At 34.2% G+C, this 144,179-nt stretch overlaps 1 protein-coding gene across 2 annotated transcripts; it reads right to left on the minus strand.

Moving 5' to 3' along the window:
- Positions 1 to 8,081: 8,081 nt before the first annotated feature.
- Pcdh17 (protocadherin 17) lies at positions 8,082 to 103,931 on the minus strand. 2 transcript variants are annotated; one of them, XM_042685748.1, is made up of 5 exons: positions 101,445 to 103,873; positions 101,235 to 101,318; positions 70,529 to 70,587; positions 70,223 to 70,395; positions 8,082 to 13,000 (listed from the first exon to the last, which is right to left on the minus strand). In XM_042685748.1, the coding sequence occupies exons 1-5, from the start codon at positions 103,806 to 103,808 to the stop codon at positions 12,318 to 12,320; spliced, it is 3,363 nt and encodes a 1,120-aa protein (XP_042541682.1). In that variant the 5' UTR covers positions 103,809 to 103,873; the 3' UTR covers positions 8,082 to 12,317. The 2 variants fall into 2 exon arrangements, with proteins under 2 accessions (XP_042541682.1, XP_042541681.1); XM_042685747.1 differs by having other exon boundaries at positions 101,235 to 103,931.
- Between the last annotated feature and the right edge of the window lie 40,248 nt (positions 103,932 to 144,179).

A 144,179-nucleotide genomic window follows, 5' to 3' on the forward strand; every position in this document is an offset into this window, starting at 1 on the left:
GTATTATTAGCTTTTTTGAATAGAGTAGTTGACAGATGTGTGTATGTTTGAAATGATTACAAGCTGTTGAAATTTTTAACCTGTCATTGTTCCCTGGGACACAAGTCCTATCCATCTCTTTCAGGATTCTGTAAATGACTGTAATGAGTCACCTTTAAAATGGCAGCTGTCACCAAAGGATTTGAGCCTTGAAGAAACAATATATATATATATATATATATATATATATATATATATATATATGCATACACTCCCACAAAAGGGGAATGTGTATCCCCACAGTCCCTTCTCTTGATGATGGAGGAGGTCAGAAAGCAATGTTTTGTAATATTAGGCTGTGATTCTCAGGTTTTGACCTCCATGACTCAGAGCAATAGAAATCAGGTAGGAGGAGTGATATCACTCTATGTCTGCATGTAACTTCTCACTTGTTTTTAATATTTCACAAAGTAAAACACCCTTACAGTGAACTTAGCACCACCTAATATCATCTGTGGAATTTACCTCTGCTGAACTGTAACAATAAAGATAAGAAAGAGGCAGATACAAAGCAAGAGAGACAGAGAGAGAAAGAGAGGGGTCAGAGACAGAGAAACAGAAACAGAAACAGAGAAAGAGAGAAACTTGAAATAGCCTGTGTACTTGTACATGCAGACAGACAACATTAAGGTTTATTATACTCTGTCCTGGCTGTTGAAGTCAGCATTGCCAAATTAAAATGCAAATATTGCATTCTCTTTTCCAACTTTCTATTTTCTTCCTTGGTTTTGGTGTTCTGTCTAATATGGGGCAGGTGGCATCATAACATTTGATGTGAAATAAAAGGCAAATTCTACTATGCAAATAGACCATTAGGAAGTAAATTGGCTTGAACAGTAGTAGTAGTAGTAGTAGTAGTGGTAGTAGCAGTAGTAGTGTGTCACAATTGCATTGCTTTTCAGCATGGGACAATTCAGGGAGGAAAGTCCACTCAAGCATGTGAGCATGAGGGAGCAGAATGTCCACTGTGAAGATCACCTTCAAGGCTGAAGCTATGGTTTCTCTTCTGGCTCTCTGTGACAGCTTCTGCTTTTTAAATAAGTAACATTGGAATAGCTACAACGTGTAATAACTTTTATCTGTTAATGCCTTTGGTGCATATTTAGCCAAATAAAATCCAATCTTAACTGTGGATTGGTTATGGTAATTACTGTTTATATTAATTGGCCTGTCAATGCACAGACTTTCAACTTTGCCACCGGAGTTCTTGTCACCCTTTTAACACATTACCATTATTATTTTAAAACTAGAGTCATTTCAAGTTCAAATTCATAAAATGTGCATTGGAACCGCCTACCCTGCATTACAGATGGGTAAAACAGAATATGTGTCAAGAGAAATAAAACTTTTAAGAAACTGTTTGCACTCACCTTCCCATCACCTCATTTAGAAAGTCAGTCTGACATTTTTTGGCATTTCATGTATTACTTTGGAAGAATTAAGAACAGTATTTATGTGAGAACGATGCCTAAAAAAAACAATAAGAACATGATATCTAGGATTATATAGTTATCTACTTACTTGAACATTGCCATTCCTTGATCTACCACTCCCATATCATCACATCAACTCCCTAGTACAAGCACACATTCCTTAAAGTCCTTCTGTGTGTGTGTGTGTGTGTGTGTGTGTGTGTGTGTGTGTGTGTGTGTGTGTGCGTGCCTGTGCAAGTACTGGGTCTTAAATATTGAGCCTGGATATTGTCCCTTAGCTTTTTCACTCAATGGTAGTGTTCTAACACTTGAGCCACAACTCTACTTCCAGGTTGGGGCTGTTTAACTTTTCTGCCAGACTGGCTGGAAACCTCAACTGTCAGATCTTAGCCTCCTGAATAGATAAGAATACAGTCGTAAGCCAGTTAAATGGCAATGGGAAAATTCTCCTTGTCACGTAGAGACATATTTGACATACATGTTAGGGCCAAATGGCTGGGGAAGGAGTACTGATAGCAATTAGCTTGTAAAGTTGAGTGTTTGAGATAGATCAGAAAGAGATTCTTTTCCATTTCTTTGTGATTAGCTGAGGGATTCTGTTCTACCTGCTTTCTTCATTATATAGACTGTAGATCCTAGCAACAGAGGGAGAAACAGCTCAGGCAACAACTTTACCTTTCATTTGCACAGCATCTTCCCGTATGTAGACAGTTTGGACTATTTGAATCACAAATAATATGCTTATCTGAAGGGTGACACTGGCTCTGCTACTCTCCAGAGAATATGCCCACATATTGAAAAGAAGTACCTAACACCAAAGAATTCAGGGGAAAAACTCCTTTGTACATTTTTCTAAATTCAGGAAGACAATACATAAATCAATTTAATATTTAATATCAAATAGCACCCTTGTTCACTCATTTCCTAACAACATCTTTTCTGTTTAACGTAGGCTTTCTCAACCTGGACATTTAGTACTTCTTTATTTGGTGGAGGAACTGGTATCCTGTGTATTGTAGTATGTTGAGTAATACCTTTAGCTTCTATTTAGATGTCAATAGCAAAAATCAATATGCCACCATGTCTTAAAATCTGTCTACCTGGAGCCATGGTTCAAGTGGTAAAGTGCCTTTCTAACAAGTGTATAACATTCTGAATTTGAAACCCAGCCTCACCAAATAAAGTAAAACTGTCTTGTAGACTGCTAATCTAAAACAATCATCCCCGATATTAATGCCTAAATAATCAATTATTCTTATGCAGAGTATTATGGAAGCTTTAGTTGGGAAAGTCTGAGCAGGCAGGAACAGTGGACAGAAAAATATTCTTAGAATTTTCCCTATCTAACAGACTTTACACACAAGATTCCAAGGGATGCTTGGACAAATGCAAGAATATTGAAAAGCCTAGTGGTTTTTAAAAAATAACTTTAATTCTAACCCCTGTCTTCTGTCTTTTCTTCCCAAAGCTTCAAATAGGATTATAGATTTCATAAAAAAAATAATTGTTTCTGAGAAGTTGGAAACATGCACATGAATAGTCTGTGGATGGCTTGAAGCTGAGAATTTCAGGATCAGCAATGTTGGCATTGACTGTAGATAGTTGGCCCTGACCCAAGAACAAGGTGCTATTAGGCAACATCTTCTAAAGAGTGGATTACGAGGCAATAGCAAGCTGTCCTAGTGTTATTTTCCTGAGTTCACATCAGCCTGGCAAGCCTTCTGTAGAGCTCTCCAAGTTGTTGAGGCTAATTCAGGTATCCTTACATCTTTTTTTTGAGGACAGACATCTGCATGGCATCTCCTAAACTACACATTAGGAACAACCTCTACTTGATTTAACCCACTTTTCCAACCCTGTAAACTTTTTAGTCAGAAAATATCCCGCCTCTATTTAAAATGTCTTTGTACACAATGCCTTCCTCTTCTCCAGAACACATTTCCTGTACAGCTCTGCTGCCAAAATCCTGTCCTACCTTAACATTCAGTTTGAATGCTGCTGTCTTCAAGAGGCTTTTATTGATTCCCTCCAACACCTCTAATTTCCTTAGTGTGGAGCTCTCTCTCACATACACAAGGTCTCTCTCTCTCTCTCTCTCTCTCTCTCTCTCTCTCTCTCTCTCTCTCTCTCTCTCTCTCTCTCTCTCTCTCTCTCTCTTTTTCTCTCCCTCTCTCTGACATTTACTGTGAATTGTACTTCTCTAACAGTACCAACTATGTGCTGTATTTCCCAGTGTATTGTAAATAATATATAAGCAGCAGCAGCTATATTTAGTTAATATCTATCTTCAAAATATCAAAATATACAATGCATGATCCATGAGTTAGTATACCATAGTCTCAGGCACTATAAAAGGCACATTTGACCCATCCATTTATTTTCTTTTCTCCTCTGTATTATGAAGATGCATAGTGGTAAAAGAAATGATGAAGTGCATATGATTTTAATGTTGGCAAGGTTTAAGGAAGCCCAAGTTGAGAAATCATAATAGTCTTATAGGATCATTTCTTATCTTCAATCAAAGCTGAACACTTAGCATGATGAGATCTTAAAATAAGGATTTAATATATAGTAAGATGACTCATTTTTGTAATCAATCTTTTAATAAAGTAGCTAAGTACTCCTATATTAGTTTTTTCTTCTGAAATCTATCATCCTAATGTAATCTAATTTCATATACCACCTGTTACAAATTTTTATACATTTTGTCAATTGTAACACTCCATGTAGGTTGTATCTAAAATCTGTCATTAGTTTTTATGCGGGTTTAAAATTATTTATATTTTTTCTATTTAATATAATAATATGTCCTCACTAACTCTATAATATATAACATGAGAAAGGTATCACAATACTTAGCTGATATTGAAAGGTATGAAATGGACCATCCAAATTAGAGAATAGTTACAGGAAAGACAGTAAATAAATATTATAGGATGTTTGTTTCACTTATAATATAAGAAAATAACTAAAGATAGAAATCAGGTTTTTAAAATACCAAAGTCCAAGGTGTTATCTTAAGGGAAATGACTAGATCTATAGCAGATTTTAAATTATGGTAAAAGGGAGAATATTAATAGACATAATTTAAGATGTAGGGATGTGGTACTAGGGAATTTAGACAATCAATAGAATGAATTAATGAATATCACCTCTCATGTACTTTAACTTAGGTTTATAAATATAATTAGTATTGATGACATATGGATTTTATTGAGCTTCTTATTGAGAATAAGGTTGGGTTTCTGTCATTTGTGGAAGAGATACTAAATAAACTTTCAGTAAGTGAAATTCAGGCTGCAGAACCAGAGCACTTCACATTTGATTAAACACTCTGAAAATGACTTTGATAGCAGCGGTAATATTTCCTTTTCATCTGATCCCCAAAGAAGCCAATACAGGACTTATTCGATGTGTGTAGATGAGGAAAGTCAAAAATTTAAAAATATATTATTCAGCATTTAGCTATATCACTATGGCTTTATGAACTTGATTTTCCATAACATTTCTTTAGTGGTAACAAATAACACAAACTTATGAAACACTTTAAAAGGAGGCAATGGAGACTACAGATAATCTTAAGACAGACACAACTCTTATGTGTTTTCATTTTCTCAGAGACTGAAAGCTTTCTCTTCCACGTTTTCTCATTATTTACTATGAAATACTGAGTCATCAACATAGGGATGATCGGGAAGATACTATGTGGCTGTCAACCTGAAAAATTATCTTAGTTGCATAAATGTAAAAATGGTTTTCAGATGACAAATGGAAGATGCTAGAGAAGGAAACCGAATATTGCAGGATGGCAGAATTCCGAAAATCTACACTATGAAGCAGCATTCAGTATTTAGTTTAAGTCTGGGTATCAGGTGTCCTTGCTATTTGCCTTGAATAAACCCAGTTGTCTTATTGAACATTGGAATGTTTAATCCTTGTCATGCCTTATACATTTGTGAAAGTGATTTGTGAGTTGGAAAGTTCCCTACAGACAAAATAAAGCAGTATCAATTTAAGTTGTATAATTATTCATGATAACATGAATAACACTTTAAATAAACCCTTATGGAAAAACAAAACAAAACAAAACTATACTTTTCACATAAACTGTCCTGAACATCAATTTTAAAAATAAAATGTAGTGGCAGTCTCTATAAAATGAACAAAAAGAGTTCAAAACTTAGAGTATTTTTTTAAAACATTAAAAAATACAATGGAAAAAATTGTCATGGTTATATAATGTGAGAAAGATAGACCTTTATATATGTTATAATCAAAATTTATGTAACTAGAATGACATAAATAATGTAATGGGTTTATAAAAGTAGGTGGAACAAAGAAGAAATTGGTCATCTAAAAGTCACAAGTTAATTTTGCAATACAAAAAATAGATGATCTATTTTGAGCTCATGAGTGATAAGTTAACTTGTGTGATACACAATTTTATTTACCATCTCTTAAAGACGATAATGAATAATTTAAAGGTAATCCAAGAGCTGATACTCTATTTCTGTGTGCCATATTGATAGTTTAGTGGGCTTTGTTATTTTCTTCACATTTTATAACTAATTACCAAATCATTCAATGTTATAGACATTGAAACTACACTATTTTTAAGACTTCAGCACATTGTATTTACATGGACCGTGTTATACATTACATTCAAGATTACTTCCTAATTGTCTCTCATCAGGTAGGACTTATCACCCAAATGAAAATGTACTCACTCATCCCTAGTCATCTGATTCAGATGATAGAAATTATAAGTCTGTGTACTCTGAGTGGCATGATAAGTATATCCTTTATGCTTTCCTTACTACTGCAATCATTTCCCTTATATAATAGTGTCAAATATAAGGAAAGGTCAATTTAGATGTTCATGTACATGCAAGTATTTTGGGACAATATGTAACTGATTTTGTCTTTCTCAATATCATAAATTCTCTTTAACATCCATAGAGGGTATACTCAAGATAAACAAAAAGTCCAGCAAATGAACAACAACAACAAAAAAAAAATTATTAGCTATGCCATTAAATCTTTCCAATAAGACAATACAGTCTTATAGAGTCTTATTGGATATATATATAATATAATGTATGTATTATATTTAATTTTATATATTATATGTAATATAATATGCATTGTATATTATACAATATAATGCATAATATATATTACATATATATAAAATATATAGTATATAATATATAACAAAATATGGTAGTACATACTATATATATTACTATTCTATAATATAGTAATTTATACACTATGTAGTATATGGCATATAGTATATAAAACATATAGTATATATTGGATATTCTATATTTTATACAAATTATATATAATATCATATTATATATATTAGTAAAAAATGAAATGAAAGTGTCAGATTAATTTGAGATCTAGAAGATGTCATTTCCTGGAAGTGAAATAACAGAAATATGGATTCTGTATTAACTGAGGAAAAAATGTAAACAATAAAACCATGTTTATAAACAGTAATGCATAGTATAACATTTTTCACTTGATTGTAACCACACACTACTGTATATTAAGTATTTACCCCTAGAGCAAACTAACCCAAGCCCAATAAACAGTAGGTACTCATAGATGTTTGTTGAAATGGTGCAAATTTATCTATTAAAATTACAGGATAGGGGCTGGGAACAGGAGGCTCATGCCTATAATCCTAGCTACTCAAGAGACTGAGATCTAAGGATTGTGGTTCAAAGCCAGGCCTGGCAGGAAAGTCCATGAGACTCTCATCTCCAATAAACCACCAGAAAACTGGAAGTGGTGCTGTGGCGCAAGTGGTAGAGCACTTGCGTTGGGCTGAAGAACTGAGGGATAGTGCCCAGGCCCAGAATTCAAGCCCCCTGACACACACACACACACACACACACACACACACACACACACACACACACACACACACACACCAAAATACAAAACAAAAATAAAAACAGGATAGGGACTGGGAAGGTGGCTTAATTGTTGAGTGCTTGCCTAGCATTCATGAGGCCCAGGGTTCAATTCCTCAGTAACACATAAACACAGAAATAATAATAAATTGACTTGAAATTACTTTTAAAAAATAATAGGATCAACAAGCATTTTAAAATATGATTTACAAACATGTGCTTTCCATGATCATTTGAGATGATAGGGTTTTTTAATCAAATCCTTTGATATGTTGTACCTAACTACTGTTTCAACACCTGTAAATATTTAAAAGCATAAGAGGGGCTCCTTCAAATTGTAGAGCATTGGCCAGCAAGTGCAAGACTGGGAATCCAAACCTAAGTGCTGTAAAAATACAAAAATTAACATAAAAAATAAATAAGTCTGTTAGGCTATGCATCCATATCAATTACTAATCAACTTATCAAAAATATTGAAACAATTGTTGTCCCATTCCTGTTGAGTGACTAGTAACATTTCATTAAGTTATTTTAATTTCACTTTATTGACAAACAAATAATAAGCAAAAGCGTTGTTATACTTCATGTGCTTTTCCAACATAATTATGACCACTGTTCTTCTGGTATATGTTGTGCTATTCATAAATTCTATGTTAATGAACTCAAGGGAAGGCAACACCACTATTAGTAATAACTTTTTATTCGGAGTCCTCAATTTCCAGATAGGTCACATTAAACACAGCCATTAAACAAGAGCGTTGAGATAAATCCATACAATGTATGCTGCTTTTGTTGTTATGGTCCTTGTTCACCAATCACTTGGTGGAACTAAGAACGTTATGGAGTGATGAGATTGGTAAATGGGAATAGCTAACCTGTAAAACACTGGGACCAGGGAAGTCAGACTTTAATCAGTTCTCATTCAATTATGCTTCGAATCTACAAATCTTGATAGCCAAAATTCTCATTTGAATTAATGCTCTGATAAGTGCTGTCTGTTGTCAAAAGAATGTAATTAGACAATTATGAGTGGGCATATATTATGCCAGACCTCAGTGTATTTGTTGACCTCAGCAACTTCTATTCCATTAAACAACAAACAGCTTTTACCTGGTTCTAATAAAACATACTGCATTATTCCTAGATGACTTTTTTTGATGGTGCCATTTTTTTTAAATTGAGGAGGGTCTAGATCCTTTAAAGTGAAGTCATGATTTACAAGATCTCAGATAATTTGCAAGGGGGGGGGGGAAGAGGAGGAAGTCAATTTCCCAACTAGAGTTTCAATTAATTTATAGAGTAGGGAGTCACTTTTTGAATGTTGCCTGCAGTAAGGGTAAGTGTGTAAGGTTTAGAAACAACATGAAAATATTCCTTGAAATTACATATGATATGTCTCTTTAATGTTTACTTTGGTATAGTATAACTAACACTGATTCTTACTATTTTAGTAATAAAAAATTTATTCATCTGAATATCTCATTAAAAGATTATTTTATTATTGATGTTTTAAAAAATTGTAGTTCATCAGTAAGACAGTTTTAGAACTTTCATTTTCTTATTACTAAGATGCTCATAAACAAATTTATTTTCTGTGCTTAACTTCAGTTATGCAAGGACCTAAGGAGGGGAAACAGAAACAAAAACAAAAACTAGTACCAAACTTTTCATTTTGAGTATTTGGGATTTTCTTGAGGGTTAGTGTTTGAAAAATGTACATTAGAACTTTTTTAAGCATTCTAAATTATGCTGAAACCTCTTCAGATCTCAATGATTATGCATCACCCATTAGAGGAAAGGATCCCCAAAAGTGGAATTTTGGCATCTCATAGGCTTTCTTGGAAGCCAAGCACCAGAGGTCTGTGATAAAGATAGTTGCCAGGGAATGAATGAAAGCATGATTCCCTCAACTACAAAAGCTTAGAGTCCCAATTGCTGAATTACCACCAACTTGTAAATAAATAATCATTACTAAGTACAGATAATGTGTTAAACAGCTAATGCTAGGAAATCACTGGTGATAGAGAGCCTGAAGGTAAGTCCCTCCTACATTGGCACAACTGATTAGAATCTTCTGGTGTTGCAAAGTCTTCAGACACATATAACAAATTAAACTACTGGTTACTTTGTACTAAGCATGTTTTAAAAATAAACCATACTCTATTGATTTCATTTATATCCTGCTTTAGATCTTACTAAGTGATTATGTGTCTAGTAAGAGAGAGGCAACACTTGGTAAAACTAAATAGAAATCAATTTGCCATCATACTTCAACTATCAATCTAAAGCAACCTGTCGTCTCTGGCAAACTGAAAAAAAAAAAAAAAGCCGACAACATCATGTAACAGAGAACAAATTTCAGATACATAAATTGTCCAAAATATAGTCAATTAATTTTCACATGTACAAGTTCCCTTCTTTTCTAATTTAAACATTGATTAATAAAAACAAGGAGTAGAGCTTTGGAAAGGCTGTTAATAGGAACCAAACACAGTTCTCAAGAGAATAAGGCTGATAGGAGTTATCCACTCTTTCCCTCCAAAGCAATTTTGCGAACGAGGTACAGTCCAAAATCTTGATGTCATTTTATGGAAATATTTTCAGTAAAACTTTTTGAGTTTCAAATTATAAAAACTTAATTTAATTCAATGTTTGGTTTTGCTTCTGTTTTGAGTATAAGGACATTATGAAATTTATACTGTTTCTACACTGGCTTGATGGCCAGGAAAGAAGGCACAGAATTCTCCACCAGTTTGCAAATAAGACATTTTTTTTCTGCTCCAGTGCACAAACAGCCTTTATTTAACTCAGCACCACATTTTCTATGATATGGGCTCAAAACTGTTTGCCATGAAGCTGTTATATGCCAAAAAAAAAAAAATGCTGAAGGAAAATGTCAATCAAGGCATTTTCCCATCTGCTACAACTTCTGAAAGTGTTAATTTGACTTTATTTTCCCCAATTCCTGAAATTAAAGGTTTCTTAGCCTCAAATGGAAGTACGTTTGAAACTTGGTAAATGTCATATGAAAAAGTACAACCAAACAATGGAAGAAAAAGTGTATTGTTCTTAAAGGACACCAATAAAAAGAAGTGGAGGGACACTGTAATACAGAAAACAGATTTTTGTTAAGACCCAGATGTCTTGAAATACACTACACACTGCAAATAACCAGTGCTGGTACCAAACATGCATTAAAGCATTTGTCATGTTTTTCTTTCTTTCTTTTTTTCTTTTTTTCTTTTTTTTTTTTTTTGAAATAGAATGGAGACACATATCTGAACCACTGAAGATACTTTTGAGAACCAACTAATGAAAGGATATCTACATAGGCAGAAACTGTATGTTATCAAATATGACATGATAAAGTTTCAGGTATTGGTACAAATGTAATTCTTGTGATTTAGCATGACTTTAATAAAAGCTTCTACAAGGACTTGCACAGAAACATGACTGACAGATGTAATTTTTTGACCTTTCAGTTAGCTCCATCAGCTCACTCAAACACATTCTGAACAGATTATTTACTGTAGTACTTGGTAGACTATACATTAAACGAGAGACTTTGCTCTGAGGCACTGCTTCCCACACTCCATGGGGACAAGGAAGCAGGGAAAAACAAAACTCATAGAGTTCGACAGCTACCGAGGCAACACTTGCCATTTACAATATAAGCCCAAATATTTTTGCAACACAACTATATATTAATTTAATAAAATACACAATATAGCTCTTATACACTCAACAATTTGGCTCATATGCACGGAATCTGCAATAAATCAATAAAAAATATGTCATTTGATGTAAACACATTGAATCTTCTTACATTTGCACATTTAAATGGTCATATGATTTGTGTATGTCTAAGACATTTTCACTTTCCTGAGCTTTTTTAGTGTCCACAAATGAATAAAGCATAATCATCATGTTGATTCTCTCTGAATATTTGCCACTCAATGCTAACCATTTTTTCAGGATGTTTTTCTAAGTCAAATTTAAAACAAACCTATCATAGTTTATCTTTGTTGGACACTAAAATGCTCACTAGGCATTTTTAATTTTCTCCTTTATTTTATTTTACCTTGTCCTAAATTTTCTTCTTTTTAATGAAGTGAATTAGTCTACATGTGTGCTGGACAAAATGGACTATATCTCTTTTTACATTTAACTTTATACGACATGAGGTGTCTTACAAATGACCAGGGAAGGAATTGTTTTTTGTTTTTTTTTTTTGTTTTTGTTTTTGCTTTTTTGTATTGTTTGTTTTTGACTAATGATACGGAATGCTCTTTGTGTTTATATGTGTGGCAGGTAACTTTATACAGAAATGTTTACCACAACTATGTATTAATGTTTGGTGTAGCTTGGACTACTGCAAGGTCTTTTTCGGACTTTCAGTAGAAGCCTGTGATGGTTGCTAGAAATCCACCACAGAGCACAAATTATGACCCTGCTGTTGTTTGTTTGTTTTTTATGGGATTAATAGGTAAACAGATATGTCAGCATAAATCACAGAGGACAGTCTTAGAGTGATGAGAAATACTTCAGTTCACACCAGTGCAAACCTTCCTAACAGATTGTCAAAAGGTTTTACATGTCTCCTCATCCTCCTCTTTCTTTTCTCTTCATTTTCTTCTCTCTCTCTTTTTCTTTCCTCATTAAGCATCATTCATTCTGTCCTAAATATAAGTTTTGTCAAAATGAAACCATTGTTATTTCTGAAAAAAGAAACAGCAGTGAAAAGAACGTACTTGTGGGCACCTCAGATGTTCACTAAAAGCCTGAAGCAGCATTGGTCTTCGTCCATCCCTTATAAAAGGGGTTGTCACCAGGAGCAATCACTTTTATTTATTTATTTATTTTTAGCTCAACAGAAGAGACAAGAAATTGCCAATGCTTGCTTGCTTGCTTGCTTTCCTCATTTTCGCACAGCGACCGGGTCATTCCCTCGGCAGTCCTGCAAAAGCTTATCAATTTCTCTCACAACTTCCTCTGCATCCACAGACTCTCTGCCCAGATCCCTGTTGGGGTGATCAGGTTGCTCCAGGACAGGACCCAACTCTCCAGAATCCCGGCTGGTTCTGGAATGCACATCTGCGAAGACTCTTGCCATCTGGTCGGAAGCCATGAAGGGAGGGTCTCTCGGTTGCTTACTAGGGGACAGGTATTGACTGTCATTGGGCAAGTACTGACTGCTTGCTTCGGCCAGGGCTCCGGGTTTTGCTTCACAACCATCCAGGGAGCCTTTGGTTGCGGTGCAAGGCTCAATGCATGCCTTGGTTGGACTGCTGGAAGCGGAGGGGACCTCCTGGAGGAGAGGGCTCAGGGCACGTTTGGCTTTTAAATAAGGTTTGACATTGGCAATGAGAATAGTGTGCTCTCGCTTGTCTTTTCCAAATGTACAAAAAGTCTTTTTCCCAGTGGGATTCACAGTTTCGTAAGTCTCAGTCTCAACATTAGCTTCCACTGTGGGTACAAAGAGATTTGTGCGATAATCTGCATTTTCAGCCTGATTGGCTGCAGGGAACTGGGGCATCCAACACCTATCAGAATGACCAAGCACTCGGCATTCATCTGTGCAATTAACGCACTCTTCCGGCTCTGTAAAAACAAAAGAGAAGACAGCAAATCCAATCATTAGGGTTTCCTTTCGATTTCTACTACAGCAATGCTCAGCACTCTGTTGGCTTGCTTGACCTCTGGTCTCTTAATTAAAAAGAAAAAGAAAACAATAATTAAAACATTTCAGGATGGTTGCATAAACCTGCTAGTTGAGACAATGGTTTTATTTAAGGCTATTCTCTAGATATTAACGAATTCCCGTAGCCTGGGGAAAAGTAAAAAAAAAAAAAAAAAAAGTGGCCATTGGAGAATCAGGCTCCAGAGAATACAGCAGCACTTAATCCAATCTCCTGGGGCGATCAGTCTTTGTTCTGTATAACCCATCCTAGAAACAGTGAACTTCAAAAAGGATTATCAGGATTAATTTTTCAAATCAAGTAACTGGGCAAAACGTGGATTGCAAACTTCCATAACAAGTCCTAAGCTGCTTTCAGAGAAGTGTTTTATCCTTATTTTACCTGTAATTTTTATTTTGGTGATAGTCATGAAATAAAAGATTTCCTTTCAAAACCTGCTTTTCCTACTGCGAGTGGCAAATGGAATTTTCTATCAGAGTGTTTTATGAATAAGCTTGTCAAAAAGCATTCATTTAAAAAAAAAAACACAAAACAACTTGATATGCTTACGGATCAAGTAATCTGTTTTCTTCACCTTTTTGAGGTTTTCTTTTTTTGTTGGTTGGAAGTAGGTGAAAATGGATTTACTCAATGAGTAACCTACAGGATTAATGCCAAATGATGACTTCCTGTGTTAAATAATAATTCTTTCGGTGAGAATTTTTCGATCTTTTGCTGATTGACATATGAAGCACCTATTTAAAACACACTTTAATGATCCTATTTTAAAGATTCTGATCCAGAAGATATAAAAGAAATTCCTTCATTCTAACAACTGGGGTGTAGTTCCACTGACCTCAATATTTTTAACTATAATTTTGAATGACACTTTTCTACTTGTCCCTTTCCTCTACAGATGGTGCTTTCCATTATGTTTAATGATCCATTTTTACTTTCAGGAGAGGATATTTACAATTTACCTCCATGTGATGGGGATAAGAATTCCCTGCACATTTAACATCCCCCAGGAATATCTTTTAATTGATGCTAGATAATCCCTACAAATATATGATATCCTATGCATGGTAGGAAAAAAAATGCCTGCATTGAAAATATTTTGAATAGAAAATAATCCATTTTAATAGTAGCTTTAAATTCACAGTTTCTACTTTTCCAAGTGATATATAATTTTTAAGTTTACATTTGACGCCTATAAACAAATCACCAAACACATCCACAGACAATTCATCTCAAAAAGACTGAGCAATGAAATGATTTCCTAGAAGACCTAAGTGTGGGATCAAGTATCAGAATAGCATCCTGACAGGATCAAAATACTGTGGTATTTCCTACCATTTAGCATTCACACTTGTGGAATGCTAAAATAAAAGTAGATTATATCTATTTTATTTTGTAATGTTTTAAAGAGTAAATAAAATGTTTATTGTTGAACAAAATTGCTGAACTAATTCTCAAGCTGAATTCTAGACCGTAGGCTCATTCATACATGATCAATGACTTGAAAAGCTATTAGAAGGACATGAATCCAAAATCTTGGTGACCCTAGTCTAGACATATACTACCTTCTGAGAAGCATTCTTTTATATTTAGAGTTGAGATTAATTTAAATAAAAACAGAAAGATGTTAGAAATAATCAGTATCAACTATTGGTTTTCTTGATTCCAAATAAGAATGATTTACATTGCCTTTATAGCTATTAGTGAGTATTTCAAACAATTATATCACTTAATTTAACCTACTGTTTTACCCTTCAAAAACACAACTTTACAGACAGCTTCATTTGTTAGTATTTTTGTACGTTTTAAAGTGAGAGGTATTTTCATAAATTCATTTATAACCAATGCACTCTTTTGAAATAAGCCAATATAGTTTTGTATTCTAATATTGACTGGTCTTCCATTTTGGGTGTTTGGGTAGTCAATGCTGAATAAATTCAATATGAATTTAAGAAGAGGGGCAGAGATAGAGAGAGGCTAACGCAGAGGTAAGAAAATGTAAATCGACCTTGAATTTGAAACTACCAACATAAAATGATTGTTGGCACTTCAGAGGTGAAAATCTGAAGCTTTTTACTTGACTCCTTTATGTCACATCCAGGGGAACAAATTTTGAGCATTGATTATGGTACATTATAATCTGTTCACCTTGTGATTAGATTGTAATTTTGGTGCCAGCAGTTCACAGACATTGAAGAAAATCGAATGTACATTTTTATATAAACAGCAGAAACTATGAGTACAAAACAAACTATAACTGCCCAGAGTCAAGTTGGAGTTTATGAGAGTAGAATCATTTCTGAAAGAACATAAATAAATAGATAAGTAGGTAGGTTAAAAAAAAAGAGAGAGGGCTGGGAAGGTGGCTCAGTGGTAGAGCACTTGCCTTGCATGCCTGAGGCCCTGGGTTCGATTCCTCAGCACCACATAAGCAAAAAGAAAAAAGCCGGAAGTGGCGCTGTGGCTCAAGTGGTAGAGCGCTAGCCTTGAACTGAAGAGCTAAGGGACAGCGCCCAGGCCCAGAGTTCAGGCCCCACAACCGGACCCAAAAAAAAAAAGAGAGAGAGACACCGATAACATAAAGTAAGTTACTAGCTAGACATAGAAATAAATTGGGGGGGAATAAGGGAAAATGATAGAAGAAAGGAAGTAGGGAAAAGCTAAAGAGAAAGAAAAGTAGAGAAAGAGTAAAGTAAGGCAAGTGGGATACACAGAAGAGAAGCAAAGAAAGAATCAAGTCTGGAGGAAAGGTTGCCCATACACACACACATACACACACACACACACACACACACACACACACACACACACACACACACACACACACCATTTCAAACATGATAATTAGACTAGAAATAATTTGGCTATATGTACCTCTTATTATATATTTTAGGTCTTCCCAGAAAACTAAATATATATAATAAAGAATAGCAATATAGGAACATAATAAAGAATAGCAATATAGGAAAATAATAATATAGCATACTTTCTCTCAAGCCTTACATCTATAAAGATAGTTATTCAAATTGTTATTCAAAGAGACAGATTAGATAATAAACATGTGTAATTACAAAACTATAGGAATCATTTTTAAAAGCCTGTTATATAGATTGCTATTAATTGAAAAAGTTTTAATATTTATGTCAGAAAGCCATTTAAAGACCTGAGAACAAATCAAAACAGAAATAATAGATTTAATATTTATTTTTGGTTTTCTTTTGTATTTTGGTCAAATGTGAGATCCTTTCCCTCAATTTATAATATGGAATGTATAATCCAAATAGTAATCAGGTGAGTGAAACAGAACTAAGCATGGATGTCTCATGAAGAAAAGACAAAACAAAACAAAACAATTATTGAGTCTAACTGGCGGAACTTTGGGCATTTTTTTTCTATAGGTAAAGTTCACAGTATCTGATCTCTTCAATGTATAATTCCCAAAAATAACATGAGATAATCACATAATTTTAATGTCTTCCAGTATTTTCTTTTTTTCAGTGCTAATCCTGAGGATCTAACTCTGGTCTGAGTGCTGTCCCTCAGCTCTTCAAAACTAGCGCCCTATCACTTGAGCCACAGAGCTACTTCCCACTTTTTTTCTGCTTATGTGGTGCTGAGGAATCAAACCCAGGGCCTTATGCATACAAAGCAAGCACTCTACCACTGAGCCAACTTCTAGCCCCATCTATAAGCTCTTATACTAAAGGCTCTACTATGTGAGTCACAGTCCTATTTCTAGCTTTTTGACAGTCAATTGGAGTTTGGAGTCTCATGAATATTCTTGCTCAGGCTTGTTTTGCATCCTAATCCTCAGACCTCAGCATTCCAAGTAGCCAGGGTTAAAGGTGTGACTCACTGGCACTGGCTTTGTCTAATTTCAGTGTAAGGATTCATTTTCAGTTTGGTGGTACTGTGCATCTATTATATTGGAACTCATGGAGGCTAAAACAAGAGGATCACAAGTACAAGGCCAGATTGGACTATGAACTATATTTCTGTCTTCAAATATAAATAAATAAATAATAAATAAATAAATAATGTAAAAGTCATTTTCTATGCTCTTATTTTCTTACTATCACATTCTTGGAAAGGGCAGTATTTACAGTAACCATAGTTCTGTTTTGTATCTTAATTTATATAATACTTTTGCAAAAGATGTTATATAATCCAAGTAACTGCAGAATGTGTAGTTTTTGATTTTTGACTGAATCAGAACTCTGCCTGTGTGTAGAGCTTAATTTGTATGATTTAATAAAATTAAGCTTTGTCTAGACATGGTCTATTTTTTTTAAGATTTATAACCAAAAATTCTTGAACATTAATATAAGGAACTTTAATTAAAAAATGCAAGTGAGTAGGAAAGTATTCTGTCTCTATGTAAGAGATAACATAATAAGATAGCTCTGATTTTTTTGAGCAAATACATGTTATATATTTGTTCATATATTGACAAAATTATTGTATATAAATATATATGTGTATGTATAGATATTTTGGGTTAAAATCAATAAAACAGGCATGGTGATATATGCCTATGATATCAGCATTCTAGAATGAGGGAGAAAGATTGTAATTTCAGTGCTTTGCCTGGACTACATAGCAAGACCTTATCTCTAAAAATTAAAGCAAAATAAAGAGTGACATTTTTCCCTGTGTTCCACAGCAATAGATGTAAAATCTGATCAGCTCAAAAGCATTTCAAATTTAGTTTATCATATTATTAAAGCATCTAGGTGTTGGTAGCTCACACTTGACTTAACTACTCAGGAGGATGAAGCATGGATGATTATGGGTGGAGGTCACTTGTGGCAGAAAGGTTTACTCAACTCCCCATCTCCAAAATAACCAGCAAGTAATGGCTGGGAGCATAGCACCAGTGGTAAAATATCAACCAAGTTTAAACTCTAGTAACACCATTAAAACAAAACAAAAAATAATAATCCAAACCAATTAGCTGCTCTTTAGCATTCTTCTGCAGGAGTTACTGTAATTTCATTTTTCAATGTCATGATATCATGAGGAGCAATGCTCTATAAAAAGCAATGCTCCTAATTTAAGATTAAAATCTGGGCTGGGAAGGTGGCTCAGTGGTAGAGTGCTTGCCTTGCATGCATGAGGCCCTGGGTTTTATTCCTCAGCACCACATAAACAGAAAAAAAATCTGGAAATGATGTTGTGGCTCAAGTGCTAGAGCGCTAACCTTGAGCTGAAGAGCTGAGGGAGAGCGCTCAAGCCCAGAGTTCAGGCCCCACGACCAACAAAAAATAAATAAATAAAAATAAATACATAAATCAATAAAATATTAAAATCTGGAGTCAAGATGGTTTTGAAATCAATGAGCAACAAAGATTAAGTAAGGCTCTGCCAAAAGTAGATATTTTGGGAACCTTGAGTGGAATACCTATGTAATTTTGTGGTGTCATCTATGAAAGAAATATCAAAAAGATCAGCCAAAACCAATTCTAACTTCCAAGGGATTCTACATCTTTATTCTTTTCTGTGTTACTCTTGGGTAAGAACTTATCATAAATTGGAACCTTAAACTTATTTTCCTTGAAAAATACTATACAATATCCCTAAGGCAAAAATTACTTGGCAACTCAGTTGTCACCAAACAGGGGAATGTTACAAAACAAAAGGATTTCCTGTCCTGCATTCCAAAATTACCTGTTACCTGTGTAGCTCTCATATTGGTCCATCTGCAAATTTTTGGTTTCCAGCATTGAGTTACATATGTGCTTCTGATTTCCCCTTCTGAACACTTTCTTTTCTTTTTACTGATATTTGTAATAAGTCAGGGCAACCATCAGGAAGGACGTTCTAAAGTGTGGTGGCCGCACGGAACAGATAGAGTATTCTGTGCTTTATGACAACCAACAAAATGGTTTTGTTTCTGTTTTGTAAACAGCTTCTGTGGTGGTTGGCCCTCTTTCTAACAGCATCTTAAAATTAGAATTGTTTCCAAGTAGACAGCTCTAAAAATGGAAACCCACTTTTTATTTGTTCTCATGTTCCTTTTTTATTTTTAATTTACCTTCCTTTCACCAACCTAGGCTTTTATAACACTTAATTAGCTGTTTAAAGAAGTAGAATAGGCACCCATCTCTATTTATGGCTGATAGTGTTCTGTCCATTAGTTCATCAGAATATAAGCTAAATGCTCATCACTGATTCTCTATCTAGCCAAAAACCTTGAGAAGCTAAGACCGTTGGTATCATTGGCAGTAGTTTGTTGTTGTTGTTGTTTTTACTAAAAGGTTTGAGTGCTGTAAACAATAGCTCGATTTTACTCTTTCTTTAGCAGACATACACATGCACGCACACACACACACACACACACACACACAGAGGCACACATGAATGTGCACATATTTCTCTGTAAGCCTAACGAATTGCAGTTAATCGGACAGAGAAAAATTATCAATGCTAAAATAGAAATCATGTCAGAATATATTAAAAAAAATACTAATAAAGCAGGTTTTTCCTTCACTAAGTTGGCATCATTTGCCACATCCTGTGAACTGACACTTCTCTAACATAAACTGCTCTTTCTTTTCTGGGCTATGTTGATTATTATTCACTTACTTCCCTTTGCTATCCTATAAAACCCTGACACTTGGTGTGGTGCTACTGTGAGTCATTCCACATAACTGAGACCTTGGCAATTTATATTCATATAAATTATTTCCAGTTGTGACTTCTGTGCCCCATTTACTAATATGTTTCACAAAAATACACCTCTGGTTTCACTCAGTCTGCCTAGGAGAAAGGAATGAATTTCACTCTCGCAATTTTTAAGGACAGGGCAGCATAGCTAACTTGTCTCAATACTACATCTCCTATGTCTAAATTAAAAAAAAAAAATCTTATAGCACTATTTTATCATAGACAGGGGTTTTTCTTTTTCTAAATGTATTCACATGACTACCTGACTTTATTTCAGTATCATTTTTGGTAGTCTTGCTTTGTCAGTTTTTCAGGGAAGAACAAAGATGAGAAGGGAAAATGCAAATGGGAAAATTAGTCACTTACCCAGCTAAATGCTGTTGCATGACATTTCTTGTTTTTTTTAGTATTAGTGCACTGGACCTGTGCTGGTCTACTTATGAACATCATGAAAGATAAACAGATATATACATATGACATGCACTTTTTCTTCTTCACTGTTTTAATACAAAACAAAGGACAATGTGCTCATATCATGAGAATGCTGTATATACACCAGTGATATAATGAAGAGGACACAACATAGAGGTCTCTGAGAAGTGAAAACATTTTGTCATAGGGGAAAAAATTGAAACTATATATAATAGAGATACTATCAATAGTACATATTTTAGGTGCATGGATTACCAACCTCAAATTCAGATTTTACTTGTGAAATGCCACTCTTTCTGCTTATGATAGGCAGAGAGTACATTTTGAAGGGGAAGTTATTATAATGTCAATAAATAGTCTAACCATGGCAGCAATAAAGTACCAGTCCTCAAGCATGCACCTGCATCGCATAATGCTTTGTCGTGTATTGCCACGGATGAATTCAGATACAAGAAACCACTGGCCTATACAATATCCTATTCAAGTGAATACAATTGAAGTTGGATGTTTGGAGTTGCTCTTGAATCTTGGAGGAGCATTTGTACTTACTACTCAAAACACCTGCACATCTTCAGGTATGGTTTTAAGGGTGACTTTTGGGTGGTAATAAAATGCCTCTCAAAGTGTCATTGTTTTGGTCTAAATCATAGCATAAACAGTCCTATGAGGTGAAAAAAATAAGAAAGATTGAAATAAAATTTATATTCTGGAACCGATGCAAAACAGAAAGCACAACGTATAGACAACAATGAGAATGTAAACTATGAATTGAAGATTTATAGCAAAAATATGTGTGTCCTGTGGCATACTATTCAGAGATTAACATTTAAAATTTAGCTGTGCATCTTCCTCCAGTCCCATGATCATCTTGGATAGTAGTAGGTGCTTAGAACTGAAGGCACAGGAAATAGTCATTTCTTTCCTAACAGATACACTTAAGAGAACTGGTTCTAACTCAGTATTGTGCTAGAAGAACAGAACGTGTTTTCTATGCATGTGTGTGTATGTGTGTTTATATGTGACTCCTATAGAATCTCTCCCAGAAAAACAATAAAAATACACGTCAAACATCCCAAAACAGTGAATTTTGTGCATTAGATGTAAGTAACTCAGCAGTTACACACAAGTTGAGAAATTGCACCTAATAATTCATAAGATAAAAAAGCATAAATATATCATTTGTATCTAGGTACTGGAGGGCTTCAGCAGAGATAGCTTTAGTAGGACGTTGTGGAACACATTTTAAATCAGGCAGAGGTTTATGGTAAATGAACTCAAGTGAATCCTCCTTTAAATTCTCAGGCTTCCAAAAACTATAGCTTTTGGCAAGGAGTTTTAAGTTTTGAGTGGAAAATAGCAACCAGATTTGAAACTACCATAGAGGAAGTAATTCTTGAGCAATTCCATTTTGACCTATGTCATAAGAATGTACATCCACAGAAATCCAGAGAAAAATAATCTAAGATATGATATTGTGAAGGGCCTCATATAAGAGATGATGCTTGGTTTCAAAGGATGATCAAAGTTCAATGGAATGGAATAGAGAATTCACTGTATACAAAGGGATTAGAAAGAGAAACAACCACTACAGAACAATGTGCATTTCACAGGGATTGCCTTCATACATCCAATCATTTATGCTACAATGCCAAAAGAACTAACATACAGGAGAAATTAGCGGACATGTGAAAGAATAAAAACACTGCTGTTTTGGTTTTCAGTATGAGGTATTGAATGCAGAGCCTCACAAATGCGAGGTATATACTCTACCACTGAGCAACACTGCAAACAGAAAAGTTCTAAATAAAAGCCCAAATTCAACTGGAAATGTGGCACAAGATATTTTAGCAGGTCACAGTATGTCTCATAAATCTTGAATTATTTCAGTGCTTCAGCTGGGTAAATATTGGATAACATTTATGACCATACAGAATTGTGATGACATAAGGATAGCTGCATCCAAATCTTCATTATTTATGGAAACATATATCTAGAATGTTGGTATCTACAATTGCTACAATGGAATCTGACATCATTCTCTGATCTCAAAGGTATGAACAAGATTACTCACTCTTCTCCCAAGTTTTGCCTTTTCTATTTGTGCTTTATTCAACTCCTCTCATACTGAAATAAAAAATTCTCCATATGCTGATTTCAACTGACTTCAGTACTAACAGTATAATTCTACATTTTATAATTCTGCATTAGAGTACTTCATCCTATATCAACTTTAGTTCTCTTCTCTCATTCCTTTTCTGTTATTATTAACCAACCATAATAATCAAACATGTGATCACATCCCCCAAAGATTAAAGGGTTCTTTTGAAAGACAAGAAGGCAAAGAGTGTGGAAGAAAAGGGGACCTTAGGTATGTAGGGAAGAAATAAGAAATCAGCAAAAAGAAAGAAGAGTAAAAAATATGGCAGTTTTTGAAACTTAGATATCTTTTATCCTTTATATCAAGAAGAATGAAAAATTAAGTTACTAAAATTTTTTTATCCAAAATGAGCATTGCTATGTCAGATTAAAAAGGTCATTATTTTCCAAATGAATTGTGTATTCTAGCATTGCTGTATAACTTTTATTACTTTCCATCTATCTATCCCACTAAGACATTATGCTCTTTGAGGGTCAAGATTCTTTTTGATGAAACATCCTTTCAAAATACATATTTCTCTAAACGTGAAAAAATACCTTAACTATTGTAAAGGAAAATTTAAGAAGACATTGGAAATTGTTGGTATTCTAAAATATGAACAAATATTTCTAATAGATTATTTAATGCTGAATCATTCATCTGTGAGCTTGCAATGTCTGTTTTCAGAATGACCCCAGGACCCATTGTGCATAATAGCTTTGTATTATTGTGACACATACATGATTTAATATATTGAAATATCTGTCTATTAAGTGTCATGTTATATAATAACCCAAAGTTCTGTGTTACACAGAGAATATCACTTCCAAAGATAAGACAAACCAATCTTACCTAAGATTATTCCACTCAAACTTTGAGGTTGGAATAATTTTTATTTAGAAAATTATTTAACACAAAAATAGAGATTCTAAAGTCAAGGCTTATATATAAAAATTAACTCTTTATGATTTTAAATTAAGGAATCCATGAAGAACCTATACCTAAGCATCTAGGTTTCTTTCATGCTTCATAGTTTTCTTTTTGCTATTTTTCTTTCTAAGGGTGCAATATGTAAAATAATCCAGCATCTTTTTTTAACTGTCTTTGTATTTTATACTTATCCAAGAGCTATAATCAGCATATAACTTAATTAAAACTGATCATGACTTTTGAGTGTTGAAAGAGTTAATTCATCTTTTGAAAAAACTTGATTTATATTCAGTGAGAAACCTATGTTCTGTAGGCAATAGTTAGTAAAAGCTGTTCAGTTCACAAGGACAAATTTAAATTCTAGCAACTTAAATAATTCTGTGAATTTCAGACTCAAGACTGTAAATATGCTACTACTTGTTTTTAGAGAGGATGTTTTTCCTTATGCTTGTATTGCCTCTGCAAGCTAACTCCAACTCTGATGATGACACCATTTTGGAAGACAAGAATGAACACATCTAACATTCAAGTCATTCTCCTAGCAAAATGATAATCCTGTAATGAAGGTCAATAAAAGCATGCCTATTATGCCAAATGCTTTGTAAAAATCAAGCATGACTATGTTATTAAGTGTTTTACTCTCATGCTTGCTATCTGATTTCTTTGGGGAGGTATATGTATTTAACAACTTAAATCCTGCAGTTCATTTTGTTTCTAGCACTTGTTTCTTTAAAATTCTTAGAACAAGTAATCAAAATTGGATTCACTTTTAGCCTTCTTAGGAAAATAATAGGGTTTATACACAAATAGCTAATTTTCTTCTGCTTATTAATAAGTAACAAAAGTTTGTCAATAAGATATGGGAATCCAGGAGAATGAATTTTTTAAATGTTAATACTTTAGTATTTCAAAGATATCCTAGGTTCCAACCACTAAACTCATTAAACTCAAAGAATTCAACTCCAAAGATAAAGTTTCAGTTGTCACCTTGAATTAGATAAAGTGTGGTTCCCAAAGAAGATGGACTCAAATCAGTGTTTTTCAAAATGTAATATGCCTTTGAGGGAAAAAAGCCATTTTCAAATATTTTAATAAGTGAGAAATATATAGGAAACCATTCTTCTACATAAATGGTACCTATAAATGTCCCTTACACTATAATTTTTTTGAAAAATAGAGCTAGATATTCTTCTGTGAATGCTTACAGATGCATGACTCCTTTGTGTGTATGTGTACAAACACACTCACACACACATACAAAAGATAATAATACACAGTTTTACTCTTTTTACTGAAAAGGGCCTCCTAGAAAATGAATTTTTCCAAAATAATATTAAAACTGACAGTATTCAATCGTATACTTCAAATAAACTACAGGTAGTTCAAACCTTAATGATTTGGCCTCTAAAAGCAGACTTTCTTCTCTAAGCTACTGATCCTAAAGTAATTTAATATACTATTATATTAACTATTGACATATAAATAAAGACAAGAAAGGAAAAATAATTGGCATTTTATAAAAATGCTTTGAAACTGCTTCTTTAAAAACATTCCATTCCTAGTACCTGTAAGTGTAGGATGAGATTATTGGAAGCTGATTTCTTTTTATGTGTTATTGGGTCAACCCACACATAATAATTTAAGCAAAATCAATACATTCAATACCCATATTCTAGAGTAAATATACTGAAATGTTTCTTATAATGGGTTTTACTGGCAATGACAAGTCATTTTTCTAGTAACAGCTTTAACATTTTGTAATCACTAAAACTACTGAAGCAATGAAGAATTTACGAAAGAGATAAGGAAATTCATATAAAAAGAGAAGAGGTGTGCTCTCTTGATTATCCTGTTATGGAATCAAATCAAGGATCCAAAGCTATTGAAGATGGCTATATCTGAATCTCAGTGATAAATTATAAATTATGTGCTTAAAAGATATGAGCATTCCTCATGGAATGCATACTGATACCAGAAGGAGTCTACAATGGAGTTTAAATCATTTTCTTATCTTGGAGAATTTTTCAATGCTTTAATTGATATCAGCCATATCCAGAACAAAGCACAGGTGATAAAAGTAAAACACATCCATTCCTGGGAATAGCAGCCAAAAGAAAAAAAAAAAAAAAAAAAAGAACCTAATTTATTTTTAGACTTGTATCCTAAATCTACTCTAAAAACTAATTGACATTAATATCACAGGGAGAATTCATTAAAGCAATCTTTGCTAATTCAGGCATGCCTTATTTGAGCATTTCCCTTAAGCATAGGAAAAAAGTGACTTGTTGCTTTTGTCAAACTATTTTCAAGATGTTGTTTGTTTGTTTGTTTTTTAGAATTTCCATGTTTCTTACAGAAATACAATGTAACATCAACTACTTAGCTTGGTATTCAAATAATTCTACAGTGTGGCCCACATAAACTGTTCAAGCACAGAAAAAAATGACAAATTTTAACAATTCAAAACTATGCATTTGCTTTGTGCAAATCTCTTTTAAGGATGCTTAGGAAAACCACAGAAACCTTCTTAACTCTAAAATTCCTTGAGTAAATATAGCTAAATATATCAATCAGAAAGTGTGGTAAATTATTGGACACAAAATCTCAATCATAAAGTCTCTTCTGAAAGGAGGCAACAACCTGAATATGAATGCCACTTCACCTTGAAGTTTTGTAGGGGACTTATCAGTTCTAGATGACTGAATTTTTTAATCTAAAATTACCTAATATTAGAATCTAAGGTTTACCTAGGAACAGAGTATAATTTAACTACTTGATTTGGAATGTTTCTAGTAAATTAGTAACTGTACATTTGTTGAACTGATAAAAATATATGTCATCACAAAGAAAATATATCTACCTATGTGTAGTATTGCAAAAAAGAAACAAAAACTAGAAATACTTGGTAGCTAGAAATATTCCCTCTTCTTCTTATTATTAAAAACAAATATATTTGCAGACAGCTTTGTGTAAAATTTCTAAAAGAAATGAATTTAGATATTTATTAAGCATTTATTTTTCAAAATATATATTTGAACATAGTAACAATTTCATCTACTTATTATCAATGGAACACGAGTCAAATCCAAGATTCTTTGAATTACTAAAATTGTTAATGTTCAATTTAATCAGTATGAAATCATAGCTACTTAAGAACAACAAGACTTTATATACATTGTGCATGTATAGATAGATAGATAGATTCACAATTTGCATTTTCAAACTTCACCTTTCCATTCAAAAATCAAAGACAGGTATATCTTAACTCATTAAAGTTTTTGCTTAAATTTTGTTTCAATTTGAAATTGTTTCCCTACAAGAATGAAAGCATTTTCTCTCTCTATCATAAGTAAAGCAATACAAATAAATACAATAGTGATTCATAGATTGCTAGAATAGGCAGGAATGTTTTCAACACAGTAACAATCCAATATAAGCATTTTCTCCCACATCTTGACTTTTCCTATGTAAAGATCAAAACACTCAGAAAGCAATTAAATCCTTCAAATATATTCAAGTGATTCAGAAAGCTGGATGTATAAATCCTGACATAGAAAAATATATTACGGTGAGATAAAATTTACCTGTGATTGAAACATTCTTTCTAATTTCCAATTAATCCACCCATTTGTTTTCAATGTTAATAAGCTTTACGAAATCCTCTACATCAATTCTAGAGCATATATGGAGATTAGAATACATTGACGAAAGTTATCTAGTTTAGGGGATTTTAATACTGAGTCTCATCAGTTATTATAAGTTATATAAATTTAGCTCTGTCATGCCTCTAAGACTCTATATCAAGATGATATATAAAGAATTCAGAATAATGTATAAAGCAGACTTGAACACATTTTCAGAAAAGAAACTTATCAAAAATAATCTATCATTGTCCAAGAGGACAGAATGATTTGCTGACCCAGAATTCTTTAGTAGCATAAAGGCTAGAACAGTACTTTAAACCCACAGTCTGCTTTCAACCCATAACTTCACATCATAAGAAAGCAATCTGCCTCCTCTTTCCTGAACAGCCCATTTCCATTTCATCAATTTCTTCCTTAGCATTTGCTATCCTATTTATAAGGTGAAATTAGTATTAGTTTTACAAGTACTTTACTTGAGATAATTAGGAATTTAACCACTAAAACTCAAGAATAATAAACTCAAAAAGTACCTGATTTGAATCAACAGTGCAAATATTGTTTCAAACCTTACTACTATGAAACTTTTTTTTCTGAAATGCTAGTAGCACTAGTGCAGAAGTAACACTAAATTACTTACTACTGTTTCTTTAAAGAAATCAAGTCTACAAGTTCTGCATGATGACTATACAGTCACATGAGTGTCATTATGTAACAGGTAAAATTCTGACCACAGAGAAGAAAGCTAGCAGATGAAGAAATTGCTCACCTGGAGGAAGCAGATCAACAGATTGAAGTCTAGCTGTGATGGTGTGTAGGGTGAGGATAGCAAAGGAAAGCAAAGTCGGGAATGCTTGAAAAATAAAATATTTTTTAGTTAACAAAGAGAAAAAACCAGGTGGGAAAAAGGGGCCAACTGAATCATGAATCCTCCTCTATCGATTTTAATTGTTATATAAAAATTCCTGAGATTGGTCAATCCCTAAGAGATATTGCCATTGACATTTCCCCAGGTACATAAGACTTAGTCTAACTGAAAAAGAAAATACTTTAGGGGTTATTTCAATTTAAGTGAGATGGAAACAATAGGAAGTAATCATATGAATCCTAAGTCTATGGGAAAAACAGCCATGATGATGATGATGCATCCATTTATGTAAATGAAAATAAATACCCATTCCAGAGAGAAGATATCAACAACCAGACCCCTGAAACTAAAGTCAGAAAGTGTCTATTCTGTAATATTCCCAAAGACCAAAGCATTAATAAAAATGTTTACTGCATCTTGAAATTAGTTACACAATGTATGTTGTCTGTAATTCAAAACAATTGACTACACATAATTTGGCTAATATTTAAAAGTGCATTTTATTAATTATCATACATATTGAAATATATATGTATGTATACATATATATGCATACACATATTTACAATCACTTTACAATAATTCCATACATATCTATATATATGCACATATACATACATATTACTTTTAATAGTAGCTCCTATTTTTCATCTGCCTTGAAATGTACATAATAAAAAATTAAGGAAATGCAATGCATATTTTATTTTTTACTTTGTTTTCTTTGTAAGCTTCTGTCTTAGATATGTTATGTATAATTTATATACTTCCTGAGTGAGGAAAAACAAGAAAGAACATTTTGTTTTGCATTACTGTTAGTGAAATGTGCAATGGAGATGAGAAATCAATTTTTGTTTAAATAAAGTTCTTTGGGTAAAATGGCCTGTTTTTCAGGAACAGTAACTTCATCTTTAAAACCGTCTTATTCTTCTAGGTCTTAAGCTTTATTCACCATCTACTGCATGCTCTCCCCTGGAATTTAATTGTTTAGTATTCCAATGTAAAACAGGTTGAGTACCTAATAAAACAAGTAGCTCAAACATTTTTCTCTGTTGGCCAGCAGATGTTTCTTTGTTTTTTCTTTATTCCCTTGGCTTTTTATTTAATTTGTTTATGTTTCCTGCCTGTTCTTAAAGAATACTCCCACAACAGATGGGAAGACCTGGAAATAAGTCTGTGCTATGCATATGCTTAAATTATGCCTATTGTGATATTTATGATAATACAGTGAACACAGAATGTACCCAGTATTTGTTTAGGGGTAAGACAAATAATCAATAGTCAGCTTACTACTATGTTCAGCTTAAAATTCTGTAGTACTTGTCAAAGATACATGAGGTAAAATAGCTGGTACTTTCTCTATTCTGATTGTGTTATTACCAGACACACTGTTTTTTCCACATGTGGCACAGTTCTCTTAAATTTGCAATCCTAACAGTAACTGGACTTTTATTTTACCTGATGACTATTTCACTAAGTAAAAGCTATTTAGCAGCACTTGACAATAATCCAAACTCAATGCCTAATGTATTTTTAGATATATTCAAAATTGTAAATATAATGTAATTAGAGTTATATAAATCACAGAACTGCTTTAATCAGGAAAATACACCTCATCTAACCTGGAAGAAATCAGCTATAGACTGTTCACTGTGTTAAATATAATGTCTCCCAAATTTATGTCCACTTAGAACATCACAATATGAGCTGACTTAAAATCAAGGTCTTTGCATACGTAATTGAGAATGAGGAGGTCATATTGAATTAGAATTGGCCCTAAATCAAAAAATGATGTCAGAAGAGAAAAAGCCAAGCCATAGTGACAGGCAGAGAAAATATCATGGGGCCACGGAGATGCGAAGGTGGTTCTGGGTTTCCTGACAATTACCAGAAAGTGGGAAGAAGCAATGAGCCTTCAGAGCACATGACCTTATTGGTGCTTTGATTTTGCACTTCTAATCTGCAGATGTGTGACAACACTGGTACCTTATGTGTAAAACTTCTAGGTTAGAAGTACTTTGTTACAATCACCATAGGAAACGAATGCAGACTGCCCCAAAAGCAATTTCAAAATATAAACTATCAAAAGAAAATAAATCAGTAGAGATGGCAATAGGACAAATTAAAAAGTACATTCTGTAAAGGTAAAAAAAAATTGAAAGCACAAAAGTAGAATATGATGGTTCATAAACAAATTTGGCTTAGGAACTGAGAACATATGCTAAACTGATATTATTGACTACAAGACCTGATAGACTTCTCCCAGTAAACATGCTTTATATTTTCCCAAATTATACCAAATACTTTTATTACTGACATTCCTCAGCTATGAGATTTCAAATTAAGATCTTTTTTATAAACCCTGAAATTATAAAAATGATATAAAGTCTGTAGAAACCAACTTTTGGGTTTTGATCTTGGCAGTCAACATAGGGTATGATATTCTCTTTAGGAGTCACAATTCCCATGCAGACAGGCAATCAAGAGTACAAAAAATCAGCCACCTATAGCACATTATGTTTTCCAACAATGTTTGATGTTTATGTTAGATGAATTAAATGGGCTTTTGACTTAATATATATTCAAAGTTAGGATAGCTTTATAAAGAGGTTATCTCATTGTAAGTCAAGAAGGACTACAGAATACTTTTTAAAAATACTTGCAAATTAATTGTTCTGTTTGCTTTTTTAAAAAGATTTTTGTGGCTTTTTCAGTTTGTATCAATAATTTTTATATTTAAGTACCATTTGCAGGTCCAGCTTTGCTTAAAATGCTTTCTTATTTACTAATGAATTAGTACTAAAAGCTAATATATATATATATATACATATATATGTGTATATGGGTATTTAAGTTAATAATCAATCACTTCTCAATATTCTATTTGGAATAATCATGTCATACATGCATAACTTCTTAGTGAGAGATTTGATATGGATAGTATAGATTTATAAATAGATGATACTCAATAGTGTATTTTTGTACATATTAATAACTGTTTCATGCCTTGTATTTCATATTTGTACATTGTTGGAAAGTACTTGACTTAATAGAAAAATATATTTTTCCTTAAAATGTAAGATGAAAATTGAAAAAAGTGCTATACACATCACACATCATTAACAGACACATTTTCTTTCATGTTAATACAAACACAGTATTCCTTTTAAACCTTATTTCCAAATATACTGTCATATTTTCATTTCTACAACATTGTACTCCAAGAAAGAAAAATAAATGTTGTAGAAAGGAAGAAGGCTAAATATCAAATGGCTTTAAGGAGAAATTGTGTCAAATCTTTTCAGGTGTGGACTAAAGAAATAAACTAACATTTTATTATTAATATAGATATCGTATTCTGATTATCTTAGCAAATGAAAATTTTAATAATAGCTCTAAATTATGGAATGTCCCTCAAAGTGATTGACTCTAATGTTGTCTACTATGTAAATGTAAAGAAATAAGTCTTATTGATATTTTTCACAGCAGAATGTTTCTGCCATGTTATTTTACTTTCATTAAATGAAAAAATCAATGTATGATTTATTGTAGCATAGCAAATTACACCTTGTCACTCTGCTTCAAGTACTGCCTTCCAAGTACTACACTCACATCTTAGGTTTCAATGGTTAGTGATTTTGAGTAACAGAACCAGGCTTTACAGTAGGGAGCAGCTATTAAATTACAATTATTCCTCACATTTGCCTATCAATCAATCTGATGACCCAGAAGTATAACAGAAAATTCAATTTAAAAATCCAGTTTATATCACCAGAACTATAATCAAAGGGGAAAATGCTCAATAATCTTTGATTTCTACAAAATTTCTGCCTTCTACTAAACTGCTTTCTTGAGCAGATTTTGTTATCTGTAATGCCTACCAAAAAGTCATGAAGACATAATAAGCCATATAATCATCATTATCCTTGACAATGGCCTCAAAGTAGAGAAAATCACTAAAACCTATTCTCTTTGATGTCAAAACAAAATGGCACACTGACAGGTACAGACTGGGTTGTGATTAAATTTCAGAGACTCCAAACCTATATAACTCATGTCTTGAAATCACAGGACACATAGCTAAGAGTACAAAAATATCCACATAAGTCATAGGTGAACAGAATCTGAATATTCTGTGTAAATTTCTCTTAACACAACAATAACAATAACTGCAAAAATAAAAAAGGTAAGTGAACATTCTTATTGTCACAGAACACAAATAGCACTTGCTGACCTAGGCACTCAGAAATACTAAACTTACATGTATTTTACAAGTACAACTGAGTCGTTTCCTGAAAGATTATTGATTATTCTGGCTTTTGACATCTTAACTCTACTATGTAATGAAAATATATTTTACTATATAAGAAAGATCCTAATTAAATAGACTCTTGGGTTAATTTCCACAAACATGATAACCTTCAGACACTACTCAGTGAAGTCTAATACTAAATACGTCATAAAACTAGCTTTATCGAATTAACTCTAATCCTAACAACAGAGAACAATAAAACAACAGAAGTACAGGAGGAAAAAAAAGCTAGTTTGCTCCTTTTAGATTTACACAAGATTCTCTGAAGATAAATGAAATGACTGTTTTATTCCTTTTCTCTCCTTCCTCTTTATCTTTCCTCCAATTAATACTCTTCCTACTTACCCAAATTGATTAAATTTTTACTGGTGTAAAAAATAATAAGCTAGGGGCTGGGAAGGTGGCTCAGTGGTAGAGCGCTTGCCTTGCATGTCTGAGGCCCTAGGTTCGATTCCTCAGCACCACATAAGCAGAAAGAAAAAAGCCGGAAGTGGCGCTGTGGCTCAAGTGGTAGAGCACTAGCCTTGAGCTGAAGGACAACCCCCAGGACCAGAGTTCAGGCCCACAACCGGACGCAAATAATAATAATAATAACAATAATGATAATAATAATCTATTTCCAAAAAATTTCTACTGATGTAAAATAAAAATATTGGGACTAAAATCAAGCTGATTAAATTATATCAGAAGTCATATGACATAATGGATGTATTTGTACAGTGATCTTAATTAGAAGAGAAAAAGAAGGCCCATTTCTTTAAACTTCTAAATTAACTTATTGGACTTAGTATGTGTCCTTAGAAAAGCTGAATATTATAAAAGAAGGATAATTTACTAAGTTGTGAAATTTCAATAAAAGTAAATTGGCCAAATAAACATGCAAACAAAACTGAATACACGTTTGCACATATAAGCATATACTTTATCTATATACACGTCGTACACATATGTGAGCATATACACATAAATCTGTAGAGACAGGCCAAAAGGCTAGTGTCCTAGGAGGGGATGCCTGTGAACATCTCCACCTGTGACATTTCTAATGGTTATTTCCATTCTCTTACTTTTGAACATGTATTGGTTCAGGACACTGGAAAGACAAGGAGAGATGTGTATTTTCCTGTGGGTCCATGTGGAGTGGGTCATTTTCAGTCAGTCTCTGCGGGACATGTACAACCAGAAATTGCTTGTCTTATCATATACAACGTGACTTTTTGTATTTAACAAGACTTCAAAAGAATGAAGTAATACGTTAGCTACCTGCTCTATCTAAACTGAAAATTTTCAACCTTAAGAGCAATGTTTCTACAAATAGTGATCAAATAACATTTGACAGTTAAGTACTAGGGAATGGAGGGTTAAAATTCAGTCTGCCAGGTTTTTGACTGCAGAGGTTTCATATGAAATATCTAAAGCTCTGAAGTCTTACACTTCATTGTCTGTAAAATAAAGATACTCAAAGTTTGTGGGGGAAGGCTAAGTGAATATATATGTGCAAAAACTCAGATTAGTTCACAGAAAGCAATCAGTAAATGCACTGTTAACTTCTAATGCTATAACAGGGTGGACAATTCAAGGAAATTACAATATCAGTCAGACAAAACTCCATTTGAATTGGACAATTTGAAAATGAATGTTATTTATTTTTTGAGTCATTTTAATATCACAGAAAATTTCTTTTACTATTATTTATTTGTTCCATTTGCTTGCCTATAATTGGTGTTCTAGGGCCTAATAATTAATAATTATTTTCTGAATCATAATATAGATTTTCAATAGTGTAACAGTGGAAATACGTAAATATACTGATTGAATAAGAAATAATCTTCTGGGGGAGTATGGGAAGGGATATGAAGGGGAAACAAAGAGGAAGCAACAATACTTGATAAGAAATGAACCCATTATCTTGCCCATGTAATTGTAACCCCTCTGTACGGTATTTTCACAATAAAAATAAAAAAGAAATGATCTTCTATATATATATATATAATATATATATACATATATATATAGAGAGAGAAAAATATGGTAAACTATTCATGTTTTTTTTCCAAGAAATAATTGGTACCATTATGTAAAATTAGGAAGTGTTAAGGAAAGCTATATAACTTATTAAAGCAATCAAATTTTTTAATAAATTAAAGATGATGTAATGAAGCAATAAAACAATGTCTTGCAAAAGTCTAATAAACAAGCTAGGTTGTAAAAAATAGCACATTTCACAAAGAATGAGATTAGATCCAGAATGCAGACATTAAGTATGCAAAGAGATGCTGCAAATTAGTCATATGAAATGAGAAGGAAAATAAAATGTAGGAATTTGATGAAAGGATTTTTATGGCACTCACTGAAAAGTCAAAGAACAACAAATCCATAATTAAAATGACAAATATAGCAGAGTAGTTTCTGAAAAAGCCAGGGTCTTTAAAGAAGCTCGAATTTTTTTTTTGTTTTTTTTTTCCTAATTTAGGAAAGAAAAACAGATATGGATTGTTTAACACACACAAACTTAAAAAACAGAAATCAATGAAACATAACTAAGTATAAACTTTCTAATATCACTTTTGACACAACATCAATGCCTACAAGGAACGGCATAGCCCTCACAACAATATAAGCTGAAGCCATTCTGATATATACCACAGCTAGTAATTATCTAGGACACTAAAAGATTCTGGCAATAGTTAATCTAATAAATCTGCCATTATCTCTAATACTTCAGCTCTGTGCCTTGAGCTAAACAGTTGTCAGAATGGGGCCCTGTTTACATATAACTGAATTGGAGTGGGAGAAAAAGATGTCACGGCTGGCTTAATTACTTTTTTCTCCCTCTTTCCATATTTAACATGACATTTTTAGCTGGTTTTATAATCTTATTTTCTGCATAGAATTAAAGTTCACCTTCCTTTTTTATCCCCTTCTCGTGTACATAGCATGAAGGTGACTGCTCACTTGAGTTTTCCAGTTCTGAAAGCTGGTTTTGGCTGGGTGAGAGGCCATTGTACAAGACATCATATCTGATTTTCATATTTCTTTGACCTGAATGAATCAGCTTCAGGGAAAAACACAATGTGCAGGAATAGTTTCTTAAATTTATTTATTGTTATTTTAAAGGCAATACATAGAGAGGTTATGGTCACATAAGTCTGATAAAATTTGTTTTTTGAACAATGTCACCCCCTTCCCTTGTTCTCTCCCAGTTTTTCCTTTCAACCCCCACCCAAAAGTTGTATAGTTCATTTTTTAAATAGGGTCTATTGAGTATCACTACTGAATTTGTGCACCCTTTGTGCCACATTTCTGTGCCCCACTTAGCTTCCTAAAGACAGGTAAAAGAACAAACAACAAAAAGACATGCAAACAAAAATAGCAACAAAAAAATAAAACCTCTTGTCATTTCCTAGAGTTCATTTCGATAAATATTATTGTATATGGTCAGATGCACATAGATATTGTGCCTATATGATCCTCTCCAAAGAATATCCTCCTTTGGTTTCATCTGTGTGAACACCTAGAGTGGTGTATAATTTATCATATCCCATGTATTCTTTTCCCTTACCATTCAATGTATTTACTTGTAGATTTATAGGCACATTCTTGTAAGTTTTGTTTTGTTTTGTTTATTGGTCTGGCTTACTTCACAACATTATTTTTTCCAAGTCTTTCCATTTCCTTCTGAATAGTAAAAACATCATTCTTTCTGATGGAAGTGTAGAATTCTATTGTGTATGCATACCACATTTTAGTGATCCACTCATCCACTGAGGGGCATTTGAATTGATTTTATATCTTGGCAATGGTAAACAATGCTGCAGTGAACATAGTTGTGCTGGTAGCTCTAGTGTGGCCCTTTTGTGGTCTATTGGATACATGCACAGGTGTGGAATTGCTAGGTCATAGGGAAGATCTGTGGCTATTCTTTTGAGGAACCTTTCCAGAGTAATTGAACATGATTATATTCCCACTGACAGTGTAGCAGCATTCCCTTTGAGACTCATCTCCACCCACAATTGTTATTGTTAGTTTTCTTGATAGTAGGATTCTAACTGCAGTGAAGTGAAATTTCAGTGTTGTTTGATTTGCATTTCTTTTTCAGCTAGAGATGTTGAACATTTTTTTTCATATGTCTAGTACTTACTTAACAAGATAAATAGAAAGCCCCATCAGATGGGAAGAGATTTTTATCAGCTATGACTTAGACCAGGCCCTCATATCTAAAATAAATGCCCTGAAAATAAACTCTCAAAGAAAAAAAAACTCCATTAATATATGGTCTAAAGACTTAATGTGAGACTTCTCAGAAGAAGTAAGAATTGGATATTATTTTTGATTGGATCTTGATGTTTTCAGAATCTCAAGCAAGAACAATTTACAGGCTCTATTATTAATCAAGAGAAAGTACCATGGTTTATGAACTAATGAAAACTAATATCTGAGCTATGATTTTACTTATTTCAACTTATGAACTTAGACAGAATTCCCAGCCTTGATTTTATTGTACAGTTAAAAACGGCAGTATTTTTTTCCTATGAATATTTTCAAGAACTATTACTTGCAATAAACATTTAGGAAAGAAGCTGGGCACACGTGGCTCACATCTGTTATCCTAGCTCCTCAGAAGGCTGATAACTGAGGATCAGGGTTCAAAGCCGGCTGAGGCAGGAAAATCAACGAGATACTTTTCTCCAATTAACCACAAAAAAGTTGAAAGTGAAGCTGTGATTCATGTGGTAGAACACTAGTGTTGATCATAAAAACTCAAGGCCTGTGCCCAGGAGTTCAAGTCCAAGAAAGAACTGGCACAGCCACACACACACACACACACACAACCACAATCTAAGAAAAATAAAAAATTAAAATTTTTTATGATATCTCCATATTTATGAGGAGATATAAAATCAATTCAATCAATTCAGAATATTTTGTAAGTCCATGACACCATAAAATACATCAATGTAAGGTAAACAAATACTTAATAAAATGCATACAGTTACACTGAAATATGCATTCTGTGACTTTACCAAGGGTACATGTGGTCAGGTGCTCCATAAGTGACAAGCTTATCTAATAAAATACAATTATAACCATAATATCTGGACAATAAAGTTAGTTTCAACTAATTTAATATTTAGTAATGCCAGATTAGGAGTTCTAGTTCTGTGCCTTGTTTTTGATCTCTCCAATTAACACCAGTCATTCTTGTTTGAAGCTAAGTCAACATATATACTGTAAAATTTTGTGTCTTGTATCCTCTGGCATTACTGTGTGTTCTATAAATCCACATTAAACTCTGACTCTATATAAGTTACATAAAACAACTATTCTTATCGAGGCTGTGTGATTTGGTAGCATGTGTTTCACAGTTAATGTGGTAGAAAAGTGTTCTTATAAGCCTGAAAAAGCAGATAACATATTAGGACACTATCTGCATAAATAATATAAAAATTCAGCTTTATGCTGTCATTTAACCTAGTTTGCTTATTTGGCAAGATCACGGAATTGTTTCCTATGCAACTTATGCACATTAGTTGTTAAACATATTTTCAGAAATCTAGAAGAATAGCATTTTAAAATCCTCTAAGATCTCTTTGGGACAGAAAGAAAAAAAATCAGAGATCAACATAGAACTCCCATGAAAAATTTTATTTTGCCTCTTCAACAAAAACTGAACAAAAATGATTTATTTAATGGTTAAATAAGACCTACTTCATATAACCATAAACTAGGAAGAATGAAAAACCAGAACGAATTCATGGATTCAGCTATGAAAGTCTATGTAGTGGGGAACACAAACAAAGCTTTGGATGTTGATGGATATAGAATGGGCCTATGATGGACTCCCTAAGACAGCAAATGATCACACTTCAAGTAAGATTTTCCTAACAATTTTTTCAAGCCTTCTTAAAAAATCAAAAATTTTAAGAATTACTTAAAACAAATCAAGTGGGCAATTATCAATTTGTTGGGAATGTCAATCACTGTGGATGTGGGAGGAATTTAAACAGATAAAAAAGCATTGCTCACCTTCATGTTTGACTCCTTTATTCTACTAACAGACAAAAAACTTTAGCAGCAGCTTCCTTGCCATTCAAAAGCAAAAAAAAAAAGCCTTCAATTTATAATTCCTTTCTCATCTCTATTGTTAATACCCAAATGTGTGTAAAATCTTGTATCTGCTCGGAAAAAAAAAGACCATCTTTTCTATCTTTTATCCAGTGTAAATTATAAAACAAATACAATCTCACTGTTAACATTTGGAAATACGTATTTTATTGGATACACATTAAAATTGGCTGAAAAAAGTTAATCATAAGACGTTTTAAACAGCCTGCTATGTACAAAAAGAATGTATCTGTGTTTCTATTACAAGTTCTATTGCATGCTTAATTTTGTTACAATTCTCTACTAAATTAGCAATGCTTTTTAGTAAGATTAAAATAGAATTAGTTCATATGAAATTATTAATTTACTATTTTGAATACTAACAGACTAATTTGGCTGTCTGTAAAACAAAACCAAAAACAATGTTATATCATCTGTAAGTTTTTTTAGCTAATATTTCCAGCCCAATGCAATTTACTCAGATGTAAAAATACAGGTTTGTAAACCAAATAATAGTTACAAATCAAATGCTTTTCTTATTTTTTGCTAAGGACAACTGATATGATAATAATATTATTTACATAGAATTAATTTCTACCTTGTATTCACATATACCACCAGATTTGGATATCTCAGAAGTGATTCCTATTAGCTCTGAATTTCTAAAATGTTCTTGAATTCAAAGAGTTAAAGAGACTCATTCTGCATCTGCAGTATACAAAATTAACCAAAGTGTGTTTGAATTTTTGTTTGTTTGTTTGTTTCACTGTCTACTTCTACCTGAAACAGCAACCTCCACTGTAACAATGGAGACTTTTAAGTTACAAAGAATGACTTCTGAGACATAAATCTCTTTAAAAAAATAAAACTAGTGTGGGAATGACATAAAAATTAGACGTTTTCATCTGTGAGGAACAGAGTGGTATATGTAAAAGCATGGATAGAAAGTACGAACTTATATTGCTCTATATGGCTTAAATTTCCCTAAATTTCCCATACCAATGTTAATGCTTGTTTTTTCTTATTTTGCTTTTGTTTTTGTTTTTGAGGAAAATCTTAACTTTTTTTTCAGGAAAATAATGTCAGAATACAAATTAGAAATTAGTTAATTTCCTTTGAAATAATTAAAGTAAGTATATTAATTTTCAGTGAAGACACAATTTAGTTTTATCCTGTGAGTGTTAAGTAATATCATTCTTAGGCTTTCCTTTTTTTTCCAAGGCTCTATGAAATGTGCTTTGATGTTACTGACTGTATTACTGAGTAAATAACTCACAATTTATCATAAGAAGGCAATCTTTTACCTCTCCTTTTTTTCTTTTTTCCTTCCTTCCTTCCTTCCTTTTCTTCCTTTTTTTTTCTAATCCTTACTTATAGTCTTTCTCAATTTAAGCTTCCTATTGTAGTTGGAATGACATTTGCATGCCAACAATCATAGCTTCTTCTGTCAAGATGAAATCTTACAGACTTTGTTTTGTCCAGAGCTCAGCCTTCTATTACACTGGGATAAGCATAGAGGTTTGGGTTGCAAAGAGGTCAGCCTGAACTTTTCTGTCCAGGCTGCCTCAAACCACAGTCCTGGCTATCTTAGTCTCCTACCTAGCTAAGGTTACAAACATGAGTCACAAGAATCCTATTTCACTTTGTTTTCTTTAATGTCAAATTTACTTTGAGTATCTTTGTAATCTACAAACCATAATTTTGGTAGCATCTCAAAAGCAAATGGTTAAATTACAAGTATGAAATAAGATCTAATAACTTAGAAATAAACAAATTAAAAAATAAAAAGCAATAAGCATGACACTATCTCTCCTTTGGATAATTGCTTATTTTCTAAATTAATGAATCAACAACATACTTGAAGCCATTGGTGTACACCATTTATCTCACAATACACTGAGTAACGACACCTTTCCTTCTCCATATACTGAAATTTCGATTATTTACAAAGAAGACAATTGATTTCATTTCTTTCAGGTACTATGAACTTTTCTAAACCTGCTAGTAAATTGGATGATTAAGCTCTTCTCTCCCTGTAAAAAGTGTTCTATTTAGAGGCACTCTGAGCAGCAATGATCTGATTAATAAACACAAAACACTGAAGTCTATATAGTACAAAAGGCCAATATCCTTCAACTCCTCTTAAGGGAATTACAAAAACATTTTGCCCCAGCTCTTTGGACACATAGGAGTTTCCACCCAGTTCAGGTCCTTGATTAATATACTCAAGAATAATACATGTGTACATCTGGTGGTGGCCTACATAAGATCTCTCTGAGGATTTAGGGCAGGAGAGGTTCCTAAGATGGAACAATTATACTACTACCTACTGTAACTGTTTTTGCACTTAGAAGCAAAATAGAAAAAAAAATAAAGCTAAATGATTTGTTCTAAAGAATAATGAAACACTGTCCCCTGGAAAAGCAATTTCACTGTGGGATGACAAAGAAGAAAGATAAACTTTACCATTTATAACGTATCTCAAAGACTTAAGTAGACTAAATTAATTTCTTTAAGAATTAATGAATTTATGTGGATTGTATTTTGAAGGCTCTAATTTTCCTTTGACTACTGAATTTTGTAGTATAATATGGATGTTCACATTTTTTTTAATGTAATAGCTTCCATTATTTGACGGTGTCAAGGGGGAAGGGGCTCCATCTTACCTTTCCAAACATGGCTGCAATGTATCCCATGCAATCTCACCCACTTTAACACCCTCCCTGTTTCCTTGTCCCTCTCTGGAAATGGTATTTCTATACTTTATACAGAAAAAGACAATCCTTCATTCTCACCAAAATCTTGTGACTAGGTTCTAACCACTGCAGTTTGTGGTAAATATGCAAGATCCTGTGAATACAGTCCTTACAGATAAGAAGATAGGTAGAGGATATTATGCTCAAAAAATTATTGCAAAGATAAACTCTCAGGGCATTCTCAGCAACAAACATTTTTGGCTGAGAAAACAGTTTAAGACTCACACATTAGACTCATCTATCTATTTCTAGCTTCCATATCTTAACAACTGAGACAATTTAGTCAAGTCAGAATTTATTTGGTTTCTAATTTAATTTGACCCTAAAGAAATAGATAGCTTATATCCAGTATGTATGTAGTGTATGTATGTATGAATGTATATATGTATGTATGTAGCGGCACATCACTGTTCTCTCAGCTATTTAAGTTGAAACAGCAGAATTGCTTGAGTCCAGCAGTTAAGGAATAGTTTGTACAATATAGCAAGAACTCATCTTCTCTCTCTTCTCTTTTCTCTCTGTCTCTCTCTCCCTTGTCTCTCTTTGTCTTCCTATTTCTTTCTCTGCATCTGTCTTTGCATATATTCATATACGGAGAGATAGATATATGCATATGTATCTAGATACATATACTTGTATGTAAAGTCAACAACAAATACCCCAGATTTGCTTATACGTAGTTTTTACACACCACTGTTTATATGGTTGGCCTAAAAATAAACTACTTCACTATAACGTACAATGTAGTCTTGGCATTTCAGAGCCCACAATTTATAAATTGGGGGTCTCATTATTTTGCCTTTAATTGGTCCCTGAAGACACAGTTAAATTGTGCACAGGATGAATGACACTCTAAAACTTTAATGCTTTGGAAATTTTGAGAAGAAAATTCATATAAATGAATTGGATATTTCTAAAAAGGCATATTTCTGAGAAGGATATTTCAAAAGGCAACAAAGAGATGATAAATTGTGAGGAAATGTAATTTTAAAAAGCCGTACACATTTAAAGAAATGATTATTTGAAAGGAAAGAAATACTGTGTAATAATTTAAACCTCTCATAAAAATTATTCTTACTGAAAATTTAAAAATATAATAAATTACCATTGTGGCTCTTCCATGATATATGAAATAATGTATCCCATATGAATTTAAGTAGTTTGATTGTATTCACCATTGTTAAATATACATAGCTTACATAGCTACTGAAGCCTACCTATCCAAGCATGAGTATTCCGCTAACACATGAAAACTTTTATAAAATAAGGTGTAACTCTTTGTGATATACTTGATTCTTGAGATTAGAGAACTATTTTAAAAAAGAAATTTGATCTCAGCTTCTACAAAACTCTAAGAACTTCAGTGAAAAGATCAAATTTCTTTTTAAAAAGGTTTTACTTCCTATGTTATTTCATTTCACGACGAGTTACCAAATTGATGTGGAAAAAAAATGTTGCACTATAGGGTGTTACCCTTTCTACTTCAAAGAGCACCGACCTCCTTGGTATTGGAAATATGTGGCAGTGCTGGTAATAGACACAACCCTTGGGCTAAGTAGTCTGGAGCTGTCACCTCCATATATGGTAGAGGCAAGGATGTCTTAAGGGCAATGGAAAAACTGTGAAATGTCTGTCCCTATTTCAACTGAAGAACTCCTAAAGCCTACAAATGTACTTTACTGGGAGATAGCTCATATTTGTGAAAGCAATGGATATAAACTAATGTTACTGTACAACAAGCTCGAATAAATGTAAATTTGAAGATTTATTTTTGCCAAATACATCATCTTATTTTAGGCTTTATGTGTATAGTTGACTAATACATAATTTTACATGAAATGGGTACTTGGAAAATTAAATTTACTTTAAGCTAATGTTGGAAAACTAAACAAGCGATCTATCATCTTCCACTTTAAAGGGAAGGCTTGAAGAAGAGATTGAAAAAGAAAAAAAAAACAGCAATACTTAATCTAAAACAAATAAATCTTTTAAGATACATTCAAGTTAATTTGTGGTTCTGTCTTCTGTTTGGCATTCTATTAATTCACATAATCTCCTCATATTACCACATTCAGAGACATGTTCCATTAAAAAATGATGAAATTATCTAGCATTTAAAAATACCCAGACGTAGCTTTTGTTTATTAAAACATGTAAATTCTACAGAAATAGCTGAACTATATTATACCTTAACTCTTTTAGTATAAATGTTTGCCAAGTCTTATGAATATGATTAAGATCTGTAACTCAAATCTAGTTAACCTTGAAACATACTACAAAAAATAAAATATAAAGTAAATTAATACAGATATTATTAGTGATGAGCCAAGAAATGAACTGACAAAAAATTCAGTTGATGTATAGAAATGAAAATGGGATCATATAATATTATACTTATTGAAATGAACTTCAAGAAATGGAAGTAAAAAGTTTTTTATTATATTTTTTTATCTTTTCTTTTCTCCTTTCCTTTTTTCTTTGGTTTATTCCCTTCTGTCTTTCTTTTTTTTTTTTATTTCTGTACCCTTTGCCTTGTATATAAATCTCATTTGGGAGGGGAAGGAGAAGCACCAAAACGGTGGGACAAAGGTTAAATCAGTTCAGCAGTGAAACCCACTACATACTCTGTTGGAAATGAACTATAAAACTTTGGTGGGAAGAGAAGTCAGGAGGGGAAAAGCTGGGAGAAAACGGGAGGGGAGGGGAGGGGGAGGGGAGTGACACTATTCAAAAGAAAATGTATTCCTTACCTGACTCATGTAACTGTAATCCCTCTGTACATTACCTTTACAATATTTTTTTAAGAAAGGAAATTAGAACTCTATTTCCTGGGCATGGGAGAAAAAAATGAAAGTATCTCATTATTTCATTTATAAAATTGTAAATTATTTAGTTGTAAGCACAAAACTGTTGTTCAAAGTATGTAAAAGTTAATATCAATGTACGGCTACCAAAAAAATAGACAAGAAAAAAGGAACAGTAAGAAAAATGTTATCATCCTGAACTATGAAACATTACCAAGTTAAAATTATCTTCCTGTATTTTATAATCCTTTTAACTTCCTGTTCTCACTGGCATTTATTAAACCATAAGTCACCTTAAATTGGTTTACTTGTATTAAAATTTAATAAGCTCAGCTATATTTTCAAAATAGAAAGGCACAATCTTGCATGCACTCAGACACAGGTTTGTCTTTACTTTAAAGATAAAGTTCCCCTATCAGATGTTATAATATAAATGTTTATTAATTAGGCAAAAGCAAAATGTGTAAGGAAAATATATTTCCCTATTTGTAGCAATTGAAAATTACTGGAGACAAGTCTTTTTATCTCTGAATTTAAATTTACATAATTTTCTTTCTCATAGATTCCATTTTAACATACTCAATTCTCTTTGTAAATACTCAAGGGAAATATATAAAGATATTTGTAAAGCTATTAGACTTTTAATTAATGTTTACACATATTACATCTATGAGTAACAAAAATAGTTTGCTTTCTTTTAAAAATTTAAATATAAATGTTAAAAGCTTTCACATTAAAAAAAATAATTACAAGACAGTTAACAGAACAATTTTGGTTCTACTTTTCTTCTATTTCTCCATTAAGTTTATATTTTAGCTTCCCTGCAAATTTACTATTAATCTCAATATTAAAATATTTCTCTATTAGAAAGACTATAAGCTCAAAATTTCCCTGAAAAACTTGCCATACTGCAAGTATTAAAATAATTCTTTTTACCTTCAAAAAGTTCACTATTTTGAATAATAATCTCACTAAGTGCTACAGAAATGATTATAACTAATAAATAAATGAAAATCATTTCAAATTAAAATAACATGCTTAATTTTCTCTCTATTTCATTTCATTTAAGCATAGGATTTTATTAGAAATAATTAAATATTGGCCCCCATCATTTCACGTTTGATTCCAGGTAACACTTGATTAATATATTGGTAGTAATCATCAAAGAATTACCAGTTTATTGGACTTCAAATAAGCAATAGTATATGAAAAGTACTGGAGATATTTTTCTAAGGATTTAATTTTCAACTCACATGCATATAACTCAAATGTCTGCAAAATGCTCTTTAAAATGTTGATTCTTTCTTTAAAACCACAGGAAACCATTATATGTCAGATCAATGTCATACAATATGGCAAGAGCAATGCAATTAAACATGATATGATTAGGGTATTTTTAAATTGTATCTAGCATAAAGACTAGTGGATTACATACGTAATACATATTACATACATACATACGTAATACATATTACATACGTAATATGACACAATGAAGGATTTGTATTTGGATCAGGTATTTCATCCTTCTTTCCTTCCTTCCCTCCTTCCCTTCTTCCCTCCCTTCCTTCCTTCCTTCCTTCCTTCCTTCCTTCCTTCCTTCCTTCCTTCCTTCCTTCCTTTTTTTCTTTCTTTCTCTCTCTTTCTTTCTCTCTTTCTTTCTTTTCTTTTTTTTTCAGTCATGGGGCCTGAACTCTGGGCCTGGTTGCTGTCCCTCAGCTCTTCAGCTCAAGGCTAGTGCTCTATCACTTCAGCCACAGCACCACTTCAGGCTTTTTCTGCTGATGTGGTGCTGAGGAATCAGACCCAGGGCTTCATGCATGCAAAGCAAGCACTCTACCACTGAGCCACCTTCCAAACCCTCATCCTTCTTTTCTATGCATGAAAATTTGATTTATGTCAAAGGCCTACTCTACAAACTATTACTTCACCTACCAAAACTCAAGATTTTGGTCATTTTCACCTTTCCAAGTCCACTGATATGATTTAATGAAACAAAATATGTTTATTTGTATTATGGTAACAATATTAAACTTTTTCTAAACTGTTGAATATTAAAAACTGACCTCATTAAGTGCTCTCTACATTCTAATTGGATAAAGGACCTTTGATTATAATTCTCTAAACTTTTCATTACTTTAAAATACTATAAAAAATTCTTAAAACTCATTTGTTTTTTTGTTTGTTTTGTTGTTATTGTTGTTGTTGTTTTGTCAGTCGTGGGGCCTGAACTCTGGGCCTGGGCACTGTCCCTTAGCTCTTCAGCTCAAGGCTAGTGTTTTACCCCTTGAGTCACAATGCCACTTCCCGCTTTTTCTGCTTATGTGGTGCTGAGGAATTGAACCCAGGGCCTCATGCATGCAAAGCAAGCACTCTTACACTGAGCCACCTTCCCAGCCCTTAAAACTAATTTGTGAAAGCACTTTAGCCCAGAAATGACAGACAGGATAATAAAATTGTTGCATGAATATAGCTAGGATGCTCATTCAAAATTAAAATATTTATTTTATGTATGATTTCTGAAATTTAATTAAATATATGAAAATCAAAATATTTTTTCTTAATATTTTGTCTTTGCACAATGGACTGGTCTTGTACAAGGAAAATTTAAGAACTCTATAGCTGTTTTTTTCTAGTTGTCGTTCTATTGACTTTTGTCAAGATTATTTAAAATATACTTATATTTTGAGATAGTAAACTTACCCCTAATTCCAAATTTTAAGAAAGAGTTGTTATTATAAGAGATATCTTCAATTGTTTTATCATTGGCAAATGTAATTGGCAAACCACATTGTTTAAAAAGTAATTATACAATATTATTTTTCTCCACCCAAAAAAAAAGCATGACTTAATAAAGAAGATTGCCTTCTTTATTGATTTCTACATTAAGGAAACTGAGATAAAAATTCTTTAACTTAGAATTTAGTAGATTACCCAAGCAAGATATGAGACCAAGAGTTTCAACCTATGTATTTTAAATGACTTTTATATGTGCATATAAAATGCATTACAGGTATGTGAATATTAAATATACTAAATTATTATCTGTTTTCTGTATATTGCATGAACTCAGAACCACTCATTGAGGTGATATAACACCTTACATAGGAAAGTTTCATAAAATCTTTTATTTCCATAAAAGTTTGATAGTTTATAGTGAAAGGATCTCATATAAATGATTCTTTCAAAATAACCACCTTGTGTAATCAGAGTTAATATGAAATTGTTCTGTCTCATTTCTCATTTTCTATAAGATCCTATACAATCCACTTTCTCCTTTTTCCTTTTTTAGTTGACATCTGTCCTACTCAACCTCACTCTCCCAGCTGTGTGGGACTTTGTGTTTTTATTCAACATGCCAGAAAAGTGAGACCACACTGGTCGTTCTTTCTGCCTGGACCTTTCCTGAGAGAGCCAGCTTTGTGGTTCTCTTTGTTCACTTCTTTCAAATGCTGACAAGAATATATTCTCCAATAAGGACTCTTGTCTTATCTACCTTTTTTCAATGTATTTGACATATTATAGCTGCTCAACAAGTTTATTGAATGAATGAATATTACTGTTCAGAAATATTTTTATTATTAACAATGTTCGTATCTGAATGATCAGCATCAGTAGGATTGCTGAAAATTTGGAAAATGACAAATAAATTTTCCAGAAAGAAGTCATACTTAATAGCCATGTAGAATTAATCATTATTAATTTAATGCCAAGAAAATAATTGGTAGGATTTGAATAGAGGTTGTCACAACATTATTCTAATGGCAAACTTTTCAGTTTCTACATCTACAGCTTTGTACAAGTAGAAATTACTTAGATCTTCCCAATTAAGGACAAGAAATTTAAGATACAGCCTTGTAAGTACAGTTCTTAGCCATATATATATATATATATATATATATATATATATATATATATACACATACACACACACACACACACACACACACACACACACACACACACACACACACAAAGCTTGAATTACTGAGAAAGATCAGCCTTAATGGAAACAGCCACAAACCTTACTGATTTTTGCACATAAATTTATAATTGAAAATTAAATGTACTGTGTTAACTATCAAAAGGGAATATTTGGTATCTATACACAAGTACTCTAAAATTTTAGAGAAACAGATTTAGGTTTTCAACTAGGGGAATGATTTCTATGAGTACTATAAGTAATGTGTACTAACAGTTTCTCTCTATGTAGTTATCTTGACTAAATACCTCTATAAGATCTCAACCATACTGATGTGTGTGACTAATGGTGGCAAAGACAATCTGTCATGAGTGAGGATGAACTCCACTATGAGGATTTTCACTGCTGTGTCAGCTTTGAGGATGGGGTCAGTGGTGAGGAAAGGACATTTTATCCTAGGTGAGTGAATGTTATCTTGTGTTGACATAAATTTCATTAGTACTTTTGGCATTCATAGTTAAATTGGTGATTCATTATGTGTCTTGCACCAATTTTAATCACAATATTATACTTTACTGAATCCAGATGAAAGGTCAATAATGAATTTCTTTTTTCATTTTTCTTTTCTTTTCTTTCTTTCTTTTTTTTTTTTTTACATTCTGGTCTCCAGAGAAATGCTATATAGCCTTTTGGATATGGTTGTTAGTTGTTTTGTGTGTGTGTGTGTGTGTTTAGTAATGAAGAGTTGGTTTCTTTAATAAGAATGAGACTATTAAAGTAGTTACTAGAGGTTGGGGAGCTAAAGGAGAAGATAGGTATGTAAAATTGTTTATCGTTGGGTACCAATACACAGTAAGCGAGGGGAAGTAAGCCCTGATATACTACTGAATTAAGGATGATATGAAAGAGCCAGTCAAGTTTACAAATGTACATTTATATCTAATTGAGATTGTATTTAATTTATTATGTATCTCTTCATTGACTGTTTCAAATCTCCACACAAAAATTGGATAAGCCTCCATTGAAATCCAAAGATTCCACACCTCTAGGATTCAATTTTGGCTCTCTCCTTCTTAAATAAACAAAGGCATTTTAGATCACTTTTAAATTCAAATATTTCAACCCTTTTCCTTCTTTAAGGCTTCAGAAGCAATTTTTTAATTCATGTTAAAGAGCATAGTTATATTTAATCATAAAAAGTAGAAATCTAAGTCAGGATAAAATAAAACTTGATGACCTAGAGTGTTACTTTATGAAATCAATTCAAAACTTAAACATATATTAATAAATGCATCTAATTTAGTCTCTATTAACTGGAAAACCTTCCATTTTCCTCCTAACTCTTAATTTATCTGGCATGAGGGATATGGCTCAGTATGTATGCTCAAGAAAATGTTAGTATTTCAACATAATCACAAAAATAATGTGTGAAACAATGACATTCTAGGCAAACAAGTATTCCTTAAAGAGACTTAGCATTATATAATCATAGAATATTGCAGGAGGAAAACTTTAAACTTAGCATTTAGTAATTTGTATTAGCATTAGTAATTCAATGAATCTTCTTTTACCCTATCTTACCACTGGCATGTGAAACTTCTATGTTTAAAACTGTACATTGTTTTGCTATTTCAACTTGTTTATTAAGTCATGAATTTCTTCCCTTAATCATCCAGATATTTTCCTCCTACAGATTTTGCACACTAATAGTTGTCAAATACTGTTAATTAGTTGTAAACATTCTCAAATCTATCTTTCTTCCTACTAACCATCACATCATTTCTGATCTTTGCCATTTTATATATGGGACAACTGACTCAAACTCAACCTTGATATATCCTCTTCTCTCTAATATTCATTTTATTCAATCAGAGAAAATGTTAACCTAATTTTAATTTTATTATATTGCTTCCTGCATGTTTTGTTACCATTCTACTGATAATCACAAATGCTTAAACTCTCAGGTTAAATCCAAAGTTCTGCACAATTTGGTTTCAATGTTTTTACGTTTTCTGGTAATGGTACAATTTCTTTCAGTATACTAACTATAGAAAATTTTAACTTTCAGAAATACTGAGAAGATATTACAGAAATCCCAAATACTTCACACCTAGTTATTAACATCTTTATATTTGAATGACACATTTGTAACAGCTAATGATTCTGTATAATTTTTCATTATGAACTGAAGTCCTTGTGTTATTCAGATTTTCTTATTTATTACTTTAGGTAATTTCTCAGGTTGAGGTTCCCCATCAAGGATCTCAGTCCTCAATATTTTGGTCTATATGAAAGGACTAAAATTCCACTTATAACCTTTCATATTTGTAAATAAGATACATCTTATTCCACCAATTTTTATTGTGAACATGTACATTCACTGACATTCATATAGTATGTCTACAGTGTTTTCTTAGGTAAGTATGTGTCACTAGGACATCAAACTGAAGATTATTCCAAAAGTTTTGAGTAACAAAAGGTCATTAGGGTAAAAGGTGCAGCCAGGAGTCAGGTATCAGGTTTGTTTGGCGAATGATCTTACCCCTTAGTGTTTTATAACGTTTATAACTACTAAATCATAAATTATAGTTGAGTAGGTAGAAAAGAAAGCATAACAACTTGTGGAAATCATTAATACTTCATACACTGATATCATTTTGTTGTATGTGTGCCAGTCCTCAGTCTTGAATTCAGGGTATGGTTGCTGTTCCTGGGCAGTTTTGCTTAAAGCTCACATTTTACACTTGAATCACATCTCCATTTCCAGCTTTTTGGGTAGTTTATTGGAGATTAGAGTCTCACAAACATTTCTGCCTGGGCTGGCTTCAAACCACAATCCTCAGATCCTCAGTCTCCTGATTAGCTAGCATTAAAGTCATGAGCCTCTGGCACCTGACCACTGATAAGATTTTTCCTAGAAAGATTTTTACTCTGTCCACTTCACTTAGTAGATAATACACTAAACATAATTATAAAAAGCCATTTATAGTATTAAGGGAACACATACTTCCAGTCTCCATAAAATAAATTGCAAACAAGTTATAAATACATTGTTGATACCTATTCCCCTGATTATTACAATAAGGATTTATAGGATGACACATTACTGACTCAGTTTGAATTTCAGAATGATACTGAAGCAAAGCAAGTAAAAATCTGACTCCTTGTTAAAGTCACTCATGATACAGATAAATCCCCTCCAAGGTAGAATTAACGACTATGTTGTATCACTAAGTGAATTTGAGTAGTTTGACATTATTGAACTGATATCAGAGAAAAATTGGTTATCTCTGAGGGAAATAATTGCAGTTCATTCTAATGGATGACAGTAACAAATCTATTGAGATTTCAAGTGAAATGGGTTGTATAAGAACAAACATACAGAAATGTATGTATATATAATTATTTGTAACTTCCCAATTCTAAGACTAGTTAAGTAAAGTATTTAATGTTTATTCATAAATGTATAATATATATATACTCATAGCACAACACAAATAACTTGCCCTATGGCTTTAAACTGGTTTATTTCCCTTCTTTTCAACCTTCAATATTTGTGAGGTGGTGATTAATAAAATATTGTTAAATGCATACAATTAAATTGATATATAATAATTTTCAATGATCTTATACTCACATTAGGACAATACTCTGGATGAATTTATGTGAAAATGCATTATTATATATTATTTAGACAAGTACCTTACAACAGCATAGTTTCCAGGCAAAATTATAATACATTTGAGCAATTAAAATATTTTGATGGAAGTAAGCTAAGTGTAATTTTTAAAAATTTAGAAACTTTTGCCATTCAAATCTGATGAATATATGTGATGCAAAAAATTAGGCATAGCCCATGTGCATATGTGTGTATGTGTGTGTTTATATATAAAGACCATGTTCAATAATCAAATACAACAAAATTCTATCTCAGAGAATTGTTTAGTAAGCACTGAGGTTTTAGATACCTAATTTTTAAGTTTTTCAGCATATTAAAGAAGGAATATTTGTGCAGAAATGCAGATGCAGTGCTGGTGTTGTCAACAAAATGAAGGGAAGGAACTTGAAAAATTCTGACCATCTTTGTTTAAAATGTACATTCTTATTCTTCATGGGATCTCATATCATACCTGTAAGAGGTTACCCCTCTTGTAGATACTTACAATAGTGAGTACTATTCTGCTATTACTTTTCTTAGTAAGATTTCATTGTCCCTTGGGAAAATCTTTCCTTTCTCCCTTTATTTTCACTGAATCTTTATTGCTTTAGATGGACCTACCTATACTGTTTTCAGGTCAGTCTACATATATAGCTATGTGTACCAGTATTTTACAAGTAAATGAATCCTTTCATCTGGCTATTTAAATCTGACTATTGGAAGGCAAATATGTCCTCGGGGTCCAGTAATATAAAGTGTCACTTCTGTGTCCTGTGGTATCTTCACCAGTTTCACTAACAGTTTGAAACTGCATTTACTCACAGGATAAACTTTTATTTTGCTGACTTGAGGCCTGTGTGTTTCATATTGTCAATTTGATTCATTACTTGCCTGAATGCACCAGGTTTCTACTTACCCTTCCTTTGCAATCAAGTATTAGTTACAGACACTCAAAAGGTTACTTACATTTATCCATCTTTCCCATGATATCACACTACATGCTGAACATCTATATATTTCAAAATTGATTGTGTTCACCTTTTATGTTTCATTTTGAGGCAGTATAGATAAAGATAGATGAATATTCAATTTGAACAAATATTAAAAGTGATAGACTCAAATATTAGAATCAGGGAATTAACTGAAGAGAAGTAGTCAAATTCCCCTCCCACCATACTTGCTTCTAGACATTAATTTACAAATTAAATTAAATTTAAATAAAATTAAAATACCAATTTCAAATTACATACAGGGGGCTTTCTACATTTGTGTTATTCTTGGAGAAAGGAGTAAAAGCCTTTGTTCAAATGTTGTATACTCATAAATATAAATACTACCATGAAATCCTTTTATGTATAGCTAATATATGTTTTAAAAAAAGTGTGTGTTTGTGTATGTGTATACATGTTTATGTTTGTGTGTGTGTGTGTGTGTGTGTGTGTGTGTGTGTAAACTCTGAAGGCATTGGGTAAGTCCCACCCATCTCACTAACCCAGAACCATCATTTAAAGATTAATAGTTGCTAATGATCCAAGTATATTTTCTCAGCTTAGAAAATATAAAGGCTAGAGTTAGGAACAACCATTCTGAGTGCTTAACATATTTCTTGTATGAGGAGGAGGAAATGTTTCTTTCTGTTCTTTATTTCTCCCTAATGTATCTCCCTAACGTATTCCTAATGTTATACTAAAATAAATCCTTGCTAAAACTTGTACATTGTGAAACTCTCCTGTTCCCAAGACATTCTAAAATACTTGTCCCAAGTTGATCACAGAGACCTATCATTTTTCATGGAAGTGGGATTGCTGAAGAAAGTCCTCATCCAACCTCTGGTGACAATTCATCTTCTCACCTAGCCTTATTTTATATTCTGATTATCTGTACTATAACAGTATTGTTAAAAATATTTCAAGTTTCTGCAGAGTGAAAAAATGGCAATTCTTTCTTGTTCTATCTAAAAGCAAAAGCCTTTATTCTTCAAATATATTCATCCTTCTTTATCCCCTAGCTATACTAGAATTTTATCACACTCAGTCTTTCTCTCTCCCACCACCTTCCTCTTTCCCTTCCTTCCCTTCTTCTTTCTGACTAGCTCTTTTTATTTAACCCAGATTGACCTCTAACTCAACATCCTCTTGTGTTCTGGGATTATAGGTGTGCACCACTGATTTGTCTTAGAATTCCATTCTTTCTCACATGATTTCACCACCGTGAAATAATAAAAAATCTAAAGAAACTGCAAGAGATAACTTAAAGATACTTTTTCTGGGCCCTTTGAATTAATATTGTATATGTAACCTGTGATCTGAGCTCTTCTCTTCCATAGTCTCCTTACAGTCACTTTGGGCTATGGGATAGAAAAAACAATTAACTGAGAAGTCATACCACTCCTCAAAGAGGCAATGTCTTCTTCTTATTGTATTTTAGGAAGCTGCCCCAACCTTGGGAGGTAATCTGACAGTTACGCCTTGCTTTGGTAATGATAACAACTTCCTCAGAATACCTCCATGGACCAGGACTGAGCTAATGGTCCACCTTATGAATGACTTGTGACTGTTTCAACTCTGCATACCTTTTTCAATACTTGCCCCCAATTGTCCCTGTTTAATCTGAAGCCAGTTGCTGTACAGCTGAGACAGTTGAAGATATACTGAATTGCTGACTTCCCGTGGCTGCCATAGAGTAAGTCTCCTCTCTCTGCCCTTTATCATGTTTCTTTATTTGACATATGGCAATGAATGACTACACCTCACTTGAGATTCCTGGGCTTTGGGCAAGTGATCTACAGATCTGGTTTCAAAACTAGAACCAAACATCCTAATCTAAAATTTTGTCTTTGCCGTATAATATCAAAGTGACTTTAGACTGGTTAGTTCTTCTGTTCAAAAGAGAATTATCAATGTATATTCCAAAATGGTTAAAAATTGTGTGAAAACTGGTGAGAAATTTTAGTTATATGCACATAGTGTAGTTGCTTGGAAAGTATGTTACACAGTGGATCTGGAAGAACTAGACTTCTATAATTTAAAAATTATATCATTTGCCTGATTAAGATGCTTATCATTCACCAAGGACCTGGAGTTCTGTAAAATCTCTTCATTCTACATTTTAGTTCTTAATAAATCACTGGTGGAATTGTGTTTTTATTTAACTAGATATTTTCTTTTCTTTTCTTTTCCTTTCTTTTCTTTTTAACTGGAATTTAAAAATACTCAGAAGAATAAGAGGTCCTTCCAGTATGATGCATTCAGACTATTGACAGAGACAACTTAGTACAAGAAAGGTTGCAGTACTGGAAGTATTTACCTAGGGGAGGGTCAGGAATGTCAAAAAGAAAGAGAGGCTGGGAATGTGGCTTAGTAGCAGAGTGCTTGTCTAACATGCATGAAGCTCTGGCCAGTACCACATAAACAGAAAAAAGCAGAAGTGGCACTGTAGTTGAAGTGGTAGAGTGCTAGCCTTCAGCAAAAGAATCTCAGAGACAATGCCCAGGCCCCAAGTTCAATCCCCAAAACTGGCAAAAAAAAAAAAAAAAAAACACAGACAAACACGACAATCTGACACAGACAGACAGACAGACAGGCAGGCAGAAGCAAGAGATTGAGAGAAAGAAGAAACCAAAAGAAGATCTCCTGGCTATTTTAAAGTGAGTTAAGGATGACAAAGGACTTGTGTTAACCAACTTTAAAAGTTTAAATTATTTTTTGTTTCCAAATGCTCTGTGCAAGTCTACAAAAGGGTTTTAGTTAGGGGACTGAAATTATCTCAAGGAGATTATTACATTGCTCAAATGGTTAGTGAGTAGAAAACAAACAGACCACTAAGTCCAAGGAAGGAAATGGTGCACTGAAAAGGGGAAGCTGTTTATTAGGGGAAGGGAGGTGCCAGAACTAGAAATTTCAATGGAATTCTTGGCTGCTCAGGGCTTGAGATGAAAATGGAGATAAAATGCTGGCAGGTTTAGGATAGAGAAATAAAAATAGATGAATAGAATTCAATCAAGTATCTTTTGCACTGTTTTAATCATGTAAAAATTTTGAACAAGTACATAGAGAAGAGAGAAATATCTTAAGAATACTAATAGACTACAATGCAACTTGTAGAGTTTTGTATAACATGGATATCTGAATAGTCTATGATAGTCCTAATCAAATAGTTATTGATAGAATTTAACAAGCTTCAGGATTTAAAAACAAAATTGATTTTACTTATTTCTCTGAGTTAACACCAGTGCTATTTTAGAATATTTAAAATGGGGAGACAGAACCTACATTAAGAATTGTCTGTTTCCAAGTAATTATAAATTAGTGTGCTAGGCCCCACAAATGAAGGAATCTATCTGTCTGTCTGTCTGCCTGTGTATCTATCTAAATACACACACACACACACACACACACACACACACACACACACACACACTATCTTAAGAGGTAGAGATAGATGTAAGGTAACTAGAGAAACAGATTCAATTCTACTTTCAAAAGTAACAGTCCCTATTTTCTACTAGGAAATACCAGTATAAAGGCCTTGCAAACTTCTGTTTGCATACAATTTCCTTGAAGGCTGTAAATAAGTAGAAAGGACAAAAGTTAATTGCACCTTAGCTAAGGAAATTTCTGTTCTTTATTGCTTAGGCTTTCATCTCTGAAGCTGATAACATCTCTCATCTGCAACTGGATGACTAATTTGTTCATAAGTTCCTGTGCAATACTCGATACATAGTAGGTTTCTAATAAATGATTTTTTTCCTTTCAATTCCTTATTACTATGGAGTCTTCTTTCGTTATCTGATTAAATAGATTCACAGTCTTTTCCATATAAGGGTGAATTAAGGTTATATTTAAGGTTCATGTTACCAAAATAAAGAAAAAAAAGAAAAGAAATGAAAATTCAAAATGAAAGTGAGCTCTTTGTCAGAGTATAATAGGTAATCTAAAAGTTGTGCTGAACTCAGTGAATAAATGAAAGCGCCCCCCACCTCCCGACTTTGTACCTCCCCTTTAATCTTAGCTGTTCTCTTCAGTAGTCCCTTTGCAAACACCTTGGGTTACTGGAAAGAGATATTCAGTGATAAGCATCTTGTGTGGACAAAATATACTCCCCAAACAGGCCCCACCTTCTACTTACCATCTTAAAGAATTAAAAACTCAGGAGACTACTATGCTCCTGTTCTTTTTTCCATAATAAAGTGGTAACAAGTCCACTAGTATTCCTTCATGGATAAAAGCTGAGTTAATGCTCACATAGGCTGTATCTGTGATTTAGGACTGTTTTAATTGTGCATATCTTTCTCATCGTCTGTCCTCAGTTTTCCACATTTAATCTGAAGCAGATGTCTATACCCCTGAACATAGCTGAAATTATATTGATGTGCTCTCTTCCCTTGGCTGTTAGAAATCTCCTCTCTCTGCCCTTCACCATGTTTCTTTATTTGACATATGGGTGCCAGTGGCCAGACACAACTTGGGATTTGTGGTTCTAACCCAGTTTCACGAAGATCAAGAGTTGAGTTCAAGTCCAGAGTGAGCAAAATAGTGAAACCATGTCTTAAAATATAATAAATTGATATATAGGGGCTGGGGAGAAAATATAATAAATTGATATATAGGGGCTGGGGAGGTAGCTCAGTGGTAGAGCACTTGCCTTGCATGCCTGAGGCCCTGGGTTCGATTCCTCAGCACCACATAAGCAAAAAAGAAAAAAGCCGGAAGTGGCGCTGTGGCTCAAGTGGTAGAGCGCTAGCCTTGATGAGCTAAAAGAGCTGAGGGACAGCACCAAGGCCCAGAGTTCAGGCCCCACGACCGGACCCAAAAAAAAAATTGATATATAGATGAAATTTTTTAAATTAAAGTTAATGAAAATTGAGTACTTAAAGAGCAACATGAAAATTCAACTTTGATCATTATCCACAACTAGAAAAGGTTGTTATTATTGTTCATGATCTTTAATCTTTATATCCAGAATTGAAGTCCTTATTGTAGCAAAGGAACACTAACCAGTTTTGAAAAATTGTTTCAAATGTCTCCGTTAGAAGCCAATCATAAAAATATTTATACTTATTTGTCATTTTTGGTTTTTGTTGTTGCTTAATACATTTTTACTACTTTAATAATAGTATTTCTTCATCTCCAGATACTCAAATTTCCTTTGGTCTGGTATTATGATTCCACCCTTGAAATCCTATTAATTCACCTAGTATTATTTACTTATATTAATTTACCTAGTATAATATTAATTCACCTAGTAACATTTACTAAAGTACTAGTAGCAGTAAGTTATCTATGTATATGTAAATAAATTAGGAACATATCTAGTGAAGTTATAGCTAACTAGAGGGAAGGTTGGTATCCTCAAACACTAGTCATCTCAAATATAAAAAGTTTCATTTTCAAGAGAACTAACTGCTTATGAATAACAATACTAATACACTGGTTGATACTCAAAAGATCTTTTCCCTGAGAAACACAATATAAAATTCCTTAGTCAACAACTATTTGTTGTATTTTTACTTCCTTTACTTTACTCTTACAGGGTGAAGTACTTTTTATGTATATCATGAGGTTATTCTGTACAATGAGCATTTCCTAAGAATTGTCATTATCTCTTGAGTCTTAAACTACTGCTTCTTGTAGAGATTTTAAAGGTCAGCTATCAATATTAAAACTATTGTTTACTAAGCATAGGAATTAGAATTATAACTCAAGGAGAAGACAAAATAAAACAATTTCATCACTCATAAATTTTAAAAACCTAAGAAAAAAACCCAGAGCAGACAAATCAATTTTCATAATATATAAATTTTGTTTCAAAAGTAAGCTTGGTATGAAAAGTGAGTTTATTTTTATTCTTATAAAAATCCTAAATGTGTTACTGAAAATACTTCTGTATTGTGATTAAACTTTTAAATCTGCCAACTACTTTATAGTGTCTCCAGGCAAATGTTAATCATGTTAAAGCTATTACAGGGTGATGGATTTTTTTTATGTATTCAGTTGAAGTAAGAGCCTCAACTACATCATTTTATTATGATTTTATAGGAAAATGGATAAAATAATTCCTCTTAATTGTAGATAACATTTTTCATTACATTTGAATCATCATTATTTTAACTTATTCTCAAGATTTTAGGTAAGAAAAAATCACAATATACAAATGTAGCACAAGTTTACATATTCTTTGTTTGTAATTTAAAAGTAAAATTAAAAGTATTCATTTGATGTTAAAAGCTAACTTGAACTGGTAGTTCATATATGTTATTCACTTGGCTCATTTAATGTGAAAATTCAGGCTTTTCACTACAAAATTGTTATTTAGTTTTGGATACTGTAGCCGATTTCACCAAGGGTGTTAGATAATGTATGTAAATTACCATATCACCTTTCTACTATCTAGAATTTTCTTAATTCTAGAAAACATCTCATTCTAGGTAAGATAGTAATATATATCATAGCATCAGCTTAACATTTGTCAGAACTATTATTAAAAATAATTGATATAAAAATTATATTAACCTATTCAGTTTGATGTATTATCAATTCTTATTTCTTAGTTTTTAAGAAGTGTATATGCTAAATAGTGGCCAGATTAGTTTTTGACAAAATAATGCCTTACAGTAGACCATTTTGTATTTTCCTTACTTCTGTTTTTGTTTTTGTTTGTTTTGTCTTTTTCATTTCAGATGGTCATTTATATAGAAAGTGTTCATATAATGTAAAAGACTTCATGCAATGATGACCTCTGTTTAGTATTTTGTAGAGAAGATTATGAGTCCCTGGAAATTATGTTTTATGTTATTTATCCCATTATAATATTTTCTTTCTATTACAAGTTTACTCCTCATTATTATTTAATGATTATCCTTTTTGCTAGTCCTGGAGCTTGAACTCAGGGCCTAGGCACTGTCCCTGAGCTTTTTTGCTCAAGACTAGCACCCTACCATTTGATCAACAGTACCACTTCTGGGTTTTTGGTTTTTCTGTTTATGTGATACTGAGGAATTGAACCCAGGGCTTCATACATGCTAAGCAAACACTCTACTACTAAGTCACACTCCCAGCCATGAGTATCCTCTGGTTGGCTCAATCCTTTAATATTTCCTTCCGGATAGACTGTTTGCTTCATGTCATACAGATATTATTCAGCATTGATAATCAAATAATTTTCTATCTAAGCCCTTGTTTTCTCTAGCTACTCTATCCCAACTTCATTGCCCTTTTCTTCCTTATTTGCTGTTCTTGAAAAGTCAGGGAACTTTGTGTCTATAATTTCTGAGCGTACTTCTGTGATATACCCTATTGCAATATCTTTTCATTGTTCATCATAATTTCCTCTCCTAAAATCAAGAGTGGTCTGCCAGTTGTCAGACTATGCAGACATTCCTTATTAAGCTTCATTTTCTTAGAGTGCTCTGAAAAACTAACATTGTTTCTCCCCTGCTATCTTTGACTACAGAAAGGATAAAGCTGCCTATTTTCCTTACTGATTGTTCCTTTCTATTCATTCTTACTTTTTCCTGTTCATTATCTAGATTTGCCAAACTATTTCTTATCCTGTAACACTATATACAATTACCATATATGATTATTATGTTTATTCTGCTTACTGAATTTCTTCTATTAAAGTAAAAATCCAGTAAATTCCATCTCATATGAAGTCTTCAATAATTATCTGTAGTCTGTCTCTCATCTTTGAAGATCTCAAGCTCTACTACCAATCCCAAACAGTAAAACATTATTATCCACAATTTGTTAAATGTTTACTATTCTATTTACAGTATTAGAGTATTAGTTTCTTGAAATCATACTTCATGATTCCTGAAAGGGATCACTAGGGACTTGAATCTTCATTGGAAGGTAGATTCCATGTGAGAAGGCATACTTCTTCTTTTACTTATTCCTCAATTTATACCACTTGAAACAGTTCTGGGAATCTAATAAAGATCTGTTGAATAAACATTCAGCAGGACAACTAAGATAGTCACATATGCATAGGGGACATAAAAAGAAAATTAGTTAAACATTCAAAACATTGTCTCAAGTGAATTAGTTTTCCTTCAAAACAAAAAGTTTCACTTTGTGCTTTTATGCCAATGATGCCAGATCATAGTCAAGAGTGTGTGTAGATCTAATCTGTGAGCCATTTAATACAATTGTATCAGCATAGCTTTGTCTTATAACAAAACAGCAGTGTCCAGGTATATGATCAATTATACTTAGCTGAAAATGAAATCTGAAAACTCTAGACATTATCTAAAGTTTCCTGGATGTTAAATTCACATAGAAGAAACTCAACTTGGTAGGTTGAAATGTTGTGTTCTGTTAGGAATCTGTCTGGGTCCTTATTTCTTTTCTTTTCTGTCAATACTCTTTCTAAAAATTTGATTCAAGCATAATCCAATGCCAATGACTTCCAGATGTATGTGTCTTGAACTCTCTCAATGCCAAAGTGTACTGCCATTTGCCTTTTCTGATGCTTCTTTCTGGATGCCACAGACATTTCTAAATGAGAATGTTTAAATAAATATTCCCTGTAGTATCTTAATGCTGTTCTCACCAATTAGTAAATTGAACCATTTTCTTCTCCATAACAGAAATCATACTCACAAGAAGTCAGTTTTGAAAACTACCTCAGTTTTCTGAAGGTTCTGTCACAAATCTGAAGTTGTTTTGTTCTTATTTTATTAGCATCTCTGAATTGTAAAGTTTCACTTGATCCATCACTTTGTCATTTGCAGTATTAAAAAACCAATGGTCATTTAGAGAAAGTTACCACATACATGTTCACAAATTATAACTTTTAATTGTAGCTTTATATATATATATATACATATATGTATAAGGTATATACTTATATCTATGCATATATGTAATTAAAATCTTAAGTCAAGTAGTATTCATTGATTTCAACATCAAGTCCTATTTTCACTTTAGAATTCTTTAACTGAAAATTAGTTTTAAAGTAAATACTATGCAAGCTATGATCATTGAAACAATATGCATAGTTCATGACTTTTTTTTTTTTAGTCTTTTCCTTTGGTCATTCCTTTGGTCACTTTATTTCCATGGACTTCATTTTCTCCTGCCTAGGATTATTCCCCAAGCTTTCTAATTGTATCTCTGTCTACATAGTCATTGTTAGAAAAAAATTTCTCTTTATGAACATTTGAACTACCTTAACCATACACTTTCAGTGACTCTCCAGCAGGCTTTGCATCACTGGGCTTGGAGCCACCTCCCCAATCTCACATCTGCCATCCTTAGTCTCCCACACCGCTTCTCATCTGCTCCTTACAGTAACTTGCCACACATTGCTGACTTCATCTGTGCTTCTAAGAGTGTCCTGTCAACCTTCCTTCTCTACTTTCCTTTTGCCAAGTGCACAGAAGGTTCAGCTCATCTGTCTCCCATTCCAGAACTCTCCAATCTCTTAAATCTGTCCTAAGTTTTAATTTTCATCACTCTACTATTTGTGTGGAATTTGTTTTGCTGCATTAACCTCATAATTTATGCCAATTTCTTTTCAACTACAATGGGAGTTTCTGGTGGACCCATTCAGTGCCTAAGTTCATCGTTCTTTCCATTGGGACAGTTATCATTTATAAAAGAAAGAGGGCTGGGAAGGTGGCTCAGTGGAAGAGAGCTTTCCTTGCATGCCTGAGGCCTCAGCACCACATAAGCAAAAAGAAAAAAGCCGGAAGTGGTGCTGTGGCTCAAGTGGTAGAGCACTAGCCTTGAGCTGAAGAACTGAGGGACAGTGCCCAGGCCCAGAGTTCAGGCCCCACGACTGGACCCAAAAAAAAAATTTAAAAAAAAAGCTGAAAGTAGTGCTGTGACTCAAGTGGTAGAGCCCTAACCTTAAGCTGAAGAGCTGAGGGATAACGACCAGGCCCAGAGTTCAGACCCCACGACTGGACCCCCCCCTAAAAAAAAGAATGTGTGAGTGAACAAATGAATACAAGAAAAATCTCTCCTGCAGCCACCATGAATTAGGGCTCTAAAGTGTCAGCAACCAACACTTACATATAGATACTGTGCACAGACTGAAGCAATACATGCAATCTTAATGCTTAGTGATAATTTATATAATAAAGATGATGGCTACATCTAGGTGATATATTTCGTAGTCCTTTGGGAACATCTTTGTACCTTATAGAATCAGGAATCCACCTCTCAAATGCGGAACCTTAGGTCTTTAGGGTTATAAAGAAATAAAGTGTGCCTTTTGGAAACATTAAACTCTCAACTGTGTGTTATAGGAAAGCGGTGGTATAATAAAAGAACTCAACTAAAGAATTATACTCTGGGAATATGTCTTACCCCGACACCAAGATGAAAGCTACAGAATCACTATTCCTACCTATAAAATAGAGGAATTATTGTTTAAACTTTCCTTTTTACCCTGTATTGTGAAATATATCTTTAAAAATAGAAGACTTGTAATATTAGCATATACTATTGAAATAAAACAACAGAAAGTATCTGGGGTGCACTTTAGATCTACTCAAGTAATAAAATTATTTTTTTACATTTCTTAATTAACAGATGAGGCAAGAATTACACTGAACTTTTATAGTTTATTGGCACACTTCTAATTTCCTAAGAGTATGAAATGTTAGTAAAGGATACTTTATTCTCAAAAATTGTCAGTATTTAATACTACAAAATGTATAATTCTCTTGTTTCACTGGGATATTTAACCAGTAAAAGTATTGCAAGGCAGAGGAGGCTTTTGAGACTATGGAAAATATTTTTCCCATATATGTAATCAAAATGTTTAACAAAATTCTTTGCTGTGCTATTATTTAAAGGAATAGATTCTCAAAATTACATGGAATCTACATGTAAATCATTCAACACTTACCAAGAGATTTTATAATGAGCAACAAAAGTGAGAGTGGTAAGACCTCTATTTTCATGATGCCAGATGCTGGATTTTAAAAACAGATGTTTGCACATGAGAACAAGATATGTCATTGAAACTTATAAAGTTACATGAACTATGAGGCTATAGTTTAAAAAGCAAAAATAAACTGAAGTTGTTGTCAATTTAGTGAATACTTTATCCAAAAAAAACATGATGTCAGGGAAATAGTGAAATTCCCAAAGAACAACACAGGAATGTGGAAATATTGACATTGAGATATTATTAGATAAGTGGTATCTAACAAAATTTTAGAGTATGCAAATAATAAGTTCTAGCAAAACAAAAATAACAATTTCTTAAATGCAACTTATGTGAATTATGAAGTAGGCTTGCCTTTAAATATCTGTACAATTTTCCTGATATTAAACTTTTCATAGTTCCTTCTCATTTTTCATATGTGACAATACTATTTCTTTTCATTTCTATGGTAAATTTACTGCTAATGAATTTATGTCAGCACTAAATTTAGTATCAATGATTGGCAGATGTCTGCTAAGAGGACAAAAGCTGTCATTGTCTCTTTATTCTGTTTACCTAGGAGTGGATTTGCAGGATATAGAAAATGGAAAGGTCTGAAGAAAAGAATGGCTAACATAGAAGACAGAACTTCAGGAACTATTATATAGAACAGAACACAGAATGCAAACACAGAACTTGAGCACGCAAAAGTACCATCCTGACTACTATTTAGAGAAAACTGAAAACTCAGGCAAGAAGGCGTTCAGCCTCTTATAACCTTCTCCCAACATCTAACTTCTGGTTGATACTTGCCCAGTGGGCAAGAGCCTTTACTCCACTATGATCTTCCTTGCAGTTGTGCAAAAAAGGTAATTCTTGAGGTTGTTATTTAGTTGTAAAAGTGGAATTAATTATACAAATCTGCATTATTTGGTATTTCTACCACTCCCAATTTTTCATGGGTCTTTTGAACGTTATATTTAATAAAGGATTCTCATTTTGAAATGTTTTCCATCCATAAAATAATATAAAAAGTCATAATTTCTAACCGTAAAGAAAGGATAAGTGAGCCCATAAAGTTGAAAAGAACAATAGATATCATGAGGTAATTAAATACAATGGGATATTAGAAACAACTTCAATGAAACAGATTCTACAGAGCCAAATGTTCTAAAACATAGTCACAGCAGAAAGGATTGAAATTGACTGCTGCATAGGCCTTTAGTTGGTGGTGTATTGCTGACAACCTTGGTACAAATTGTCAACATATCACAATGCGCAGTTCTATTCAACTAGCTGCAGGCTTTAAGGACTTTCTTTCTGTCAATTATCAAATATTAGAAGGACTGGTTATTCTTGGAAAATTGAGAACTGTTACCTGGAGTGCATAGAAATTACTAGCAAACATTTATGCAAATGCACATTTATTACTTCGAAATCAAGGGAGAGTACTGACTTTTAGGAAATGTTTATTAAATCTTTCAGAATGAAAAAAATTACTACTAACAATCATTTACAGGGCTTCAGGTGGTTAGCAATTCAAAGATAAAGTACTTCTTGAAAGAAGTAAAATGGTGAACAATATTTTGATGCATAAAAATTAAGGTAGAGCCAAGGGGCTCATACCTGTTATCCTAGAAACTGAGGAAACTGAGAACTTAGGATCTATGTGCAGAATCAGCCCATGCAGACAAATGTGCAGTTAACCAGCAAAAAGCTCAACATTGATGCAAGGCAGAAGGGATAGAGGTCGGCCTGAGTGACAAAGCTAAGCTAGACTCTAAAGCTTTGAACTCAAGCCTCAGTATAAACAAACAAACAAACAAAAATAAAAAAAAGTATCTTCAAAAACCTTGAAAGTGTTGTTCTTTATAAAATTATAATTTTCTGTTTATAATTAAAAATAGCCTTATGGTACACAAATGAAGAGAAGAACGGTGGGCAAATGCAGTCATAATATTCAGCGTAAAAAAACTGAAAATAGAACTAAATGAACTGAGGGCCTATGAAGGGCTGGGAGAGATGAAGGAGAATGGTGAAATGGTGTCATTGATAAAGATGTATTCACAAACTAACATGTTGAAACTCCTTTACACCACTATTTAATGAAAAGAAGGAAATAACATTATGTGTATTGTATTGCGTTTATTTTACTTTGAAAGTCAATTTTCTTATCCTAAAATGTAAAAGTAAAATAAGAGCACATTCATTTTGATTTGTTTTTTGTGTTGTTATATCTATACATCTATCCATCCATCTATCCACCCATCCATCTATTCTACATTTCTATATTTGACAAAAGAAAACATGAAGAAAAATCTACTTTCCTTAAACTGGGCACAACGATGCATTCACATTGAAGAACTAAGTACATTCTTTGAAAATTAATTTGAGCATGGTAAAACAGATTAAAACCACTTCTTTCTACTTGAGGCTTTATTAACATCAAACCTTAAAGCTCTTATCTGCACTGCAGTTCTTCCCACCTCCAATTACTTGCTGAATCAAATATTTTTTGCTAAAATAATAGACAATACATTCTAGTGCTATGCATTTGAAAATCTTTAGCTAACAGTAACAAAAATCAGGAATAGGAAAGAATTAACTCTAGCAAAGAGGAGAGACAAAATAACATTTGAACTAATAAAATAAATTCTCTAAAGCCCAATGTCATCTCTAAAGGAATTATAACACTCACAAAGGCACAAATTATTTGGAATTGTTTTTCTTTTATAAAAAGTTCAAATATTTTAATTGTGAAAGAAAATCTTATTTTTTAAGTTGAGATTATTGCAATAGGAACAACTCCAAATAAAATAACACAAAACTATATGAAATATAATATTCTGCTTGATTTTCCTATTGAAAATGATACAATAAAGTATTCAGCTTTTAGTAAGTGACACAGTAAAGCAACAGGATTCCTTTTATTTAGCTCTTAGGTTCTTTCTCACAATATATTTTTTTGTCTATTTTCTTTTAGCAGTCTTTGAAAATATTAAATACTAAAATGATTATTTAATATTTGAAGGCTGCATGAAATAATTACTCACATAGATGTCAACATCTGTCATCAGTAAAGAAAGATAAGTGAATACCAGAAAACTGGCACTTGAAAGGTATGTACGGGGGTATACTAAGGAAGAGAGGAAGGAGGAAGAAAATATAATCATAATATTCAATGCATACCCTATAAAATTAAGAAAATTAAGAGGATGACTGGGGTTGTCAGGGATGGGAGGAATGATGAAAGGGTTGACATCAATCAAAATGCATTTTTCTATTAAACCTAGTAGTTAAATGCTAACACCTTTGTACACTTACTTAGATAATAAAAATACAATTAAAAAAGGAAGACATATGCATTGAATTATGTGAAGCCTTGTCGGTCATGAAGCTTTCAAATAAACGAAGAGAAGAAGTTCACTAAGACAACACTGGCCATAATTCAACATTTTTAACTTATTTCAGGGTAATACTCATATGAATAATATAAACTACTGACTGACAGGGCAGCCTCTAAATAAAGGTTTTTGTTGGTGTTGCTGCTTTGTTTCTGTGTTTTTGTCTTCTTTCTTATTTCAAATACTGCCTTCATTAGTAAATACTGCTTAATATTATTTAAAAAAAACACTCAAGCATAGTGCTGGTGGTTCACCCCTGCAATCCTACCTATTCAGAAGGCTGACATCTGAGGATATGGTTCAAAGCCATCCCAGGCAGGAAAGACAGTGAGACTCTTATCTCCAATTAACTAATAAAAAGCTGGAAATGGAGCTGGAGGTCAAGTGGTAGAGTGGTAGCCTTGAACAAAAATGCTCAGTGACAGCAACCAGGCCCTGAGTTCAAGATTTATGACTGGTGTGCACACACACATGTACACCTGCACACACACCAGACACAGACCCCTACAGACACACACACAAACACATACACAGTACTCAAATCTCTTAGGTATGAGTAGGACAATACTGTAAATATTAAAGTTAAATTAAATTGAAAGTATGTTTTAAGTACTGAGCAATGTACAATGAATTGTGAGTTGGTCAATCAGTGGGTATGAAATATTTTAATTTTTTTCCTCATTGTTTTCATATTTTAACTGAAGTTATTGTTTTTGGTGGTGGGTTTTGGGTTTTTTGTCTTTCTTTCTTTCTTTTTGACCAGTAGTGGGATTTAAACTCAAGACCACACATGTAGATTGTTAGAATGGGAGGTCTTATAGCAAGACCAAGAATTAAGCTAAAATTTGCTATACAGGCTAGCAAATATCCTTGAGCTCTACATTGTCATATGTTTAGACATTTCAGGTTAAATAGCTAATTCTGGGATGCAATTTCACTGTTCATGGTAAGGAGCAAGAGCTCATTGAGTTCTAATCCTCCTCTCTGAATGTCATTAGGTAGACAGAGAGCATAGATAAATAAGAGACTATAAGAGAGATACTATAGATAATAGATGTTGAAAAGAAATAACCAGATAGATAGATGGGGAGACAGATATGGTGAGAGATGTATATTTCATGTAGGTGTGTGTGTGTGTGTGTGTGTGTGTGTGTGTGTGTGTGTGTGTGTGTCTAGAGAGAGATAAGAGAGAGAGGATAAAGAAAAAGAGACAGAAAATCAGAAACAGAGAAACACAGAGAGCTCTTCTAACCCTATTTGTCATGTAAGATTAAATATTTAAAGGCAGGATTCATTTCATTTTTGACATTCTTAAAAATTTCTACTGTACCTTCTATACTCAATATTTGTTGATGTAATAAATGAGTATAGAAGGTAAAGTAGAATGAGTAAATTAAGTTTGTAAGTTAAGGAAACATTATAACTAACTTTAAAAATTATGTTTTAAATTAGAAATCAGTTTTTCTCTTAGCTAATGCATATATGACCTATGTGTAACCTTCAGATTAATAATTATCCCTTGTATTTATTAGTAGGAAAATATCAAAACTCTTTCTGAGACATTTCTATTGGCATTCTCATTGTTAATATTAGTAATTATTTCATAGGTAATATTTTTGGGGGGGTCCAGACTTGTGGCCTGAACTCTGGGCCTGGGCACTGTCCCCCAGATCTTCAGCTCAAGGCTAGAGCCACAGTGCCACTTCGGGCTTATTTGCTGCTTATGTGGAACTGAGGAATCAAACCCAGGGCCTCATGCATGCAAGGCAAGCACTCTACCACTGACCCACCCTCCCAGCCCTTCATAGGTAATATTAACTAAAGTATATGTCAATTTTAGTTTTCCCATAAAAATAAAAATTATATTCTTAAGATGTTAATTTTTGATGTAAAACTGATAAAATAGCTTTTTATTGTAACTTACATTTAGAGAAATAATAAAGGTGACATCTCTTTTTCATTAAATATATGCCAATAAAATACATGGATTAGTTTTCACAGATGATAAGGAATCAGTGTTAATGTGAACAGTAAGTTTTTAGGCTTTTTTGAACTGATTCTCTTATTATCTAAATTCCAGTGATGTGATAATATTGGTAAACTATTTACCCTTGATGAATAGTAGCATTATAATACTATTATGAATACTACTTAATGAATCACTTTATAAATCATGCTCAACTTCATAATGTATATTCATATATCAATACCCAACAACTATCATCTAATATGTGCCTAATTTTTTATATTATAAACACACAAAGTCACCAGCCATCATCATCATATAACTCCTTTCATATAAGAATGCCAGAGTTGATAGGAATTGTGTATATTAGACAAATATTCTAATTGGTTGCAGTAAAAATAAAATTTCAGATAGTATTATAGCATTTCTTAGAAGATTGTATGGCAAAAGATTACAAAAGAAGTCAATAGTCTAAATATGTATTATTTAAATAAGCTTTTATAGGATTCATTCTAAAAATAAATCCAGCAAAATTAAACTTAGTACATACATATTAATATATGCACAAATACTCAATGTGTCATTTATTACTGTTTTGAATATATGTAAGTAAATATATGAAACATATTAATATATTTGTATTGAAATTATGATGTGATTAGAAAATTAAAAATTCTATACACAATGCTTTATCCATGGGACTACAGATTGCATTCTTAATAGAAATTTGAATTGTAGGATTCATCAATCAATACTTGACCTACAAGCCATGGTCACAGTATTTAAATGTAGTTTCTAATTTTAAAAAAATAATATTAAATATATATTCTATTAATATTTTGAAGTCTATCAGGTAATCTAACTTGTAACTCTCACATCTGATTTGCAACAAATGTTTTCACTGTTTACAATAGAATATTAAAAAAACTATTCATAGCTTGTCTTATATTTAAGAGCATCTTAATTACCTTGAAAGAATAATTCCCAAATAGTTTCATGGTGCTGGAAACATCAAATGCATTATAAAAAAATACAATATAGCAATAAGTTCTCAGAAAAAAACAATGTCATTATTTCATTATGTCTATCAGTATAAGTTTATATTCATCTGGTATCTACATCTTTAATTTAAATATGTGTAAATTAAAACAAAAAGCCAAAAGTGTGGCCAAGCTATTATTAGACTTTTGAAAAGCCATTTGAAGGTAACAAAAGATGAATTGACATTGGCAATAAATATAAAATAATCCCAATCAAGTTTCCATTTTATATAAAAATTGAGTTCACTAATATAATATAAACTAGCAAATCACAATGTCCAAATCTAGCTAATACATGCCAATATTTCCCTGTCAGTAAAGTCTAAAATAAGAATGGTTAGGAAATAGCCACAAAAGAAGCAGTCTAGTTACTGTAGTCAACTTCTTCTTTAAAGAAGATTGAAGGCTGCTCTCTCTTGGCTTTCCTGTTTTCAGTTGTGATCATGATATTTAATAATTACTTTTTATCTAGGGTAGTTGTGGGATTTTTCAGGTTCCTTGCTGAATTATCAATGTTCAGATCCACCGTGATAGACTTCAACTCTAGAACTAATAGGTTGAGACTGATTGCTTAAACTTTACACTTTGTAAGCATTGGAAGACTTCACTCACCTTGTTCAAGTGGTTGGTTTTTAGTTGAAGTAGTTTTCATCTTGAGTGCCTCCCTAACAGACATGTCACAGCAGGAGCCTTTGTTAGTGTCTTGGTCACTGTCAGCCTGATCACTGTCCCCGTGCCCACTGTCTCTCAGGCTGGCTCTCTCTGGGTCCTTAAACGTGGAGCTACTGAAATACATATAAAGAAAAAGAAGAGAGAGTGTTGTCTCTACCAGTTTAAATCTGAAGTGTAGTCTCTTGCAAAGCAATTTTGACACGAATGCAAATGAAGAAGCTGAGAAAGTTATTTAATAGGCCTTACCTTTGAACAAACTGCTGCCTGCTGCCCATGTAATTGGGCTCTGCGGGAAAATTGTCTGTCTGTGAAAGAGAAGGAAAAAAATACGTATAGTTGTACACTGGACAAATCTCCTGCAGAGCAACAAGATTTCCTAGTGGAAAAATGATTAATAATTCAAAAATTCCCTTAATCTTCAGATTTGTTCATTTTAATTAAATTGGAAATTGCTGACATGTAATTATGTACTCAGAACAATTAAATGATTCCGGTCCACAAATTACCTGTTAAAGTAAACAATGAGCCTGTCATAACTGGCATTCTCCGTTAGTACCAGGACAGATAACACTGTGTTGCTTCATCATGTAGAGATTAAGATAGAATATTTGTGGGAGGAGTGGGGAAATAACCTAATTTCTCCAAATTAAAAGTGTGAATTATTTAATAATACTCATTTTTAAGCATAATCACATCATCTCCAAGATTCTATGCCTTTCTTGATGGGATATCACTTCAAGTCATCCACTCCCCAATAAAAAGGCAAAAGGTTCTTTCCTTCAAATTTTGTCAGGAATGGATCTAAATGTGTCACATACGGTGTATCTCATCTCTAACTCTTCCTCTCCTACAATCCAATTATGGGAATTCTATACAAACAATCCAATGGAAATGGGTACTACTTCTTGGTTATAATCAAATAAAATAGAAAAAAAAGAAAAAAAATCACTTAAAACATGGAAAGTAAAGATATTAAGAAACCAATCTTCTTTTGTGGTTGTTGTTACTGCTTCCCAACTAGCCTGGAGGTCTGCCAAATAGAACTGAATTCTCCTTGTATCATGGAACAGAGTCTTTTGGGAGAAAGAGACTGGATCTTTCATAGATCTCCCTATACTGTACATTCATACACGTTACTTCTTCTTGCAGCTGACTGGGTGACAATGCTGCTCCTGTTTTCTGCGTCACTTCATATCGCCCCATTATGCTCAGGAGCAGTTAAGGGGTTAGTACAAGACCATCCAACACACAAGTATCCATGACACAGAGGGAAGGCCATCCATGCGCAGAGGGCCCAAGGTAAGGTGTCTTAGGGGGCAATAAGTCCTTTCTTTGCAAATAAGGCTAACTTAACATAAGAGGACTCTTTTTTTTTCTTTCATTTTACTGCAGTCATTCAACTTATTTGGCTTTGTGAATTACTACTGGGAAAATATGTGAAGACAAATTACTTAAAATATTGTATAAGTTTAATTGCCCACATGAAGTTTGGCAACAGGGAAATCCTTCTCCAATTTCTTCTCAGTAAGCTTTTTACTTTTTAAACCAAATAACCTTTCTCAAATGGCATGCAAGAAGAATGTGAACAAGGTAGATTCATTTCTCATGTCTCACCGTCTTTCACTAATAGTTGGCAAGAGGCATTTCTCACTAACAGGTACTAGTTCTTAGATTCTGTGAAGTATCTTAATTTTGGTTTCCATAATGAAAAAAAAAACTCTTTACCTGTAAGAATAACTTTTCCTTCTACTAAAATTATCAGTGTTAACCAATAGAAGTGGCAAAACTGTTTGCAAAGAAATGTTGCCAATTAAAATATGATTTATTACAAACTCTAATACAGTTGGAGTTGATCAAAAACACATGTCCAAGCCCTTATCTCTATCAGTTAAAAGCTAAACCTGAATGTTTTAGAATACTGCAAGAAAACAGAAGGGTATTTTAAACTGTAAAGAGAAACTAGAGGCTTAAATAGAAATATAGGTACTATTATAATTAGTCTAGTGGTTTTATAAAATTGTTTTAATTAAGTAGAATCTCATAGGATATGAATCCCTATCCAGTCAGACAGAGGGAGAAAGACTTGAGAAAGTTCTCTTGTTCTGTGAAGGACAGTCTTTAAAAATGTTTGCATATTCTCAAATATCTGATAAAATATAAACAAGAAAATATACTTCCCAATGAGTGAAAAAGCTAGATTATGTGTATATATGTTCATAAATATGAATGTATCAGGCAATGAGCAATATCAAGCTATAAAATGCAGTTTTAATGATAAAACAAAAAGAAGGAAGAGAATGAGTGATTTAGGAAGAAAAGGAAAAGGGAAAAAAGCAGAGAGAAAAACAAGAGCCAATAGGAAAAGTAGATAGAAACAAAAAGATGAAGGAGAAAGAAACAGGACAAAGGAAAGTGAAAAGAAATGTAGAAGATAAAAGATTTTGTTTATGATCATAGATTCACAATAGATAATTTTAACTTAACATGTTTGTCTATAACAGTATCAGAAGTTTGTAATGATGCCTGGACTCAGAGAATAGAGTGGATAGAAGTGTGAGAGAGTCTGTGTCTACAAAGTTAGCATAATAATATATCCCAATTGAGCCTAAAACAAAATTACAACTAATTCACAACTTTAAAAAAAACATTGGTTAAATATAGAGTATTGTTTTCATTATCAAGGCTTCAAGGGAGTCGGTAAAATCATTTAAAATAAGCTGAATATAAAGTAACATTATTTGCATAAAAACAATAATGTGAATGAAGAAAACTTATGTATCCCAGAATAACTTAATTTAAAAAATGAAATTTAAATTATTTTATAGCACTTTAAAATTTTAGTGTTAGCTTACACAGTTATGATCCTTGAATCTTAAGTGTTGGAGAAAAGTAAAATATGAGATCACACCATTTAACTATTTAGGTCTCAGCAGAATATTTTCATGTATCTATTAATAAGCCTTGAAAGCGTCTTTTTCCAGAAAAACTAATCACTGAGTTGTTTCCTTCTCAATTTAAGCCTGAACACAATGATTTTAAATATTTTATCAAGAGCATATAACTAATCAATATAAATGTGCACCTTAAGTTGATGAGTAGACACACAAATATTTTCAAGCAGATATTTTAAAAAAGCTTTAGTTAAAAAAAATTAGCTGAAGTAAAAACTTTAGCTAAATATGGTCTGAAGGAGGTGACAGTTTCATTGGATGTGACTGTTTCTAGATTATTTGCCATTATTTGTTTCTTTGCTAGTACTCAAGAAAATTATGGTACTTTTATAAATGATATGCAAATCAGAAGTTTTATCAGCAGTAACCAGCAAGAAACTGTTTGAATTGAAAAGATGGCACATGCCTGAAATTCCAGCATTGCAGAGGCTGAGGAAGAAGGGTTGTGAGCTCAGTGTCAGCCTGGGCTACATAGGGAGTTCCAGACCAGACTGTGCTAAAGGGTAGAACACTGCTTCAAAAATGAGTAAGAACTAAGTTAAATAAATAAATATTCCTAAGGTATGCCAAGCATCCTGAAAGGTTAAAGCATTTCAGAAAGGTAAAAGAAATTGGACAATAAAACTGAATCATATTGCCTGAAATCAGAGTCCCTTACTTTTAAAAGAAGATTGATTTTATATGGTTACCCATATGTACCTTAAGAAGTTGGTCAGAAAGGAACATAGCAAAAGAGAGCAAAAATAATTTTTTAATGATTAAAATATTAAAAATAGACACTTAAAATATATCAAGCTTTTGACAGAATTTGATATCTATTAATGATAAAAAAAATCAGCAAAAGAGGAAAGGAAGAAAGTTTCTTTAAAGAGAATCTATACATAAAAAAAAGATCTAGCTTGCATTTTATTTAATGATGAAGTTCTGAGATTTTCCCCTAGGAAAGAGGTCTACTCTTTTCACTTCAATTCATCATTGTACTGAAATGCCTACAATTTTCAAGAATGAAACTGGGCTGGGAAGGTGGCTCATGGTAAAGCGCTTGCCTTGCATGCAGGAGGCCCTGGGTTCAATTCCTCAGCACCACATGAGCAAAAAGAAAAAAGCCGGAAGTGGCACTGTGGCTCAAGTGGTAGAGTGCTAGCCTTGAGCTGAAGAGCTGAGAGACAGCGCCCAGGCCCAGAGTTCAGGCCCCACAACTGGACCAAAAAACAAACAAAAAAAAAACAAAAAATGAATAAGGGCTGGGAAGGTGGCTCAGTTGGTAGAGCACTTGCCTTGCATGCATGAGGCTCTGGGTTCAATTCCTCAGCACCACATAAGCAAAAAAAAAGAAAAATGCCAGAAGTGGCACTGTGGTTCAAGTGGTAGAGTGCTAGCCTTGAGCTAAAGAGCTGAGGGACAGTGCCCAGGCCCAGTTCAGGCCCCATGACCAGACAAAAAAAAAAAAAAAGAATAAATTTTCACACACATTGAAAAGGATAAGGATGTTCATAGGCAATATCATTTTGTTGTCTGTGACTTTTAGAATATATTATTGGTTAAGTGGTAAATAATGAAGAGCATACAAGCAAATATTTCTAGAATTAATAAATGAATTAACCAAGGATTCTTTATTTAAGCATGTCAAACACAAATCAACCCTTTTTCTAAGGATAAGCTATTTGAAACCTAAATTTTAAAATAATATAACAACTCTATAAAAACCAAACAGTGAAAAATGTATATCCAATATCTGTATAGGATCTATATAATGAAATTGAACGTTTCTATAAATCAAAGAGATCTAAATAAGTGGAAAGCTAGTTAGGACTTATGGATCAGAATATTGAACATAGTAAAGATATCAATGTTCCCCTAAATAATCTCAAATGACCTAGTCCACTTTTTTTGGTACATGTAATTCCACCTTAAATTCATAGGGAAATTCAAATGTGCCTTAGCAGCCAAACAACTTTTAAAAAGAAGAATTGACATGAAGAAATGATGCTAGTCTATTTTAAGATTTATATTGAAGCCAGGTGCTGGTGTCTCATGCCTGTAAGCCTAGCTACTCAGGAGGCTGAAATCAGAGGATTGCCTTTCAAAGCCAGCTGGGTTAGGAAAGACCAGGAGACTCTAGTTTCCAATAAACCACCAGAAAACCGGAAGTGGCACTGTCGCTCAAGTGGTAGAGCACTAGCCTTGAGCTGAAGAGCTGAGGGATAGGGTCCAGGCCCAGAGTTCAAGGCCACGACCCCCCAAAAAACAAATAAGCAAACAAAAATAAACAAAATCAAACAAAAAAAACATTTATACTGAAACTACACTAATTAAGACTACACAAAATTGCCAAAGGATGGACACATAATTGATTCTAACAGAAGAGGCTGTCCAGAATGGACAGACACAAATGGCCAATGATTTTGAAAAAAGTGCAGACACAGTTCCACAGACAATCATCAGCAAACCATGACTTACATTTCACACTTTATACCATACATGTACCCACATATTCACGTAAACAAAGATCATAGACCTAAGTGTAAATTATCAAGCATTATAGAAATAAAACTAGTAGAAAATCTTCATCAAGTGATCTTAGGCATCTGAGTTCTTAGACTTGACCTAAAAGTATGATCCAGAGAGGAGTTAAAAAGAAAATTGGACTCCATGATGATTTGGCAAAAGATACTGCTAATGTTATTTAAAAGTAGGCTGTTGAATACTTAATAATCTCAACAATACTGTTTACAAATGTATGGAGAAGTATGAAAACTAAACAGTACAAAATCAGGAAACACTTAAAGAGTCTAATCACCATGTATACTATACTGGTGGCAAATGAGCATGTAAAAAAATTCATTCACTAGAATTAGTAACTGGTGAAATATAAATTACAATTATAATATAATGTTATATTTTCATTTGCTTTAATGAAATTTAAAAGTTAATAATGCTGAAAAGAATTAGGAACAATAAACTTCATAAATTTAGGAAAGAATATATAATTGTACAGTTTCATTGAGAAATAATTTAGATTTTTAAAGTTACTATTCTTATTGCTGTTATTATTATGCCAGTACTGGAGTTTGAACTCAAGGCTTCACAGTTGCTCAGCTGGTACTCTCTCACTTAAGACAGGCTTGCAGCCTGACATTTTGCTAGTAATTATGGAGATAAAATCAAGTGGACTTGTCTGCCTGTGTTGGTATCAAATCAAATCCTCTGGATCTCATCCTCTTTAGTAGCTAGGATTACAGTCACAAGTCCCTGTTATCCAACTTGGAAGATTCTTATAAAGTCAAATGTAAATGTATTATATTACTCAAAATTTCCACTTCCAGGAACTTACTCCAAAGAGATTATTCTCACAAGAAAATTTGTGTGTGAATACTTACAGGAGCTTTCCTTGCCAATAATTGGAATAAGCCAGTTATCTTTCAACAGATAAATAAACCACCATACATACATGAAATAAGACACTATTTAGAAAAAAAGTTTAAATTGTTTCAATAACCTTGGTGAATCTCAAAAGTGGTATGTTGATGGACTAAAGCAACTTCCCACCAAATGCATACTATATAATTCAGTTTATAAGATTTCTAAAATGTATTATAACAAATAATGAATCAGTGGTTCCCAGGGGCTAAAGGTGAGGAATACTGACCATTCCTTTGTCTAAGGAAACTCTTCATGGAAAGAACTGTTTAGTGCCTTGCTTTTCTCATGAAACTACATATAAAAATTCATAAGAGCATAATTTTCAAGGATCATCTTACTGTATATTAATTTTAAAGAAGAAATAATATTACCCAAGATCTATCTACTATGATCATCTGTATCCCATGCATGCTGGATTCTTTCCTACCTTCAATAAAATAGTTACAAAGGTACACATTCTTTTATTAAACCTTCTCAGTAAAGAGTATTTCAAACTTGTCTTTTGACAAGTTAATGAGCCAACTTTCTAAACTTAGGTAGAAAGCCCATATTCATTTGGACAGAATATACATGAATTTGGTATATAAAAATCTTTTTAACCACATTAGGTAGCCAGGTAACTTGAGCAATGTAGTAAGGAGTCACCTTAACTATTAATTACTTAACCTGAATTTCATTTCTTTCAGAGATTACTTTTATTAGCTAATTTAGTTATACAGGGGGGAAATATTTTTTCTTGTGTGAATTTCTTGTTCTTCAGCCACAAAATGAGTTTTTAAAGTGAAGATTTGTGACGGTCATCAACTCAGCAGAAGCTATATTCTTTTTTTTTTTTTTTGGTAGGTCTGGGGTTTGAGCACTGTCCCTTAGCTCTTCAGCTCAAGACGAGTGCTCTACTGCTTGTGCCACAGAACCACTTCCAGTTTTCTAGTGGTTAATTGGAGGTAAGAGTCTCATGGACTTTCCTGCTCGGGCTGGCTTTGAACCTCGATCCTCAGATCTCAGCCTCCTGAGTAGCTAGGATTACAGGCAAGAGACATCGGCATGTGGCTAGAAGCTATCTTCTTAAAGCAGAAACAAACATGGAGGAATGATGGTAAACCATGTTCCATCTTCATTGATATCGTATGAAATGATTGATATGAAAATTATAATTATTTTTTCCATTAAGGGAAATTGTCAAATTGATTCTACATTTGGAAGTGCTTTAATAGCAGACCTTTGTAAAGACTGAAAAGATATGCAATGTAAAGTGATCTGCTTGTAGTGATAGTCTGTAGACAAAACAATATTGTTGCCACAATAATTTTACAAGGTTGGTGATAAACTGATAATACAATCTAAAATGTGACTTACATGAGATGAGGTTTGCAAATTTCTAAGTTAAATCACACAACTCCCATTAGAACTTCTTTAATTTTTTGAATATTATGTGGGATGTGATTATGCTATGAAATTACAATAACTAGATATGAGTGAGAAGTTTGAGGAAATTTCTTGGACTTCAATAAGACAGGTGTAGGATAAGGAAGAAAAATATTTCATCATTTTGACTGTCATTTTTAATGAATTCTAAGGAAAAAAAAACACTCAGAATACTAGTCTTCAATTGCATCCTGCAAAAGGAAGAGACAAGAATAATGTGAGCAATAGAAGCTTGATTCCATAGTTAGTTTTTATCCCCATACACACTAGTTAAGCAAATATTAGGAGAACTTGATCTGTAATTAGGGTTATTCCACTTTAGTAATTAATATCAAACAATAATCTAGATACTTCAGTAGGCAAGGTTTCCTCACACTATCCATTATAGACTCAAAGGACAATCAGAAAATGTCCTAAGGAAGAAATAATTTGATACATCACACAGCTCTGACATTTTGTGCATATGTTAAATACAAAAAAAAGATCTGGTTGCATATGGAAATAAAGAAGGCTTCCACTGGAAATTCATTGACAAAGAGACCATAATGTCTAAAAATGAAAGTGGGTCGTTTAACTCTGAAATTATCATGAAGAGATCAGCTTATCCCACAAACTAATTTGGGGTTGAAGTGAAGTAAACAAAACCATTTTGTCTCAAAAGTAATTGGCTCTAAGTATGTGTTAAATCATATTATAGGTCCAAGGAAACTTGAATGTTCAGTGTTCAGATATAAGGGAATGAAATTTTAAGAAAAAAAATCCCTTTGAATTGAGTACATAGGTTGATTGCAGGCATTGATGTTATGAGCTTGAAAACAAAACAAGTTGAACTTTTCCCTTAATTCAAAGGCACTGCTTTCCACATTGATAGCAAACATTCTTTTTGCAGCAGACTAAACACAAGGGAGTGTTAAGAGGCAAATAATTCATGTGAAGCCTTTTCATACCGACACTGCTTCTGATAGTATTGCCTTCAAAAGAATATATGGGATGGTACTTTCTACACTGCTGAAGTAGGCAGCGACATTTCAAGGCACTTCTTATAAAGTTATCTGACAGCACCTATGGTTTTGGAGATTTTAAAGTGTATGAAGCATGGCAATAACTGTATTTATCAGTGGTTTGCAAAATAATGCATTTTATACAAGTGTGGTGTGGTAGACATTTGTGTTTTGTTACTAAAAGGCATAATAAAAACATTAGATATTTTTACCACATTGAACAAAAGCCAGTATTCCTTTAAATTAAAACTTGGAGGATAGGAACAATCTATACCTTGCAAAATAGGATTTTGAAACTACTGCTGAATGCTGGCTATCTATTAAAATTTCTTGCAAATGTTGGATATTTATCATTGTTATTGATTGATTTAACAGAAACCTTGGGGGAAATCATCTTTGATAAGAACTAAGAAAACTGAGATAATCTGAAGGCAAGATGTGTGTCATATGCTATCTAAAGAAGAGCTGTAAGCAAAGGAGCTATGCAGATGTCACAGAATGAAATATATACTTGCTCCTTGGCAATAATATTGTCCTAGCAGCATATGTCTTAGTAAAGAAAGCATTCTTTAGTGCTATTATACCAATACTTTACTTCCATCATTCCTTCTGTGCACTCAACTTCTCCAGTCCAGCTTTAACCAACATCAGTCTTCCCTTTATGGCTCAATGGAAGAAGATGTCCAAAGCTAAATTCTGCTTTTTGCAATTTCCTAGTGAGACTCTTGTCTCTGGAGACTCCACTTTCTTCCCCTCATGCTCTCTTTCCCTCTCTAAAAGTATTGAAGGATTACCCCCCACCTCACCCCCTCCACTAGACATAATATCTAATACTAGATTCTGCACAGGTGTATCATCAGGGTTAAGAACTAAAAGGTTATATGTGGTCAGTTAAAATTCATTCCCACTCTGAAACATCTCAGCAAATGAAGAGAGAGAAAAGGAGAAGGATAAATTAGTGACAATAAGTTTATTATTACCACTATGAACACTGAGTCTTTGGGTAGGTGTATTTTCTTTAAATTATGCTTTTTTTAATATTAAGAAACTTTCGAATAAGTGGAGAGATTTTTTTTACAGACTAAATGATTTAGAATGAAACCAATTTTCAGCTTAATTCAGTTAGCAATTATTGGCATGCTTTAAAGTGTATTGCACTGAATCTAAATGTGTTTTTTTATATCATGTACAGTATGTAGTGAAAAATATGGAATGCACTCTCTTTTATTGGGATCTCCAAATTAGTATTACTCATTCTTCTCAATTGTTGGAAAAGATGTAATGGAATTATTATCACATTTTTTCTTTTTTAATTTTATTTTCTTGTAAAGATGCTGTACAGAGGGGTTACTGTTACATCAGTAAGATAATGAGTACATTTCTAGTTGAGCATTGTTACCCTCTCCTCTGTTTTCTTCCTACTATCTCTTTCCCTCTCCACCTCCCCAAGTTCTGTCGAATGACCTTCATAGAGTTCTGTGTCATACACCAGATTCATTATAAAATAGTAAATGTTTCTGGAGATGGCAATTAGCAAGCAGTTACCCTCTTCCTCTCTGAACCAATGCACAAAAATAATGAACCATTCTAATATTTCTAGAAATAAGTTGATGAGAGAAACTAATATAAGTTGCCTTGAAAATCCTCCCCCTCTTTGGGGGTCAGTCCTGGAATCTGGGCATTGTATCTAATCCTATTTTTTGCTCAAAGTTAGCTCTATACCACTTGAACCACAGCTCCACTTCTAGTTTTTTAGTGGTTAATTGAAAATAAAAAAGTCTCACAAACTCTCCTACTCAGGCTGGCTTTGAATTCTAATCTTCAGATCTCAGCTTTCTCAATAGCTTGGACTATAGCCTGAACCACTGGTGCACAGATTTGAATACATATTTTAGAAAGTGCTATGTATAAACAAAAATAATATTATCAAATCTAATAAAAATTTTCAAAGACTTTCATAGTCTTCATTTCTATATCTTACGTAAGATTATCCAGATATGGTGAATATATCAACTAGATTTTAGTTTGATAAAAGTTGGGATACTTGCTATCAAATACTTTAATGAATGAGTTTAACTGTATTGCTACTTACCATCCTTATATTCTTACAAATTGTCAAAATAGGCATTTTTGAGAACTTACCTTATAAATGCAAAAGAAATTTAAGATGTTGCTTTTAGCCAATCATTACTAAAATGTCCAGACAAAAAGACTTTTAAGGTGAACCAAATATATGTATGATAGACTATCTGTTGCATTTTATCAGTTTAGATTTATTTTTCATAATACTCTGACATTCAGTGAACATAGATAACCAATCTTGGTTTTCAAGTTATAAACTCATTAATCAAAAGATAAAGTCAATTATCACTTCAAAATTGATGGCACTTTGAAAAAATAAATAAATGAAAATAAACCCTCCAGTTTCCAGCATAGTTTTGTATTAGAGTTTCAAACAATCAGTTTTACAGGTTCATTCTAATTTATAATTTAAAAAATAAAACAAGGGGCAGAGGAAACTCAATGGGAATTGGTCTGATGAATCACCTTTCTACTTTAAGCTTTTAATTCCTTATGGTTATAAATAATAATTCCCATAACCAACTAATTAATCAGTATGTTTTATTATGGCTAGTAAAGATATACTTTGGAATGATTTTCCAATTTCCCCAATTTGGGGCTTCACAGGTAACTTTCTAGTTTTTGGAGTTTAATTTTTTAAGACAATATAGATATTTACATGCCCAAATAGTTTGTCTATTAGATTTGGATTTCTTATTTCAAAACAATATAGTAATTTGAAAAAAAAACCTGCAAACTTCCAAAGAATTGCAAAGAATTATCCTTAGAAATTACTATTATAAATAGGATCTCTAACATTTAAAGGAAAACTAATTTACAAAATTTAGTTACTAGACTATTGCATTCTTTAAATAAAAACTATAGGATTTAAAATATGTGATTCAATGCAAATAATATTTTTCAGTAAGTAATCACACTTGAAAATTAAAGTGCCCTTAATTAATGGTAATGTTGTTATTAAACATCAGCTTAAATGAAATATCTCTGCTTACTAGTGTCACTTAATATCTAATTCAATACCTCAGCTTACTTTGTTTGAAGACTTTAATTCCAAAATATTTCCTGATAAAAGAAGTATTTTTTTCATCTATTTTGTAATTATAGACAAAAATATTGACTCAATTAGGAATTGTCTAAAATAAATAAGATATAATACATTTCTACAGAAAGATTAAAAAATGGATGAAATATTGCTAACAGTATTCCAGTATTACTTGTAACAGTGTTTTACTCCTGACCCATGTTATTTGAAAATTAAGTTCTATCAGAAGTCAGCCTTCCGCATTCACTTCCATGTGATCCTTGATGACCTTCTGATGCAGTGACAGAGCAGACTTGCTAGAGAAACTAACCTGATCAGACTGTAAAAATATGTACATGTATATATAAAAATAGGTATACTATATATTTACATATATGAAGCTTTGGAAAATCAAATCTCAGTTTTTACCATGAAATTAAACTCTTCTCTATTCCTTCTACAATAAAGAATTTTTATATTATCTGCTATAATTAATTAAGCCATAGGCAGAAACAACCCGCTGCCCCCGCCCCCCCCCCCCCACACACACACACATACAGGTAAACCTCACAGCTCATTTTCTTTATCTGTAAGGCAGAGAATAGAGAGTTCCATTATGGGAAGGAAAAACAAACAAAAAAATACCATAAACCATGCAGTTAGACACCTGAAGTCTCCTGAAGTGTATGCCAAATTTCTCCACAGGGTGACCTAGGATAAAATCAGTACCAATTCTTTACCAGTGACATTGTTCTGCAACTCTTGGTTATCCCACAAAATTTGCCCCTCCAATTGGCCAGGGTGTGTTGCTCTTTACTCCCTACTTCTTTACCTATTTTACAAGGTTATCTTGGGTTTACAGTGCAGGGCTTCCAAACCCCTTATTTCCTCTCAGTCTTACCTACAGGACCACTATAATTATTTTTGTTTTCGTTTTTGTTGTTTAGAGAAGAAACAGAAGGGTGTGGAATTCATAGAAGGGTTAACTGGAGGCTCCAAAATGAGTAATTACCAATTTCTTTGGGCTCTGTAATTTTGCATGCTATCATTTGATATAAGACTCATCAAACTATATCGTACTGTATTTCCCCTTCTGTTCTTTGTTCCTTATCACTGTAATATATATTGTACAGACTTGTTATCCTTATCTGAATAATACTTGTTAATAAATGATTCCCTCAGAGATCCAACACCAGGTCAGACTCCCTGAAATAACTTCGCTCCTTTAACTTCTCATAACTGAATTTAAAAGAAGCAAAAACAATGATGTTACTGAAAAAAATTTGTTCATAATAAAATAATTAAAACCAGTTCTGTGATTAAATTTGAAACCCCTGTGTACTTTCTGAGATGTCCAAAATTCAGAAATACTATTACTACACAGGAACAAGCTAGAGAACTGCTTCGGATAATTTCTGGTCTTGAGTTTGAAAGAGCTAGAGAACTGCTTCGGAAAATTTCTAACTTGAGTTTGAAAGACCCTGTGACATTATGCTGTGCATAGGTTCGACCAGAGATACTCATTTTCAGTATATAGCAGTTGTAAAGAATTCTACAATTAGTCTTACAGTCTATGGCCTAAGTTGCAGTATATAACAGCAGTGATTATTCATGCTATATGATATGCCTTCAACAAATACATGCCCATTTTGAGATGTCCGGTGGTGTGAGGAACTGTAGGAGTACAAAAAGAGCTCTGAACTCTGAGTCAGAAGATATTAGTTTCTAGTTGGCTGTATATACATGGACAGTACCTCTCAAGTTAATTGCCTTACTATAAATGAAAAATGGGTGAATTCAGATGTGATTGTGTGTCCATATTTCTAATATTCATTTTCTTAAAACAATTTTTTGTAGAATAATTTCTTAATTTTATATCTGGCATAAACTTTTCTTTTGCTGTGACTCCCTGTTCAAAAAGCACAATTCTTTAAGATGACTTAGTGATGTGTTTTCACTTAAGAAGGGATCCTTTGAGTTTAAGAAGTTAAAGATATGAAGAGACCAATTTGTTGAAGGCATTCTACCCAAAATAATATGTTCATTTAAAAGGAAAACATACAGGACTAAATCTGGCTTAGAGAATGGCAATTTTCAACAAAATACTAATTTCAGTAAAATTTTTAATAATCAGGTGTTTTGTAATAAAATTCGAGTTTTACATGATTATTAACATTTAAATCAATTGAAATAATATTTTCAAAGAAATATATCTTTTTCAAAAAATACAGTTTCACATACCTTTTTTTCTTAATGACAATAGTTAGGTGTTAACATTCAGTATTTAAGGTTGAATTTATTATTTATTTTAAATAATCACATTCAACTTAATGTTAGAACTGCCACAGGAGTAGCAAGTAATTCCATGTCTTATTTTAAAAAACAGGAAAAAAAAAAAAAAAAGAAAAGATTTCCAAAACACTGAAGCAACATTCCCTTTACTGAAGGCCTTTTTTTTTTTTTTTAAGAATCTTGGGAATGACACTTCAGTACAAATAATATGTCCCCAGAGAGTAACTGATAAACAGAATTTTACCATTCAGAGTACAAGAAGCAACACTATTAGCATAGAAACAATTTCTATGACATATTCATATAATTTTAATTTAAATATAGTTTTAGATTTTATGATTATTGTATAAAACTTTTGGTTAAAAAAAAAACCTACTTGCACATGTGAATATAGATGAAAAAGTGGAAATATATTCAGGTTCCCAATTTCTTTTCCATTATCTTTTTTTTTTTTTTTTGGTCGGCCGTGGGGCTTGAACTCTGTGCCTGGGCGCTGTCCCTCAGCTCCTCAGCTCAAGGCGAGCGCTCTACCACTTGAGCTACAGCGCCACTTCCGGTTTTCTGGTGGTTTATTGGAGATAGGAGTCTCACGGTCTTTCCTGCCTGGGCTGACTTTGAACCGCGATCCTCAGATCTCAGCCTCCTGAGTAGCTAGTATTACAGGTGTGAGCCACCAGCGCCCGGCTTTTCCATTATCTTTTATGATAGGATGTTTTGTAAGTCTTAACATTTTCATATTTTTGATAGATATTTTGAAGTATATGTTACATTTTTTGCATGCTAGCATTGACTTGGTAATATTGAACTTGGTAATACTGAGCAACATCTCAATATTGAGCATATTAGTGTCATCACAAGTAAATAAGTTAATATTTATATTAAATAGAATAAATAAAGGCTATAAGTAGTCCTGAATCAATTGAAGCTAGAGCGTTTTGGAATTTGTAGTTGGCAAGGAGGAATTGCAGGTTTACACAACAGAAGGTTAACAACAGCTACATCTGAATAGTAAACAATAGGCAATTAAACTTTGTAAATACAACTTGCTCTCTCTGCAGCCCACCATTATGTAGTGAGTTCTTACTACACAGTAGACCATTTTAGGTAAGTTTCTTTTTAGTTGAATATTTGCATTAAGAATTTTTATTTTACCAGGGGAAAATATAATTAAAAGAAAAAATAGTATAAGACAGATAAAACTGACCAACAACTGGCAGTTTCAATGCAAAAACGAATCAGATTTTTGAGAGAGCTACCTTTTCCTCTTTCCCAAGAGCAATGTCTCTTTGTATTGAGGAAGTATAAGAACTTGTACACACACACACACACACACACACACACACACGCCAGAAAGGGAGTTAAGTGGACTTTATATACATCTCAACCGAGCAGAAAGACATTTCCTTTACAAGTTTCTTAGGTTTTATTTATTTTTTAGTCTCTTTCTCATTGGTGCATTGACATATGTTTGGATAAATATAAGGCATAATAAAATATTCAATTTTCCCTAAAAGAAATAGAAAATTAAAAATAAATAAAAGAAAGTTTCTTTTCTATGATAGCTTTCTTTTTTTCTTTAATTCAAAATAGGGAAATCAAGTGGACATCTACAGCTTGAAAAGTTGTTAATTTCTTTGGAGATGCATGAGCTTACTCAAGTAGACTCAGGTAGATTATAAAAGCTATATGCCTAATATAGCAAAAACAAAGTACAAAGTCTTTCCCTAGTCTAATTTGATTTTAAAATCCTGATTTTTTTCCTTGAGATGACAGTGCATGAGAAATATAACATAGTGTACCCAGTACCATAGTACATAAATAGCTCAAACTGAAAGCATAACAATAAGCTCTTTTTCCATTATTGCAGAACCAATAAATAAGCATAATGAAAATCATGACACATTATTATATTGTTCTGTATTGCCTCTATTCATTAAAAAAACAGAGAAGAGCATTTAAAATAATTTCACATGTCAAATGACAGTAAGCTGTGTAATCGAGATGATGCTGAAGAGAATAATTGTAGGGAGCAGATGCATGGTCTTATATGGCTTAGATCAAGATTACACTAGAAGTAGAAGAGATCTGAGCAATAAGTACTTCACACTAAAATGGTGATAACAATAGTCTCTAAAACATTTACATCATTCACTTGTACTATGTACTTACTGATATCATAGAGTCAATATAAAACAAATTAAAAAGCTTTAGAAAAAAACATCCCTGTCAATTAGCCCTTGGATGGATTTTCCTGTTTCCGTTTTACTTTTGATTTAATAGACTAGATTATATTACCAGCAGTGGCTTGTAAATAAGGAATATTTAATGGAGATATGCTGCCAAAATAATCAGCTTCATACTTAACAAGTTTCTAAGTATTTAGGAAAGCTGTGAAATGGGATTATAAGGTTAAACTGTGTACATCTGGCTTGCCACTATATAAATACTTCAGAAATTTGATCTCCAGGGCTAAAGAAACACCTGTCTAATCATGAGTCTTTTCCAGGTTACATGAACTTCAGTGAAGAGTGCAGTGCACAAATGCTGACAAGAAATCTTGTATAATTTGCATAATGCACTTCTTATGCGAGGCACATATTGTTTAATCATATTTTGCCCTTCTAAGTGAATACATAACAGATATTCTAGAAAGATTCTTTACTGTAACAGTTATGATGACAAAAAGAGTCAAGGGCACCTAAAATTTCAAGACTTAAAAATAACTACCTGAAATACTAGATACTTGCACTGATGCTTTTCTTATTCCATGGAATGGAACTTCAGTGTAATTAGCTGCTGCAGTTATAATTTTAGTATTCTGGAACCAAAGAATAATTAATGAGAAGTAAGTGTTCGTGCATAGAATAACAGTGAGAACTTGAGCAGTCACTCTAGTTAATAGAAACCTTAATGAAGTTGAACATCAGTTGCTTTTAAACAGGTTCAAGATTAAATAACTGTGTTTACTCTGTTAGATATACACCAGCCCATTAAGTCTGATTTTAGTTTCTCAAATTTTATTTTTAAAAAAAAAGGAATTAGGCTAGAAGTTCACTGAATAGAGCTTTTTATCAAATTAATTTTACAATGTCCAACTTGAAAACCTAAAATTTGATATTATGGCCCCAAAAAGCAGCTGAAGGTTATTGGCTCAAATTTCTAATTATATTTCTTGTGAGCAGATGTGTGCAATGAAACCTAATGATGTAAAATGCTTTCATGCTTCTTTTATCTGTTGACTCTACTGTTCTAACAAGATAATAGGTTTATTACAACTAACCAAGTGAAATGATACTTTTACATTCCAATTATTTATATCCAATGACCTGGGTACATTGGCCCACAGAGCCTTTCCTTTGTACAACCTTATAGCATTTTCATTACCCATTCCACACATGTATCTCAAAACTCCACTGTATAATAGAATTAGGAGCAGACATTTCCCTGAAGATCTGATTTCTCTGGTGAAATCATGAGTATTTGACACAAATACCAAGTTGACATTCACTAAAATTTAGTAGGAAATTTCAAATAAATATGATTGAAGCCCTTCATCCTCTCTTCCCTCTCTTCCCTTCTCTTCTCTTTCCTTCTCTTCCCTCTCTTCCTTCCTCTTCCATTCTTTCCTCTCCTTTCCTTGTCTCTGAGCCTATGTCCATCTTTTGCACCTCTGGTTTGCTCTCCTCCCAACCCCAAAAAAAGAAAAAATGATTGAAAAAAATTTGTTGATTAAGTGTGAACCTGAAACTCCTTTCGTTATCATTATGCAAAGAACAATTAGCCTACCCTGACCTCTGTAGACATAAATATAGAAATAATTTCAGAAGTATAAAAGTGTTATGATTCCATATTTCAAGAGAGTCAGAGGGAGGGTTTTATCTTTATTGAATCATTTGAGCATATACTTCTGCTCCATGCACAAAATAATGGAATCATGATTCGGAAGTGTATTTTATTTCTTTTACATAGAAGAATATCAATATTTTGATTCTTGAGATACATACGCAAGTCTATTTAAAAGAAGATGAAGAAAATATTTTTCTAAATATTAACTAAGATACAAGCCTCTTGGCTACTGAGTTCTTGGAGAGAGAGAGAGAGAGAGAGAGAGAGAGAGAGAGAGAGAGAGAGAGAGAGAGAGAGAGAGATTATATGCCACAGTTATAAAAATACAAAGTACTTTAAATGTTAATAAAAAGAGATAAGAAAAATATTAATAAAAAGCATATTTTCTTCTAGGATGCAAGCAACTAAAGATCAGATGGCAAATAGAGAGGAATTGAGTTAGCCCAAGTCAATTTAGGACCTAAGTAATAATTGCTTTCCTTTTCTTTCAGTCTTACATGTTTTAGATGACACTTCAAATCCCTAAAGGACTTTTGAAAACTTAGGAACAGGTAATATTTTTTTAATATTCTATACCTTGATAAAAAAGACTAACAAATGCTTGCAATTAACTTGCAAACTGCTCAGACTTCTCTCAACATTACTTGCAAGTTGCATGTGTGGTAGTCATCTAAGTTGCATTTTGTTAAAGAAACATGCACATGTATAATCATTTAAGAAAAGGTCACATATTGAAAGAAGTGAATAAACGCATACAGATTTTGTAGGCCAGATTCTGGTCAAGAACTGGTGGGTAGAATATCTGTTTTGGCATAGAGGACTCTTGTAATAACATTCTGCCAGTACCTCTCTTGTCAGTCTGGAGGAACCTTTTCTCTCGATTGGGTAGCCCTCATTGCTAATGTGCTTTTCTTAAAAAAAAAAAAAAAAAAAAAAAAAGCAGATATTTCAGGGTCAATTGACAGATAGACTTGAAGGATAACATTAGGAAAAGGAAATAAATACACTGAGAATTTCTTGTTTTGTGGGGTTGTCTTAGGTAATATTTAACCCTACTAGTTTAATCTCTCAAAAATCTTTGTCTTAACTGTGAGTTAAGAAAAAATTATAATAAAATATAGTAGAATTATATTTCTCTGTTCTTTTTTGTTGTTGTTGATCACTTATTAATCTAAGCTACATTGGCAAATAAGGATTCACAATTCTTTCTTTTTTTTCTTTCTTTTCTTTTGTCTTTTTTCTTCCCAGGTGATTGGACCCACAGTCTGTGCATATTGGCAAGCATATTCCCACTTAACTACAACCCCAGCCCTAAATAAACTGTGTGTGTGTGTGTACACAAGTGTGTATATGTGCATGTTCTAGAAACGGGACTTGGACTCAGGGCATAGGCATTGTCACTTAGCTTTGTCACTCAAGGCTGGTGCTCTCCCATTTGAACTGCAGCTTTACTTCCAGCTTTTTCTGTGGTTAATTGCAGGAAAGAATCTCACAAATATTCTTGCTCACGCTGGATTTCAACCTTCACTCTCTGATCTCAGACACTTCAGTAGCTATCATGACAATCATCATATACCAAAGCCCAGCTCACTAAAGTTCTAATATAATTTTTAAACTCATTTTATTTGAAGCATTTATTCTAGGAAACCTCCTTATCATTTGATATAGATTTTTTAATTTAAATTAAAATTCAGATGAATAGCATTTACACTGCAGATAGCTTAACAGTAGAAAACACTTTCAGTGAATTGCTTTTAGAATTATTCTGTTATTTATCGAATTTGGGATTCTAAATTCAAATATCCTGCAGAATGTGACAGTGTTTTAGGAAACAATATGGAAATGAACAGCAGGATATTATTGTGAACATTGGTTCCCTGATTTCTCAGTGTGGGCATGAAATTTTCATTACTACTGACACAAGATAAGAGTCTAAATTTTTGAGAAAATTTTGTAAGTTGTCTGATTTTAAATATGTACACATATATGTTTATATACACGTGCGTATTGCCAATGCAATTTTCTTTTCTCATTGACATTTAGCATATGTTAGCTACTGGAGTTAATAAATCATAGAACTGTGCATCATCAAATAAAAATATATGTAAACTCAAAATGACTTTTTAAAATTATATAAGTTTTCCTTATTTTTAACAATGATACAGAGAGGAAATATGTACATTTTATGCAGCTTCCCCGTGAAATTTAGTGAAAATGTTAAAATGTGATTACATTTAATTGTTACTAATTTTCTAGAACTGGGTGAGACAGCTTTACCAAATTGATATAACATATGAATTGCATAATTTTAATATTCTACAGGTGATAGCGATAATAGGGGAAATAGTTGAAACTACACCACCATCAAAATATTGTATTTTGGTACACTAGCTGCATATCCATTGCATATGTATATATTACTGATAAGCATAACATAAAGAACTAATTTGAAAACTTATTCAAAAGTAAGACCCATGATCTCCTATTTCTCCATTCATTAGTGAAATATCTTTTTTTTTTTTTTTTGGTCAGTTGTGGGGCCTGTACTCTGGGCCTGTGTGCTGTCCCTCAAGGCTAGCATTCTACCACTTGAACAACAGCACCTCTTCCGGCTTTTCTGCTATGAGGTGCTAAGGAATAGAACCCAGGGTCTCATGTATGGAAGGCAAGCACTCTATCACTGAGACACCTTCCCAACCCATTATACATTGCATTATATATTGTAATTGTTAGTATAGCTACCACAGAAGTACTATCTAAATTATCAAAAGATGCTACTTTCAAATAAATTATCTGCCAATAGGTCATGCTATGTATACCTTTTGTGAATGTGTGTGGCAAGAGCCATTGTCAAGCTTCAGCACGTATACAGTATAACTGGAAATCATCTAGTGAAATAAGTCATGCATTCCTCACTAAGAATTCCTATTCTTGAGAGTATGCATTATATATCACAAATCGTGCTAGCTAGTCAATTACAGTGACAAACATGATGGCTTCTATCTTCAAGTATTCTCATTTCTTTAAGACAAGGTAACTTGATAATAGTTAAAACACTGATTCAGAGGCTTAACATCATTATTTTATATGCAGATTAATTACTTCTTTATTAAGAATGGGATTGACTAAATATCATCACTACAATGAAAAAGATGAATGGATAGTAGTGAGGTTGACGTTTATTTTAGATTTGACATCTATAGTCACTATCTTTCTCTTCCCTCTTTTAAGTCCTTAGGTTTTTGAGTAGCTTTGGGATCAATCATAAAATTACCTCCATCACTTCTCTCTAAGACACTGTTTTACCACATTCTTTCTTTCACTTGCTATTTTAAGCCCTACTTCCTCAAAATTTCCAAATGATTGTTCCTGTGTTTTACATCAAATTTAACCAGGCCACAGAGGGGAGTGATGGAAAGCATTATCTTACTCCTTTGCTGAGATGTTACATGTCAACTTTTTGCCCAGGGCAAAATTTAATGGCTGATTTGTGGATCTTTATTTCTACAGATTTACTATAGAAACACTGACATAACCTTCAACCAGAGCAAACAGAGCCACTCTAATAAGCAGGAGACACCAAATCTCAAAATGCGTGAAGAACAGAAAGATCCTGGCAGGAATTAATCTACCATTTTCACACATCTGCCCAAGGGAGGTATTGTAATTGCAAAAATTTACTCCAAGACTGCTGAGACTCATAGTAATTATGTTTCTTTTTTTTTTAATAGAAATAGCCACAGGTGGTAACAAATTGGGTTTGGAGATGGGGAACTGGGCATGCATTCTAACCCAAATTACTATGTAATTGTCTTGATTATAAAAAATTGTGGGAAGTCTACTGCTAACAGTGAGAATGAAAAAAGTCTCCTTAAATGTATTCCTCATTTTTGTTTCATTTTTCACTTCTTAGGCATCTTGCTTCATTTCTTGATATTGGCACATCTGATATCGGAGCCACATTGTAGAACAGGCCTTTGGCAATAACTCTTTAAAATCCTGTGACTGTGGTAATATCCATTCTGATGATCATCTAAGATAAACAACAGCTTTCCTGAGAAGTTTAGGACGTGGAAACTTAGATAATAATTACTGTCCATGTTTCTGGACAAATGGAAACAGCAAAGAGAGAGATATTTTCTTCAGTGTATGAATTTATACAAAAATGTGTACATGTGTGTGTGTGTGTGTGTGTGTGTGTGTGTGTGTGTGTGTGTGTACTTGATCTCAGTAATTCTGAATCTTACTCTACACTTAGGACCATGCGGTGGAAAAAAAAATGTTTATTCTCCACATGTATCATGCTAATAAAAGACAATGTATATATTTAAATTTATATTTTAATAAGGAGCTCCTGGTATGATCAGCCAAGTTACAATATGAAATAAGGCATTTACATAACACAGAAAGAAACAAAAAGTTATTAAATCTGGCTTGGGAAGGAATGTCCCTGAACTCTTCTTTCCCATTAACTTCTAATTAACTATCAAAAAGCTGAAAGTGAAGCTGTGGTTCAAGAGGCAGAGCTCTAGACTTGAATGACACTCAGGGCCTGAATTCAGTGTATGGGCCCTGAGCTCAAGCTACAGTACAGGCAGACACACACACACACACACACACACACACACACACACACACACACACATACACACACCAAACCTTTTATTAGTACAATATAAGCTCAATCCAAGCTTAAAATAATAATAAAAATAAAGTAAATGATCAAATATCTTTCCTTGAAATGCTGCAAACATTTTTTTCTGTGTAAATCATAATATATTTGATGGAAATTATAATAAAGATGGGCAATTAGTTTATTCCTTCCTTCCCTATATATTGCAATTCATTCATCAGATTTGATCTAGAAAGCTAATTCATTTCTTTTCCAAAATATAGAATGCAATCATTATTTTCTTCTTAGCATATTTTGCTAAGACCATAAGCATATTGTTTCTCAAACATTCTCCTTTCCTACTTTCATTTTTTTCTCCTGAAATAAGGACAAAGGCAAACCACAGTGAAGACCCCTTTACACATTTGGTTAGGATGTTTGTCTCCTGATAGCCAAAAGTGAATTGCTTTGTGATAAAAGCACTTCAGCTGAGTTCTGCATATACAGTTGCTTTGCAGTTGTGAATGAACAGCAAAGAAACAACAACAACAACAAAATCATATAAACTGTTCCGTTTCAAAACAATAGCAGTATAAAATGCTGTAAACTCTGCTAGGGGAAAAATAAAAGACTAGCTTTTAGCAAGGTATTGATGATGACTGATTTGAAAAGGAACATTTGAAACATTGAACATTGCATTTGATACTGCAATGTTAGGATTTCAAAATGCATGTTGATAATTATATCAAAAAATTTAAAAAAATGTAAGAATCTATATAGCCATATAAAAGATATGGCTAGTCTCAGGTTGGATAAGAAAAAAATATTTTGCCTTTGGAAGCATTTTACAAAATAAAATACCTGTTGCATTTCCATGTAACAAAAGGCACATATTGGAATTTAGGGTAAAATTAAATTTTATGTGTATATTTTGGTTTGAGTTTTATTTCAGGATACACATACATACAAACACACATATAGTAAATCACCTCTTAATAATTATTACTACAAATGTTTACTACAATAGTCACTTGCAAGAGATTGGTTTTTTTTACATACAATATAAGCTAAATTCATTATTTTAAATCACGAAACCTATTGAAATAGCTTTAGCATCTTTCAGAATATAAAGTGTTTATCATCATTAGGTGTTATGAGAACTTACAAACATGTAAACTATTGTTTTTAAACATCTACAAAATAATTGTGAATGTGTTTCTTTCCAATTAATTGATTTTTAATGTTTAGGCTTTCCTCTTCTACAAAGGAATCTTTTAGCTGAAGATGAGAACTCAAGGAAAATAGTTCTTTAAAAGATCCCTTTAGTGTGCTACATAATTAAAGTCAATCAAAAACATCACCACTTTTTTTAAAAAAAAGTATTCAAGATTGTTCAGACAGGGAACTTCCCAGAACAAAACAGAATCTTATAAGATTCTAATGCTATAAATTACCATGTCGGTATTTTAGACAACATACATATGGTTCACAAGACTCTTTTATGGGCTAGAGATAAAAGAAACTATGATAATACAGGTCTTTAAATATTTCAGAGTGACTGAGATACAATGCATCCACAACACTTTTAAATTATTTTAATATATTCCATTCCTCTAATCAGACCAAAGCCTATTTATGTAGATTAGTTACATCTGAAGTTTCATTTATCCAACCTGTATTTATCATTTGATCACAAAGCTTGTTAACTTAAATAGTCTTTTATTGTTATGATTCATTTTCCCATAATTATGCTGTTTAACTGGCTTATTTTTTTGAATAAATATATGCAAACGCGCCAATCATATTCAGCATTGTTATGTGAGATGCTCAATGAACCATAAAGAATCATTTCACTACAATAAACTGCCTTGGAATAGATCCATGGCAAGGCCTACCAATACCAGTAATCAGAACATCACTAGGACCTAGACAAAGAGAAGTATGTTACAAGTATAACAATAGATTATATGACTATCTGAAACCCCTTTTGTAGATTTTTCCTGGAAGAACTAGGGGTATATTGAAAAAGTGCATCCTATGCTGCCATAATCTCATTTGTATTTTTGTTAGTTTTTTCTTTCCTCTTCAAAAGTTATTATCTCCAAATACTGAATTTATACTTCTGTAGTCATAAGGAAACAGAAGCATGATTCTGCTTACTCATTACCCAGAATGTTGATGTCATTAAAGACTTCTTTATTATAGATGATTTATTTCAAGACAACAAAGGATACCAATATGTCACTGTCAAACCCAATGGTGAAAGCTATGACTCCCTGTAAAATAATGTATGCCATTGGAGGGAGTTTCTGTCAAAGTCTCCTTTACTAAAGTAGGTTGACACTAGATTACTGTAGGTCTGATGAACTTTGAAAGTATTTTATAGGTGGGTGGAATAAGTCACATTATCTTCAAAATGATAGGCAGACTGAACTCTGTACTCTTCTCTCACAATTACACAATTATTGGTTGAAGGAATTTAATACAGAAAATATCACTTCCCTAATGGCTTTACTAAAATATGACTTCAAGGTAATGCCCTGTGGGATTTATTAAACAGAAGTGCTACCAAAGGGAATACATTGTAAAGCAATGACTAATATCATAATTAGTAGATGCATTTGTAAGAATTTGCCCACTATTGAGTGTATTGCAAGACTTCTCTGCATCAGGGATTTAAGTTTTACTTCCTAACTAGCTTCAGCAGAGTTCTAGTGACTTCTTCCTCCTGTCATAATTTCATCATCAGGCTCACATGATATATTAACAGTCCTTCGAGCCATCCACCCTCCTGCAAAGAATCAGAAAGTTGAGGGCTTTTTTTCCCTTCTCTTTATTTGTGCAAGCTTCATTCTACTGCTCACTGAAGGCCCTGAGCCTTAACTATTCTTTAGAACTGTCTCTATCTTATGAATTTCAAATTGTTGGGAACTTTAAAATGTTAAAATCATAAATTTTCTACGTATTTTCAAAAAAAATCAGGTTTGAGTTGGCCTATAGAAAAATAACTGGTTTGAGCAAGAAAAGTATTTTTAAAATGGGCCAATATTTCTGGTTGATTATTATTTATATGTACTTCATGCAACATTGCAAGAAGGCTTCAATTTATATTTCCATAAACATAGGAAAAGTCAATTTTCTTTGCTACAAATGCATGTAAAGACTTCATTAATCTTAAGAAAAACAAATATTTTTATTAATTTACATACATTTATTAATAGATATATTTCTGTTGTATTATATTGCATAAGCATGCATTGACAGTAAGAAACTTGATATCTGAAAACTGACAGTATTGAAACATGATAAAGAATGAATAATATATTTTAACCAATACTGAAACTTGAAAGATTTAGGAGTTTTCCTTCAACAAGACAGAGATTTCTCAATTTTTTAAGAGAAATGATATTTGGGGTTGATTTAAGAATAATTGTATTTTTACCTCTAGAGTGAAGCTCTTTCTATGTATTGTAAAGTAATTAATAATATATCTTATATACATTTTGGAAAAACTTTTTGGGAAGTATGTTTTTGTGTGTGTGGAATTTATTCCTAGCTTGAGATATAATACATAATTTCACTGTGTACTTCAGCAAACAAATTCTTTCCTATGATCACATACAGCATTAATAATTGTATGTAACTAAGAATAGAATTCCAAAATCTTTGGTATAGACTTATAAATGAGTATATGCTTTGAAGCAATATAATGCACACAACCAACTCAAATGAAATAAAATTTATTCTTATAATTTTGAAAGCCTGATGAATTATCATCTCAAATTAAAATCAATGATTACTTTGCTTGCATTTGGGAAATACTATTAAAATATAGAAACTAATAGAGAAGTTGATAACTTATGAAAACTTATAGTATCAATTTACATTTGAAAAAGAACAGTCTTCAATTTTCTAGGTCATATAAATACTATAGTCTTGTTTTCTTTTATTGTAAAAAAAGTAATATGAGATGACACACACTGGAGTTTAAATATAATAAATTACATACAACCAAGATTAAAATATAATAATAAGTAAAAAGTTGAAGAAATTTTAAACTCTTCTCCAGAGAACTTCAAAGACCTAATGCATGACTACATTGGAATTAAGCTTTTTACTTTGTTTCTACTATTTCTAAAACATGAGAAGTAAAAAATTTTTAAAAATGACTTGATGATTGTGTACTGATGTGGCACTAAAGTAGAGATGTATTCTACCTTTTCAAAGATTTCTGTACAAAAAGACATGTGTAGAACACTTGTAGAGGTATGCAGTAGGATTCTTCTCAGCCTACCAGAATCTTAAATATTTAAGTCGTATAGTGCTTAAGGAAACCAATGCATGGAGGTAATCAAATGGTGACTTCTTAGCAGAAAAACTGGCAACAAAATATCTCCAAAATTGTGAATGACTAAAGAAATCAGTTATACCTTGTCCATTTGTTGCTAAAGAAGTGAGTATATCTCATGCTTTAATTATGAAATTTGAAAGACTATGATCTTGGAAGCTGATCTAAATAAATCTATAGTCAAGAACCTCTTAAATTAGAGAAACAAGAATAAAGATAGGATAATATTGTTACTAAAAGATATTTACTTTTGCCATTCCCTTATTACTGGCTTTTATACTATGATACTTTATTCCTCTACACTTAAATCTCTTTTTTTATGTGTTTGAATTGGCTCTAGGCATTGCCATGTACTTAATTCCTTTATAGTGGGAAGGACAGGCAAGTATTTCAAAAGAATTCTATTTTCCTAGCAGAATAGCTCTAAAGTGAACTCTTAACATGAATCTTCTGAAACTATTCTGTAAAACATAAGTATGGATATATTTGTTTATTTTGATTATAGTAAATCATATTTTGCTGTCTTAATACAATTTCTCCTAGTAGAGCATATTAAAAAGACTTGTAGTTGTGACACACACACACGCAGACACACACACACACAGACACACACACACACACACACACACACACACAAAATGTGAAAACATCTTCAAAGCTGGAGATCTTCCCATCATTGAAAAGTTCCCAGCCTCCTCTCCTCTTCTTAAAGAGGATTTCATTGAAAACACCTGTTGATGAGTTGCCTGAGACTTAACAACTAATACTTGATACAACCCAAGTAACAAATTCTTAAGAATTAGTAATGATCTCTACTTAATGGTAGTTTTCTTATTTATACATGAAGTAATTCACATAGAATCTGTAATAATGAAAGTGCACACCCCCCCACACACACATATATATACCAAATCTACCTGCCTTACCACAAAATATATGTTTCTGTCCCTGTATAGCTTTAGAATGGATGAATTATTTCATTTTAACTTTGTTGAGTTGAAACATAGTATTCACTATTCACTAGTATAGTCTTTGGAAACTTTATAGATGGACTTTTGTTAAGGGGCTTGATACATTTTGATAACAAATAAAATCTCTTTTCACAAGTCTTTGAGTTTTTTTCCCCCACATGACTTAATTTGTGTTCATATACAAGAAATATGCACTTTTGCACAAGAAGAACCTATAGAACACTAACTTTCACATTCTAGACTATGTGAAGCACACAAAATGCTTAAACAAATGTCAAATGTAGCTATAACTTGAGTCATTTAGTCACAATGTTCCTGGATTTCTGTCACCGTACTGTTCCAGAGAATTGCCATACAATTGTGAAATTTTTTCCCCAACCTATTCATAGATGTATATTGTACAGCTTTTAAACAGCATATAAAATGCTGGAAAATGCAGGTGGAGCAAACCTAGCAGCTATTTGCACAAATGGGTTTTGCACAGTAAAGTCTACTTTCCAAAATATACATCCAGTTAAGTAGTATGTTTCTTGTGCAGGGTGTATTACATCCCCACAGTAATATAAACACTTATGAGGTACATGAGGACATGTTTAGTCAAGCTACTGTGGCACAGCTGTTTGCAGCACACCGATGTGAAAAGAATAAGAAAGATCAGTGATTCCTTAATTTAAGAAGTTTTCCATAACAAGTTTAAGATAAACTTGATCCATTTTAAATGAAACTGACATATTAGGATTTTATGAAGCATTCCTCAGAGGATTGTAATCACTTAATAGAGAGGAAAAAAGCTGCTTATTTTAGCAGGTTTTATTAAGGTTATTTCTCAGGCCAGGGAAGTAGGTAAATTGAGTCACTTTGAAAAAAATAATGTTCAATAACTTAAAAGTCCTTATATGTCTTGATGACATGGATTATGAGTCTAAGTGGAAAAGAATAGCAAGATAGTTTTTCTTTTTGTTTGAATCATGGGTGTGTTTGTGGGTGATCCACTTTAAGTTGTATTGCTAATTTTAAAAGGATCACCATCATTCTTATGCAATGATCATCTTCAAGGACTTGTAAGTATAGTAGGGTAGGACTGTCCCATCAAATCTGGGTATTTTAGTCCAACTGTTTTACTCACTAGTCTGACCAAGAAATCAGACTTGCAGGGATTCTGCTGTACCAAATTTCTTTCTTTCTTTCTTTCTTTCTTTTTTCTTTCTTTCTTTCTCTCCCTCCCTCCCTTCCTTCCTTCCTTCCTTCCTTTCCTTTCTTTCTTTCTTTCTTTCCTTCCTTCCTTCCTCCTTTCTTTCTTTCTTTTTTTACTAGAAACTAAGTGAGTGTAAAACTCATCAATTAAAGTGGAGGATTAAGCATTAACCCTCGGTGATATCATCAGCTTCTCAATGTATAACAGTAAGAAAGGAATATAATGTGTTTTTATTTCTAAAATGATTGCAGTAGATCTAGAAAAAAATAGCAAGGATTCTTCTATAAAGATTTTGATGATCACCAGTTTCACCCAGTCTCATAGAAAACAGCTTTTTTATAAGTTGAAAACCAACATAATAGGGACATTCAGTAAGCAGTATAAAACGTGGGATTTAACACTATATTTGATGCCTTGATGTTCAGTAGCACAGAGCATAACGGTCCATTTAACAAGAACCTCAAGCTATCCTAGGAAAACATATTTTATTAAGTATTAGCATATGGAACACTCATTATATCCAAAGGACAAGATTAAAAAAATTTACTTCTCCATTATAACAATGAAAACAATACTGATCATATGCCATTAAAAGTTATTTGCTTTTAAAAGCATGATAATATAGACAGATTACTCATAATTTAGTTCAAACTAATCGTCCTCCTGAAGTGTCACTTTCAGTTAAACTCAATTTTGAACTTCAAGCACTGTTCATCTAGAGTAATATGTAACAACACACATTCATATTCAAGAATGAAGTTTTCTATGACACAATTCAGTGCTCCATAAAATAAAAATAGTGGTGACTAAAGTGCACTCACAGAAGTCACCACTTATTTTTTTTTAGAACTGGTATCCAAGGTTTGCCCCTAAATAGATTTTATCATGAATTAATAATTTTGCATTACATTATGTATTATATTATAAATCTTATAGATGTACTAAAAATACACACTATGCAAAATAGATGCAGCCTGAAATTCAGGGAACTTTGTCTTATGTTTTCAACAGCACAAAATAGTGATGTGGTACTCACTTTTCATTCCTTAATGACTTCTCAGAAACAGATGTATGTGAGGCTCCCCCCAAAACCACAAGTAAAACAAATACAAATTTCCCTCCTGGTAATGATCCCCCCTCCTCCCAGTTTGCCTGTACTCAAACTTTTGAAAGCACTTGTGAGTATAATTCATATTACAAAAGCTTAGGTAACACCAGTGAATTACTCTGCTATTGCAGCTGAAGAAGATCTGTGTCCCATAAAACACTTAAAATGTAAAAGCAACTTTGGGGAGAGTGAAAAGTTTGTTCAAAGTGATCTAAGTGGTAGAATTCTGACTGGTTGCTATTCTGTACTTGTTAAGTTTGGATATAAATTCTTCTGATTATTCACATCAAATATTTTAATGGGATTAAAATGTCTTTACAGATTTCTACTTATTTTTTTCTATTCTGGGAATCCTGTGAATGTTTAAAAAAAACAAATAAAACAAACTATTTGAATACTACCGTGATTTTATCTATATAAAAATAAACTTGAAAAATGCAACAGAAGTCAGACATACCTTTTGTTCAGATTTTACACTCTTTACAGGGGAGGGTTTATGTGTGCATATGATATACAAACAACTGTTACAGTTAAAATAAACCCTTTTCATTCCCCCCCCCCGCCCCCGCCTTTCATTGCTGCTGGCTGCCCGAGGCTAGTCCTGATCCAAAGGTCTGAGGACAGCACCAAAACTAGCTCATAAAAGTGTAGTCCCACTTAGGCTGAAAGTTTCCTACCTGAATTATGGACATCCGAGTGGCAGGGGTCTCGCTCGAATTAGTCCCTTGTCCGGTGAAGCTGGTGTGGCAGCCTGCGTGTCCCTGCGGGACAGTCAGGTTGTTGGAGGCTGGTTTAAGATACATCACCTCTGACCTGGGCGAGCTGAGGGGCAGGCGGGTTTGGTAGTCAAAGTACATGGGGGAGGTGGCCAGGGAGGGGCTGCTCACCACGTTCATGACGTTCATGGCGTTCCTCTCCTCCACCTCGCTCTGCACCAGCATGATATCGTTTTTGTTGATCTTCTTCTTCTTGCCCTTGCCCCCGCCCAGCTGCGGGTGGCTGTACTCAGCGATGCGGCAGTTGTAAGTGCGGATCTCCTTGTTCTCCCGCTTGCACTTGACAGCGATGGTGATCATGGCCGCTAGGAGGATGATGGAGATGGTGCTCAGAGTCACGATGAGCGGCAGCGACACGTCCCAGTGGTGCTGCTCCCCGTTCACGCGGGGTACCCCCTCTGGCAGGGAGCCACTCACAGAGCGAATGATGAGCTTGGCCACCGCGGACAGCGTGGGCTTGCCGTGGTCTGTCACCTTCACCACGAGTTCCACGACGGGGGTCACGTCCTCCCAGAAGGGGTGCAGCGTACGGATCTCCCCGCTGGACGGATCGATCTCAAACAGGTGGTCATCGTTGCCATCCACAATTTCATAGGTGAGGCGCCCGCTCTCTCCAAAGTCGCTGTCCAGGGCGCGCACGGTGCTCACCAGGTAACCCAGGCCGGCGTTGCGCGGGACCTGCAGCTCGGCGGTGTCGTTCTGCAGCGTGGGCAGTACGATCACCGGAGCGTTGTCATTCACGTCTAACACGGTCACCCTCACCGTGGCGTTGCTCTCCAGGTGCGCGGGCGCCCCGGAGTCCTTCGCCAGCACCTTGAACTCAAAGGCTTTCGTCTGTTCGTAGTTAAAGGAGCGCAGGGCGTAGATGGCCCCGTTGGTGGGGTTGACGGACACGTAAGTGTAGATGGACACGTCGCCGATGTGCGAGGGCAGGATGGAATAGGACACGGTGCCATTTTGACCCAGGTCGGGATCCTGGGCGAGCACAGAGCCCAGGTACTCTCCGGGAATGTTGTTCTCGTGCACCTGCAGCACATACAGCCCTTTGGTGAAACGGGGAGGGTTGTCGTTCTCATCCAGAATCTTGACTGCGAAGGACTTGGTGGAGTTGAGGGGAGGCGAGCCCCCGTCCCGCGCGATGATCGTCACGTTGTACTCGTCCTGCGTCTCCCGGTCGAGGGGACGGTCGGTCACCACCGTGTAGAAGTTGTCATAGTTCTCTTCGAGCTTGAAGGGGACAGAACCCCCCGGCCCGCCCAGGCCGCCGCCGCCGCCGCCGGTTCCTCCTCCACCCAACACCCGGCACTGCAGCTGTCCGTTCTTGCCGGAGTCCCGGTCGGTGACCCGCACTAGGGCGATGACTGTGCCAGGCGGGGCGGCCTCGCTCAGCGCCCCCTGGCGCACGGAGACGAAACCGATGGACGGCGCGTTGTCGTTGCGGTCGATGAGCTTGACCGTGACCTTGCAGTGGGCCGGGATAGGGTTGGGCCCCAGGTCTCTGGCCTGCACGTCAATCTCCAGCATCCCGTTCTCCTCATAGTCCAGGTTCCCCTTCACGCGGATCAGGCCCGTCTTGGGGTCGATGGAGAAGAGCTCCCGCACGCGGTCGGGCACGTAGCTGCTGAAGGAGTAAAGCACTTCCCCATTGGGACCCTCGTCGGCGTCGGTGGCGTTCAGATCGATGACCACCGTGCCCAGCGGGGCGTTCTCGGGCAATTCCACCAGGTAGGAAGGAGCCTCGAAGACCGGACTGTTGTCGTTGGAGTCGATCACTTTCACGTTGATCTGCACCGTGGCGGAGCGCGGCGGCTCGCCCCCATCCAGGGCGGTCAGCACCAGCGTGTGGTGGTTCTGTTGCTCGCGGTCCAGCGCCTTCTGGATGACCAACTCGGGGAACTTGGTGCCGTCGCCGCGGGACTTGACGTCCAGTGCAAAGAGGCCGTGGTCATCGCGCGTGAGCAGATAGGTGCGGAGCCCGTTCTCACCTGCGTCCGGGTCGTGGGCGCTGGTCAGGGGGAAGCGGGTGCCGGGGGCGGCGTTCTCCGAGATATCCATCTCGATCTGATCCGAGGGGAACGAGGGAGCGTTGTCGTTGATGTCTTGGATCTCTACCTTGATCATGCAGATCTCCTTGTCGTTGGCGAACACTTCCAGGGACAGCTGGCATTTGGCGTTGTGGCGGCACAGGGACTCGCGGTCTATGCGCTGCTTGGTGTACAGGAGCCCGCTGTCGGCGTCCACGTCCAGCAAGTGCGGTGCCGAGTTCTCCAGCACCCGGTAGCTGCCGGACTTGCTTCGCCCGCCGCCGCTGCCGCCTCTTTCAGCCGGCGGAAGCCCCGGCTGCAGTCGAGCATCCTTGCCGATGTTGCCAATGACCGTGCCGGCCCCTTGCTCCTCCGGCACGGAATAGTTCAGGTTTTTAAGTGTCAGGGCAGGGGCCCAGAGAAGAAAGCAGCAACAGATGGAAAGGTACATCCCAGACCGGTGGGGTGGGGGCAAGTGCAGCCGGAACGGAGGGGCGAGCGAGTGAGTGCGCGCCAGCCTGGGGCCGGGGCGGAGCGCGCGCGCGCGCGCGCGCCAGGAGGACCGAGAGCCACAAGTCTGGTGTGTGTGTGGTGGGGGGCGGCGGGGGGGGGTGTTCTCCTTTCCCTCTGCACCCGAGCTGCGGCACGGAGGCAGTCAGTCCTCTCCTTAATTCCGCTCAAGTTCCCCGAACCTGTTGATCTACAGCATCCGCACCGAGCTAGCAACCAAGGCGCCGCCGGAGCTACTGCAGTTGGGAGCGAGGCGGCGGCTCCCGGCTGCTGGAGGGCGAGCCCCGGGGGGCTTTGTCTGTCTCTCTCCGGCGCGCACCCGGACCTCGGGAGGTTCAAACTTGTGCGAGGGAAGCCGGCGAGGAGAAGGAGGAGATCGAGTCTGGGGGAGGGATGATAATGAGCTAGAGGCTCGCTCGGTTAGCCTCGCTCCCGCTAGGGCGCTGGAAATCCGCTCCCGCCGGCTGGTTACTGAATAGTCTTGCCATGGGGCGGGGGGGGGGGGGGGGGGGGGGAGGGCTGGGGAGGTGTGTCTCCAGGCAGATCTGGAAAGTGAAATCCTTACTTGGTACTCGTCTTCCGAGATGAAATTCCTAGGGAGTGAGGATCAACGACGAAAAGAGTCACGGATAATTCTCTCTCTGTCTCTCTCTCTCCCTTTTTTGTTGTTGTTGTCGTCGTCTTTCTGAAGCTTCTTTTCCCCCCTCGACGCACGGTGGAATAAATGTCTGCTTCGTGGCGCAGGCTGGTCTGTCTTCAGGCAGTGTTTTGCTGCATTTGGAGATCTAATCTTGCATTGCTGGCGAACGCGGCGGCGGCAGCGGCGGACTGCATCTCCCAGCCAAGCGGTTTTTTTTTTCCTTTTTCTCCCCTCTCTCTCCTTTCCGAGCAGCCAAAGGGAGGGGAGGAAATGCAGCGCAAAGAACTAGTGTCCCGATTTGTAGTTTCCTCCCTCTGCCAGGCTCCTCCCTCTCTTCCTCCGAAAAGGCTTCCCAGCCTCCCCCTCCCCCTCTTTGCGAAATCCAGAGAGAGCCACAGCCCGATCAGCTTTTGCGGGGTGAGTCTATCGGGGAGGGAGAAAGAGAGAGAGAAGAAAAAAAATCTCGATCTATCTCCGCCCCTGTTCGCAGAACACACTGTGATGTCTCTACGCCGAGCCAGTGGCTTTCCGCTACCATCCCATCCTCTGGCAGCGAGCGAGGGACTTCTCTCCCGTGCAGTTTAATTCCAGTTTGCTGTGCTTCCCAGGCGCAAGGAAATCAACAGGCAACTCATGGTTGGACGTGCAGCCTCGGAGGGGAGGGCGAGAGGCAGATAATAAGGAAGGGAAAGCCGCCCTCCCTCCCGGGTCCTCGCGCGGGCTCTCTCTCTCTTTCTCTCTCTCTCTCTCTCTCTCTCTCTCTCTCTCTCTCTCTCTCTCTCTCTCTCTCCACCCCCCCCCCCGTCTCTTCCCTAGCTAGGAAACAGTCTCCGCATTCACAGGGCCGGAGCTGTCAAGTCTCTCTCTCTCTCTCTCTCTCTCTCTCTCTCTCTCTCTCTCTCTCTCTCTCTCTCTCTCCTCTCTCCTTTTTCTATTCAGCAGCTCCTTCCAAATAGCCCAGCCTCACAGTCCTCTTCCTTTAGAAAGGGAAACCGTGGCGAGGAATGAAAAGTGGTGAATATTTCAAGAGAAGAAAGTGCAGAATTGTTCTTTTTCTTTCCTCCCTCCTTCTCCCGGTGAGATGATGGTGGTGATGATGAATATTTTTAATAGTAGAAGGAGTGGGCTGGATGAAAGAAACGCAGGAAGGTTTTGGCGTGATGCATTCTGCAGTCTCGCTCTCGCGCGCGCTCTCTCCGTCTCTCGGGTCGACTCTGCGAGTGCAGGGGCTGAGTTGCTGCAGCCTTCGCGGTCCAGCCAGGGCTTCCCACCCGTGTCCGGGAGCTCCCTTCCCAGCGGAGCTTAGGCGCAGGTTTGTCTCCACAGGGTTTCGGGTTCTCCAGGAGCCTGCATTTTTATTTATATATATGTCTTTTCTACTGGGAATGACACATCCAGAAAATGCAGGTGTTCTGATCTACCAGATGAGTCAAAAAAGCAGCGGAACGAATCGTATTCACTCGCGGCTCACGACAGGCATTAGTTGCGGCTTCTTCCTAAGGCTTTCTCTGACTCACTCAATGGAAAGAAGAAGACGACGACTAGATGCATGTCTTGGAGGTTGGGGCGGGGGTGTGTGTGGTGGTGGTGGGGGGTGGAGATCCGAAGGAGAGGGAATGGGGGGAGGAAGAAGCAGGTGAATCCAGTAGTACTTTTACTCTACCTCTTCCTGCAGGAGTCCGAGGCTCTGTAAATCAAGGCTTCTGCTTTGCTAGGTGTATTGTATGTATTGATTCATGGATATTCTTTTTAAAAGCCCACAGACCCTTTTCCCTTGGGTAGGTGGGAGGAAACCCCAAATCTTTCAGTCTTGGGAGGGGGGAAATCACGTTTTCAGAAATCATTCACAGCTTAGTCTCATAGGATCATAGTTCAAGATACATATATACATGTATATACATATATGTGGATATATGTATATTTTTTCCTCTCAGTGCGCTCTAGGCACCAGGTCCAGCATCCGTGTGCATTAGGTGTGCAGCCTGGGGTGGAGATGCTGTTTTATGTTTAATCCCCCCCTCCCCAACCCCCGTCACGGGTGGTCTCTGTTCAAGTCTGGTGCTTCACCCCAAAGCCTCAGGACGACGTGCGGGCTTCCGACCAAAGACATCCATCTCCTTCGGCGACGCCACGGAGGGAGGGCGCGAGAGGTGGGAAATTCAATTCAACAGTTGGAGAGGCATCCCCGCCGCCGTCCCCGCCACAGCCGCCCTCCGCCGCCGCCAACGCCGCCGCCACCGCCACCTCCGCCGCCGCATCCGCCGCCGCGCTCGGCTTGCAGCAGCTCCGCTGGCTCCCCAGCGTCTCGCGCTGACTGACTCTATTCACCTCACGCCGCCGCTTAAACATTGATACTGATTCCCTGCCAGCCAATCCGCCGGAGGAGCACGGCCCCGCCCCCTCGGCCCACACCCAATGGGAGGCGGGGAAAAGGCTGGCGGGGGCGGGGCCAAGGTGCCCCAACGCTTGAGAGTCATTGATTAGATCAGTGGGATAGGAAACCACACCGGGGTTTGCGGAGCCTGCGCCTTGCCGGTGGCTGCGACGCCCAGAGCTTCGCCTCCACCGGGTCTCCCGGGGTGTATTTTAACTGCTCGGGAGGAAGCAGCACATCTTTGTGTTCTTGTTGTTTTTGCTTGTGTTGTTGTTGTTTTTAATCAAAGTTTGATAGTAGATTTATTTTTGGCTGGATGTGTACAAGAATGGGAATCACAGCATGCTTGGCAGAATGAGGTAGCTGCGGTCTTCCTTGCTGGACTTCTGCACACACACACACACACACATTAATGCACACACACACACACACATGCCATCATCATTTTATACATCTATGCCAAGGGAGGCGCAGATTTGCTGACTCTTCGTGGGCCCATCTAATGAGGTGCGAAGGAGTGTGTGTGTGTGTGTGTGTGTGTGGTGTGTGTGTGTGTGTGTGCACGCGTTCGTGACGGATGGCCTGGACATTCAGTGGGTGTGTGAGGCTTCCAGAACCGTCCAGGGTGCTTCCCTTGCCAGAGTAAACACGCTACAAAAGCAACCGATATGTGACTTTCTTCATCCTTAGAGGAAAATCGGCCGTCCCCAGATACCCATGCAAGACGAGTCACTTGATTATGAAAGTGTTTCAGAAGAAAAGCACACTCCCTTTGAAAGCCAGGCTGTGTCTCCTTAGAGAAAAAGCATCTCTGTTTTTAGGAGAAAGCTTCTTGGTCCACACAGCTCTTCACTGGTAAAATCTCAAGTTTGGCTGCATACTTAGGGTTCTACTCTTCTTGCCATCCCTCCTCCAGACTCAGTATAGGTTCTAGGTGATCCCAGACCCCACCCAGAGAGCAGCAGGTTTGTGTTTAGTGCACCTTCATTCTGTCATCCATTTATTTGTATTTTTTAGTCCACAGAGCAATTTGATGTCTATCTTGCTAACATCTAATAGATATATTTGCCAAAGCCTGGAGGCTTGGAGGCTGAACTGTGAAAAATATAGATAGAAGAGTAGGAGATCTGCAAAGATTCCTGTTCTCTGTCTGTCTCTGCCTCTCTGTCTCCAAATTGTCCTTCAACTTCAGAAATTTCAAAGACTCATTCCCCCCCCCCCCCCCCCCCCAGTAAATCTACAAGTGAAAATTGGTTTACTCATGAGCCAGCCATTCTGGGAAAGAGTTAAGATAAAAAAAAAGAAAACTGTATTGAAATACAAAAGGTGAGTGTTTTGATTGCTAGAGTATTGATTGCAATTCATAAATACTGAAGTTAAGTTGCCATTTATAAATTGTGAATGACTAACATACAATTCTGTAACATGAATCATTCAGGATTAAAAGAAAATCAAATCTAGACCAATTACAAGAAAGTTCTGAAGAATGTTGTTGGGATAATCATTTAAAGATTCAGGTAAAGGAGCTATTTATTTCTTCAAGACTTCAATGAGATAAGGCAGGCCTAAATTTGCAGTTCCAGCTATCTGCCTCTCCCCTAGGAAACTCAACAGTTTACAAGCTCTTTGTAGCCAGACTTTCATGTCCTAAAGTGTCTTTGCCTTTTTGTAAATGGGTAGTTTATCATGTATAACCACAGATTAGAGCCTTGCAGAAATCATGTCGTTTGCTGAGTGGTTGCTTAAACATCAGGGATTGAAAAACTCCAGTTTATGTCTGGGTAAGAGAAGTCCCAGCATATATACTCCACAACAAAGACTTTGAAAATAGTAGCTAACTTAAAGCATAATGATTGCACGCTAATTGTTAGTGTAGAATTACATAACAGTAGGATCAAACACAGAGCCTTATACATGCTTGACAAGTGTTCCAATATCAGTTACACCCCCATCCCCATTAATAGTTACTTTCTTAATTTGAGAAATTTAATTTATTTTAGTTGCACACGAACTTAAAGAAGGTCAAAATATCCTTGCTAAAATTTCATAAGGTAAAAACAAGAGGAAAAAATTTGCACGAATAGATATTATGGTTTATTGATTAATCTTAATTAGATGTATTGTCATGCAGTGTGTGTGGAGGGGGTGGAATATTAAAAATACAGTTCTCAAGAAGAAAACCAGTGATGTGAAAAACATCCTTATAGGAAAAAAAAAAAACAAAAGCAAAAACAAACAAGAAAACTCTCCAGAGTAATTATGCCACACCACCCCCTAGTGTATGGGAAAATAACTAACTATATGCATGCAATGTAGCAAATTTGCTTTTAATGTTTTAAACTTACTGTTTTGAAATTTGTTGCTAAAGGCTGATATATACCACAAATAATTAATCATTACCTATATGTTCCATACTGATTTTATTTTTGGATATGGAATTAACAGTATCTTACCCCAATTGTTTGGTTTGTAATTTAACTAGGTATGATTAACACATTTAAATTTTAATCATCTCTTAAGTTCTGTCTTTTATAAGGCAAGTGGATTTTATGTTTATAATATTAATATTGATAGTTGATTTTTCACTATGATATATATACATATACGTATACATCTATCTATATTAGAGAGAGAGAGAAAGGAAAAGAATGTTGCTAAACAATTTAAATAGCCATTATTTTTGGAAATATGGAGGGTTGCAGTTATTCCATAGCACGCTAATAAATGTAGTGCAAGACTAAGGATATTACATTTCACAAAAAGAATCTGACAATTATTATTTCTAATTATAAATATAGTTTCAACTGTACACCAAAATTATATTATTCATTTAAAAATACACAAATGCTACACATCTGAAGATTATATTTATTTGAAATCAGTTTGCATGCACTTACTGAGAAAAAGGATTTTAACAGTCATAGTATCTGCTTAATTAATAAAAATTAGTAATGTAATTGATGGTTAAGTTAGAAAGGCTTTCAACAGAAACATTCATATCTATTTTTATAGACAACAAAGAATAATACTGCTATTCATTGTAATAATTCAATTATACTGTTACTAAAGGATGAACTTAAAATACAACTTTATGGTATTATTTGCAATTTATTTTGTTTTTCTGCAGAATGAAACTTTAATATATATATATATTATTTATCAGTTAAAGTTATAGTTCTAAAAGTGGCAGCAATTATAATGTTCTTATGCATTTTATCCTGGTTGCTATTATCTTGAGCTAAATGAAAACAGTTTTTAAGAGACATTTTTATTCTGATGTGTTTCACATAGCACTGTTTATAGGAATGAAAAAATGTTCCCTTTGTATTTCCATCCTTACTATTTATTTACTACCACCTCATTGCCTTGTTTTATTTTTGGATGTTAATACAAAATATTAAAAAAGTAAATTTGAAATGTTAAGAATTAGAAATATCAAAGATTTTATATCCATTTAAATCCATAAGTGAATTTACTATTGCCTTTATAACATATGACCTATCAGAGGTATTTGAAGACTCACATCTAATACACATTGACCATTTTCTGACTTCCAATCAAAGTATTATACTTTAGCAAGTGAGAAATCCACAATTCTAATAACCCAATTGTTATAACTTTATCATGGTAAATACAATTATATAATGATTACATATGATAAATAGAGTGATAAATATGAAAATGGTATATAATGATAAATATGAATTATAAAGGTAAGAAAAATGAACAAATGAACTCCAATTTTTATACCTCAGAAGTGTTTTCTAATTTAAAGGCCTTTTTTTTGAGAAGTCAATCTCTCTTCAAAACAATGGAAGTCAGGAAGTGAAAAATATGTCTCTATACAGTATTTAAATTTTAATACAATTTTCCTAATATTTAATATAATTAAGAAATATTGATATTAGGGCTAGGAATGTGGCTCAGTGTTAGAGTGTTTGCTTAGCATTCATGAAACCCTGGTCGGTTCCTTGGTACCACATAAACAGAAAAAGCTGGACGTGGCACTGTGGATCAAGTGATAGACTAGCTTTGAGCAAAAAGAAACTCAGAGATAGTGCCCAGGCCCTGAGTTCAAGACCCTGAACTGGCAAAAAAAAAAAAAAAAAAAGAACGAAAAAAAATATTGATTTTAGAAAATATTTGTCAGAAAATATACTTCTCTCCTATTATGTGTATGGCATGCTAAAAGAAATATTGATATTAGAAAATACTCAAGTCAGAGAATATACTTCTCTCCTATAATGTGTATGGCATGCTATGTTGACACATTTGCATACGATAACATTCACATGTATGTGGCCTCTTCCCTAGTGTATTGTTTTACCAGTGAACATACAAAACCATTAAACAGATATGCTTTATTTTCAAAGTATTGATTTGGAATTCACATGTGGAAGCGCTAAATTTACAACTGTATCTGTATATTTTCTGTAGATTTCTAAGCTTGTAAATAAAAAAAGATTAATCATGAATTAATAACTGTTGATCAATTCAAACAGTTGCACAAATTTTAGATCATGCATTCTGAAGAAGAGAGATAGGTTTCATACTGAATTTAAGATGATAAGAATTTCCTACTTAAGTTTTGCAATGGAATGTGATTCAATGTGGCTAAAATGTGTGTGTATGTGTGTGTATATACTATACAATTTAAGAAGTATAATTATCAGACAGAAAATATTACATTACATGGATTACTATATATTAAATGAGGACTTGAATTGTGTACACTGTAACTCTAGAAAAATCCCTTACTCGTAATGCATTCCAATGCCATGTTCATATCTCCTCTGTCTTGACAGACAAAAATACAAGGATTCACTTAATCATTCAACCTCAGTTCAAGTCTCCCTCCCCATTAGAAGTTGCCTCCTATTGCCCCCTTGTGGTGGATTTGACTGTACAGACAACAGATAATTACGTGTTCTATTTGCTGAATAGGAGAATTAGGTTTGTTGAATCTTCGTCTGTTTCTTTTATAGACAAATGAAAAGCATACACACGAAATAGTTACAGATGTAACTACTGGATCAGCATAATTAAGTGGTTGAAGCAGGGAATAAAGAAAATATCAATATTTCATACTCAATGCAGTAATCACATTATTATTATTATTGTTATTGTTATTAATATTACTTTACAGTTAAACAGGTTAGGACAAAGCTGAGGCTGGGAACCCGTGGAGGGGACCGGGAAAATCTGCTTCAGTAGGTGGCACTCTTTCCTCAGAGTCAGTTTTACACTGGTGGTCTGAAATGATATTTCAAAACGCTGTGGCACAGGAGGTCCTGGCTTTCAGGTGAGGCAAAAACCAAAAGCTTATGATCACTTATGGTTATTACAGGTCGGACATTTCTTTTTATTATTCTAAGGTATTTAAGCAGCCAGTTACTTAGCTATCAAGCAGAGATCAGTGAAAAGACTATGCAAAAGGCGTGCAGGCTGAACTCTCCAGAAAACAAATAAGTGCTTTACAAATCCTCTGCATTTTAATTATCATCATAATCATTAACCCTCCTAAGTTTCAGTGACAAGGTCTTACTTGGATAATTATATTCTCCCTTATGTAAATTCCTCTTTTCATTTAGCTAGTCATATTAGTTCCTCTTAGCTTTGAAAAACCTAGGAGCTGTTCAATTGAAAACTGAGCCTTGCCAAACAGCTACTGTCATCCTCAAAATAGCATGTTATTGTTTTAAGTACATAACCTTTTCTTAGTTCCCAGCCGTTCAACATATGTAAAGAAGTATACATGCAATAAAAACAATTTCTATATTGGCTTTCTTGGGTTTTTTTTTAAATCATGTCAAATCAAATCACTGCAATGAAACATCTCTAAAAATCACTGTCTGAATTGATTTTTTGGAGCATCTAAATTCAAGCACTTGAAGATTGTGCAGCATTTTCAGAATCATCTGTTTCTAAAAATGGTAAGAAAAATAAGCAAAGAAAAAAAAGATCACGGTCTTTCATAAAGGCCAAAACTAAAAGAGAAATCGAATGATGTAATATTTTAATTAAACAGTGGAAGTCTTAAGTTCAACTTAGTAGTAGTAAATGAATGAGACATCTGTAGTTCCCATTGAAAGTGGTTTTCATAATATTAGATTCATATATGACCTTCATGAAAATGACATCAAACAAATACATTTGAGATGCTTTAGTACTTTTTAAAATACTGGCTAATTTTTCTGAGAACAGTACAAATAAAATATAGATATATGTAGGCTGAAAAAATTAGATGTGAATTAGAGAAAAGCATAAAAAATTAAGTCATTACACTGTTAAGCCACTCATACAAATATAAATTAGTAACATTCTGAACTGTATCAATGAGACCAGTGATTATTTATTTATTTTGTGACAAAGATCCACTTGAGAATCTGCTGAGGACTATAGAAACTCTTTCCAATTAATCTGATAGTGATCTGTAAATTTAATTCATAGTAAGATTTTCAAGAACACTTATAGGAATTACATAGACCTGACCAAAATACTCACTGGGAAATTTTAGGAAAAATATTATTAATTTAAAAAAATCAACTTGAGATGTTAGATGGATTTGTACGATGCATTATACTACTCTGTATTATTTTAATGTTTGATAAAGTATATAAAGGATGAAACTTTTTTGTAATCATGACCAGAAGTCTCATGTACAATGGGTATCTGATAGATCTTAACCATTCTGAGTTCACTGATACCCAAACCTGCAGAGAAATCAAAGACTGCCCAGAAAGCTGCACTTTCACTACATCATCCAAGTCTAGCAGCAACAGGTTCCTTGGGTACCTATTTCTTTCTCGTAGGTGAGAATGTGATTGGTTAAATATGTGTATTCTAAGTGTCTCTAGTTAGAGGTAAAGGGCAATGCTCATGTGAACTGATAAGAAAAGGCAAAGAAGAAAGAATAAGATAGTGAGGATTTAATAGTTTATATTATGGCTTGGTGTTTTAACAAATGCACATAAACAACATGTTGAAAATAGTAACTAGATTTTTCAATCATGGGCTTTCCAAGAGATGGTTGAAAGCATTTGAATTTTAAATGCATTTTCAGTATGTTTTCATATAAGTATACATTTAGATAGTACCTTATTATGCTTATGTATTAGACTTATTTATAAGAGCAGCTGTAAAGGGGCAACCAGTGGAATTCCTTTCAACCGACTCCAGATCAGGAGAATTTTAAGCTTTTTTTTTTATTGTCAATGTGATGAACAGAGGGATTACCATTAAGGAAAGTCAAAAGTACATTTCTTGCCAAACTTGTTACCCTTTCCCTCATTTTTCTACCACTCCCCCCAACCTCCCCCAGTTGTACAGATCATTTCCAACATACTGTCTTGTGTATGTCACTGTTGCACTGGTTTCCCCTCATCCTTTGTCTTACCATTCTGTTGTTCTCCTTCCCTTTCCCAATTCAGATAAATGTATATACAATATCAGGGTACCAGAATCAAATACAGTGACAGCATGGGATATACCATAGGGGGAAGAACATACAAAAGAAACAAGAAATCACATAGTGCATTAAAAACAACAACAACAAAGAAAAACCTCTTGTGTCCATGTCTTGGAGTTCATTTTGTTTAGTGTCATCTTATATGGTCATATGTACACAGCTATTGAGCTATTCTGCTCATCTGCTAAGATTATCCTAGATGTATACTATTTATTGCAAATAAGGAAAACCATGTTTCTTTGGGCCTGGCTTACTTAACTTAATATCATTTTTTCAAAGTCTTTCCATTTCCTAACAAATGGGGCAGTGTCATTTTTTTTCTGATGGAAGCATAGAATTCCATTGCGTGTATATACCATATTTTCTTGATCCATTCATCTACTGAGGGGCATCTGGGTTTTTTTTAAGCCCTTTGAACAGCAACACCATGATTCACTTCAAGTGAGTAAAAGGTTAAACAAAAGTTAAGAAAAGGAAACATGTATACTTGATTTTAAGTAAATTCAACATCTAAATTCTTGTTGTGATTTAATGGTGAATGGGTGGACTGCATGCTTGTCATTGGCCTTCCTCAGATCTTGTTAAGTAGTCATTTCAACAGCACAGGAAAATAAAAGTGGTCACTGCTGTGGAATGAGTGTTAGCAACAGACTTGAATAGCAGCCATGTATGGATACAGATGTGATGATAATAGAGGGAAGGAGATTTCTCAAGCTTAAGGTCCCCAGATTCATTCCTTTGGAAGAGAGAAGGAGAGGGAGAAGGCCTGGATATTATATCCATAGAAGAAAAGAAAAGCAGGTGTGGGGAGAGTTGGTTATATATTTTAATTTTTGGTAGTACTGGAAAGTGTAACTGATGAGTAAACACTGACTTCTGCTCAAAACTTACCCAAATCTAGAACCTCTCAGGAAGTCTCTGTGAATGCAGGCATGCCTGGAGGCTTATCCCTCCAATCTAGCTACTTAGGAAACTGTCATCTTAGGATCACCATTTGAAGCCAGCCCAGGCATGAAAGTCCAGGAGATTCTTAGTTCCAATGAACCAGCAGAAGTAGGGAGATGGCTCATAGTAGAATACCAGTCTGTGAGAGCTCAAGGGCAAGTTCCAGTACCAGAAAAAACAAAACAGAAAACAAAGGCAAAACAATAACAACAACAAACACAACCTTCCTCTGTGCATAAGAACCAGCATATAAGAATCCTTCTGGAAAATCAGTTATTACAGAATGATAGCTGTGTACTTTTGTGAAGTAAAATTACTACAGACACAAACAAGGAATCTTTATAGAAACTCTACTTCATGTTCTTGCAGACAGTGACATGTGTGCAATCATGAAGAGATATGAGAGTTAAACCAGTCTGATGGATCATTCTTCAATCCTAGTAACTTGGGAGTGTGAGTGCCGGAGTATCACCTTTTACCTTCAGCCTGGATCAAAAGTTAGTGAGACTCCATCTCAACAGAAAAAGATGGGTGCTGGGAAGGTGGCTCAGTGGTAGCGTGCTTGCTTTGCATGCCTGAGGCCCTGGGTTTGATTCCTCAGCACCACATAGGCAAAAAGAAAAAAGCTGTAAGTGGCGCTGTGGCTCAAGTGGTAGAGCGCTAGCCTAGAGCTGAGGGGCAGCGCCCAGGCCTAGAGTACAGGCCCCATGACCGGACCAAAAAAAAAAAAAAAACAGAAAAAAATGGGCACGGAAGTGGTACTGTGGCTCAAGCGGTAGAGCACTCGCTTTGAGCTGAAGAGCACAGGGACAGCGCCCAAGCCCAGAGTTCAAGCCCCAAGACCGACCAAAAAAAAAAAGAAAGAAAGAAAAAGATGGGCATGTTGGTATATGTGTGATCCCAACGATGACATGAAGCCTAACATAGTGTCTCCTGGGCAAAAGTCAAGACTAGTCCAAAAATCACCAGACTACAAAAGGCTAGAATAGTTATTCAAACAGTTGAGCATTTTCCCTGCAAATGTAAGGCCATGCATTCAAACTCGAGTACCTCCATTAAAAAATATAGTAAATGTAAAAACATCATGACTGTGAAATACAAAACTAGAGGAAAAAGTATAAAAGGAAACATAGATAGCAGTTCAGATATATTCTACCTCTGAAAGCAAGCATGTAGATGAAGAGAAAGTATCAGAAAAAAATGAATACCACAGTGATAGTGCATCCATTACCAGAATCTAGTAGTTAATGCAAGAAGAAGAAAAACAGTAGAATGAGAAAAATATATATCCACAAAAATTAAAAAAAAAAAAATCCCTTTTGGGAGAAGTTGTAAAAATGCTCCGGTTTTTAAACTAGATTAGCCCATCTGCTATCAATGCAAGTGTAAAACCCAGTACGTAGTGTATTTGTTTTATTAATTAAACTCAGGGGTGATGAAAAGCATTATTCTTAGGTTCTCTCTCCAGGTTGTAATACGGGAGCTGCTTTAACCCCTCTGCTAGGAGCAGGAATCCAGTTGAGCAGAAATCGACTGTATTTGTTCAAATTCCAACTCACTGATCCACACAGAAGGGGCTTCTCCTGTCTCCAGTGACATTTGTGAACAGCAAGGCTGATGAAGGAAAGAGCAATGGAGTATGAAAACTCAATTGCTTGCTGCTTGATTTTTGAGAAATCTGTTGTCATTAAATCATAAAAGAAAAGAAAGTTCTACAGCATCTCTAAAGCTCTTTTATCACTTGGCCTCAGTGTAAAATATTTTATATACACTATATAAACAGTTTTCCCTTGTTGACTTTACTAATTCTAGAGAAGTCGTTTTAAACCTTCCTTCTCCAACCTGAACAAGTATAGTGATTTCACCCTATTTTACCTCCCCCCCCCCATTTTTAACACCTTGATTCTCACCCTCCAGTCTTTCTGCTTCATGGATTTTCATATTTCTGTGCTAAATATTATTGTTGAGCACATCAACAATTCTGTGTGTTCCATCTTCTTATTCTGTACTTCTTTCTATAGTTTGCTGAACAATTGATGTTACAAGCTCATTTTGATATCTTTTTTCCTATAAAAAGGAATCTTCTCCTACATTTCTCATCTTAATAATACTAACTATTTAATATGGAACTTTTAGCACTTATAAATCAGGAAGAGCAGATGGATTGTCTCTAAAAAAAAACAAAACAGAAAGAAAAAGAGACTGCTATGGGTGACCTTCAAGAGCAATCTATAAAATGAGAAATACGATTAGTTTGTTCTTGGACTTAGCAATTGAACTGTATGCAGTAGAGGCTGGAATACAATAGCCAACAAGGCAAGACACAAAGGTTCCTTATGCAAGATTCAAGGTTACTGTCTAAACTCGGCCCTGTGTGCTTCAGGATGAGGTCCCTATGCTGGCTTGTTCACCGGGGGAATTTTGGGGCCTCTGCATTCCATGTCCTCTTGCCATTTCAGCTTCAGCCAGCACAGTCACGTTCTTCTCAAGACTGAAATCCACCTGGATTCCTCTGATTCATCTGATTGGCTTCCAGCACGAGAAACATCTCTGGTTTTAAGGCTCAAGTGATTAAATTAAGTCTGCCCAAGTGAGTCAATCCAATAAGTTATGTAACCTTAGTTTCACCTCAAAAGTTGTTCTTTCCATGTTGCACAACGTATTAACAGACTTCACATACTGTTTGGACATCTTTAGGAGAGAAACTTGACTAATCTCAAAAGATCTAGATAAGTAAATTTAAAATATTAGATAAATTGCACAAGAATATTTTATACACATGGTAATAGAAAATTAAATTAAAACAGTTATGAAAAATAATAAAAAGATAAGTATATAGTGCTAGAATTTTCTTAAAACCTGTCAGTACATATTTATACCTAGAAAAATATTAAGCATTTTTATGATTACTTTTTATTCTCTTTTCTGTTATTTACTTTTATTATAAACCTATCAATATGTTAAATGTATGTACATAAATAGTATAATTTTCCTTTAATAATAGCTTTATTTTCTATTAACTAATTTCTCATAACAATATGATTTTCCATGTTTGTATTTTTATTTACTACCATATGTATTTTTTTTACAGAAATTTCTCAAGATTCCACAACTCTTGTTCCCAAACAAGCAACTGATTGTTCATTTATATATATATATATATATATATATATATATGACTTTCTCTAGCTTTCCATTATTACAGTTGTAGTAAACAATTTATCCCCCAACTAGAATAACAGCATTGTTTGTGTAGGTCCATGACTAGTAATAGGTTTTCTGTAAGTCTTTAGGAAATGGATTAAGGAGAATAAGAGGAACTAATTTATAGGTAAATGAAATCCAAGCCCAATAACTTGGTATGCAGTCATTGTACATCTCAAAAATGTATTAGTATTTTCAATTTTGTTTCTGTAAGTTAACTTTTTAGGAAAACAAATGATGTTTTATTAGTGTCAGAATGTAAGGTTCAATATCTGATGAGTTTCTTTACTTAATAAATATTATACTAATGTCACAATGATAAAATACTGGGTTTTGCTTGTAAAGTGTAGCAATATATCTTATTCATTAAAAGCAGTTGTAATAATGTGTAGTTAAACATGTTTATTCAAGTGAGTTTAACATGACTGATGTAGACTTAAACAAAATTGATTTATGTAGTCTTAGCATTTTTGTAGAGCTTGAGTTTACTCAAAAACACATTCAAAACAAACATATTGCATGATAAAGAACCTGAGATCATTGTCAGTCTTAATTATTCCTAATTTTTTCTAAAAGTCTTAGAGTAGAATCTAAGTGGACTTTTCGGGGTAGCATGCTGCATTAATCATGTTTTCATCTGAAAATGAAAAGCTTTTTTTTCTGAAGGAAAGTCAATTAACTACAGAAACTTAAATTCTACAACTTGATAATAATGAAATATCTAATGTTCTTTCTTCATTTGTGGGACTGGATAATACTTGTGAAAAAAAATTATTAACTCTAAAGAGACTGATTCTTTCTTCTCTCTCTCTTTTTTTTGTTTTTATATTGGTCATGGGGCTTGAACTCTGGGCCTGAGCATGTCTGCTCAAGGCTAGCGCTCTAGCACCTGAGCTACAGCGCTACTTCCAGTTTTCTGGTGGTTTATTAGACATAATAATGTCACAGACTTCCTGCCCAGGCTGGCTTTGAACCGCAATCCTTAGATCTCAGCCTCTTGAGTAGCTAGGATTATAGGCATGAGCCACCGGCACCTGGCAAGAGACCGATTCTTACCATTATAGTAGCACTAATCATTTGTAGCTGAACCTTGAATAAATGGGTACAGGGAACATGGAATAATTAAGAATTTGTCTATTGTATTTGTTAATTACTAATCTTTTTACTATCCTACAACTACTTTTTATCATATGTTCTAAATGTTTAGAATGTGCTTGCTGTGTTATTTTATTTGATCAATTCCTTAAGTGTTTCACACATTTGAAGTTGACTTGCTTTTGATTTGTATGTTTATTACTAAATAGCTCAGTAGGTAGTACTTTTCACTTTTGTTTTTTTTCTATGTTTCTTTCCCAATGTGCAGAAGCATAAACAGAACTGTATTGACAGGCTCTCAAAATATTACATGGCATTTTACAAAAATATCTGTCAAGTGAAAGGTTAGAATTTTCCTTTCTAAAAGAAAAGATACACCAATTATCAGCAATATTCTGCTCCAATTGCATGATTTGGCAGGGGGAAATAGATGTGCTTGTTTATTACATAGAAAAGTTTCTATATGTGGCTTCCTCTACTGAATGCTGAAGGTAACTGGTGCACATTATTTTAATAGTTATTTGATAGATACAGAGTTAATTTCAGCATGCATAGGATAAACAGGTCAAAATCTATACAACATAATGTTTATAGTTTATAAAGTGTATTGTTTTCAGGTTCTTTTCCTAAATAAGTAGATTATAGCTGGTTTTGCCACAGGGGGGAAAAATGGATCCCTTGGGTGGTGATGGATGTGATCCCTTGTTATACTATGCTAATATATCTTCATATTTCTATATCTCTATAGCTATCTATTTATTTACCTATCTACCATATAAGAGCATATTTCATACTATAAACTCTAACATTTATTTTTTTAAAAGCCTTGTAAAAATAAATGAATACATTGGTATACACTTGCATAACATGCAGTGAATTCGAGGGAGGACTCAAATATCATTCCTTAGAAAAGCAAAGTCCAAGCCAGGCGGTGGTGGCTCACACCTGTAATCCTAGCCACTCAGGATGCTGAGATCTGAGGGTCGAGGTTCAAAGTAGGAAAAGGAAAAGGGCAGGAAAAGTCCGTGAGATTCTTATCTCCAAAAAACAAAACAAAACAAAAAACACTAGAAAACCGGAAGTGGCGCTGTGGCTCAAACGGTATACCTCGCCTTGAGCTGAAGAGCTGGGGGATAGTGCCCCAGCCCAGAGTGAGAGTTCAAGCCTCACGACCGACAAAAACAAAAACAAAAAAACAAAACAAAGTCCAAGTTAAATTAAGCACAGAAGCAAGTACTTGAAAGGGGTGGGGTGTGGTCAAGTGGAAAAGGATAAACACATGGAGAGGAAAAGAGGGGAGGAATGCAGTCAGGTATCCAGTGTATATCCTACAAAATTATGGGAGGATGGGTGAGGATATTGAAAGGGGTATCATTGATCAAGACTTGTTATTATAAACTTAAAGTGCTTTGGAAAATTTCAACTCCTTTGTACAACTTCTTAAAGATGAAAAATGAAAAAAAAGTAATTAGTGTGTGTTTATGCTTATAATCTCAGGAGATGGAGGGACACAGTTTGAAGTCAATGCAGGCAAAAGTTTAGGCAGACCCAACTCAAAAAATCTACTCATACCTATGTAATAGAAGGACCACCGATCCAGGCCAGTACTAGGCAAAAATCTCAAGATGCAATCTGACAAATAACTAAGTCAAAAAGGTACTGGAGTCTCTGGAGATGTGATTCAAGTGGTAGAGTACTTTCCTAGCAAGTGTTCCAGTATAAAAAGAAGAATGGAAAGGTAGGTAAGAAAGAAGGAAGGAAAGAAGGAAGGAAGGAAGAAAGGAGGAAAACTAAGAAACATATATCCAACAAAATTGTGATAATTATAATCCACAACTCCTAAAATGTCAGTGACATAGAAAATAAAGTCTGACACATTTCAGATGAGAGGAGATTAGACATTACAACTAATTCTGAATAGAATTCTTTAGTAGGTATAAAAATGCTATAAGGCCATTACAAGATCAGATAGCAAAGCTAAAATACAGTTGATGCAAAATTTTAAAATAATATTTCTGAGTTTATGTAACAAAATATATTTATCATAAAGATGTTTATATCACCATATACAGGAAAATTGGCAATAGTATAAAATTTAATTTTAAATAATTTAGGAGCTAACATACATTTGTATATTTAACAGCATAGGAACTATAGATATGGGATAGAGGTATCGTAAATCAATCTTTAGTGTAATTGGAAATACTGTTATGATTATCAACAATGTGATGTAGCTATTTACATAGATATAAAAATTAATAGATACATGTGTGTATATAAATTTTTATTCATATCCTCAAGCATGTAATAGATTTGTTATTTGGAGTTTCAGGTTGTGATCAGTCTCTTTCTCTATTACAGCAGTCTTGAATACAGTCTTTATCACTTTCATTAGAATTTTCTTTTATAAATCTTTTCATAAAATGATTCTCCAGAATTAGAGAATTAATTAAATTACTAAATTACTGTGTATAAAAGTTTATAGAGGTGTATTAAATTTTCAATGAAGAGAGTCATCAAATTTCTATAAGAATTTATATATGTGTTTTCATTTTAGGTAGATGGTTATCAATTTTGACATCATATGTTTAATACTTGAAAAGATGAATTTTGCAACCATTTTAAGATGTCTTTTAACTTGCTTTATTGTTTCAATTATCCTTATGAAGTTAACTGCATTTTTTACATGTGTTGAGTTCTGCAAATTTTAGCACACTGCTTTATGTTTGTAAGTCATACATACAAATGACATTATACAGTTTAGAATGTGTTATGTTAATTAATCAAGTATGTCTTCTATTTTAAGAGAAAGAGTGAGGAAAGAATTTAGTTTCTTTAGTTATTAGCTTACTCAAAGAGAGAGGAAAGAATTCTGTTTCTTTAGCTATTAGCTTACTCTTAGAACTGAAAATAATCTGGGATATTGAATTGCACTAGGCAAAAACTTCTGCTGTCAAAAAGTTTTAATTAAACGATGCATAGTTTTTAATTTTTATTATTTATTTATTTATTGTCAGTTGTAGGGCCTGGGAGATGTCCCTCAGCCACTTCTGGCTTTTTCTGCTTATGTATTGCTGAGGATTCGAACCCAGGGCCTCATGCATGCAAGGCAAGCACTCTACCACTGAGCCAACTTTCCCAGCCCCTGCATGATGCGTAGTTTTTATAAATATAATTAACTTCTATTTACAAATTCATTATTCTATGTATTTCATATGATAAATATCATACATAAGTTTTTTCTTTAAAGCACAGAGGGTAAATGAGTCATTGGTAGGTAAATAGAAAAAATATATAGTAAAAGCAATATATAAAGCAATAGCATTTAACCTTATTCTGTAGTTTTTTTAAATTTTCTTTTATTCTTTCTTTTGTACAAAATATAAATGGCCAAAATGACACAAGTTAGGTTTGAATGGCATTTGAGGTTAGCATAAAATTGGTGTCTGTATATTAACATAAAATAATGCTAATATAGATTGAATTATAATAATAAAACTTATTTTAAGATGACTTATTAGTGTTAGTAAATGGCATTAATTTGAATGAATACTCTGCCATTGGGCTAAGCATGGTTTAGATCCTTGCCACCAAAATGAGGAAAACACAGAATAGTAAGAACTTCTAGGAATAGGACAACTCATTTCTATTTTCTTGTCCATTTGTATTATGTAACTGAAATGACCAAAACAACAACAATAACAACAACAATAAGAACAACAACAAAACACTGCATTCAAATTTAGGCCTCCCACAATAATTTTAACACTATGGTCAAAATCTAAATAAATATAACAGAAGGCAATATAGAGGGGAAAAAAAACCCGAGTCCTCCTGTGACTTGAATACACAATGAAAAGCAAAGTACTTAAGAAATTCAAAGCAAATATTGGAACTTAAAAATCATTTACTTTTTGAAATATAACTAATTAGAAGCATGCAACTGTCATCACACGTTGGCCTAATAGTACATTTTCTCACAGGTTTTCCATTGGTTTTCCAAGGACAAAGTTACTCTTTAAATTAAATTTGAAGAAAGAGTTGGCAGGAAATATCCTTATTAACAGACTTTGAACATACATTTTATTTTATCTTTCTATTTTCCAGCTTTATTCTGTTTGATCAAAAAAAAAGATTTCCAATAACAGGAGCAAAAGAGAAACAACTACTATACCAATCTAACTTAAGAATGAGTTTCAACTTTCTAGCAGACCATACTCGTTTCATATAATTTGCAGGTGTCATTTTGGAGCAACAATAGTCTAGGTGTCCAATTACATTGCTTTTTATCAGACAACAGTTTGCAATCAGGAGACTATGTGATGAGGCTTAATCAAAGATTAGAAGTTTTTAAATTAAATAGGGCCTTTTGTGACTAGTCATTTGACATTAATTACTGTTTTAGTTGGATTCTTTTTGATTTGTAAAGGGCCCTGAGCACTGCAAAAATTATATTGCATCACAGAAATTGTCGATAATTAAAACAAAAGCTTGTCTTCATCAGCCCATCATGCACCTTAAAAAGGAACATCATTCTAAATGTTAAATGAGTTCCTTAGACAACAGACTAGAGGGTTTTAAGAGAAAAATAACAGATGGCGTGTCAAGCTAGTGGCTTTGGATGGGCAGCTTGAAGGTTGTTAATTGTAATGATTTATAAGCTGCTTTGAAATGTTCACTCACACTTTTAGGGACTAACTAATGGTGAGAGGTATTGGTGCCATTCTAAAGGCTCAACACCCCTGTGGGACTCGTAAACTGAACTCACACCACTGCTAGAGCTACGGTCATCCATCAAACTCAGTGTAAAAACAGAAAACTGACCTATAAGTTCAAATAATACATTCATTTGTAGGTTCGTGGAGAATGAAATGAAAGGTGAAGCTCTTTGTAAGCATTCCAGACCAACATAGAATATCTATGGCAAGAACTATCTTTCATCTTTCTGATTTGAAGAATATAGGCAGGATTTATTCAAATTAAAGGGACTGAGCAAATTACAAGGATTCAAACTAAAATGATTTGAATATCAATGAGCTAATTTGTCTCCAAAGAATCTGAAAAAAGACAAGACTTTATACAGATAAAGATTATTAAAAAGTATTTTTTAAGACTACAGTGATTGAGCTCTCTGCTCTTTTCTAGCTCTTTTCTAGCTCTTTTCTCTCTTTCCTCTCTCTTTCCCAGCTCTCTCTCCCAGGCCTTTCCCAGCCACGTGGAGTACTCTCTCTCTCTCTGCTATTTTCTAGCTCTTTTCTAGCTCTTTCCTCTCTTTCCCAGCTCTCTCTCTTTCCCAGTCCTTTCCCAGTTATGTGGAGTGCCAACCTTGCCTGGTCCCAGCAGGTCTACTGAATAAACCTACCCCTTACCTGAAAAAAAAAAAGACTACAGTGATTGAATTATACAAGTGCAGACATTAACTTTTTTTTCCCAATTGTGAGAACAAAAAATCATGTATGTTTCAGTTCTTGGTGCCTTTCAATAAAGAATATAAAATTTTGGTACAATTTTGTCTTATATTAGGGTTATGGTCTATGAACCAAGTAAAAAGATTGGCCCTGAAGGAGATATAACCAAGCCTTTAGCTTATTGTAAGTATACACAGATCAACTAAGTTATGCATATACATATAGTAATAAAACACAGCTGTAGAAATACATGGCTATATGACAAAATAATAGACTGCGTATGCTGGGCTCTTGTGGCTCAAGCCTGTAATCCTAGCTACTCAGAAGACTGAGATATGAGGATCACAGTTCAAAACCAGGCCAGACAGAAAAGTCCATAAGACTCTTATCTCCAATAAATCACAAGAAAACCAGACATGGTGATGTGGCTCAAGTGGTAGAGCACTAGGCTTGAGCTGAAGAGCTGAGGGACCCAGAGTTCAAGCCCCACAACTGACAAAAACATAGATTAAGTGTGTTGTGAATAATATCACCTTTATTACACCATAGGATAAAATCTGGAGAAATAAATATATGTGAAGTAGTTGTATTGAAATATATTAAAGAAAATACACTCTCATAAGAGGAAAAAGATGATTTAACATACCAGAAATGAGGATCCTTCAATCAACACTGAAATGAAAAATATAATTGCAAATTTATAAGGGCAGGACCTATGTTGCTTATATATTTATTTGTATTTACACCTCTGTTAACAAATATTTCAAGATTATATTTAGGCTATTTCATAGCCAATATAGACTTTATATGAAAATATCCAGGAAAAGAAAATAATTGCTCATTATGGTGAATAGGATGAGGGCATTGAGGAGATTTTATTGACCCTGTTCCCCTTTTCTACAGCCTTGGGATTGAAAAACAAAACAAAACTGAGCTACGACAAAAGATAATTCATTACTCACACTTAGAATTTAATAATGAAGGAAATGGGTGGTGCCAGATTAACATGCTCAGTGTATGACTAGAACATACCTTTTATCCAACCAGCTTCAGAAAGATCAATAAAGAGATCAGAGAGAGAATGTTATAATAATTGTCGTTTATTAATAGATACTTACCAGATATTTTATACATATCATGTCTTTAATTGTCCTAGCAACATTTTGATGTTAAATTATTTGTGAGTCCTACATGAGGGAAGTTCTACAAGGTTAACAAACTTCCATGATGACACACAAAAAGCCTAGTTAATATTTAAATCAAGATTATGTTTGGACAATTTTTTTAGATTTAAAAATGCTAGTAATTCAAAATTTTCATGTATTATTTTGGTAAGTTGCTTACATTTTTTCTTAAGTGTGGACATATCTCCTAAGTTATGGAAAGCTGAGTAAAACACACTAGGCAAGCAAAAATTGGAATTAAAATAGCTGCTAATATTAGAAATGCATTTGTACATTGAAATGCAGACCAAGTGTCTGTCCAGTTCATCTGTCACCTCAGTATTCCTACCTAGCTTCAGCTTTGGGCTGCACTTTATGTTTTAGCCTTTTAATCAGACTCAGTGGAGACTTTATTGACCTTGTTCCCCTCTCCTTTTCTTTTTATTCTCTCTGGCTTTACTTACATAAATTTAAATGCTCCTAGAAAAATCAAGTCTTCAGCTCTGCTTCACTTCCCACAAAAGAATTTCCCAAACCCATTTGGGTTAATGAAGAACTCAGTATGAAAAGGATTCTCCATAGTTGCATCTTCATGTTTATCCTGCTGTCCAACTTTCTCCTATAGCTCTCACAAACTTCATTTGGAACCAGGTCTGCGAGTTTCTTTTTCAAATAAAATCAATGTTCTTTGTTTTCTTGTTTTAAAATTATTAATGCCCTTAACATCATGTATCCTTGCACAGTCAATGACTATTTTTAGGAATTTTGTGTCCTTAATCTGGGTTAGGAATAAGGTTTATGGGCTTCCCAAAGAGCTCAGCAAGGAAGGGAGCAAAGAAGTAAGACAAAAAGGAAGGAGTGAAAGAACAAAGGAAAGAAGGAAAGCAGGAAATTAGGATGGAATGAATGAAAGAAAGAAGGAAGGAATACAAGAAGGAAGGCAGGCAGGAAGGAAAGAAGGAAGGAATGGGAGTGAGAAACAGGATGGAAGGAAGGAAGAAAGAAAGAAGAAGGAGAAAGGATGATAAATAGAATCCAAAACTAGCCGGCTGCTGGTGGCTCAAGTCTGTGATCCTAGCTACTCAGGAAGTTGAGATCCAAGGATCGTGGTTCAAAGCCAGCTCGTGCAGGAAAGTTTGTGAGACTCATATCTCCAATAAACCACTCAGAAAACCAAAAGTGGTGCTGTGAATCAAGTGGTAGGGCTAGCCTTGAGCTGAAGAGCTGAGGGACAGCGCCCAAGCAAAGCATTCAAGCCCGATGACAGACCCTCCACCTCCCCCCAAAAAATAAAGACTTCAAAACTAAACAAGAAGCATATTCAACAGTACCTGCTATGAAATGTACCTATTCCATGGCTTCTATTGCCTATAGAAAATCTGTAGGTTTAATCTTCAGTTGAGAATGTATCTTTCTTTGTGTAAGTAAAGCAAATAATTTCGTTCTTTTTATCATGACAACCATATTTGTCCTGGCATAAATCAGTCCAAAATTGAAAACTAAAGATATTTTTTCCACTTGAAATCAAACTTCATCTTAACTAATATTCCCTCTACCCTCATGACACTGTGGACTTGCTAATGACTTTGTACTTCATTTAATTTTTCCCCTTGAAAGTATAAAAAAAACTTAAAGACAGAAACAATAAATTTGTTTGTAAAATATTTATGTATTGATTCTATTTCTCTATACCCATGAAGGACAGCTGCAGACCTAAGTCAAATATGAGACTTAACATACCAAACACATAGCTGCTGGTAGTATTATTGCAGGGTGCTTTGAATTTGCAAAAATAAAAAGGTGCTAAATTATTTTGTTCATTTTTTAACTCAGAAGTATGTCTTATTAAGGACAATAAAGTGTAAAATCAATAATTGTCATAAAAGCTTGTTTACAATAGAAATAATTAAACAAGATTTTCCCTTTGAAAATGTAGTTGGGATACCTTAAAGTTAAAACTGCATTTGGTATTCTTCACATTGCTTATTTTCCTGTACAAAACCTATCAGTTAAAATGATGAATTTTAACCTTTTCTATTTCTCCAAGAGAACATTTAATTCATATTCCTCAGGCTTTTTGAAACGGGTTCCACATACTGATGAAGACATCATTGTTTTTTATAATATTTACTAAGGTTCAGCTACTGAGCCTTCTTCAAGGTCATTTCATCTATTTTCATGTGTAAATCTCTGAGAATCATTTGGAAAAAAGCAAAGAAAATATATTAAAATATGCTGCTAATTGTGTGGTTTAATGAATTTGAATTAAGTCATAATATATTATACTCAATACAATGCATGTGGTGAAGAGGAAATAAAAAGGTCATGATGTCTAATAGTAGGATCAAGAACTAGAATACTAATTGATCAAAACTGTTCAGTATAAAATGTCTTTTGCTTTGCATCCTAATTTTATTCTTTTCAAAGTCACAATTTTCAAGACTGCTCAAGAAAGGGAGTCTACACAATATGTTTTTAGTGATTCTTCTGTGACTCCAAGAAATTGCAAGATTGTTTTGTATATTTAACTCTGCTATTTTCAGAAATAATTAGTGGAATAATAATGTTCTGAACATTAATTATCTGGCAGTGTGAACAATAACCTATAATTAAGAAGAACAACTTCTTAACTGTCTTTACAAGGACAGACACTGACAGATACTGCTCAGAATATATTGACTCATTTAGAGGGACGTCTCACTGCTGGAGAGAAGGTCAGAATCATTACCTACAAGGGAATTTGGTAAACTCTGGTAGGTGAAGTTGGCCCACTTGCCTTGTTCTACTTATTCCAACCTAAGTAGTTTTCCCTTAGGAATATAGAAACATGCTACCCAATCTTTGACCTAGTACCTGTGTGCTGTATGATATGATAATTTCTGATGTGTATCTTGGTTAAACAGTATCATGCTACCTCTACTAGTTTTTCTTCTAAATAATATCGATGACCTCATTATGGTAGTAAATACTAGATGTCATTTAAAGTAGGATCATAAAATAGGGAGTTAGAAATTTTAGTTATTTCAACTTAAATGATATTAGTCATCTTCTTCCTCCTCCTCCTCCTGCTCTTCCTCCTCCTTCTCCTCCTCTTCCTCCTTCTACTTCTCTTCTTCTTCCTCCTCCTCCTCCTCCTCTATGACCTATTTTTTTTCTCCTTTTCCTCCTCATTCTTCTTTTTCTGTGGCAATGTTTCTTCCTAGCTTCCTTCTCTGATTTCCCCTTGTGGAAGAGTGTTATCATCATGGACTACAGGTACATTGTCTTGATTAACATCTGGGTTTGCCACTCAGTAGTTTCTTGTAGAAGTTAGTTTACCTCTCCATGATTTAAATTGGTTATCTGTAAGTGCATGTTAATCTTAATAATATATGAATGACAATTTATTCTACTCAATTTATGAATACAAATGCCACATCTCCCACGAATGATGTTGTTTAAATGAAATAAAGTTGTAGGTGATAAATGATAAAAAAAAATTATGGTCAATAAATGGTCAGTGGGTAAAACCAGGGTTTAAAAATAGAATGAAATATTTTCTTACTTTGATATTAGTAAAATGCATTTATTAATTTTAAAATTGAAGGTAAAATCTTCAAGTAAATCTTTTTTCTTTTATGTAATGCAAACACTATCACTGCAAGAGATAATTCAAATAGCATTAAGTCTGGACAGAAATGTATTTGTCTCAGCTATTTTAGAACAAATCACCCAAGTCAGGACAAATTTGATTATGTAGTGATCTTAAGAAAGTCATGTATTCAAATGTTTTTTTTTCATTCATGAGATTGTTTCTAACACATTTATAAGATTATTTCTTTGTTGCTTTGTATGTCCCTCCCCCACGGTATAACCCCTGCTTTCACTGTATTTGAAGGTGGTATAATTTGTGGAGGGGAGGGGAAAAAACAAATTGTTTAAATAGGGATACAGATGGACCCATTGCAACATTGAGATGTATAAGTAGTTATGTCGAAAACAAACTTTACAACTTTGGTGGGGGGGGGGGAAGACGATTGGGTGGTGGGGGGAGGAGGATTGGGGGGGCGCGGGGGCGGGGAGGATGAGAATGGATGGGAAGGAGAAACAAAGGAGGAGGCTACAATACTTGATAAGAAATGTACTCATGATCTTGCCCATGTAATTGTAACCCATCTGTAGAGTATTTTCACAATAAAATAATAATAAAAAAGAAAGTCAATAGTGTATAAATAAAATGGCTAGCCAGAAACAGGTAAAACTTCTTCCTTTGTACACCATGGTTTGCTAATGACCTTGGAGAGAATGTTATGAATACAAGATGTACTTGCAGAGGTTACTTAAAGTTTTTTAGTTTGGCCAAAATTTTTGGTCCTGTAATAGTAAGACTTCTGAAAAAGAAGGGGGAAGGAAAAGAGGGTGTGGAAGTGAAGGGAAGAGATAGGAAGTAAAGGTTTTTAAATAACCTTATATGCTGTCAATAACAATCATTAAAAAAGCTCTAAGTCTCCTCTTACTGTCATATAACATCCTGTTAGAGGTAATGATGGAATAGTACAGACAAAGATATTGTCATTCAATTATGTTCCTCATACATTCTCCCCAGCAGATACTTACAGAAATTTCTGGACAATATTTTGCAACTATTACCCCATTTCTATATTTATTTATTTTGTTTTCTTTTTTAGTTACATCATATTACTATTGCATGAGAAAGTTTTACTACAACATCACCCATTTTTTCCCACTTAAAATGATGATGTTGCATTTATGACAGTAATGATGAATTTTTTTTTCTTTTTGTCGGTCGTGGGGCTTGAACTCTGTGCCTGAGCGCTGTCCCTCAGTTCTTCAGCTCAAGGCTAGTGCTCTATCACTTGAGCTACAGCACCACTTCGGTGTTCTGATTGTTTATTGGAAATAAGAGTTTCATGGAGTTTCCTGCCCAGACTGGCTTTGAACCATGATCCTCAGATCTTAGCCTCCTTAGTAGCTAGGATTATAGGCGGGAGCCACCAGCACCCGGCTGAGACTTCTTCTACAAAGAAAATCTAGAGGGTCAATGTGATAGATATATATACATATATATATTCCTTTCACAATACATATATATGTATATATATATATGTATATATATATGTGTGTGTGTATGTGTATATATATCAGATTTATGTCCCAAACTTTTTCTTGTCTAGGCATAACAATGACTTGGAAGTTCACTGAAGGTTAACACTGGCAAAAAATAAGTATTAGGTGAAATAAAGAGCTGATCAGATAATGCATAATATCTTCTGACTCATACATATATTTTCCCAATTGATCATGATACATGCAACATATTCTTGGAGGCCAATCCTTAATATGTCATAGGGCTGACTCAATAAATGTACATCTCTTTAAATCTCATCCTTGTTCGTGTTCTTTCTTAGAGAGTAATGACAATTCACTTATAAATTCTCATGAGATTGGGGGGGGGAGGGTCAAGGGAGGGAGGATGGGAAGGGATGGGAAGGGGAAACAAAGGAGGAGGCTAAAATGCTTGATAAGAAATGTGCTCATTATCTTGCCCATGTAATTGCAACTCTTCTGTACAGTATTTTCACAATAAAAAAAATTCTCATGAGACATACTTTGGTTGGGATTATCATTTTTTAAAATCATTGTTTCACATTTTTAATCCTTATCCTACATTGTTGGTGGGAGTGTAAACTTGTTCAACCACTTTGGAAAGTAGTATGGAGGTTGCTCAAAACAATGTACATAGAGCTCCCTTATGATCCAGAAATCCCACTTTGGGGCATTTACCCAAATAATCACAAACAAGGCTATACTAAAGCTACCAGCACAACTCTGTTTATTGCAGCATTATTTACCATAGCTGAGATATGGAACCTAGATGCCCTCAATAGATGAATGGATCAAGAAAATGTAATATATATATTATATATATGTAAATATATGTAAAATATATACATATATATATATATATATATATATATATATATATACAATAGAATTCTATGCCTCCATCAGAAAGAATGACATCACCCCATTTGTTAGGAAATGGAAAGACTTGGAATAAATTATATTAAATGAAGAAGGCCAAGCCCCAAGAAACATAGGTCCCATGGTTTCCCTTATTTGCAATAACTAGTACATGTGTAGGACAAGTAGCAAAGGTCAAAAGCTATGTACATAATGACCATATATAATGATGTTAAGTGAAATGAACCCCAAGATAGGGATACAAATATCTATAGTTTTTTTTCTTTCTTGCTATAGTTTCTAACATATTTATAATGTACCATGTGATTTTTTTTTGATGTTTTGTATGTTCCTCCCCCACTCTATAACCCCTGTTTTTACCGTATTTGATGTCGGTGCCCTTCATCTTGTATATACACTTCTTGAATTTGGGGAGGGGAAGGGACAAAACAAAATGCCTAAATAGGGATACAGGTTGACCCATTGTAACAAGACACTATGTTGAAAACAAACTTTACAATTGGGAGGGGGAGTTGGGGAGGTGGTGAGGGAAAGGATGGTAGGGGAAAAACAAAGGAGGAGGCAAGAATGCTCGATTGGAAATGTACTCATTACCTTGCTTGTGTAACTGTAACCCCTCTGTACAGTGTTTTTACAATAAAACACATACAAAAACCCATTTTGAATTCCTGAATTAAAGAAATAAAATGCCATAATGAAAATCTTATTTTTTGAGTATCCCATAGTATTTAGCCCAAGTGTTTTGCAAATAGCATCCCCTCAATAAAAATTGACTTAAACTTCTTTTTGTGAGCATCTGACAACAGTAATACAAAACTGTTAAAGATGTTTTGTATTACTGCTGTCAGAAGGTTTAGTTGAGCATATGATAATTCAGAGCTTTGGCTCTTCAGTTATTTTAACACACAATAATCAGAAAAGCTAGGCAATTATGGCCTCTGAACTGGCTTTAACTGGTTAAAGTAGCTGGGATAAGCAACATTTATTGCAGCTGGACCAAAAATGATGGATAAGAAAATGCTTAATATTTGTGGCATAACATCTGTGTGTGTAAGAAAGACAAATATGTCAGTGGTGTGTGTGTGTGTGTGTGTGTGTATGTGTGTGTGTGTATGCCAGTTCTAGGGCTTGAACTTAGAGCCTGGGTTCTGTCCTGGAGCTTTTTTCATTCAAAGATAGCACTCGACCACTGGAACCACAGCTCTTTTTCCATCTCTTTTAGTAGCTAGTTGGAGATAAGTCTTTCATCGAACTTCTCTGCCTGGGCTGTCTTCAAACCATGATCTTAATATCTCATTCTTCTGGGTAGCTAGAATTACAAACATGAGATACTGGCAACTAGTTCAACTTTTATTTTTAATATTTCTTTTTAAAATATAATTTTATTGTTATGATTAATATTGTACAGAAGGGTTACTTTTTTATGTAATGCATAGATTTCTCTTTTAGACAATATGTCTCCTTCTTTTTACTTTCCTCCAGTGTCCCTCTCCTGTTATTGGCCAAAAGATACATAGTTCATTTTCCATATAGTATATACTGAATACCACGATTGCATTTGTTCACAATTCCACTCTTTCTGTGCCCCCACTTGGCACCCCTAAGAAGCAGAAAAAGAAAACAAAATGCCAAGCACACACAAGTAATACCACCACAACCACAAACACAATAACCCATGTTTCAACTTTTTATAAATTTCTTATGAAGTATCATGAATGTCATCAAATATATGAACATACCCAAGATACATAAAAACTGTGGAGGAATGAATTGAAAAACATCTTCCTTAAGTATATAAGTACATAAACCGTAGCACGTATTCTAGCACATAACTATACTGTCCTAAAATTATAGGTTACTTCATTTAAGCTTTTTAAAATATGACATGATAAGCATTAGTATAATTTGTGAAAATAACAAATAGTAAGGATGATACTGCAGTTCTTTTAATGAAATGATTCGTTATTTAAGTTGTCTAAGCATTATGCATGGCAATGATCCTATCAATAGAGGTGTTAATTTGATGCACATGGAAGAACAATTTAAATATTAAGCAATCAATCAATCACTCCATCCCACATAATGAAAAAGACGATTTGTTTCACTTTTTTCCTCTCCATTGGAAGAATGAATATAATCAAATACAAGATTTTTAGAGAATAAAGCAAGTTATCATTTATATTTCACATTCATGTCTATTTATTTAGTATGGAGAACTTAGAAATGATATTAAATAGATTAGCATTCAAAGTTACATAGATTATTTTAGCTTTTCATAATTCATTATTAATTAGTATTATTAGCATGAGAAAAGTATCTTAAATCATCTGCTCACATTTAATTAAATGGAAGAGTTTCTTGAGAACTAACAAAGTCATTATTTCATTTTTCCAAATCTTAGATAATGATATGTTTCTATGTATTACATTATTGAAACATTTTATTACTACTTGTCTATGAACATATAGTATGGACCAAAAGTCTGAATTTGTGGAATAAATTCATCTATATAGTTGTAAAAAGAGGAGTAAATTAGGTGAGATTTTGGCTGGGTTATTGCATTATATAGCCAGATAATAGTGTAGAGAAGGATGCTACATACCTAGATCAGGATAAAGAGATGAAAAGATTTTGACAAAAAGAGGTCATGCAGTAGTACTCAGGTTTCCTGGATTTCTGAAAATGCTACCATGGAAAATGGAATGAACTGAGAAAACATTGTACCTTTTCTTAATCACCGACAGGCTGGACTAAGAAAGTCTAACTGGTTATAGGAGGATTTTACAAAGAAGACAGAAATCATTTAGGGCTCTGTTCAAGCTCATTGTTTATCACATCAAAGTTTTGTCTGCTATTTATCTTTCATGATACTGTATTATAAACAACATGCCCAATACAATATCAACATAGGCATATTTCCATCATGAAAACTGAAATTCTCAAGAAATATGTATGATTTCCTGAAAGCAAAGGAAAATGTGTTAGAGGATTATAACTGCTGGACTCAAATCAAATGCAAAACATCACACGATTACAACTGAGGAGGAAAACAAATCTTTATTATTTTCTTTCAAGGTGCAATACCAGGTATAGTATATCCTGTTTTGTAAATCTGATTTTTACTTTGTGACCTTTCTTGATAACTATCTTTAGATAATAAGAAGCTCATATATTAAGAGAAAACTAGATGTCATCCAAACGTTTTAGAAAACATGTTAATGTTTTCACCAGCTGATCAGAAAGTTCTTTACTATGCAAAAGTAAACTGGATTTAGACTCAGAAAGATAAACACAAGAATGCCATGGGTTTTTGTATCAGAGGGGGGAAAATATTTCTTCCCAAGTTTCCTTGAACAAGTTCTAAGCACAGGGTTAATAAAGCAAACAGCAGAATGTGAAAAGAAACTGTCTAGGTAATTCATTACAAATTTTTTTTTTATGTCAGAGATTTTTAAAAAATTTATGGTCAAGGTGATGTACAGAGGGGTTACAGTTGCATAAGTAGTGATTACATTTCATATTTAACTTAATATCCCTTCCCTCATTTTTCTCCCGCTTTCCCTTCCCCCTAAAATACCTCCTCCCTAAGTTGTTCAGATCATTTCTAACATACTGTCTGGTGAGTATAGCTGTTGAATAGGTTCACCCTTTGTCCTTTGTCTCACCATTTTGTTGTTCCCCTTCCCTTCCCTAGTTCAGATAAACATATATACAATATCCAGGGTACCAAAATCAAATGCAGTGACAACAGGGGATAAACCACAGGAGGAAAAAAAGTACAAAAGAAAAAACAAAAGGAATCACATAGTACACTGAGAACAACAACAACAAAGTAAAACCTCTTAAAACATCCCAGCCACAGCTTCCCTCCCTCCATTCTTTTGTCATGTATGAAAAACAGGGGCAGCAAGTCTTAAGACTGGATTTAAACTTAAATGATTCATAGGCCTTAGAGAGTTCCAAATACAATCAGTGTACAAGAAAACAAATCATAGTTTCTGAAACATTGAAAAAAATAAAACTAGAGATGGACATTCTGTCTAGTAACACAAGTTACTGGAGCCTTACTTGCTTGGGAAATTTGTTCATGCTTCTATACCTGAAATGAAAACTTCCTGCCCAAGCTCACACTCTTAACTAATACCCAACATCATTCTTTCTTACTGGGGAAGAGATATCCTCAGGAAACAGACTCAGTAAACTGAGGAGTAGGCAGTTTGTTAACCTGCCCCAACCCATCACCTTTACTATTTGCTAAGACATAAACAGCATTTTGTCAGGTAAAATAAATGTAGGAATGATCAACTGAATCTCCATCTTTCTACCAACAGCTACATATTACCACATTAAGTATTCCAACGCATTCCCATAGTCACTCAATGGAAATTGCAATTGAGTTTAGCATTCTCAAACCCTTTGTCTGCCAGAGGCATTTGGATTGCTCTACTGAAAGTACTTTCAGAATCCTCAGGGGGTCTAATATAGGGTGAGCTCCCTGGTGGTTGATTAATACTTTGTCTCAGACAATACTGTGAGGATTACATGGTGTTTATCCTAGTCATTTCACATAAAACAATGAAGAAGGAAGGCATTTTACCAAAGGGAGGAAGGCACTTATCTAGCAGCTCTTACGCTGATAAATCTACATTAGAACATGCCCCAAAGAAAGACATTCACATCTGACTATGCATATTTGATATCACTTCCAGTTTAATAGCAGAGGTTTTCTGTAAGAGATTAGATTTTTGTGGCAGTGCCTATAAGAGGTTAAAATTGCAGTTTTAGGCAAAACATTTTTATAGGATTTTGGAACAATCCAACTATGAGTCAATCCTGTACTTTGCAACTGACACTAACATGTTTTAGTCTACCAATTTAGAAAGGAATGACTTAGTTATAATTTTACTTGTTAGTTAATTGTACTTGAAAGTAATATTTTAAAATATGTATTATTTTCATGTCACATATTATAAGCATAACTTATAAATACATATGTAAATATAAAAATGAGAAGTAGGTGGAAACTTTCTTTTTTTGATGCCTGTTTTGGGGCTTGAACTCAGGACTTGGGCCCTGTCCTTGAGCTTCGTTTTGCTTAAGGCTTTTTTTTTGCTTTGTTTTGCTTAAGGTTTTGGAGATAGATAAAGGTCTCACGGACTTTCCTTCCCAGTCTGGCTTTGAACTGCAATCCCTAGATCTCAGACTCCTGAGAAGCTAGGATTACAGGAGTGAGCCACCAGTGCCTGGCTAAGATATCATTACAAAGAACAAATTCATGCATTTTTGTATGAGATGACCAGTTGATATTATCAATAATGTATACATACACGTTTCATAAATTGGTTTAGGTTTGTAAAAGGGAAGATTACGTACATATCTTTGTGGGAGCCAAACTGCCTAATTTAAACAGTGAAAGATATAGACTATATACAACAATACCTTAGAAGTTGATAAAAACATTAGTCCAGTATCAGTAACAATAGGGTTATTTATAAGCACCAGTTTTGCTTCAATACTTTATTCATTTATATTGTAACCCATTCAACATAGGTTACGTAAAAATATTGAAAAACAAGTCAAAACAAAACCCACTTTCCTGATTATGGTAAAACAAGGATGGAACCATGCAAACAACCCGCTGTGTCTCTGGAAGTGGCTACAGTTAAGTGTATGTACTGTTGGTGCAGAACCATAACTGGAACCCAAGTCTTCTCAGATTCACTCCGACATTACAATTTAAAACTAAGCCACAGAGATATACTATGGTATAAGTAAAAATAGAAAACAATAAAGTATCTATTTTTAAATACCTTAATTTTTTCTTCTTTATATAATGTGTCTCAAGAACAATCTACTTTTCCCATGAATGCTATTTTAAGAAGTCTCATCTTTCAAGTGATAAACTACTTATTTTAATAACTGCTTATTATAAGAAGCTTTGAAATTATTTACATTTAGTGTAAGATTAATATTGGTGTTTCATTAATTTGGGGGTATCTTATGAAGTTCTGAACAGATTTCATGCTTTTTCTCATGTACTTTAAAGAAAGTACACATGACTTATTTTCTGAAAGACAGTAAATATTTTGGTGAACTATTTGCTTCAAAAGCAAGTGAAATAAACTGAATAAAAATTATAAAATGTCTTTGTTTTAAATTTGGTTTCATACAGTGACATTTTCCTTTTATACTGTTGATGTTAAATCATGCCAAATTAATACATTAATAGAACTCAAGGAAGTAATGTCTAAGTATTGCCTGTAGTAGTAAGTCTCTCTGTCTCTTTGTCTGTCTCTGAATTCTCTCTCGTTCTCTCTCCTTCCCTCTCTATAGTTTTTAGAACCTCTATTTCAGATTGTTTATCTTCACAATATCCTTTTTCAACTTTGTCCAGCACAACCTAATTAAGCAAGTAATTAACCAGCTTCAGTGCTTTCACTTACCTATTTTATATTTCGTTTAACCTTAGCATTTGACATTGTTACATGCATAGTATATCTGTGAAACTCTTTCTCTTGGAAATTATCGGTATGCTCTTTCATGTTTTTCTGTCATTAATATAACTTGTTTATGCCTAACATATTTCTTTAATTTGTCACACTAAATAAATTTGAGGGCTTCAGTTTGTTGCTTGTTCATTCTCTTGCTCCAAATGTTGTTCCTGAGTGCTTTTACCATTGGAATCACAAGTGCTCATGATTCTGATCTATGAATGTTCATTGTAGGTTTGCTTTTTCAATGTTGTCAGATACTTTGCCTTCTGTGTAGCTCACCAACTAAAACCACTATGGCTCATTCTAAATCACTTACTAAATCTAAATTGACTTCTAAGCCTTGCCTTGATTCTATTTGCTCTTTTGTTTAATGATATCATGACATACTTAATTTTACAAGTAAGAAATGTGTGTTCCCCTACCCTCCACAACCTGATCCTCAATTAAGTCCATCAGTATGTTTTATTAATGTCAGTATTATGTTTTACAAGTTAAAAAAAGTCTCTGAGGGCTGGGAATGTGGCTCAGTGGTAAAGCGCTTGCCTAGCGTGCTTGAAGCCATGGGTTTGATTCCTCAGTACCACATACACAGAAAAAGCCAGAAGGGGTGCTGTGGCTTAAGTGGTAGAGCACTCAGGAACAGTGCTGAGGCCCCAAGTTCAAGCCCCAGGACTGGGAGTGGGGGGAGTCTCTGAATACAGCTTAAATTAAACATCATCTTCAACTGAGATTCAAATCATGCAGTCCTAGAGAAACTTAAGCATAAATATAGAAGAAAATACCCAAGTACATTTTCTCTTTTGAAGAAAAAATCATGGAGTCAACAAAGATATTTTCATTAATCATATAGGTTCTATATCCAAAATTACTGAAGCAAATTACTAGAGAGCCTCTATGATCTTTTTTTTTCAGCCCAAGGCAAGTGCTCCACCAACTGAACCACAGGGCCACTTCCAGTTTTCTGGTGGTTTATTGGAGATAAGAGTCTCCTGGACATTCCTGCCCCTACTGGCTTTGACCTGAGATCTGAGGATCTCAGCCTCCTGAGTAGCTAGGATTACAGGCGTGAGCCTCTGGCGCCTGGCTCATATATGATCTTGTATTAAGTCTTAAGGATACATAATTACAACGAACAAACTTGTTGGAATGTTTTTCCGATCAATTTCCTTTTTTTTTTAAGATTAACTTAATCTTGCACTGATTCCATAACTCTTCTTCCCATTTTGGGGATTTTTTTTTCCTTCTGTTTTAACTCTGCTCTAGTTTTTATCTAAGTGTGGCTTTCTAAAAGCCAGTATTTATATTATATTTACAGCAGAATTGCATTTCATTTTGCTGTACTAAAATTACTTAAATTTGCAAAGAAAACAGCTTTTATGCTTGATGTATAACTGATGCAGTCTTACACTTCTCTCTTTCTAATTAAAATCTGTCTTTAACTTTATAATAATTAAATATTCTGTTTACATAGGTCTTAAAAGCAAAAAATATTTGCTTATTTGCAAAGAAAATGGTATTCTTAAATTTTAATTATTTTTATTGTATTTTCTTCTCTACATGTTTGGTACATAAGTGTTTTATAATCTAAAGTTAAATATGGCTTTTTCTCCTCAATGGACTCTGTTATGGCAACTCTATTCCCTCTGGTTGTGCCTCACACAACATGTCCATGTTCTCATTTCCATCAGATTAGCACTTTCCCCTCTATTCCCTTCCTCTTCCCTTCCCTTCTCTTCCTTTCCTTTTGAAAGGTTTTAATTTAGTGCCTCATAGTTGCTTAGCTTGCTCTACCACTTGAGTCAGATCTCTAGGTCAGCTTTTATTTTTCAGTTATTTTGGCAATCTTGTCTTATAATTTCCTACCAATTGGCCTTGAACCTTGATTCTCCTAATGTCACCCTCTTGAATTGCTAAGTTTACAGGTGTGGCTCTTCATAGGCTTTTAATTAACAAGTAAAATCTAGAAATGTGTGGTAAACAGAATGCTATCTTGACATATCTATCCATTGTAGAATGATTGACTCAAGCCTTTTAAAAGGATAATATACGCTTACTGTTTTTTTTAAACTGTTACTTATTCAAAATTATTCATTTGGGAATCATCCTGAAGTACTACAAAAATATTTATGAAGCTTGCTCAGCTTTACCACTGGCCCCAGCTCTTTCTTTTTTCTAATTTAAATTTTAATTATATTGTCAGGTGATGTAAATAGGAGTTACAGTTACATAAGTAGGGTAGTGATTATATTTCTTGTTGAACTTGTTAACCCTTCCCTCATTTTTCTCCACTCTCCACCCATCCCACCTCCAAGTAATACAGATCATTTCCAACATATTGTCTTGTGAGTATCACTGCTTCACTGGTTCCCTCCTTGGCTTTGTCTTACCATTTGTTTGTTCCCCTTCCCTCCTCTAATTCAGATAGATACACGTATATAATACCTAGGGGTTTTTCTTTGTTGTTTTTGTTTTTTAGGTACTACGTGATTTCTTTTTTCTTGTTCCCCCCCACCCCATGGTTTTTCCCCTGTTGACAGTTTTCTTATTGTTGTTGTCTGTGATGGTGAGAACACTGAAGTTCTATTTTCTTAGTAATTTCAGGGCTGCAATACATTGCTATTAACTATAGCCAATATGATACCCTGCAGCCTTGAGTTTCTTTTGAAACAGTTGGCTTCATGAACTTTTTTACCTTCGTAGAAACTCACTTTTTGGTCTTCTCATAGTAAAGTGAAAATTTGTTTCATCTACCAATGCTTGTAGCATGTTAACTGAAGCGACAATTTCATGAGATGATACCTTTGTAGGAAGGGGAAGTGAGAAGTTGGGTGGCAGACCAGAAAATGACCTCCAACTAGGTAGTGAACAGCAGCCACTGTCTTAAAAATAACCCTCATTATGAAATACTTGGTCTGAGGAGGTGAAGTGAGCACATTAAGACTTTATTTTTCTGTTTTTTTCTTCTAATTACTTTTATTTTTATTTGTTTGTACTGGTCTTGGGGCTTGATCTCAGCTTGGTGCTCTCCCTGAATTTTTTTTTAATCCCTGGAGGCTAGTCTTCTACTACTTGAGACACAGCTCCACTTTGAGTATTTTGCTCATTAATTGGAGATAAGAGTCTCACAAACTTGCCCTCTCAGGTGGGTTTTGAACCCTGATCCTCAGATCTCAGCCACTTGAATAGCTAGGATTACAGATGTGAACAACAAGCATCTAGTGTTCTCATTTAGTCTTAACACATTTCTCTGGGACTAGAAAGGCTTACTTTTGTATTTTCTATTTTTCTAATCATTAAAAAAATCTTTAAGTATTTTTGTACAATGGAGTTGCCATTTAACAAAGCAGTTTATGAATACAATATACTTTGGATCAATATCACTCCTTTCAACATTCTCACCCATCCCTCCCTTACTCACCCCTTCCCTCATTCTTTTTAATTTCATAGGACATACTTTGGATTCTTATCTGTGTTTCCCCTCTCTTCTCCTCTTCAATTGTCTACTCTTTTGCCCTGTGACCCATCCCCATCCATGGAAGTTTATGAAAGAATATTGAGAGTGAAAAGATCAAATAGGTTGTGCTGTTGTATTTCCTAATTTATATGCTAGAGCAGCTTGTAGAAACTAGGGTCCATTTCCTTTATATGTAAATAAAATATGATAGAAATATACCCATGTACTATGTACATATGGTCCATGGTTGTTTTACACTACAATGGATGGTACCAGTAAGCAGCTGAGACAGAGATCATGTCTCATAAAGCCTATGATATTTACTATCTTGCTTTTAACAGGAAATGTTATTGACTTTGTGCTACAGGGTAGAATTGGAAATCTTTTGCAGACTAAATCCAGACTATCAATATAGAATGACCTCTTGTCCATTTCCCTAAAACTCCTTTTCACAAAACACATTACACTTCTTTAGGCCTCTGCAGTGATTGCTTTTGTGAACTTTTTTGTCCAATTTCATTAAATCTCTTTCCTGCCCATACTTGGAAGTGTATTGAAGTGTTCCTAGCCTCTGTAATATCTTTTCAGAGACTTCCAGATCTAGTTAGATGTGTATTCTTCTATGACTTTGATTCACTTCAGTGACATGTGTAATGATCTATTACAATATTTGATCAATCCATAAAAGTGAATATACCTCTATATCATGGTCTCTTAGTCTGATTAAGATTCTTAGTTTACCTTGGCCAGTAGAGTAAAAAATTATTAAATATTAAATCAATCAATTGATAGTACTAATAACCTTTATGTAAATCAAACAAAAATTTGATTTACTTCCTCAACCCTGTATTAATCAACAAATACATTAAAATATGTATAAAATATTTGCCATATGTCAAGCATTATACTAAGTTATAGGGATTTAATTTGATGTTAGGGAAATGAACCATAAGATAAGTATTCAAATGTTTTTCTTTCATGCGATTGTTTCTAACACATTTATAAGATTATTTTTTTGTTGCTTTGTATGTCCCTCCCCCACAGTATAACCCCTGCTTTCACTGTATTTGATGTCGGTAAAATTTGTGGAGGGGAAGGGAAAAACAAATTGTTTAGAACTAGGGATACAGGTGAACCCATTGCAACAATGAGATGTACAAGTCGTTATGTTGAAAACGAACTTTACAACTTTCGTGCGGGGGTGGGAGGGTAAGGGAGTGGGAGGCAGGGAGGATTGGGTGGGGGGTTGGGGGGAAGATAGGAAGGGATGGGAAGGGGAAACAAAGGAGGAGGCTACAATGCTTGATAAGAAATGTACTCATTATCTTGCCCATGTAATTGTAACTCCTCTGTACAGTATTTTCACAATAAAAAAAAAAGATTGATTTAAAAAAAAATTTTAAGACATATTTGTTTTTCAGTTTCCTTTTAATACAACAAATTGTTTCCTACACATGACCGTCTGCTCAGTTTGCTATTTAGGTATGCACACTTTATGTATATAGACATATATGTATACATGTATATATATTATCTGTATACATATAATAAATATATGCATGTATATATGCATACATATATATGTGTATGTACATATATGTGTGTCTATATAATTATGATAGACTATCCTAAGAATATCCTGGCCAAGATTTTTACTCTTCTTGTGATTTCTATGTACAACAATGGCCATTTTTTTCATTTATAAATGTTTATTTTAGTTAAAATACTTCAGCATGTTAAGCTCTCATCTATTCTGTAGTTTATTTCCCCCACAAGACTTCTAAATGATTAGCATCTTTTCCATAAGTCCACATTCCTGAGTCATTCTGAAGAAATACATTCTTTTTTGTGATGTTATGATCTGAATTGAACCTCCTCAAATTTATATGTTTAAACCATAAATCTTCAAGGTGATAATTTGGAGATTGGACTTTACAGTGATAAATAAAGTAAAATAATATCTTAAGGAAGGTGACCTGATTCAATGTAACTGATGTCATCATTAGAAAAGGAGCAAGCATCTTTTGTCTGAGATCAAAACATGATGATTTAAGAGTATTGTAAAGTGGCTGTCTTCAAGCC

The sequence above is a fragment of the Dipodomys spectabilis genome, unplaced genomic scaffold, assembly GCF_019054845.1.
Source record: "Dipodomys spectabilis isolate Male_0828 unplaced genomic scaffold, ASM1905484v1 ptg000095l, whole genome shotgun sequence".
Classification (NCBI taxonomy): Eukaryota; Metazoa; Chordata; class Mammalia; order Rodentia; family Heteromyidae; genus Dipodomys; species Dipodomys spectabilis.

Excerpts from the sequence above, each read along its gene's own strand:
- Pcdh17 (XM_042685747.1), bottom strand. The coding sequence starts at position 103,808 with ATGTACCTTTCCATCTGTTGCTGCTTTCTTCTCTGGGCCCCTGCCCTG. Across the intron at positions 70,588-101,234 it reads CTCGGATGTCCATAATTCAG|ACAGACAATTTTCCCGCAGA; the intron begins GTAGGAAACTTT and ends TCTCTTTCACAG. Across the intron at positions 70,396-70,528 it reads AGGCAGCAGTTTGTTCAAAG|TAGCTCCACGTTTAAGGACC; the intron begins GTAAGGCCTATT and ends TATGTATTTCAG.